The 144,179-nt window shown below is 43.1% G+C and overlaps 1 protein-coding gene across 3 annotated transcripts; it reads right to left on the bottom strand.

The window, feature by feature from the left end:
- Positions 1-51,169: 51,169 nt before the first annotated feature.
- HS3ST1 (heparan sulfate-glucosamine 3-sulfotransferase 1) lies at positions 51,170-118,032 on the bottom strand. 3 transcript variants are annotated; one of them, XM_086964083.1, is made up of 3 exons: positions 117,785-118,032; positions 111,898-112,019; positions 51,170-52,489 (listed from the first exon to the last, which is right to left on the bottom strand). In XM_086964083.1, the coding sequence occupies exons 2-3, from the start codon at positions 111,927-111,929 to the stop codon at positions 51,439-51,441; spliced, it is 1,083 nt and encodes a 360-aa protein (XP_086820209.1). In that variant the 5' UTR covers positions 111,930-112,019; positions 117,785-118,032; the 3' UTR covers positions 51,170-51,438. The 3 variants fall into 3 exon arrangements, with proteins under 3 accessions (XP_086820209.1, XP_086820212.1, XP_086820210.1); XM_086964086.1 differs by lacking the exon at positions 111,898-112,019 and having other exon boundaries at positions 117,785-118,015; XM_086964084.1 differs by lacking the exon at positions 111,898-112,019 and having other exon boundaries at positions 117,774-117,987.
- Positions 118,033-144,179: the final 26,147 nt, after the last annotated feature.

Here is a 144,179-nt window from a genome sequence, read left to right as displayed (position 1 = left end):
CCTACACATTGTGAGTTACTCCTCTATGTGTTTTTGATCTGTACACTCCTCACCTGTCCCATACTAATGTATACACCACTTCAGTCTAATATGTTCCACTCCATGCCATGCCAGTGTTTGACCTTCCCCACCACTCCATAGTGCGACTCTAAACTGTGGGAGAATGATCTGTGTTCAGAACCATTGTGCCCCTCAGCACTGTTTCACAATTTGTTATGTGCTATTTTATTCTACTTGATTTCAGTCATGGTTGCTCATGTACAGTACAGATGAGTTTCCAGCACAGTCATCTAGTCAGATTCCATGCATCTGTTAGCCTGAGTTGTGCAGCATTAGGTGATAGCTAAAGTGTGTATCTGATTCCAGGGGTACTGCTTCCCATCCTGAGTGTGAAGTGATTTGTGTGATGTGATGATTTGTGATGTTGAAGTTCTTGGTGGTGAAATCAGATAATATTGATTTTAGTGGTGTTGACACACTGCTTGCTGTGCATGCACTGCTGTCAGTGGATGTTGCATTGTCCTTACTAGGTGTGAGTCATCCTGAGGCACAGCTGAGATTGATATGTGATGTGTTTGGATGTGCATATGCTATGAATTTGTTATTGAGGAATGGAGTATTTGTCCTGTGTTGGCTCTTTCTACTGACAAGTCCATGAGTGTGTAATGTCTTTTGTACCATAACAGTGTGTGTGTGAGGGGTTTGTGTTTTTGAATGCATTCAGATGTGTTTTGAGTGTGTACTGTGCATTTATTGTCTGCATGTCACATGCAGCAATGTGGAGTCTTGTTTATTTGTTTGCACGATTGTGCTATGGCCTCCCATATTTGAACAATCACTTGTCAGGATTGTGCAGGTGAATGCTTGTGCAACACATTGACACCATGCTCACTATCTAACCGGTGGAGTGTCTATGTCTGTCTTGGCAGATTTGTCTGTTTGCACACAGTTTGTGGTTATATGTGACATTCATTCATGTACTTTTGGATTTGTTTTGCTATGCTGTCTGTGCAGTTGGCCAGGGGAGAAAGGTCATCTGTTTCAGAGTGGTCTAGGATCATATTGCGGATCCACTCTTTTGCTTCACATGGCCATGCTAGTTGTACTTCTTTTGGTGTGGTTTGTGATATATGTATTTGGCAAATGGTTTGAGTTCAGCATTGGATCAGACATCCCTGAGTGGAACTCAGATATTTGTAGAGACACACTAGGGTGTAGAATTTGGTGTCAGGGAACTCATAGGACTTTATTCTCACCTTTTTCAGAGCTTCTCCCAGGTGTAGAGCAGTGAAGTTGGAAGATGGGTAGATGAGGGGTATGTGTGAAGGTCATAGTTGAGTTTGACAGTTAGGGAATGTCGCTATGAGTGTTGTGCTGGTGGCATACACATGTCAAGATATTTGATAAATATCAGGGGCAGGTCACTGTATGGCTTCTAAAATTTCATTTCATTCTGGGCCAATGCATTACTTGAATTGCTGTCTCACAGGGATACTGCACAGATATTATTGTCATATAATGTTGATCTCTGTGCCACCCATGTATTATTTGATGTCCTAAGTGTAGTGTCATATGTGTTACATCTTGGATGCCATGTATAAATGGTACCAGTCATTTCTCCATGATTTTCCTGCACTGTACACTCCACTTTATAATAGTTTACATGTTATCATACAGTGCTGCTGACTTATGGTTTATGTATGAGGCAGAGTTAAAGTGTGTGAGTTGTATGAAGGACTTAACATGCAGACTGACCATTTCCAAGGTTGTTAATCTGCACAATGACTCTTCATTTCTTCAATTACTCACTTTTATTCACGTGATTGGAAGGCAGATGTGAGGAAGAGGAGGGTTGTCATGAGTCTGAGGTCTGAGTTTACTGCAGTCAAGATGGACTCTTACTAACACTTTGGCATTCATTCAATACTTTATAGTTGGTGCTGCCTTTGATGAGGTGGAGGTGTTCTGTGAAGTGGCAGTGTAGTCAGTGTTGTTGATGTACAGGACATACTTACATGGTGGCATTTAGTGCAACAGTACACAAGTGAGTCAAATGCACACTGGTGCTTACTTTGAGTCTGATGTTTGAGTCAGAAATTTGTAATGTGTTGCATGGTATGGGCTGTCATTATGTGGAATGGTATGTCAGTGTTTGTGATGAGACTAGCAATGTCTGCTTGGGGTGTGTGCCGATCTGTGATTATGTAGCAGTGGCGTCTCAAATCATATGTTATCTACCTTGGGTCACTGACTTATCCAACACCTGTGAAATACACATACACACCCTGGTGGCTCTGCCCTCCTCTTTTACACATTGTTTGTGGACTGCGCCTTATTTGGATGCAATGATGACTATTCTCATATTATCCTAATGCGATGTCACTGTAGACAGTGTCCCTGCACATGACTTCTTGTTCCAGATATGTTGTGCATAGTGGTGCCTCTCTTATTAATATGTGGTGTGGATGATGCAATAATGATATTCTTTTCCTGGGACATTATGCTGGACTCCTACAACATTGTGGACACGTTTTACCGCGGCTTCACCGATGCAGTAACGTGACCGCCACGACCGGGCTAGATGTTGCCATTTCTATGGAGATGGGTGCCGATGCTGAGAAGATAATTTACCTACATGCAAGACATGTACTTAAACTATGATATATGTTCCTGTCTCCACCTGGGTGTCTGAAGAGGGATGGACACGTATTTCAGTGCAACATTTGTGTGTAGTTGTTGTACATGGGATATGTTTTTAACTTACCTGCAACGGCATCTTATCTGCTGGAGTGGATATGGTACAGCAGCGGAAGGGCTTGTAGAGCAGAATCCATGATGGCCAGGAACATGTGAAGGTGTCTCGGACTCGAGTTTCTATCACCGCAGTTGTGCTTCCGCCATCTCAGAAGAGCTGGTTTCTCTGCAGCGTTCTCTTTGGCTGGTTGATGCAGAGTGATCTGTCTGGCAGATGTAACATCCTTCCTCACGGCAGGTTATCTCTATTGGCTTCCTACGGCCCAGTTACAGAACAAGATTTCTGGAGGATCCAGAAACACTGTGAAATGTTAAAAGGGCTATTTTTGCCCATTGCAACATAGCAGTCGCGAGGACCGCCGCAGGAATTACTAAAATAATGTTTTCCACCAGCACCGCAGAGGTGCCTACAACTGCCATCATAATCAGCCCCTAAGTTTGATGATTTTCCTCTTTTTTCATTTTTGATACACACAGTGGTTAGGAGTTCTTGATCCTGTGGAGAGTCAAAAACTGAGTCTGGGTTCGAAACTCATTGACAGCGGAATACACCAAGGAGAGTGCGGCCAAAAAAAGCTAAACATTTTGCGTTACAGGCTACCATTTATCGTAACAATTTGCAATTCCATGGCCCTCGGTGTCAAGCTTTGGTAAAATTCCTTCGTTCCATCCCCTGGTTTGGTTCATTAAATAGGGGGCCTCACTTATTTGGAAATTACACCCAGGCTCCTTTTTGGTATTGAATTTGAGAACTGTGTTACATTGAAGCTCATGTATATTTCATATGCATGTGCCAGAATTTGTGTGTGTTGATTCACTGTTTAATGTATAGTGTTGTGTGCTTTTATGTCATTTGGTCTGTATCAAGTAGTCTTTGAAGTAATGAAGTGCTGTTTGTAGGTTCCTAAACCGGACAGACACCAAAAATCAACATGAAGTTTAAAAAAAAAAAGTTCGAAATAAATGGTGACCACGTTAATTTTGTCACATAGTCATGATAACATAATAATTTTGTTGTGTAGTAATGTCAACACTGCCCTTTGTTTAGTATAAATGTGTATAGTGGCTTTGCCTTGCTAACAAGATATTGGCTGAACCCCTAGTTTGTTTTACACATTTCAGAAACTTGGCATGATCTTGTTGCAACCATTAGGTGCCTGTGTCCTGGGTCACATGAATAGGTGTAGCTGGCAGTTGGTATTTGTGTATTGCTACCAGACAGTAGGAAGAAGGGTATTGGCAGGATACCCCTCTCAGACTTGATGGCTAGTCTTGTTGTCACCTAGCATATAGACAGAATTAATTCTAAAGGAAATGACAAGACATATGTATACCATTAGGTTGTCCATTTTTTCTCTACAGCTGTTATAAAATCTAAAGCTCCTTTTTAAACTCAATGACAATGTTTAGAAATTTATTTTTTAATCTGTAAGTCAGAATTGATATAATTTGTATTTTATATGCATTTTCACCTTATAGATATTGTGTGGCTGCTCCAGGAAGAAGGCGCTGGCCGCCGAAACGCGCGTAGAGACCGAATTTTCATGCCACTTACCTTTCTTTTATATAAGAAAAACCTTTTTTTTAAAATAACTGTTTATGAATTAATAATGTGTAATTGTCAATTATAAATGTGTTTTTTCTAACTGTCATTTGATGACATACAAATGATTTTTTAATTGTGTTAATTGTTTAATAAAAATTTGTATTTTTAGCCAGCTGTAGTTTACTTCTACATCTTTCTTGATCTAGATGTGATTTATACTGTAAAATGTCCTAGGTTGTTACTTTTCAATTGTGCTAATTTCCCTGGCCTAGGAATTCTAATATTCGCTAATTCAGGGGGTCCTTTGCTACATACACATTGACCTAGCATGCTTGCATATCACAAACACTAATCTTTTGTGCCCCCAGGCAAGTTGCAGCCAGGGACAGGAGGAGTGACATTCCAAATACCTTTGGGGGTGGAACCCTGTAGAAACTTCTTCAATATACCACTGGACAACTCAGAAGGACTGCTGTGCTTCTCTGCAGGAAGACTGCCTCTCTGCTGCCAGCGGCCTGAGTGAGGATTGGGCCTGCATCCTCAACCTGGGACAACCAGAGGGACTCAAAGGGCTAGTTGGTAATTCCATGTGATTAATTCTATGGTAATAGAAAGAGCAAAACAGGTGTCAAAGGACATGCATGATACAAATACAATTAACAATAACAACAGAGGTATTGACAAAGATAGAAGCCGGCATGAGTCCCCCAGATGAGTGCACATTACTAATGCTAGAAGTTCAAATTGTATACAAATAGCATGTGAAAGTTATAACTTATTCTTCAGTTAAATTTAATAATAATTTGAACCTAATATAAATATATTTTTATTACAATGTTTAAGTGTCCTAACCTTGACAATGTATGTGTATGTTGATGTGTGTGCGTGTGTGTATTTTAGATTTTGAACACTTAAAGCTAACTTATTCGGATGTGAAGAACTGAAAGACTGGAAAACATACCTACAATGTAATGATTCCCCATGTAACAGGAGCACATTATTTTGAAGCTTTGAGCATCATCTGCCTTATTAGTCAGAGCCATCTGCAAGCGCCATGAGACTTTTTAGTTATATGTTTGCGCTATACAAATGTACCTGATTTGATTTGATTTGATATTACAGTCAGACACACATGTGCATACTTCTGTTTGAAAGTCTTCTAATAAGACTATTGTTACCCACTTCGTTCAGACTATTAGTAGTTTCTATGGAGCATTCTGTATCAATAAAGATGCATTACTTGAAATCAATTCAGCCGCTACACCTTACTCAGGTTTAGTCTTCCTTGTTTCCATAGAAGCTCAACTATGAACTCATTGAGACAAAAAAAGAAGGAATCACTAAGGATCACTGGTGGACCTAGTCAGAGGTATGAGCAGGGCCACTGGAATTATGTGATTGTTTGGCTGCACCGACTTTTGCACAATTATACATTTTCCGCATCAGCCACATAAATCATCATCTGCTCCCTAATCTGCGGATTTGAACAAAAAAAGCCTTGTTTCTAGCTCAAACATTACGAAAAATGCAGCAACAAGTGTTACAGAATGGTGGAAGGCCCTTTGCAAACCGAGAATGGTCATGTGTTACTTATTGCTAAATGTAGGTGTTAAATTGGTACTAATGGTGTGCAAGCCACTCTTGCTGCCTTCTGCGGCTCTCTTGCCTCTTTCTGCATTTCTGTTGCTTCTTTCTGCACATTTCTCTCTTTTTCTGCACTACTCTTGCCTCTTTCAGTAAATCTTTTCTACTTTCTGTACCTCTTTTGCCTCTTTCTAGACCTCCGTTGCATCTTTCAGTACCTCATTTGCTTCTTTCTGTACCCCTCTTACCTTTCTGCGCCCATCTTCCCTCTTTTTGACCCCTCTTGCCTTTTCTGTACCACTCCAACATCTTTCTGTACCCTTTTTGCCTCTTTCTGCACTTCTTTTTTATCTTTCTGCACCTGCCTTGCTTCTTTCTGTACCCCTCTTGCCTCTTTCTCAACCCCTCTTCCCTCTTTCTTCACTTCTGTTGCTTCTTTCTGCAGTTATAATGCTTCTTTCTGACCTTGCTTGCCTCTTTCTGCATCTCTCATGCCACTTTCTGCGGTTCTCTTGCCTCCTTCTGCATTTCACTTGCCTCTTTCTGTAGCTCTCTTGCCACAATCTGTACCTCTCTTGCCTTTTTCTGCAACTCACTTGCTTCTTTCTGCACCCCTTTTGCCCGTTTCGGCACCCATTTTGTGTAACTTTATTGCCTCTTTCTATACCTCTCTTCCCTCTTTCTGCAAAACTCTTGCCTCTTTCTGTACCTCTGTTCCTGCTTTCTTCACCTGTCTTGTCTCTTTCAGCACCCTTTGTGCCTTTTTCAGCACCTCTGTTGCTTCTTTCTGCAGTTTTCCTCCTCTATCTCTTTTTCTGCATCCCTCCTGCCTCTTTCTGTTGTCCTCTTGCCTCTGTACATCTCTCCCATCCCTCTCTGCACTTCTCTTGCCTCTTTTTCCACCTCTGTTGGTTCTTTCTGCACCTCTTTTGCTTTGTTCTTCACTTCACTTGCCTCTTTCTGTACCTCTGTTTGTTCTTTCTGCACTGATCTGGCTTCTTCCTGTACCTCTGTTCTAATTTCTGCATCCCTCATGCCTTTTTCTGCACCCCTCTTACCTCTTTTTGGACTTCTATTGCCTCATAATTCCCACCTGTTCCCTCTTTGTGTACCCTTTTTGCCTGTTTTTGGAACTCTCTTGCCTCTTTCTGCAGTTCTCTTGTCACCTTCTTCACCTCACTTGCCTCTTTCTGTACTTCTTTTGCCTATTTCTGTACCTCCCTTGCTTCTTTCTGCACCCCTGTGATCTCTTTCTGCACCCCTGTTGTCTCTTTCTACACTCGTCCTCCCTCTTTCTGCATCTCTCTTGCTTCTCTCTAGACGTCTCTTGCTTCTTTCTGCACCTCTCTTGCTTATTTCCACACCCGTCTTCGCTTTTTTGCACTCCTCTTGCCTTTTTCTGCTGTTCTCTTGCCATTTTCTGCACCTCTCTTGCTTCTTTCAGTACCTCATTTGCCTCTTTCTGAACTTCTCTTGCTGTTTTACACACCTCTGATGCTTCTTTTAGCAATTCTCTTGCCTCTTTCTGTACTTCTCTTGCTTGTTTCTGCACTTCTCTTGCATCTTTCTGCAGCTCTGTTGTCTTTTTCTGCACCTCACTTGCTTCTTTCTGCACCCCTCTTGCCTCTTTTTGCTCCCCTTTTATCTCTTTCTGCACCTCTCTTGCTTCTTTCTGCACCCGTGTTCCCTCTTTCTGCACATTTCCTGCCTGTTTCTGAACCTCTCTTGCCTCTTTATGTACCTCTGTTGCTTCTTTCTGTACTTCTCTTGCTCTCCCTGCACCCTTCGCGCCTCTTTCACACCTATGTTGCTTCTTTCTGCATTCTCTTTCTTCTCTCACTCTTTCCTCACCCCTCCTGCCTTTTTCTGCACTTGGCTTGCCTCTTTGTGCAACTTTCCTACTTTATCTGCACCCCTCTTGCCTCTTTTTGCACCTCTGTTGGTTCTTTGTGTACTGCTTTTGATTCTTTCTGCACCTTACTTGACTCTTTCCGCACTTCTCTTGCTTCTTTCTATATGTCTGTTGCTTCTTTCAGCAATTCTCTTGCCTCTTTCTGCACTTCTCTTCCTTCTTTCTGTACCCCTCCCGCCGCCTTCTGTACCTTTCTTGCCTCTTTTTGCAGCTCTCCTACCTCTTTCTGCACCCCCTTGTCTCTTTTTGCACCTCTGTTGGTTCATTCTGCACTGCTCTCGCTTCTTTCTGCACATCACGTGCTTCTTTCTGCACTTCTCTTGCTTCTTTCTACACCTCTGTTGCTTCTTTCAGCAATTCTCTTGCCGATTTCTGCACTTCTCTGGCTTGTGTCTGTACTTTTTTTGCATATTTCTTCGTCTCTATTGCTTCTTTCTGCATCTCACTTGCTTCTTTCTGCATCCCTCTTGCCTCTTTCTGTACTACATGTACCCTCTTTCTGCACCTCTCTTGCCTCTTTTTGCACCCTTGTTCCTTCTTTCTGCACCTTTCCTGCTGTTTCTGCACCTCTCTTGCCTCTTTCTGTACCTCTGATGCTTCTTTCTATACTTCTCTTGCTGCACCCTTCACATCTCTTTCAGCACCTCTGTTGCTTCTTTCTACCCTTCTATTCCTTTATTTTGCAACCCTTCTGCCTCTTTCTGTACTTGTTTTGTCACTTTGTATACCTCACTGACTTTTTCTGCACCCCTCTTGCCTCTTTTTGTACCCGTCTTCCCTCTTTCTGCACCTCTCTTTCCTCTGTCTGCACACCTGTTCCCTCTTTCTGTACCCCTTTTGCCTGTTTCTGCAACTCTTTTGCCTCTTTATGCAATTCTCTTGCCTCCTTCTGCACCTCAATTGCCTCTTTTTGCACTTCTATTGACTCTTTCTACACCTTTCTGGCTTTTTTCTGCACCCATGTTGTCTCTTTCTGTGCCCCTATTGTCTTGTTCCGTACTCGTCTTCCCTCTTTCTGCACCTATCTTGCTTCTTTTTGTACCCTTCTTCCCTTGTTTGCATCTCTCATGCCTCTTTTTGCTGTTCTCTTGCCATTTTATCCACCTCTCTTGCCTCTTTCTGCACCTCATTTGCTTCTTTCTGCATCACTCTTGCCTCTTTTTGCATCTCGTTTTTTCCTTCTGCACCTCTCTTGCGTCTTTCTGCACACCTGTTCCCTCTTTCTGCACCTTTCCTACCTGTTTCTGCACCTCTCTTGCCTCTCTCTGTCCCTCTCTTGCTTCTTTCTGCACTTCTCTTGCTCTTTCTGTACCCTTTGCAGCTCTTTCAGCACCTCTGTTGCTTCTTTCTGCACTTCTCTTCCTTCTTTCCGCAGTCCTCCTGCCTCTTTCGGTACTTGTCTTGCCTCTTTGTGCCCCTCTCCTACTTTTTTCTACATCCCTCTTGCCTTTTTGTACCTCTGTTGGTTCTTTCTGCACTGCTCTTGCTTCTTTCTGTACCTTACCTCTTTCTGCACATTTCTTGCTTCTTTCTATACCCCTGTAGCTTCTCACAGCAATTCTCTTGCCTCTTTCTGCACTTCTTTTCCTTCTTTCTGTACCCCTACTGCCTCTTCCTGTAAAGTTACTTGTCTCTTTCTGCACCTCTCCTACTTCTTCCTGCACAACTTTTGCCTCTTTTTGCACCTCTGTTGGTTCTTTTCTGCACTGCTCTTGCTTCTTTCTGCACCTCACTTGCCTCTTTCCGCACTTTTCTTGCTTCTTTCTATAACTCTGTTGCTTCCTTCACCAATTCTTTCTGTCCTTCTCTTGCTTGTTTCTGTACTTCTCATGTGTCTTTCTGCACCTCTGTTGCCTCTTTCTGCACCCCTCTTCCCTCTTTCTGCACCTTTCCTGCATGTTTCTGTACCTCTCTTCTTTCTGTACTACTCCTGCTCTTTCCGTATCCTTTGCGCCTCTTTCAGCACCTCTGTTGCTTCTTTATGCACTTCTCCCTCTTCTTTATGCACCCCTCCTGCCTCTCTCTGAACTTGTATTGCCTCTTTATGCACCTCTCCTACTTTTTCTTTATCCCTCTTGCCTCTTTCTGTACCTCAGTTGGTTCTTTCTGCACTGCTCTTCCTTCTTTCTGTACCTCTGAATTAGATGTAGTTTAATCCCACTGCCCTATTATGTACTAGGGCCTTATAGAGGAGGTCATGCCAATCAAAGGGGTACCCCACCCCACAGTTTACTCTTGTGTATGTAGGTGTTTTCACAGTGTCTTTTAGCATAGCACTGCCTCCTGACCTGGTTAGTCAGAGTCAGTTACCACCAGTACCAGTAGGCAAAAAGTTAAGGGCACAGGATAACTTTGCAACAAGGCACCTCTGTTGGTTATTTCTGCATATCTCTTGCTTCTTTCTGTACCTTCTTTCGTCTTTCTAGACTTCTGTTGCCTCTTTCTGTATTTCTCTTGCTTCTTTCTGTGCCTTTCTTCCTTGTTCTGCATATGTCCTACCTATGTAGGCATGCTTAGAAATTAACATTTAATAAACCTTAGAAATTCACTGCAAAAACCATAGGTTTCAGGGAAGTTATAGTTAGAAATTAGCCTTTTAAAAAACCTTTAAAATTCACTGAAAAACCCATAGGTTTCAGGAACGTTATAGTTGGAAATCAGCATTTAAAAAACCTTTGAAATTCACTGAAAAAAACCATAGGTTTCAGGGACGTTACAGTTAGAAATAAACATTTAAAATCCTTAGAAATTCACTGAAAAAACCACAGGTTTAAGGGACGTTATAGTTAGTTGGACATTTCAGTTGTACAAAACCAGAGAAATTCGGCTGTTATAGTTAGTTGGGGTAACCAAAACGTGTGCCCCCGCAATGCACTGCTGATGACATCACATATTACATCATTCATGACATGCTCAAATTACATCACTGGTGACATTATTCATGTGATAATCTGATGCACCTCCTCACACCCTAATATAACCTTGGATACACCCACTCTAAAATACAGACTACCATATACTAAACTAAAGACACACCAATACCAGTTACTACATACCCACTCACTGATTCCTAGGTCTACCGACACATCTACTCATTCACCTATACAGTCACTCATACATGCAGACACTCATCAATACAGCACTATCATATGCACTCATACACCTATACAGACACTCAGACAACACCACTCACCCATAGAGTTACTCACATACATAGTCAGTGATGCAAAGAATCATTCACACTCCTGTTACTCCCATTTACTCACATAAACAATTATTCACACCCCCCTCACTTATTCATACAGATACTAACACATTCTTACTCTTATACAATTACTGACACAAGCACACAGTCATCCGTACAGCCGCTCTCACAATCACTCACTCTCACATATAGTCATTTATATAGTCCAACATACACTACCTTTCACACATGTAGTTACTCAGACATGTACCACTGAAACATCTAAAGACTCACAACACACCCATACACACACTCACCCCCCACCCATACAGCCCTTCACATACACACTCTTTAACCCGACTCACACATCTATGCACAAAGTCACACACCCCCACCCACACAGACACTCAGGCACCCATACAGATACTTAGACAATCTATCAATAACCCATATAGACACTCATGTAGCAACACATGCAGCCGCTTCCACACACCAACTGACAGACTGATACAGAATTTCACACAGTTTAGTCACTAACTCATGCATTCAGTAAGACACATTTAATCACTCACTTATACAGTCAGTCACGTACCTACTAAATCATCCATACACTCACACACTCACTCATTCTTCAATACACCTTGGCATATATATATCTAAAACATATTTAAACTTTTTAGAAACACTCAGTCACTGGATGATTCATGGAGGATTCATTCGGGGTATACTCTTTATGCTTGGGGAGCAGCTAGAAAAATTTGTTAAAGACCTTTATTTCGGCTCAAGGACATAAAAGCACATAGAAAACAATACAATATAGGTAAAACACAGTAATAAAAAGTAAAAAAAAACAGAGGGACCCATTCTGGTGTTGTGCAGAAGGTCCTCCGAGATGCGTCTGGAGGCTAGCAGCACAACCGACTTGTAGTGGGAGCCGGTTAAACCAAAGAAGCAGTACTATGCACAAAACCCTTTTCTTACCGGACGACAGGGTCACTCCGATTCCGTCCTCATTGTCCAAACGATAAGCTCTGAGAAATGCAGAAAGGAGTTGTCTGGAGGCATTTCCACGTCCAATTAGAATGCTGAAGTACGATGCGTACTTCCCATGCGCCAAATCCGTTACTACAACCAACACGTCAGAGCAGCCGGAAGGGGAGTATTTCATCTTCGACTTGTGTCCCAACACGATTTCTACGAATGAGACGGTGCAGCCATGAATCCAATCATGCATGTCTTCCCCATGCTCTACCTTTTTGAGCACTACTACAACCGCAACTGACGCATTTGTCACAGAAGGTAAGTCTGACAGCTACACATAGACAATATTGTAAGTACCCCGTGAATGACAATAAAACAGAAAGCAGGGGTCCAAGTACAGCCAAAAGGGGTGGGGGAGAATACTACTTGCAATGTAGTGTCAAAATTGTGGTTGAGGGGCAAATACCCACAACAAAGTAGAGTGAATAGGGGGGTGGCAAATAACAACAGCAATGTTGAGTCAAAAAGGGGGTTGGCAAATACCCACATTATTGTAGAGTCAATAGGGGGTGTGGCAAATACCAACAGCAATGTAGAGTCAATAGGGGGTAGCAAATACCCACAGCAATATAGAGTCAAGAGGGGGGGTGGAAAATAACAATAGCAATGTAGAGTCAATTGGGGATGGCAAATACCTACAGCAATGTAGAGTCAATAGGGTGGTGGCAAATACCTAGAGCAATGTAGAGTCAATAGGGGTTGGTGAATACTCACAACAATGTAGAGTCAACATGGAGTGTGGAAAATACCAACAGCAATGCAGAGTCAATAGGGGGGGTGGCAAATGCCTACAGCAATGTAGAGTCAATATGGGTGTGGCAAATACCAACAACAATGTAGGGTCAATTGGGGATGGCAAACTCAAAGTAATGCAGAGTGAACATGAGGTGTGGCATATACCAACAGCAATGTAGAGTCAATAGGGGTGTGGCAAATACCTACAGCAATATAGAGTCAATAGGGGACGGGAAATACCCACAGCAATGTAGAGTCAATAGGGGGTGGCAAATATCCACAGCAAAGTAGAATCAATGGTGGGGTGGCAAATACCAATGTCATGGAAAGAATTCAATGGAAACAAGGTGGGTGCCTGGGCTGAGGGGGGACAGGAGAAGAAAGGGTAGGGTTTGTGAGGTATGTGGAGTGTCACTGGATGCATGTGTGTTGTGTGCTGTCATTTCCTTGGGAGAGAGTGTGCTGTCTGTAGCATGAGTTTGCACGTATGTGATTTGCAACTTCTGTCAGTGTGTTTGTGTGCTGTGTGTGGATGTTGCAGTGTGTTAATGTGCGTGTTTGTATGTGCTTGGGTCAGGGAGGGTAGTTGGGACAGTGGATAAGGAAGAGGTAGGAGGTACTGCTGCAGGAGAGACAGTGCTGCCGTCAGTGTAGAGGCCATAGCCTTATTTGATCTCTGGAGGGCAGACATGTTTGAGTGAATGCCCTCAATGTACAATTATATATCTGTCAAAAGAGTTGCCTGTGCATGGAGGACACTTCAACATGGATGTCTGCCCTATATAGATCTGCCTCAGGAGGTCATTGGTCTCAACACCGAGGGCAGCAGGGGAGACAGGTGCAGGGGTGAGGAGCCTGGCTCAAAGCAGAGTGTACCCCTCTCACAGGAGTGGCCACAGACACTGCAAGTGGGAAGGGCTGGGAGGGTAGAGATGGTAGTGGTGGTGAAGGTGGACTGTGATGTTGTTGATGCAGTCTCTGTGTGCCGCACCACATGGCAGTTGTCACCGGAGCTGTGAACAGATTCTGACCCTGTAGATGGTGTTGCAGATCAACTCCCAATGAGACTCCACTCACCCTCTGCACCACTGGGTTCCCCCCTCTGACGACTCTTCACTGGACCCAGTATGACCTTCTGCTCCCACAACATCCATGGCACGGTCTCCTCTTGTGGACGCCGATAATGATGTGACCAAGAAAGACAAACTTTTCCATGAGTTATCCATATCTACTTAACACATAGTTAACATCACAGATGTTCACAGATATCAGACATCACATTGAGTTGTGCTATTAGCACATGTTGCATTAACATAAATGGGACTTGCTAGTATGCCACTTTAACATTGCTCAATTACATATGATGTGATCAGCAACACTGCGTATACCAACATCAAAGTACAGACCTATAAGGTTGACTAATGGAGTTTGTGGCAGAGAATGTTTTGTCTTGTTCTCATGACTGTCTTGTGTACTGACATTACTGTCTTCTCTCCTGCAAGTGAGTATAGCCACCAAAATGATAATAGGGATCTTGGATGTCATTGACACAGGGTACACATTCTGCAATTCTTAGTGATCAAATGTGGAACCATTGGCTCATATGTCACAGCTCACATGTCTACTTTGTCAAACAATAAATATAACCAACAACAAAGGAGTGACTATCAAGAACAAAACTAAACCAGAGTGCTTAAAGTGAAGTGAAATGTGAAAAAAATAAACAAAATTTTTTTGTATTACCCTCACTCACCCGACTATTGGGTGACATGCTTTATCATTGGGTATTTTTCACCAGGTAGGTAAAAGACCTATCTGATGTGCTACGACACCTGCTGATAGTGATCGTGATAAAGTTAAAAAGGTGCGGACATTGATCCAAACCAGCTTAACTCATGGTTCTTAATACCAGTTTTTCCTGGAATTTCCAGGTTTTGGAATCTGTGAGACGAGGGGAAGAAAAACATGTACAAACAGACATATTACCGTCAGTGTAATGTGTAAAAAACATTTTCTCTCATTCCACTTAAACCACGTGTACTTCACTTCACGCCCTTCAAAAATATGAAGGCCAGTGAATATCTGGCTTTACAACAATTGCAAAGTAATCCAAATATCGTAATAAAACCTGCGGATAAGGGGGGAGGTATTGTGATACTCGACACTACGGCATACGACACTGAATGCAGATGACTTTTAAGTGAGAGAACCAACTACATTCTCTTAGATACGGACCCTACAGAGGCCCTACGGGATGAGATCATAGAATTGGTGTCTGAAGCTGAACATAATGATTACATCTCCAAACATGAGGCAAACTTCCTGACCAAGTCTGAAGGGGTTATACCTTATTTTTATATTTTACCGAAGACCCACAAAAATAAACTACCTCCACCGGGACTACCTATCGTCTCCGGGATTGGGTCTTTGTTGGAACCCTTGTCCCAATATTGTGACTTCTTTTTAAAACCACTTGTCCAACAGATTGACACCTATCTGAGGGACACGAAGAGTTTACTAGCCATGCTAAATGAAGTAGTTCTACCAGAAGGACCTGTGTTTTTGATCTCTCTATAGAGAGTTTATATACATGCATCCCACAGGATGATACCATCAGGGTCGTTAGAGACTCCCTTACTAACTCGGGTTGGACATGCAAATCTCCACCTTCTTTTGTAGTCGACTGCGCTACTCTAGCCCTTAAAAGAAATTTCTTCAAATACCGAACTGATCTGTATCTTCAAGCCACCGGAACTTCAATGGGCAGTACTTTTGTCCCCAGTGTGGCCGGACTTTATGTCCATGATTTTGAGAGTAAACACATCCTCCACGTCTCAAATCCATTCACAGTCAATGTAACGTTCTGGCGCCGTTACATTGACGACGTGCTTGTTATTTGGAGTGGCCCAGAATCAAGGCTGAAGGAGTTCCTAATTTGGATCAATACCTGCAATGAACACCTCAGATTCACTAACAATTACAATCCCAGGGAAATGGTGTTCCTTGACATTACTATTACTAGGCAAGGCAACCGGTTACAAACTAAGAACTATCAAAAACCTACCTCAAAAAATTATCTCCTACATTTTACCAGTTTTCACCCCCGTACATTAAGAGAGAACCTACCATACGGGCAATATTTACGTCTCAGACGTAATTGTAGTGAGATGCAAGACTTCAGAAATCAATCAGTTGAACTGACCCAAAAACTAGAAACACGTGGCTACCCCAGACAGATTCTGGCTAGAAGCTGTAAACGGGCGAAAAATCAGCCAAGGGAGGCTCAGGACCCTCCTCAGGACCCAAATGGTCCTGAGGAGGGCATCCCCCTCACATGTGTAACAACTTACATTTGCTTATCTAATAGTATCAGTAAGTGCATAAACAGACATTGGACGATTCTGACAAGCAACAAACATAATTGGAACAAACCTCTCTTCTCCTACCGGAGAGCGAGAAGTTTAAGAGACACGCTAGTACACACTCGACCAACCACCAACTCAGGACAAATGCAGAACACCGTACTTAATGCATGGGGACTTCCCCCGGTACTAGTACACCATCCCTGTGGAGGATGTAGTGTTTGTCATCTTACGTCCTCACAAAAAACTCTGACCTTAGAACCAAGAAAAACGTGGCACTTGCACCAACATACAAACTGTAATTCCTGTAACGTCATTTATTTATTAACATGCCCTTGTGGCTTACGCTACATTGGAATGACGACTAAGGGCATTAAGTTGAGGATCTGCGAGCACCGTAGCAATATTAGGTGCAAGAAGAATACAACAAAACTTACCACTCACTTCATTGAGGCCAACCACAATCCTAATGATATCCGGTAGAGCAGATTCACGTTAACACCAGACTGCATGATTCTCTGTTTGAAAAAGAACAGCGGTGGGTATACCGATTGTCTACCCACCTGCGAGGCCTAAATGATAATATTCCATGGGGCACAGTAATGCATCGCTGATATTGAACTGCGATTCTGTTCCACTCTGATATCTGTAATGTCCATGCTCTGCTATGTACCAAATAACCCCCCTCCCGCCCCCCTCTCCCCTGGTAACTCGTTTCTTTCCAGGGCTGGATTATTGAGTCATAAAAAATCGGGGCTGCAAATAAGGTTTCCAATTTCCCGGTGGGCACCCTTTGGTACTGTTAATGCAATACACATTTCTACGTGTATCTAGACGTGCATTAACATTTGTGCACAAACTGGTGATTGATAAAGTTACGTTCTGAGTCAATCGTAACTGTTTCTTTAAAATCAAAACACCGTCCACGAGCGCTCCACTGAGAGTCTTGTGTTATGATTCGTGGTCTGCTGTGCACGAACTGGTGATTGATAAAGTTACGGTCTGAGTCAATCGTAACTGTTTCTTTAAAATCTAAATACCGTCCACGAGCGCTCCACTGAGAGTCTTGCGTGTTGATTCGTGGTCTGCTGACACGTGATTTTTGTGACCGCATATCCGTGTCACGGCAATACTCATTGGCTAACATTCGGGCGGTGGTTGTTTACTGGTTAGGTCACAACGTGGGGAGCCATCGGAGTGCAAGTGAGTAAGATCTGCCTGTACCTTAAACCACATCGACAAACTACTCCTTTCTGCTCTCCCTTTCTGATCTGATAAGGGATTTCAGTGGTCAACGTGTATAATGACGGCATCTTGTTTCGCTTCTAGATACCTCCGATGTGAAGTAACCCCCACCACTTTGCCCATGATGTGAGACAGACTTCGGTTTCACGTAATTATATTTGATCTCCTTCGTTATGCTGGTGCTAGTGGGTTCACACTGTCGGGCGTTTTGGTTATCCCCAGTACTGGCTGGGTATTTCTACGCTGTAATTCCCTTGCACTTGGTTTTAGAAGTCGTGTTTTATGTAAACTAACAGTGGCGATTTAAGTATTAAACACGCTACGTTGTCCAAGATTTTCTGGACCTGATGAGGGGTGTTAACAATAACGTAATGAGCTTAACTTGTCTCCCCACTCAATTGTTCTCTCTGAATCTGTTAATTCTGGTTTCAGACTGTTTGTTCACTTATGCATGATATTGACAGTCGCATATTCATGAGGCATCGTGAAGTGAAGTACACGTGGTTTAAGTGGAATGAGAGAAAATGTTTTTTACACATTACACTGACGGTAATATGTCTGTTTGTACATGTTTTTCTCCCCCTTTTCCCACAGATTCCAAAACCTGGAAATTCCAGGAAAAACCGGTATTAAGAACCGTGAGTTAAGAAACATTTGAGGGAACGCTGAGGTTAGGGTACGCCTTAGAGTGCACACACCGCCCAGTGTTGAAAATTGGTTTGGTCCTGATGAAAGCTCGGCCTAATTGGCCCTCAAGAGCAGAAACATATCGACCATTTGACCTTATGATTAGGATAATCTGACTCAAATTTATAGTCTATATTGTCCTTCTCATCTTTTTTATACAGATGCCCACATTGATCTTTATTAAAGTTTGGTTTGGATCAATGTCCGCACCTTTTTAACTTTTTCACAATCACTATTCTCACCGATTTTATCTTTATCCATCTCCACTGCAACAGCAGGTGTCGTAGCACATCAGATAGGTCTTTTACCTACCTGGTGAAAAATACCCAATGATGAAGTATGTCACCCAATAGTCGGGTGAGTGAGGGTAATACAAACAATTTTTGTTTATTTTTTTCACGTTTCACTTCACTTTAAGCACTCTGGTTTAGTTTTGTTCTTGATAGTCACTCCTTTGTTGTTGGTTATATTCAAACTGGGGTAGAGGAGTGTCCTTTGAACCCTTTCTCTCTTGTTGTTGATATATATACTTTGTCAAACATACACAGTGCATACCCATTGCATAAGTCATGTTACACAGTTCACGGTGATTGATAACGTATTCAGTAGCTTTGCTTCACTAATGTCAGTTCACACATATGAGTGCCATCCTGGCGACACCAAGTCAGTATGCAGAGCTGCACTGACAGGCATGTGGCACACTGCCCTGTGTCATCTATGCACGGTGTCATGTAGCAGAATCCTAAAGATGTGAATATAAAAAACAAATCAAGTTTAATAGATAGAATAAATTGTCTACAAACTTCCAAGTCTGATAACTGCAGCTTCACAGTGCCTCAGGCGGGATACCATTACACTGGCACATCTGGGTGAAATGACTGAAGGGAATCTAGTAACTGCACCCATTTCCAGCATGAGTACGTACAGTCAAAACTGCGGAACAATCTTAGCCACACTGAAGAAATCTACATTTGTATGGACAAAGTCTGAATGTCCCTCACTTCGATTACACAGTATGAAATTGAACACTTTGTACTGCTGATATTGCTCATGTCTAACATCATGTGGGTAACAAACTTAAATTTGGTGCAAATTTGACATCTCAGAATCAGACAGTGATGCCCCAAAAAAATGTTTATCAAGTTGGAGTATCCAAGACCCTTAACACACATGTCAACAGTTGTGACTTTGTACTTCACATCATAACTCACAAATGTTGCCATGTTCTAATCAGTGACAACCTGTATTTGACACTGAATGGCTTGTGTTTTCACCATCACAAACTCTTACACGTCTTCCAAATGTTGGTTATGGAATTTTCAAAAACATCATGGGTAAGGTCATTGTGACATTTGATGAGACTTACCCTAGCTGTGACTGTCCCATGGAATACACAGGATCACAGTTAGCAGCACGTCTGGGAAAAAACATTTGCACTCGGACCAAGCCAAACCAATCTAGGCATAAACATAAACAAACCATTCAGCAAAAATGTTTAGCATGTGATTTCCACAATTGGCAATGTCCTTGTACACCGCAGTCTGTTCATCCATTTTGTCCATAAACCTGTCCATTTTCACGTTTTGCTCTGCCTGCTGCTGTTGCATGATTCTGACAATCCCATGACCTGGCCCATCTCTCCTTGTGAGTCCTCATATGCATGGAGGATTCTGGAGAGGTGTTGGTTCTCCACAACAGCAGCACCAGCTGCATGATGGTGTGGGTACCCACGACCCCTCCCACAAGCCCTACCCACCCGAGCAGGACCAGTTGGTACAGTCACAGTCAACACATAGCTACCTTCATTGATGGTATTGGTGGTGTTGTTGGGAAACTCAAGATTGCCCCGTGTTACTGTACTATTGATGTTGTCCTGGGCTGCTGTGTCTGTGCAGGTAGGGGTCAGCTGGGTATTGGCAGCTGAGGCGGGAGTGGTCATAGAGGATCCGGATGTTGCAGCCACTGGTGTTGTGACCCATATCTGAAGGGCGAGGTCTGTTGTCATCATCCGAAGAATGATGCGAGTCATCAACGCCGGAGTCTGGGACTGGCTGTCCTGGATGGTTCCAGTGGTATCCTCAGCTGGCCTTGTAGGTACAAACATAACACAATGACTGCTATGAATGTCCACTGCCCCTCAAATCATACACATTACATAGGCTACAGAAGTTCATGGTGAGTTACTGTAGATAGATTGGACTCATTCATTCATGATGCAGGACTATTTTTTGGGATGACTAGGTTTTCAGGACAAGAGGGGTATTGCTGTACATGTCCAGGTATGTAAGTAAGTAAGTAAGTAAAACATTTATTGTTTCCGATTAAGTAAAACCATTACAAAAATACATTAGAATGCGCATTTCGTCAGAAAAATCTTAAAAAGAGAGATCATAATTATTGCAAAATACAGTAATTATAAAAATGAGGGTTTGAGGAGTGTCCATAGTTCATTATTTTTTGTCTAAGCCATCGACATCTTGGTTCGTTAGTTTGAGCACCACTAATTTACCAACATCCCATTTAGTAGCGGAAGTCTTGGATCAAAACATGCAAGGACTGCTTGTCTCCGTGTGCGTATTCTGTGTTTGTTAAAAGTTGTTTTTAGGAGAGCTACTCTTTCCTCTTTTAACTTCAAACAGGAGCATAGCAAGTGTTCAATATTGTCTTTCCCTGCACCGCATAGCTTGCATGTTGTCCCACAATTCTTTCTCAGCCATGGTTGTAAATGAGATATGGCTGGTAAGATTCCAAGCTTGTGTTTTAGGAAGGCTTCTTTTGATTTCCTGCCGTACCCCAGTCCAAAGTAAGCCTGTAACCGGGGGGATTTATAAGTGGTCAGAGTCATCCAGGCGTGGCGCCTATGGGCAAAGGTGGCTTTGTCCTCTATAAAAGAGAGTCTCTTTATGCTCTTATTTACTAGGTACTTAAGTTGTGCGCGTGGTAGTGGGGTTTCCCATAGTTCTTTTAGTTCTGTAATAGCCAGTGACTCCTCTAAGTACTTTTTTCCCGGCATTTTGGAGCAGCTGCACAAATCTTGCCAGAGTTGATAGTTCAGTGTGTTCTCGGGTGAATTCTTTATTTTGTACCAACACTTAATGTACGATCCTCTCCTTGCTAGTAATTGTTTTGTTAGTCCAAATTCTAACCGGATATGGGCTTGTGAGGTAGAAGATGGCAGATTTAAGAGGAGTCTGTACGCTTTTGAAATGATTGTGTCCAACAATATCGCATCTGTGCCTCTTAATGCTTCGCTACCATAGGTAATGGATGACTGTATTTTAACTTGGGCAACACGAAGCAATGGTAGGAAAGTTGGACCAGTCAGCTTGGTTTTAAGTTGTATAAGTGTTGTTGCATTCAGCATGCCTTTTCTCTTTGTGGCCTCAAGAAGGTTTGAGAAGTGGCCTCCTTTGTCAACTATAATGCCTAGATATTTATATTCAGAGCAGTTCGCGATGGCCTTTGTTCCAAGGAGCCAGGAGTGGGACTTTTTATTCCCAGTTATTGACAACACTTTAGTTTGTCAATATTTACTTCGAGTAGGTTCTCTTCAGCGTATCCATGTAGAGTGTTGATGAGATGCTGTAGTCCTACTTTGGTGTGACTGACCAGGGCCACATAGTCTGCTTAGGATATGCTAGGCAGGGCTTGACCCCCTAGTCGGGGTCATATGCATTGCAGGCTTCTAAAGCAGGTGGCAGATCGGCTGTAAATAAATTAAAAAGAGTTGGTGCTAAAACACACCCCTGCTTGAGGACTTTTGTAGTTGGTATGCGCCTCGAGAGGTGAGTGCCATTCCAGAGCTTCACCTGAATCCACGTGTTAGAGTGCAGTTCGATCAAGAGGTTTAAAAGTGGAGCAGGGATCCCCTAAAAGGCTAGTTTTCTCTAAAGATTGGCTTGATTGACGTTGTCGAAGGCCGCTTTGAAGTCCACAAAGCAAAAGTGAAGAGTTTTTCTGGTCAGTTTTGCTTTGTCTATAAGTAGTGATAATGCCAGGAGGTTTGTTGTGGTTCTGGCATCTCTGCAAAATCCAGATGGCTAGGTGGAATTATATTGTACTTGGATGCCCATTCGCGCAGCTGTGTCAGTAAAAGCCCCGCAAAGTATTTTGCCTCAATGTCAAGTAAGGCTATAAGAAGGTAATTTTTTGGTAAGGTTCTATCTCCTGCTTTGTATATGGATGATATAATTGAGCCCTTCCATGATGCTGGGAGTCGCCCGGAATGGCTGACCGACATATATTTCTATTTTCTATTTCTATTTTGGGGGTTTTGTAAAGCGCATGGTGACGCAACAACGGCGTGTCCCCGCGCTGAGGAGCTACTTTATTCCTGGACCATGCAAAACGGCACACCTACTAGGCGAATAGAGCAGTTTTGAGCTTAGCTCTAAAAATTGACTCAGATGGCTCTAGTCGTAGCGCCATGGGCAGCTTGTTCCATCTGGCGGCTGCAAGGTATCTGAAAGATCTACCCCCCATCCGAGCTCTGGATACCTTAGGGACAGCCAGGAGTCCAGAGCCAGAAGATCTTAGAGAGCGAGGAGGCTCATAAGGTGTCAAGAGTCCTTGTAGAGGAAGAGGGGATTTCCCATGAATGATCCGATGGCACGTGCAAAGTGCTTTAAATTCTACCCTGCTTCTGACCGGGAGCCAGTGCAAGGACCGGAGAGCCGCTGCAGAAGCAGCTCTTCTGGGTAATCTAAGCACCAATCGTGCAGCAGCGTTCTGTAGGACCTGTAAGCGGCTGAGATTCTTCTCCAGGGTTCCTAAATAGAGAAGGTTGCCATAGTCCATCCTTGATGTGACTAGTGCATGTACCAAGGTCTGTCGGGCTCTCACAGGCAAGAACTTCAGCGTCTTCCTGAGGCTTTTGAGAGTCCCAAAGCATTGTCCTACCACCTGATTGATCTGAGGGCCAAAGGTGAGAGCGGCATCAAACCAAATGCCCAGATTCCTCGCTTTTTGGCAAGGAATGGGTGGTGGGCCCAGGGAAGATGGCCACCATGCCGACGTCCACGCAGACTGGCAGCCCCCCACGACCAGCACCTCGGTCTTGCCACCATTAAGCTTGAGGCAATTGGCGGACATCCAGGCAGCCAGGTCTTGCATGCATGCTCTGAAGATGTCCGCCGAAAGACCGGGTGCGCGCTATAGGGAAATGACCAACTGCGTGTCGTCGGCATACGATACCAAGCTGAGGCCATGACTCTCTACTAAGGTGGCAATCGGAGCGACATAAAGATTAAAGAGTGTTGGGCTCAGGGACGAGCCCTGCGGCACCCCCTGGTCCAAAGGAATTCGCTCCGAGTAGTGTTCACCCTGCCTCACTTGGAAACCCCGGCCGGTGAGAAATGAATAAATCCATTTCAACGCCGCCCCTTTCACCCCGACCTTGTCCAGACACTGTAGCAAGATGGAATGTGCCACAGTGTCGAACGCGGCGCTAAGGTCTAATAAAATTAGCGCCATTGTTTGTCCCTCGTCAGCACCCTGCCTGAGGGCTTCAGTAGCCCTCAGAAGGGCGGACTCCGTCGAATGACGGGGCCGAAACCCAAATTGGGTAGGATGAAGATGGTTGCCTTCCTCCACATATGTCATTAGCTGTTTATTTGCTACCTTCTCCGCTACCTTGGAGAGATAAGGCAGCAAGGAGATGGGGCGCAAATTGTCCAAATTCTCGAAGCTAATGTTGGGCTTCTTGCGGAGGGGAAGCACCACAGCCTGTTTCCAATCCTCAGGTATTGAACTGGATCGGAAGAAGACATCTAGCACATGCCTGATGTAGGGTTCCAAGGTCTCCAAGCTGTCACTCAATCTTTTAGGGGGTGCGGGATCTCGAGGGGAGCCAGATTTAACAGACCTACAGATTTTAATTAGCTCTTCCGGTGAAGGGGTGATAAAGTTAAGTAACTGGTTACGATCGTCTTCCTCTGCTGCTAGGTCTATTGGCTCTTCCGCTGCATGAGGCATTTGGGGGAAAGCAGCATAGATTTTAGATACTTTATCTCCAAAATAAGTAGCGATGCGGTTGCATGCTGCTACTGAGAGATCTTTATCTAGACTCGCAGTTTTAGGGGTGGCTAGAGACTTATATATACTAAACAGTTCCTTGGTGGAATTTTCTGCTCTCTGGATTCTGTCTGCATAGTATGTAGCTTTCTCAATACGGATTCTATTATGATAGATGCGTCTCTTGATATGATAGACCTCTTTCATCGAGTCATCATATGCCACTCTCCATTGTCTCTCTGCCCGCTTACAGTCCCTTTTGGCGAGACGCAGTGCCTCCCCAAACCAGGGAGCAGTTGTCTGTCTGTGGGCACCTTTTTTTGGCCGACCCAATGGGGCTGTACAGTCCAGGGCGGCTGTGATGCGGTCATTAAGCAATTTGTTTGCTGTTGTCACACCCTGGCCTCCTGGGGGCCCTTCCGCCATGAGAGCCCTATTAAACTCTGGCAAGGAGAATGTTGCCCACCTTCGACGAGGGTAATTGAGAGGGGCGGAGGCATGAGCTTTGTATGTAGGCAGGTGAATGACAAACGGGACAAGGAAATGATCTGTCCAGGGCAGGGGCTCGGGGGGTGCAGCCCGGACATCCTCCCAGTTAGCAAATATGGGATCTAACAGATGCCCACGGTTGTGTGTGGGAAGCTGACCCTTGAGTTCTAGCTGTAGGGTATTCAATTCCTCACAGAGCTCCATCGCTCCTTTGTCTAGTGGATCATCTAGATGTGTATTTAAGTCACCTAACAGCAAGAAACTTATCACTTCTTAGCGCTGTTTCAGTGATACACTCTAGCAGATTGCCTTTGAATCTGGACAAAGGACCTGGTTGGCGGTAGACTAACAAGCCTTTTAAAGTTATATTACCGTCAATCGTTATGGTGAAAAAGCCCGCCTCACAACTTGCCAAACAGATTGATTCAAGTTTACAGGCCCAATGTTGTTTAAAGGCGATCGTATAAAGTGGGGTTAGAGATTTTGACCAGTATTCGGGATCGAATTTGAAGAGGGTTGGGGGAATTCCATTTGGCCCTGGTGCTCCGTCTTTCCTTTGGAAATTAATGTCCTAATTGTAGCAGGTTTGATTTCAATTTCTGCTTTTTCATATGGTTTTACTCTTTGTGAAGGATATGCCTCCTGGACATCCTGAAGCGTGTTTGTTTCAACAGCCTGTTGGTTGAAGTGAATGTCTAAAAAAGGATTCCCAGGAGTTTTTAGTTATATGTGATGTTAGTCCACCATGTTTTGGGTTTCAAAATGTGTTCAGTGTGGAACAGAATCAGGCGCTATTGTTTCCCTTAGAGTCGTAATGAAGTTTGGCCCAAAAATCTTCTTTGTTGGATCTTTTAATCTCCCACTTACGTTTTTTAAGGTCAGCCTGGTGCTTGAGAAGACTGCTTTCCCCTGGGCTTTTTCTCAGTAACTTAAGTGATTTGTTTAGCACTTTTTTGTGATTTTGCACTGCCAATTTCTGAGTGCTTGAAGTCTTCCCTATGACCGTGAGGCCAAGGGATGGGAGGTGCCGTACTGTAGTTGAATATGAATTTGCAAATTCTGCTGTAAAGGTTTCCCATAGAGTGATCGGGTTACCCATTGGATAGTTTAAGCTGTTTAGTTGTAATTTTGCTGCTAGAAGTACCTCCCTAGTATTTGCAACAGAAGATTTAATTCTTTTGAGATTTATGGTGTAACAGGCATGTGATCCTGTTGGATTAAGAAAGGTTGAATCCGGAGAGGCAAGAATGGAAACTTCCTGGGGACGATGGTCACTATCCCCCTTTATCTCCTAGGCTCAAGCCTAATATGTGCTGAAAAAATGAAAGGGACACTAGCGTGTAATCTATTGTGGAGTCTGCATTGCCTGAGTAGAATGAAGCAACCAATGGTGAGTCATCAGCAAATCTTCCATTTAAAACCATCAGGCCAATATGCTCCAGGTCTTCTAGCAGCTCTTTCCCTAGCTTAGAAGTTTTTCCCTGGCCACTAAAGGATTGGGTTGGAATATTCTAATAGTAAGACTGGGCCTGTGTGTCCTTGTTTGTGGAGGAGCCTAGAAAATGTTGGTTGAAGTCCCCAGACAGAATGAAATTGGAGGAAGTGTACATGGTCATTAATTGGTGTAGATGGTCCATTAGCGAGTTCGACTCCTGTTTCTTCTGTTTTGGATTGATATTAATGTAAGTCAGCAGCATCTCTTCTTTTTTCCCACTAAGATTTAGTTTAATCTGAACAGTGTTTATGGCCGGAGAGTGGGAGTTTAATTCCTGCGCGCTATAAATTTTTGTGTTTTTAATGTAGGTAGCCAAACCACCCGCTAGCCGGCTGAATTTGTTTTTCCTTGTGGCTGGAGAGTGATAGCAGGTGTAGCCTTCTATGTGAACAGGCTCCTTCAGCCATTATTATTATTATTATATATTTTATAAAGCGCTTGGTTACACCAGCAGGTGTGTCCCCGCGCTGGTTCCTGCTGTTGTTTCCATTTGTGTTTGAATCTGATTGTGAAGAGAGGACCTATTTCGAGCACTGAGGTTTGGGGAACAGGATTGTTTTAAGCTCTCTTCGGAATATGAGCTCCGAGTTCCAAGCGCAGCCTTTCTGGCAGCTTGTTCCATAACCTAGCCGTCAAGGCTCTAAAGGATTTTCCACCCATTCTTGCTCTTTTTACCTTCTGGACCTGTACCTGCCCTGTGTTTCCTGAAATAGAATAATGTCAAATGATTTTACGTATTGAAGGAATTCGGTGTCTGCTACCTTATTATTGTGCCTGTTTAGGTTCCATGAGCACAATTTCAGTAGCGGAATATCCAAGTTCGAACCCACCCCTTTTTGTATGCCCTGTCATTGTGGGTAACTCAAGGTGTTTATTGTTCTGAACGGCCGAAGATCGACTGGGTTGTATGAATTAAAAGCTGTTATACTCTTTTGAGTGTTCGATGCTTGAGTTTTTGGTGGTGCTCGTCCCAGGACACCCCTGAGCACTGACGTGGTCTTGGAGGTTTTCTCACTTGGTCCATACCGTGGTCTCTCTCAAGCAGGGGGAACAGATATCCTGTGTTGTAGTGAAGGGCAGATTGGATCCCCCATGCTTTGAGGGTGGTTTGCTTCTCCAGGATTTTGTTTGCAAGTTCGGACGACCTCCAGGTTACTTTTGTAGCTTCCAAATCCTGTGTTTTATCGATTTTTATGAATTCTACTGAAAGGAGGTCAGCTGAGCATAGGTCGTTTAAGGTTGGTATAGTGCCAAGGAGTCGAAGTGGGTTTCATCTGTTCAAGATGTCAAATGGACCCTTTGATTCATATTCTGGGGTATAAAGAATAATGGTTCAGTTCCTAGTCTGATCTGCAGGCAGAACTATTGGGTACTTGCCCCCCCAGTTGGATTCCTCTATTATGTTATGTTATAAATTCTTATATAGCGCATGGCTGCGAAGGGGCATCCCGGCGCTCATCAAGAAGAAGGAAGAAGACAGACGCAGTAATTGAACAGGAAGGAACAACATAGCACCACAATCAAAAGAAGAGATGTGTTTTAATTGCTTTTCTGAAGGCCAGCAGGTCATTCAGTCCACGTATCTGGGGCGGTAAGGCGTTCCAGAGTTTTACGGCCATATATTGGAAGGAACATCCTCCCATCCGGGCACGCTTAATTCGAGGAACCGTTGCCAGGTTCTGACCTTCCGATCTGAGTGTTCGCCGAGGAGTATACTTGGTCAGAAGGGGGCAAAGCATAGGAGGGGACGCAGTTTTCAGGATTTTAAAAGCAAGGCATAGGGTCTTGAATTGAATCCTCCTCTCCAACGGGAGCCAGTGGAGTTTGGAGAGAGTGCTGGCCACTGACTGGCCGTTAGTGATGGACTGTTGTGAGGTTCCATTGGAGGCATCATGAGTGGGAAACTTTCGATGCTCGAAAACAGAGGGATTTGTGGAATCACCAGCTACAGGGGAATATAGTTGGACTTGAAAGCCTGAGAGTCCTATTGTCTTCAGTTCTTCTGCCAGTGGTCGAGACGAATAAAGGGTGGTCGTAGATTCCGGTACCGAGTTAGAGCCATGCATTGATGGTGCTTCCCTTGACTCAATTGACGATGGTTGCATGAGGGGGCTGGCATCCTTCCCCTTACTAGTTCCACAATCGTCCTTAGTATTTGGGGTGCCAGTTTGGTCGCCGGACTGGGCCCTGCCAGCCTCCACTATTGGAACCTCTGTGGTTGCTGCAGCATACCCCCCATGTGTGGGTTCACTGGACACAGTGGAACTTTGTTCTGTGCCTGTATGAATTGCTATGGTGCATTCTGGTTCTTGTGACTGCTATCTGGTTTCGATCCTAAACAGGGGGTAAACCTCAGAAGGATTTGAGATTGGTATTTTTATTTCGACCTTTCCTTCTTTGTGGACGGCGACGCTTTGTGTTCTGGATTGAATTTTGCTCCTTGGAAGGTGAAGGGGAGCATTTTTGCGAGTGGCCCACTGGAAGGGCCAATACAATTTTATCCGTGATGTTAGCTGTGGTAGGGTCTCCTTTTGAGAGTTTGAGACTGGCTGTTGTGCAAGGATTGGTGTAGGAGTCCCTTTTGTGAGGCCCTATTTGTAGGAGAGTAGGATCTGCTTTCCTATAGTCACCCCACTTTTTGCTTTTTGCTTCACTGGTTTTCGACTTAATGTGGCTGTGGGCCTGCTAATCAGACCCACAGCCCAGCTGCTCTCTCTCTAAATTCACTACAATGCACTTTAGGTGCAGTACCAATTGGATACTGGATCACTTTATGAGCCCCTGTACAGTGTACCATAGGTACCCAGGGCATAGGTGCATCCAAGGCCTACCAGGGGCTGCAGCATATCTTTTGCCACCCCTGCTGGCCATTCAAATTGACACAACTGGCTGATCACTTAGCTGGGGCAAGGTGGTGTAAACACCCCTTGCTTAGATATAGTATACCTATATCTAACCTTATATCCAGACACATATACACCTATTAGTCACTCCTATGGCAGGCCTTAATAATCCTGGAGGCAGAGTGCTTGGTTTTATGTGAGATGGTGCTCTAGCATGAGCTGAGCCTGTCTGCAGCTTTCGGAACCATGTCCTTATAGCTGATCTGGGATATTGCCATACCATATACTCTTAAGTGCATTATGTACCTCAAGGTCAGATGCGAACTATGGTTTGGCTTTATCAAAACATGTCGAGTAAGGTGTCATACGATTTGGAATACTACCCCCTCACCAGTCCTGGTGACAGGGGTAGAATTCCACCCTTCTAGAGGGAGAAGACATGTTGTTCCTACTATTCCCGGTTAAAGTTAACCAGAGCCGCAGCATAACAAAATGCCACAGACACAAGTCTGACCTCCTGCTGCTGGGAGTCCTTCCAGCGAGGGAGGCTTGGACAATAGGTTTCCTGCCTTGGGAGGTGCTAGCACCACCCCAGACAGGATTTTGTGTATTGGGACAGGGAGGGCTGAAAGGATTGAGACACTGCCTGGGGCACACAAGGTGTCCCATGCATAGGCCAGTTCAAACTGGTGCTGGGTAACTTCAGCCCCAGCTCTGGCACAAAACTGGACAAAAGGAAAGGGGTGCAACCACCCCCTTCTCTGGTCCCACCCATAGGAGGGACCTAGGCGGTAATCCAGCCCCTAAGATTCGTATATAGGTAGGATCTGAGACGAGAGACTTTAGATTACCCTGACTGAAACAAAACTCTGGACCTTCATCACTCTACTTTGGAAGAAGAGGACTGAAGAATCTCCCTTGTGGTCAAGGAGTGACCACCCTGCTCAAGCAGGAACCATCCAGCGATCAACGACTTTCTTTGCCACCGCCTCCCGCTGGAGCCGGAGCCGGAGCCCATAGCCTGACAAGAACCAGATTCCCAGACATCAAACAGCCTGATCCACAGTCCCTGCAAAGCTGAGACCCGGGGAGGCGACGAAAGACGTGGGACCGGCCATCTTGAAAAGTCTGCAACCTGCTAACTGTGCAGCCCCCGATGCCTCCTCAAAGCTGTGCATTAGGGATTGAGAAGCCCCAGCCCCAAGCAGCATCTGCACCAAAGATCAGTCCTGCACACTCCACGAGTTCTGCGTGGGGCCATTTTGCATTTTCCTGCTTGACGCATCTGCCCAGTCACTTGCCCGTTGGCTAGTGGCCATCTTGACAACGAATCTTTGAAACTACACCACTGGTCTAGTTGCTCCAAACTGGCCCTTGCTTCCCTCAAAAGAAGCAGCCCCTCAGACCTTGCTGGTCTGAGTAAGAAGCCTACATCGTATCCTGCGTGAGTTGCCTTGGCCAAGGCTTGTTGCCTCCAATCCTGAAGCCGACACCGCCAATGGCGAGAGCCTTTGTAAGACAGTCTGTGCCTGACTCCTGGTTGTCGTTGATGACTCCTGGTCCACTTGGCTGTAGAGACAAGCTTCCCATCAGCACCTGATTGCAACGCAACATCACCTGGTTCCTTCCTGGATCCATCCTGGTCACTGGCTAGTGACCCAGACTCTGTCCCCTCTGCTTTCAGGTCCTCTTCATCTTTGATCCACCCTTGGATCCACCCGGACTCTTCTCTTCTGGCCGCCTGCAGCATCTTTTCTCCAAGGCTCCATAGATCTCCATGATGAAACCTGACACACTTTGGGACCTATGCACCCGCTTCCTGTGGGTTAGGTAACGTGAGTACTACGGTGCTCCTGTAAAGGTTTACACTCCTAGTGTCCTAGTTTCAAGTGGTTAATTTCTAGTCCAGTCGGAAGACTCCCAAACCTTTAACTTTGTAACTTTTATGCACCCATTGACTTTTATGTGTGAACGTGTGTGCCTTTAGACACTGCACACGCATCCCGTGGGCCTCCTGCTCCCTAACCATTGTTAGTCCAGTGTAGCCCCAGCAATTCCCAAGGCTCTAGGCCTTACCATTGTTCGTGACGTGGTACTTATACCACTTTTTTAGTAAATGGTTTAGCGTGCCACCCTGGCCTATCCATATTTGTGCAACTTTTGTATGTTATATTAAGTTACTTGTATTGCGCTTGTGCTTCTGTGCTCATAGAGAGTTCAGGGGTTTGTTTAGAAATAAATACATATGTATTTTAAATATATATCCTGTGTGGTGTCCTTTCATTTGGTATTAAAGGGATTGCATATGGTAAAACAGCTGGCTTCACATGCCCTCTTGAGTTTAGCCTAAGACTGCTCTGTCCATGCTACCCCTAGGATAGCTGGTCTATAAGGTTGACTTTACAGCCATCACCATAAGGGTTGTTTGGACTGGTGCACGGTGGTCACTAGAATAGTGAACATCATATACCAGGCCAACTTCTCACACTATTGACAGGCCTTCTATCAAAGTGGATACTGTTTCCGGGAGTGACGATAGTTTGTCAATAATTGGGCCACAACTACAGATCAACTTTGCTTCCTGCTGAGCTCTGCCGATTAACAAGTTTAGTTGGCCGAGTTTCTCATCGATTCCCACCACAAAAAGGGCCATGGTATCGAGTAAGGTCAACTGTAGGTCCATTTTGTCAGGCTGAGAGTGGAGAGTGTCGACGGTTCGTTGCATTGTATTTAAGAGAAGATGATGACCTGGCTACTCACTTGAAAAGAGTGAACACCATAATACTTGGGTTTGCAGCTGTGGGTTACAAATTCAACTTTAAAAAGTCACGAATTGCCCATTTAACAGTCCTGTTTTTAGGATATGAAATATCAAGTGAAGGCAAAAGCCTAGCAGACAACTTCTTAGAGAAGTACGCTGTACTCCAAGCACCAAAAACGCTGAAGAACTTACAATCAATACTAGGTTTCCTGAATTTCGGAAGAACTTACATTTTAAATTATGCAGAGAGGGTTAAACCTCTCTGCGAATTAATAAAATCTGATTTTAAACCAATCAATTGGACTCAGAAATACACAAAAATTTTGAGATCATTGCAAATAGACATGTTAGCTAAAACAAAATTACAAACTCGCGACAACACACGCAACCTAGTAATCCGAGTCATCCCAGGAAGATGCAGATTCACGTACCTGACCTCTAATGAGGGAGAAACGGTACTAATAGCTTACAAATCACATTTGTACACAGAAGCTGAAAAAACATTCAGTCTTACTGAGAATATTGTAAATGCGGTTTAAACTATTGTAGCAAAAGAAAGAGCCCAAGGCAAAAGAATAGCTGTTTTTACAGCAGAATCAGCTCTTGAGGCGTTATTAAGCCAAGTTACTCTAAAAACAGTGGCATTAGATCCAAAATGGAGTGGGAAAATTCTCTTACGACAGAAGACGTGAAATACTATTTTGACCCGAACATGAAAAAACTGAAAGATTTGAAATATGAAGAAGAATATCCTCTGCCAATCGAAATTCTGCCTCTTCAACAATACTCTTGTGTAATCTATACGGACAGATTTACACAACATTACAATGTGGATAATAAATCCTACAATGCAGCATGCGCGATTGTTAAAGGTTGCTCGCGCTGTGGTAAATTCAGACCAAAAATAACAAAAACTGAATGACTGAGAAACTGTTCGGCTCAGCGAGCTGAAATCAGATCTTTAAAGATGGCGCTTGAAAATGCCGATTGTGAATAGTGTGCGATTCGCATTTCTGCATCAAATCTTACAATAATGACTTGCAGAACTGGGTTCAAAACGATTACAAAGATGACACAGGTGCCACAATAAAGCAGAAGATGGTTTGGGAACAGGTAGTTCTTTTGCAGAAAGAACTACGAAAGACTCATGTGATACATACACTGAGTCATCAACGTGATGGCGTTCACGTTGCAGGGAATTCATTGGCTAATACAGCCACAGCGGAAGCAACTCAACCGGCTTCCGTAGCCACAAAAAAGCGTTCAGGAAAATACATAGACGGCGAAACCATGCTGGCGGTAAAAACGTCTTCATATGGCGACTGTGCAGCACTACCCGTGAACTATCCACTCAATTATACATACGTACTTGACGCAAACTCCGTTCCTTTTGCTCAAATCCCTGGAGTGGGGATAGAGTAATTCCAAACATGAACAGGAGAGTCTTATTAATAGCAGACGCACACATGGGTGAAGGTCCGAGGCACAAACAAATCGAGGAATCTCTGAAAGAATTACAATCAGAATACTGGTGGCCGGGGATGAGCCTGCAACATTACAAATTTGCAAAGAGCTGTCCAAACTGCAACAGAGATCGCAGTAGCGAACCGACCGGAGTATTGCCATGGCCATTTCTGTAGTTAGCATAAGGCTATCTATACGTAAATTCCAGTGTCGCATTAATTTCCTTTTAACACTAGATTCACTAAAAAATACAGACCCCAGCGCTCGGCTGACGCCAGAACTGTTATAAAAGATTTGCGAGTCTTTATCGGCACATGCGCAATTGGCTGCTACATTCTGACCAGGGTCCTGCTTTTAGCTCTAGCGCGTATAAGGAGGCCATGACCAGCATGGGCATTGCATTGCGGTACTCTTGTCCCTTCCATCCTGAGGGAAATGGGATTGTGGAAAGAAAAAACCGAGACATAAAGCAATCTATAACCGCAAAGGTATTAGGTTCGGGTGATGGGTGGGTCCAACATTTAACAAGTGTCCAACGTAGTCTTAATAATCTGCCAAGAAATTCTCTAGAAGGTTTCAACCCGTACGAACTATTGTTCGGAACTAGAATGTATATTCAGGATTTAGATATTCAGACTTCAGTGGTAGAAGATAAGAAAAAATGCTTTGACATCAAAGATCGTTTGGCTGTTTTACAGGACTTAAATGAAACAAGAAAAGCCCTGAGCAACAAAGTCAACAGCCACTGAAGATAAACCACCTGTCCCAGCAAGGGCTGTCTGGATTCCAAAGATTGGGGATCTGGTCAGAGAGAAGATCGCGGAGAAGAAGGAATTTGGGCCTTCTTACAGAAAAGCAGTACCTGTCTTAGCTGTCAGCAGAGCAAGATCTGTTGTACTACCGCCCCTTGCTGGTAAAAAGGAGAACTGAGTTGTATCCATCGACCTGGTAAAACCACAATCATGTGGCCAATAATAAGTAGTAGGCCCAGTGGACTCCCAAGAAGTAGCAGAATACCAAAACTTGCTACAATCCAAGAGGTTCAAACCGAGAGACTAATCACATTTTATAAACCTGCAGTGAATAAAAAAAAGGACTATGCAACAATGCCATGGAACTTGTGCCTCTTGGAACCCAAATTGAAACAGTTCGTCAAGAAACACCAGTCTACAACGATGAAGCCTCAGACTATGCTAATGAAAGAAAAATTGAAAAAGCAAAAGAAAATTCGGAAGCAATTCCAACAATTGACAGAAGTGCATCTGGCTACTTCATCAATTTTGATAGGTTTTCTGAAGATCCAAGTGAACCTGAAGAAACGCCAGCAACAAAAACCTTTAAAGACAAAGTAACTGAACTCTTTCATCAACTCAAAGAAACCTATCTGATTTCTCCATGGATTGAATTTTGGATTGTGTTAGGTGTACTTTTCCTCCTGCTTTGGCTCATCATGGTACTTTGTTTGGGAAAATTAATTGAGGGAAAATACAGTACAATGGACACAGCAAGTCAGATCATCAACTTGGTCCTAAAGCCACACAAGTCATCTCACATCGAGAAAAGAGAACTATCATCAGTGAATGTCACAGCCATTCCAATACCCGGTGGGGTAGCTTGGGATAAAAAACGGATTACGAAATCTATGGCCCGGTTGAACTCTTGAAATATCCACATCAATTCAAGGTTTCATTAAGTGACTTTGTAAAACCAAGTACATTCTCTGATGATTGGGACTTTGAAAGCATAAATAATATGATGTCAGATTTAGTAATGTCAGCAAAATTTACAGAACATGATTATTTACAGGGTTCATCGAACTATGAACAAATGTACTGCTATAACAACTTTGCACACCACTATTTCAATAAATCTGCTCAACCTAGAAATGTTTTTAAGTATAATCAATGGAAACATTGTGCAACTCCACCTAAAAGCAGTTCGAAAACATTTTATGAGAAATTCCCATACTTCTAAGGGTTAAACACAAGTAATGCAGAAACATTTTATTATAAACTGTTGGATAAAACAGGGATAAAAACTATGTTGACAAATACTAAATTGATTTATTCTGAAACATTTTATGAAAAAATGATTACATTTGGTTTTGATTTCTGGAAAAACAACATCGAAACAAAAACTATCTGGGGTACAAAAGAATGGCAAGTCCAAGGTTTAGAAGCATTGTTTCGAGCCTGCATGATCCCAGAACAAATAATGTTCTTGAATGACACCATTCAACAGACTACCTGTCTTGGCCTAGCTAAGATTAAAGACTTAAACAAACCGTCTATTCCAAAGCCAATACCGGATAATACCACTACAGATATTGAGATAGACGTATCCCATATTTTACACCAAAACAGAACACATCCTGATTGGAAAAATTGGTTGATCTGGCCAACAGACACAAAACTGTCAAGATAGATTCCTGAACAAAATACAGGGGTTCAAAATGACCAGACCAGACCCTAGATACTCCCAGAGACAACATCTAGGGATAGTAACAACATACTGTGTAGGGAAACTATGCCTTGAATGGCTACAAACATCCACACTGGCTGAAATTAAGCAACACTTGACTTTACTTATAGAGGGTGCTGACTTGCGTGATTTCATAATGGGACCACACAAACAGCGTCAAAAACGTTTCATTGCGGCCGGTATATACGCTGCGTACAACGAAGCTTGGAAAGTGACTCAAATTGAGACAGCAGAGAAAGTACGAGAAATTGATCGTATTAATTTGGAAAAATCACTTTCTGTTGTGGACAATGGGTTAATGACTCTGTCCTCCAGAATATATTCACTGGACAGTATTGTATCATCTGCTATCGATATAATAGATCAGGACTTACTGATGTTACAACACAGTCAGTCCCAATTACGTTCTATTGTACAGCTAGGCTGGACGTTGCAAAATCTGCATTCAGGATACGTGCCATGGCGTTTAATAAACACAACGTCATTATTCTCTATCTTTAACCTTACTGATAAACAAATCAGTTAGGCACAAAAAGGAGCAGACTATACGATTCTGAGCATTGAAAAACTTGAGAGATTACCATTGACAATGTCAGAAAGACCTGTCATTGAATGGATAATACACAGAATAATCACAATTCCGATAATAACTTTCCAATTTAAAAACTGCCAAGAGTATATACCAGCAGGCCAGTATGAAAGGTTGGGTATAGGGTACATTAAGTCATCATGGAAATTACCTTACACACACACATGTTATAGTGACAAGAAACAGAATGTATTTCTTAGTGGTAACAATTGTAAACGATTACTAAGCGGCATACTTCTGTGCCAAGGTATTAATCTGCATGGGGCATGTGAGGGGACTTCAAAGAACCTTTCATGCCACCAGCACGGCACACCTGCAACACAGATAGAACCATTCTTTAGACAACTTTCTAACGGGAGTTACATTCTAATAAGGGACCACAGCTGTTGTGGCATGGTGCCAGGCAAAGCATATCTCGTAAGCGTTTGTTCCATGGTCACTTGCTGTATGCAAGTATTGTATCCAAACGGCCCTCCTGATACAGAGGCGACAATTTGGCCTTCTTTGAATATCTCTTCTATACGAATTGATACTTTAAGCAGTATGAAGTCTGTTCTTTTACAGACAACCGTGCCTTTAACGTCATCAAAAGAAACGTATGATCTTCAAGTTGCAAGGACAACAGCAGAGATACATACACTTTTATCAACTAATTGCCCCGTGCATTTCATAGAAATGCTAAGCCAAATTCTAAATATGTCAGATACCAGTGGCATCGCACATGTATTTAAGAAAATTGTTTCAGGACTGTTAACACCCTTCGAAGCAGTTCTGGGCATCTTTCCCAATTTTGTCCATTCTGTCTTTGACGGCCTACCACTACTTTTGGGACTCGTAGCAGGAATTTTATTTTTGATCCTTCTGCTCCGATATGGCAAGCCAAGTCGCAGACAAGACTCCAGCAATGATGGAAGAAACGATCCTAGCTAAACGCTATTGGGACCGCATAATTAAAGTCCTTGGATTAGCCCGGCTAAGAGATCTGAATATGACCTGGTTTCTTTCATTCAGACCTATATGGCAAAACTGCATCTTACCTGTGCTTCGATGCATGCTATGCGGAGAAGAATGCGTGTTGGACACCTGTCTTACACTACAATCAGCAGTACCAATGGATAACGATACTTTGCTAAGTCCTGTAACGACTCATGCATCGTGTTGTCCCCAGCGGTTACCAATCCTGATGACGGCATTCGTTGAGACTTCACCACTACGGTTAGGTGGCAGTGAAGTACGAAATGAGAGCAACATCACCCAGGTACGACCTTCTGTGAGCATTGCTGATCCTGACATCGATGATAGCAATCATTCTCACGACTGCACTGTTGCGGCATTTTCAAACTCGGTCGAACTTTCACCTGAAGCTGTAGACTGCTTTTTTGCACATCTGTCTGAAATTATGTTCTCCCCTGAACAGATAGAATAACTTTTTAAGCAAACCGGCACACAGCGTTCCCCTGAACTCTGAATTCGGCTTTGATAAACAAAAGCTACTGAAAACATTTGGAATTATTTTTCTCCACTGAAAACAAAATTACTTTTTTTCAACTTCCAAAATATTTACCTTTTTTCTGGCACATGTACTCTGCTTAAAGTAGAACTATTCTTAAAGAACAGAGCTTCTATTTTTAGTAATTCTAGAGACAATATATTACCTCAGCCTCTAGCACATTTACAAGCAACTGTATTTGTATGTGATGGAATAGTCTCGACCTTCTTTTCTGTATTAAGAGACATTTCATGTGTAATTTTCGCAAATCGTTCAGCTAAATATATATGCATCTTTTTTACTGAATGATTACACTGCTTGATAAGCATACAGTACCAATAATCTTTTGTGTATTTTGCATACACCATTTCAAATGCAAAAATTTATTTTGGGGTGGGTTGGAATCCACATGCACCTTTAAATGTTTACTATTGCTTAGTTTTAGTAATGATGGACATTAGATCGTGGAGTGGGTATTGTGTTTTTATCTAGGAACCTGAATCAATGTTGCTATTTTATGCCCTTGTACGGCTATAATCAATAATATCCCTATAATGGCATAAGAATCAGATCCATATTTAAGTAAATAGCCCTTGCAGTCCAAGGCACGGCAGAAGCTACTTCCTTAGATTCCTAGAAAGCACAACGAGTTCTTACGACACACCAAACCTCCAGCAACCTGGGAAATCCCCATTTGCTTTGTTTTGATTTGTAATAGAACTCTTGCGAGCACTGTAAGAACGACCAGTTCTTAGCGACATCTTTATTGACCTCTTATGTCCAAACCTTACGTCAAACTCGGCAACTTTCAGGTATAAATTTACCAACGTTGCCTTAAGCAAACACACGGTGGTTTTGGAGCAGAGCAGCTATCTACTTGCCCGAGAGCCCAGCTGATACGAGAGCCCACGGACGCTGCCCCTCTTTGACGCGCTGAGAAAGACGCTGCCTTTTCTTCTGCCGAGAAAATCCAGCTCCAGCGTTTCCAGCCTACCCTTGCGGGTTGCTAGGATATCGAGTCCTGAGGAAAGAGATACCAGACCTCCTACATTTTATTCCCAAGGTACGGTGCTGACTAAACCCTTAAAGAGAATTCTTGAATCAGATTCTTGGCAAAACCAACTTAAACTGCTACTTACTTACTCCTTCCAACGTATTAGGCTTAGGTCAGGTACAACGGGGTAGGCGTATTTTAGAAACACCAGTTGAGTACGTTAGTCAATGTATATATGTATGTATATATTTTATCCATTTTAAAGTATCTTATGTCTAAGAAACCATATCAATGCTTTTACAGTATTATTTCATAATACTCCTTTTACTGTACGCACTTTACTTTACATTAAGTATTGCAATTGTGGCAATTCATTTCTCTTGCATGAGAAGGAAGACTGCTCAATAAATTATACCCTTTATTGAAAAAGCCGGTCTCTCTCTTCTCTGCACTCTGGTGAAACTAAGAACGCACAATTGACTGAGTGAAATAGCTGTCTATTGTTTTCACACGACTCCAGAGATACACTCTTATTCTGAGGGAGCACAGTTGTCATGTTATATAGTTGTCGGAAGCTAATCCCTTCTTGTCTATCCAGGGAGGTTAAACTCCTCCTCGTTTATTCGAGAAAGTTTCTAGTGACCTCTGAGCTAGCTGGCAAACCTTAAGTCTAATATAGTCAGTAGAGACCTAGTCGACCTCAGTCCTACGTCTACACTGCTGAATATATTATTCCAATGCGCAGAGCCTATTGGGAATATAGGAACTACACTACAGAAACTGCAAACTGTGTGTCAGCTTAGTTATGCTTCCTACCACTTGCTCAAGTTTTAACCTGCGTAAGGTGTACCTGTCACCCCTAAAGTTTGGTTAATGAAATAGCCAGATAGCAAAAAGTATGCACTCCCTTAAGGGTAGTCCCTACTAATATCTTGTTCGGGCTGGCCAAATGCCCTGGGTTCATTATCACATACTTGGTCTTACCCACATTAATCTCTAGGCTCTGCTCTAGGAGAATTTTTTAAGCAATCCAGGAGATTGTACAGGCCCATGGGAGACTGGGAGAGGAGAAGGATGTCATCTACGAACATGAGGGCCAGGATCCTCATGTTTGCCAACTTTAGAGCATCGCTATCACTCTGTTCGGTGAAATTAATAAGACCGTTGATGTAGAGTGAGGGTGAGTAAGCCTTCCGGCCTTCCCCCTCTACTTACAGGGAACGACTTTGTCAACTCACCAGCCTGACCTGGGCACATTTGTTATTATGCAATCTCATAATAATATCTCGTAGGTAACTAGATTCCACCATCTTTTGCAGGTCCCGCCAAATGGTCGGCCTGGGTACTAAATCAAATGCAGAACAAAGGTTAACAAATATGACATACAGTGGACCACCCCCCAGAGTGGCCATTTTCCAGTGTTACATCAGGAGCTAAAATACCTGGTCAATCGTGCTTTTGGCCTTCCGAAAGCCGGCCTGCAACGGGGACATGATATAATTTTCTGCCAGCCATTCCTGTAGTCTACCAAGTATAACTCTACTAAATAGCTTTTGTGGGCTATCAAGAAGACTAATAGGTCTGTAGTTGGCTGGCATTTAACGGGGAACCGGTTTATAAACATAAATAATTTCAACCCTAGCCCATGTTGGGGCCCCATTCAGTAAGGCAGTAAACAGAGTTGAAACTTAGGCACTCCATATGTCATTCTTACTCTTCAATAAATCTCCAGGGATTTTATCAAATCCTGGCACTTTGTTGGTTACAGTGCCCTTAATATTTCTTGAACTACAATATCATGGCAATTATAGTCGGGCCCAGGGATAAGGATGTTCTACTCAGTATTTTCTTCTGCCTCCCTTGTGCTCATTGACAATTGTCCCAGAGTCCCTTGTCTCGTGAGGTCACAAGAAGCAGCAGTCAGTTCTTCCGGCTGCAGATCAATGCTGGAAAAGTGCGCTACACAGTCACTGGCTGAGATGTTGGTTTCGAAGGAACTAAACCCTTCCCTGCTGCCAGAGGACACCAGATTCCAAAAGGGACAGTGATCTTTTTGCTTGGCAGCTGCTAAAAAGCTCTCCCACCTTCTCCGCTCCCAACCCTTTTTATTAGTGTAGAGAGCCTTTTTTGGGCGCTCCTTGCTGTGTGGATCAGGGCTTTATCTTGCATTTTTATGCTGTGACGAGATTGGTATTGCCAACTCTGCAGAATTTGTTGTGGCAGGTCAGTGGACGATCCCGCTCAGTGGTTTGCCCAGCATTAACACAGAAAAGTCCATAGATCTGGCTAATGGTCTCTTGTGAGTTCTCCAAACTGCTCCATTTGACCCTTGGTATATTACTGGCAACTCTCAGTTATGTTATGTTACAGCAATTGGTTAAGCACACATATACCTTGAGGTGTCTTGGCACAGACTACTGCTGAGCAGAAAAAGAGCTGGTTGTTTAAGAGCCATTTTTTAAACTCCTTTCTAAAGTGTGGGCAAGCTCTGATTGGGGGGGAAGGGGGCATATTGTTGCAGAGCGTTGTGGTTTCAACAACAAAGCCTCTGCGTCCCCAACTAGCTTTGTGAATTTGGGGAGTCATCATAAGATTCGAACCTAGCGAGTGCAACCACCTGCCAGCAGTGGATCTCTGAAAGGAGTGCTTCAGGACCCATATTATGTAAAGCCTTGTAGGCTATTCATGGAACCCAATTCTTTTGGCTGCCAACTAGGGGACCAGACAGGAGAGAGATTAAAGAACAGAGCCACCTCGGTTTTATTTAGGTTAAGTTTGAGGCAGTGTCTGTTCATCCAGGAGCCAATTGCAGGCATGCAATCATGAAAAGTGGCCAGAACCTCAGTACGTTTTCTAAAGGCGGACAGGACAATTTGGGTATCGTCTGCATAGGAGGTGATCGCAAGGCCAAAAGATTGGCCCAGAAGAGCTAACTCTGCAACATAAATGTTAAACAGAGTTGGACTAATAGATAATCCCCGCAGGATCCTCCTGTGGAGAGAAAAGGAAGCTGATTCAAAGTTAGCCAGTGCTCATGATTGTAGTCTATCAGTAAGAAAAGAGGTCAATAGGGATTTAGCCCTATTCTTAATGCCCAGAGTTCTGTTACCGGTGATCAACATCCCATGGTAAACTGTATCAACTGCTGCTGACAGGTCAAAGAGAATACGTGCTGCAGCTCCACCTCTGTCCAGGATGGTCCTTATCTTCTCTGTGGTTTTACTCAGTGCTGACTATGTGCTGTGTCCAGACCGGAAACCATATTGTGTCTTATCCAACAACTGATTCTCTTGTATGTACTATGTGATCTGGGAATTTATAACATTTCAACTAGTTTAGCAGGGAGTGGAAGGCAGGAAATGGGCATATAGTTGTTGGGGTCTACTGGGTTTAGGTTAGGTTTCTTTATAAGCGAAACAATGGAGGTCCTTTTCCACTAGATCGGGAAAACTTCTAAAATAAACATGAAGTTGAGGATGGCTGCAAGAGTTGCACCTATCATATTGAATCAGTTCTCCATCTAGTGGCTCTCCCGTGTTAAATTTGGCCTTTGATACTTAAGTTGAGAGCCAAGGCACTTTGGCCACTGTTCTGACATTACATAACTATTATATCCTCCAAGTATGAACATAACTTAAGGTTCATCAAAATATAGTCAATTAGGCTAGTGGCGTTAATGCACTTAAAAGGGTGGGACGCTACCATATCAGAGCTAGTTCTACTGTTGTAAACTTATAGCCCTTGGCTTAGAATAAGTACGTCAATTATAACTGCAGTTGGCGTCCATTTCTTGATGTGGGAAATCTCCAGGGCTGGAACTAGCTATAGACGTTCCTCCTCTGCTGCAAGAGAGACAAATGCTCTACACTTGACAGTTTAAAATGGCAATAAAAATTCACACCCCCCTTGCGATTTTCTTGATGGTAATTACCAGTTGGAGGTCTGTTAGGCAAACGCACAATAGGTATGAGGAGTTCACCTCGAGCTCTCTCAACCCACCTAACACTGTTTTTCTTACCCAGACAGCGAGTCTTTTTCCCCCAAGGACCTTCCCTTCTCAGCTTTTACAGCTTCCTTTGAAAGTTAACGAAGCCTACATAGTGGTGGGGTTGCAGGCACCAGGTCTCTTGAAATAAACAAAAGCTTGAACTGGTCGATGAACTCACACCACTCTGGCTAACTTGTTTGGAAGTCAGGCCTGCTACATACCATGAAATAAGCTTAGTCTGGTATTTCAGAGCAGCACCAATGCTCCCACTCTCTGTACAAATTGTTTGATTTTGTATGGACAGGCGTGACACCCCTTCAACAGCTGCATTATAAGTTGTGGTGCGAGTAAAATTGGAGCCCCTGTTAATTTTTGGACCCTCTTGACTTGCACTATAGCCCACAATGTGGCTTACATTTTTGTAGGCAGCTGCTTTAGTACTGTGGGATATGCTATGAGTCAGTCATTTCCTCTGCTTTGGCACTGATATGGGCTCGTGAGCTCGCCCATAACCAGAAAGGATTAGTACATTGTTGAACTTGGTCACCCCTAATATTAGTATGGTGAACAATGGGCCTCCTGGATCCTCTCTAGGCCCAGACCTCTGTACTGGGATGAATGTATGACATTTTTCTACATTCTGTCCATAAATTGTTCTTTTTGCGTTTGTCAGCCGGAGAGGGACAAGTATGCTCAGACTTGGGTCCCCTGCTCTCCATGTCACTGGATTCAAGCTAGCTAGGCTGACGAGGGATGATGCCCCAAAACTGGTCCCAGGATGCTTGTTTCCAGTCCAGTGAGGACCTGGTTTGGCAGTTTCGGCTTACTGTTTCCATGAGGCACAGGTTCAAGACTGATTTGCATATGGGTGGGTCTTAACTGGGTGACATGGTGAACAAAAAACGATAAATTTAACCCAGGTCTATTGACTGGGGAGAATGTTTGATTTGCTCTGCATTCTGTCAATCATCTATGTGTCTTTTCGTATTATAAATGTGCCATCATACCGCTTCCAGTAGGTGTAGGCCCGGTGTAATCCTTTTGCTTGTGACAATGAGTTTTGGGATATTGGCTGCTGAAGGAGTGATAAGGGGATAGGTCTCGCTGCGGGTCCCTGCTGGTGGCTTAATGGCACCACTCAGTAAAACACGGTGGGGCAGAAGCAGATCTGAGATTGATGATGAAGCAGTCCCTATCATGGTTCACCCTCTCTGGCCCAATCCACGAAAATGTTCCGATATGCAAAAAGTTATTGGATTGTGGAAGGGGGAAAACTCTAAACCGCACAAACCACCCCAGGGTTTTGTTGTGAAGCACATCAGGTTTCAATTTGACCATCCCTCAGGTGGGGTACGCCTGGTTAGGACTACTTTGTGGAAATGATACCGGGGAAGATTTATGATTGGCAACTTAAGACTCCCCCCGTGGCTGGTGTAGCAGGGCCGTATATCACCAGCATGTTCTTCATTGTTGCAACCTAGGCTGCCGGGATTTTTAGGGAATTTAAATTATTGCACTCTGGACAATCTCGTGCATATCCTCGAGTAGGGGATTCAACAAGTACTCTATTCCCTGAGCAAAAATAATTGGTAGACAGAGTATAGGATGCCCCTTAACCCTGGATGCCTGCAATACTCAAGGCTTCATGATCGCAATATGGTTGGTTGCAGCAGGTGGAGTCTGCACCTTTCTACTATCAGCCAATTCCTCCTCTATGGCTGTTAGGCAGATGCAGATTGGGGTTAGGTGCTCTACTAGAAGCCCCTTAACCTTGCACAGGAAGTCATGCATGAATTACCTACAGCATTCGGACGCCGCCCCCTCGCTGAACACTGGGCGATGTGTCAAGCAACTCTTTCCTTGGATGTACATGGGATAAAGCCAGGGAAGAAGGAGCAGCTTTGTTTCTGCTGCCTGCAGGCGGTTTGTTTTTCTTGGCTCTACCTTTAGGTTTGTCTACGCTAATCGTGCCTGACTCTCTGGCGCTCGTAGGTGCCATTTCACTTGCTCCTGAGAGTGTATGTAATCACATAGGTGCAGGGTTCAGTGTAAGCAGGGGAAATGTGTCTTGGTCTGACCTTCTCTAAGCTATGGTCTGACTGTAATGTCAGTCGCTGTTCGGTGAGCGTCATCTCTGTAATAATGACACCGATGGGTCTGTGCAACATTCGGTCAATGGAAGTAGCCTTTTCAGGGAGCGTATGAGCTGGGTCGCTTATCCATGGTTTTCTCCTTTCCCATCTTTGGTAACTTATTGTGAGATGTACAGTTAGATTAATTGGTTCACCCTGTGAATGTATATACAAAAAAACCACAAATACAGGGAAGGGATTGGCAGGACTACAGCTACAGAGCCACACAATCACTAAACAAAATCAGATGCGTCACCATTGTCTTACCGTTAATGATTCCCAGGTCAACTTAGCCCGCTCCACTTTAGAAGCTCTTAAATGTACTTTAGTGGCGATCAAATAGGCGAGTTATAGTTCCAGTAGAGGAGGCCGCCTTTTGGTGGGAATCATGCCATGAGTGTTCCAATAGTTCCAATAGTCCCTTCCAATGTCAGGATACAGTGAGGCCAATGTGGTCCGCCAGCTATCACCTGCCTCATGAAGTGTAATAGGATAGCTGGCCTGGTGTTAAGAAAGATGCAGGAAGGGTACAAGGGTGATTGCCCTAGGCCGGGGTCTGGACAACAGAAATAATAACAAAATAGTACCTTTGCATATTGGGAGTCCTGTTACAGTCCAGCTGCAGGACCGATGGAGGTGGCCCGGTCACCTCCTGTAGCCACTTTCTGCCGTTGCACCTCCTGATGCTACTGGTGTTGGGGGATGAAGTCCCCTGCAGCAAATAGGGGACCAGGAGGTTGTTTAGCCCTTCTTGACAGCCAGTGAGTACCGTTCAAGTAATCTTTGCATTCTAAAACTCAATTCACACTTGGAACATTGAGACAGAACTCTTCCCCAATACAGACAGACCGTATGCCTCCCAAGGAGTACCTTTATCCTTACAACGGTATACATTTCTCTTCTTAGTGTCCAAGGATGCACGCTTAATTCCGATCATAATGGTTAAGATTTTGGCAGTTTTGCATATTGCACCCTGATTATATTGGCAGAATTTTGGTAACGTCCTAGATAAATATAACAACATAATACAAATTATCTGTTGCTTTTCTCACCTTGCTAAGGGAATGATATGTAATCGATATTTACATGAAAAGTGAAGATGTAGGGGGCAAGACAATGTATCAAGGGCTAGAGAAGAGTTTAAGTGGTTATTCATCATGTGAATAAAAACAACAACAAAAAAGAGTCCTCTGATTGCCAAAGATGTCAATAGTTTGAACAACATTTGGACTAAGCCGAGGGATAATATCCGAGTGGTTCCAATTAGGAATTCTGGAAATGCATTTGTCAGGAATGGGTTTGGAGGTTGACTGCAGTAGGAGCCCGATTCAAACAGCAACCACAATCCTAGTCAGGGTAAGAAGCAGGGAAATCCTATATTAACCTGTGCTCATCCTCAGGCAGCTTGGCACAGAGCACTCAGGTTTAACTAAGTGGCATTGTATAAAGTATATGTGAAACACTTCAAGAGGTAGTACAGGGGAAACACCACACAATAAGATTCCCCAACCTGTTAGATACACAGAACTTGCTTTATTAAAGCTAATGAAAAGAATGCAAGAAGTAAAACTTAAAATATGAATTTTTAAAGGGAAACACTTACAACGCAACTTTTACAACGCACTACCTTTACAACGAAACTTTGACAACGCAACATCCATTACAACGCATACCATTACAACGCATACCATTACAACGCATACCATTACAACGCATGTCACTACAACGCATGTCACTACAACGCATACCATTACAACGCATACCATTACAACGCATACCATTACAACGCATACCTACACTATCCAACACTTCCGCTACTGTTGCACCCCCTGGAGTTAGAATAGTAATTTTTACCCCTACACTATCCAATACTTACCCTACTGTTGCACCCCCTGGAGTTAGAATAGTAATGTTTACCCCTACACTATCCAATACTTACCATACATGCAATGTAATGGTATGCGTTGTAATGGTATGCATTGTAAATGTAGTATGCGTTGTAGTGGAATGCGTTGTAAAGGTAGTTTCAAAGAATTCGTTGTAATGGCATGCGTTGTAATGGATGTTGCGGTGTAAAAAATGTGTTGTAAAAGTATGCGTTGTAACAACATACATCCATTTTTAAAGATTAAACTGTAAAATAGTGCGTATTAGCAATCAGCCCTTACTTGGGACATATCGTCGCACCAGACTGGGACAAAGGTAAAAGTTCAGGCCAACCGCAATGCCGTACGGCCTGGATACAGGGACCCAGTGAGTCATGCTTAACAAAAGTGCATTGATCCAGGCTGCATCATAGTCAAAGATGCAGGCTGCAGTTGAATTGATGCTTCAATGTCGATTTACGCAGTGCTGATAATGTCCCGGTCTTGATTTGATTCAGGTCCGAAGAGAGCAGAGCAGCTATGTGGAGATTCAGCGTCACAGATGCAGTCGATGAAGATGTGTATACTTCGTGCAGGGGTTCTTCCAAAAGCCACGTGTCGGGTTTGATCCATGAAGTAGAGGGGATGATCCGGTTCTCGTCACGCAACAGGAGCAATGCGCTGGTTCGGATCCATGCAACAGGAGTGATGTGCTGATTCCACAGAGGATGTGTGGGTTTGCTGAAGCATGCAACTTTTGCCTCAATTCTAAGGGTTGAGGACTAGGGTGGCACCAAATCAGGCCAGTCATCTAGCCCCTGGAGTCAGTTTGAGTTCAAATGATGCAGGTCCAGTCCATCTCACCCAGGCAGGGGAACAGCAGGCAACAGGTCAGCACAGCAAAGGTCAAGAAAAGCACCAGTGCAGCAGAGTGGCAGTTCTTCAACAGCACAGCAGTCGTCCTTCCTGGCAAAGTTTTCACGGGTCCAGAAATGTTATGTTATGTTATGTTATGTTATATTGATTTATTATGCGCACAGATACCCCAGCCAAGGGGCGTCCCGGCGCAGAGACAAGGTAGAACATAACACAACAGGAAACTAAAAACATGAAAGCAGCTAAAACAGGAAAGTTTTTAAAGCCCTCCGGAAAGTCAAGAGGTCCTCCATCAGACGAATTTCAACAGGAAGGGAGTTCCATGCTGACGCGGCCTTTACACTAAACGAGCGGCCACCCATGCGACTAAGCCTAAATCTGGGGACCACCGCAAGGGCCAAACCCTGGGAACGGAGGGTGCGGGTGGGAACATAAAAGGAAAGACAGTACTGAAGTTTGTCAGAGGCCCAGTCCTTCTACCTAGTTGAGTCTTTAAAGGGGGGGAATTCCAAGATAGGTTTTCAAAGTGCACAGAGGTCCTCCCTCCTGCTGCAGCTCCAGACTCACTACAAGGGGTATGCAACCCTTTGTGTGGGGGACAAGACACAGCCTAGTCAAGTGTAAGTGAGGGTGGGCTCAGCTCCTCTCTCCCATCCTGCCAGGATGGCCCATCAAGTCACATTTAAGATCCCATTTTGCGTAGCTATCTGGGGGGTACACAAAGCCCAGCTGTCACCCTTTCTTGGTGTGTATCAGACACAGGCAGCATTCACCAAATGGGTAAAGTAAGAAAATGTCAACTTTGTAAAAGTGGCATTTTCAGAACTGCAATTTAAAGACTTCAACATAAGTTGTTGTTTTCAATTGTGATTCCAGAGACAAACTCGATCTTGTCGCACTTGGCAATTACACTTAAAACATTTAATAAACTAATCCCAATTTTATCCTATGGAAGAGAGAGGCTTTGCACTAGTGAAAAACATATTTGAATGTTTTTCACTACGAGGATGTGAAAAACTTAAATGTTCATGCCTTGCCTATTAAATACATTGTCCAGGGCCTACTTTAGTGGTGACTTGTATGAACAAAAAGGGATGGTTTGGTCCTGGCAAGAGGTTTATCTTGAAATGTACATTAAGGGTGGTGAGATGCACACCGCTTATTCCTGCTTTTGCCATGCTTAACTGCTTCCGACGTCTACAGGCGTGCACAAAGGATTCGCGCTCCTCCCATATGCACTAGCAATATCAAACAACCATACAGGATACCTTTTTACGATCCCTCTCCAGCTGTACAGCCATATCTGTAGTCAAATTAATCCAATAAATCAATTTTATGTTTCAACTCTTCATTTCATCCATTATTTTGCTCAATTAGTCTTCACCATTCGCATTTCTATTTTTTGTCGATTTACTTTACCCATTTCCATGTTTAATACAAGAATATTCATAAACAGGAGATGTTTCCACAAGACACGACTTAATTCGCACAATGCATTTCGGGAATAATCCCTTCATTAGGGGTATCTATAAAATAAAAAATCAGCACAACCATCAACCTGAGTATTTATATTACTGATTGCAATGTAACAGCAAAATGTGAAAATAAAAGGCCTGTTTATACATTTCTTTGAAAAACTTTCACTCAAAAATATTGCATGCAATACAACATACTATCTATATCAACTGCCATGATTTACCATTAGTCAAATATACCATAAAACACTAATCTCTATTGAACCACCCCCATTTTTGACAAACAGCGTATATCTCAAAGTAAAGCCCTCTCCGCCTCAAATTACCTTTGCCCCATATTACTCATTAGCTTTTCTTTAACTGTTATTTATCACAATGTTTTAACAACGCGCTTATCGTGCCATGGTGCTTAAAAGACTAAACGTTGCTCAATTCTCGCTTTACAGCGCATTCATTATTCGTCAACTGTCCCAACACATCTTTGGGTGAAAAAGGCTGTTTCAACCGGTTTGAACCTACTTCGTCATTTATAACCCCTATCGCTCCCTTCAGGTGAACGATCATGTGTCTAGGAGTCAACAGTAAACTCAGCACCGGAGTAAATCAAAAGCACGCTAGCCCACAGAGTTTTTCTTTTTTTCAAATTTCACTAACGATACCACATTTCTCAGAATGCCATAAATGTGTGGTATATTTAACTAATGGTAAATCATGGCAGTTGATATAGATAGTATGCTGTATTGAATGCAATATTTGTTAGTGAAAGTTTTTCAAAGAAATGTATTAACAGGCCTTAAATTTTCACATTTTGCTGTTACATTGTAATCAGTAATATAAATACTCAGGTTGATGGTTGTGCTGTTTTTTTTACAGATACCCCTGTCGAAGGGATCATTCCCGAAATGCATTGGGTGAATTTTAAATAAAAGTGGTGTCATGTGGAAACATCTCCTGTTCATGAATATTTTTGTATTGAACATGGAAATGGGTAAAATATATCGACGAAAAGTGGAAAAGCGAAAGTTGAAGAATAATTGAGCAAAATAATGGATGAAATGAAGAGTTGAAACAAAAAAATGATTTATTGGATTCATTGGACTACAGATATGGCTGTGCAGCTGTAGAGGGATCGTAAAAAGGTCCCCCGTGTGTTTGTAAGAGGTTTATCTTGCCAGGGTGAAATGGTAGTGTAAACTGCAAACACAGGCTCTGCAATGTCAGGCCTGACCCATGGTTAAAAGGCTTCTTAAGTGGGTGCACAATAGGTGTTGCATTCTTAAGTGGGTGCACAATAGATGTTTCAGTCCAACTTATATCATTTAATTTACAGGCCCTGGGAACATACAGTGCACTTCACTAGGGAGCTATTAGTAAACTAGGTATGTCAACTATGGTTCAACCAATATTTCCATGTTTAAAGGACAGAACACAGGCACTTTAGCACTAGTTAGCAGTAGTAAAGTGCACAGAGTCCTAAAGCCAGCAAAAACAAGGCCAGAAAAGTGGAGGAGGTAGGCAAAAATTTGGTGGGGCAGGTCTAAGAGCAACAGGAAAAGAATGATCAGCTACTTCTAAGAATAATCACAGAAAAGGTCAAAATTACACAAAGGAGTCAACGCATGAAACAACAATTGGAGGACCCTGTCCTCTGTCATCTTCCCTTTGTTGTGTATACTTTTCATCTTTATTATATATCAAAACTTTTTTATACCCTATGTGTTATGTGCTTGTACATGCTTTATGCTAAGGTGCCATACAGTTGACTTCTGCTCACCTTCTCACAGAAGTGCGCCCTATTGCAAAATTTAGTTTTATTTGATGCAATATAAAAAATGAAAAATGTCAAAATATGCTCTATAGCACATGAAACTACATTTACTAATTTGACTTTCCTCTTTTAATAGCACACACATGCACAATGTGTGTGCAGTTAAAATTTGTCAATAAATTAGTCAGTTATCTCAAAAGGCCTTAAGATTGAATAAAAATACAAAAAAAGGCAAGCCAGTAATGCAAATCAATTAGACACAGTAGGTGCTGAAAATGCCATTCATAAACAGTGCCCGTTAATAGAAATGTACACAACCTCTAAAAAGACAATCGTATATAAAAAGAGCCAAGCGTTTCCTTACTTTATCAGAATGACCTCATATAATACAAAATAAATCATTTCAAGAATATTTATTTCAGCAATATATATATATTTTAGTTTCTGTACATAATCTAAGTAATGTTAAGACGGAAGGTTAACAATGAAAATACATACAAAATGTTTCTTTATTTTACAAGTAGAAAAATAAAACATGGTTCTAGCGAACCATGGCTTTAATACTGTGCATAAGTCTTATATAGATTTTACAAATAAATTATAGCTTAAAATATTTAACAAACAAAACACATTATGGAGTAACGTTTGTATCCTGGCTTATCTCAAACTAGTGCCAGTCAAATGTCCGACCAACAATGTCAAAAAACCTCTTATTGGGTTCATGGAAGTGTTCTTGTAATTTTTCCATTAACACTGAGTCGACATGAGGGTGTGCCCTTCCTTTGGACTCATGCAGACAGCGATCCCGTCCACCATCTCTTAAACAATAAAACCCTTTTGTCTTATTGAAGTAAAAATTTGATGCATTAATTTGTGGGGATAACTTTAAGAACCTCTCCACCTTCTCCATCTCTGGTAAGGGATCTTTTATTAATTTGTCACCATCCACAATATGCAGGTGATGCAGGGGGAAATACTTCAGCCAGTTTTGCATGTAAGTATAGTACACACTTCGGTTTATTGCTTTGTAGTCCACATTGATTTCTCCATTTTTTAACAAAAGTTCTTCTACTGGGGGATAAAGTTTGTGTTTTTGTTTGTGGTTGTGGAAGACCTGAGTATAATCTGAAAGAACTCTCTCAATCGGGTCTCTTAGAATAAGAAGTATTCTGATAGACTCATTCATTTTATGGACTCTCTCAGGCACTTTCATTGATGTAAAGTATGCTGGAGTTTTTTCTACTGTAAGCTGATGAGGGTAGGAGAAAGGCATTTGCTTAATATACCATTCTAGGCCTTTATTATATTGCTCTTCCCAGTCGAAGAAATGGACTTCACTTTCTGCTGCTGAAATATCAGGGTGAAGACTCAGCATCTCCAACAAGGCTCTAGTTCCACCTTTCCGCACTCCAATAATGATGGTGTGGGGCAAATGCTGACGAGTTATGTTAGAACTGTTTCTCAAGTCACTTTTACTGAAACTCTTCTTGGAGTTATTTATGGTGGTGAAGAGCGAGTTGGTCGTTGGCCTTGAGGTCACCAAGCTAGGATGAACAAAAAGAAGCACAGTCCACAGTAAAAAAGCTGCCATGACAGAAGTTCTTTTCCTGTTTTCACTCTTCCAGTCAGGAAGACGTTTTCCAACTTTCAGGTAGATGTCTTTGGAATAACATGGGAGTTTTCTACTGACCCAATCCATAGCTTCCAACGTGAAGTCACTGAAAGAAAACACATGCAGTTTAGTATAATCAGACACCACAATAAGAAATGTAAATAAAGCATTTAAAGATTCAGTGCTGTATACTTTTTTTTTCTACGTAGGGCTCATAATAGGAAATGTTATTTTAATTGAATTGCTAATATTACTCATATGAATCTGGTACAAATAAAGTAATTGCTTCCTACAGAAGTTACGAATGTAAGGACCAGCTGCAACTAATAGTTTGCAAATCATGCCTACACGCATTCAAAGGTTTTAAGGAATGAAATTACAGCGCTTAGAATTCAGGCTTTTTGACACTGAAGTAGTTAGAATAGAATTTGCACAGAGCTTCGCATACTTTTTAGGATTTTACTTCATTTCATTTTGCAGTAAATCACTCTTACGCTGTCGGAAATGGACATTAAAATATTCACACCTTGCCTTGAAGTAAACCGCTATAAGTCTTGCCTGCCCCTCTCCCCCAGACTATTCAATCTTCAGCTGTCAGTTGTAAAAATAATCAAAAATTCAGAGAACTAGGGTCGGATAAACAAAGGGTTTTAGCATTAGCAATCTCTCTGAATCAGTAAATCAGAGGGTCTGCGAACGCTGAAAAGGTTATCTTGTGTTCTCAATACATTCAGCAACTTTAAAATACGTTTTCCCAAATCACTCAATGTGTTTATAAATGGGTACCAAATCGCCTTTTCGATGGAATGTTAGAATTACTTTATTGAACAGTTAATTAAAACTCACATTATAAAACGTCCTTCGTTAAAATCGCTATAAGCTTGAATACACATATATTGTTAAAAAGGAAAAAAGGTATTTAAAAACCCTGTAAAGTCACCATTCTCGGTTGCATTGTCTGTAATCCACCTATAGATTAAAAACGTGTCTCAATGTGATGGTGCGTGCTTTGACTTGCCAGGTCCTTAGCAGACAGTTCCTTGATTAGCAAGTTGTTACATGCTGTTGGTCACTACGCCATTTGGTTGGTTGGTTCATAAGTCTTGAGGCCACAATGTCAAAGACCTTTGTCAGTCTGTAATTTAACGGGACCTCTTCAGGTTTGAAGCAGATCACCACAGCTTGCCTGCAGCTGGTTAACGCCTTATGTCTATCAGGTTAGGGCAGATGCAGATTATATGTGTTAAATCCTCATTTCCTGATCTACAAAGTCAGTTGATGACTCCCAAAGGTTGGTTAAATCCAGGTGTTCCCATGAATTTTGAAGGTATTTCTTAGCTGGTGAGTTGTATTGACAGTTCTGACCATAGGTGAGCGTTTAGGGTTCCTTGCTCCGCGCCTTTGATTTTGCACCAGCATTTTATGTAGGCGCCTCTTCTCTCCACCGTTTGTTTCTGGAGGCCAAATTTGAGCCGGATTTGGGCAGGAGACACATAGCTTGGCAGATGGAAAATTTCCCTGTATGCTCTGCTGATTATTTTGCCTAGAGCATTAGTGTCCTTCCCTTGCATGGGTTCACTACCGTATGTAAGCATAGTCTGTAGCTGTGCTCTGATCACCTGTAGGAGGGGGTCAAGTGATCGATCAGGGAGAACTTTCTTCAACGCTTCATTGATAAATAGAATGTAGTACCCTTCCGTGCTATAGCCTCTAGTTGGGGTTTGAACAAGCCTCTGCTGTCTAATAATACGCCATGGTATTTATAGTTGGTGACTCGGTCCAACCTCTGTCCATCCTGGGACCATGCCAGTTTCTTTGTTTTGTTGTAACTCACTGACATAACTTTAGATTTCTTTAAGTTAATTTTCAAAGCGTTGTTTAATTTAAAATGTGTTAGTAGTGTCCAAGAGATGTTGCAGTCCAATTGGGGACTGACTCATTAAGACCAAGTCATCAGCATAAAGGAGGTTTGATAGCGAGATGTCTCCCAGCCGTGGGGCATGTGAGTTGATTTTATCCAATTCTCCAGGCAAGTCTGCGAGAAAAAGGTTAAACAACATGGGGGCAAGGGCGCATCCTTGTTTTAGACCTTTAGTGATGTTAATTTGCCTGGAAAGGTGAATCCCGCTACCAAGTTTGATCTTGACCCAAGTGTTGGTATGGAGTAGTATCAGCTGCTTCAGGAGTGGCCCCGGTATCCCCCAGTTGTCCAGTTCCTGCCAGAGTTTGCTTCGGTCTATGTGATCAAACGCTGCACTGTAATCTAGAAAGCATAGAAATAGAAAGCTCTTGGTTGTCTTGGCAGCGTCCGTCAGTAGGGTTAGTGCCATGATGTTTGTAATTGTGCCCTGTCCTCTGCAGAATCGGTTTGGTTTACGGGGATGGTGTGTTTTAGGGTTGCCCAAGATGTTAGTTCCTCCAAGAGGAGACCCACATAGTACTTTGCCTCTGTGTCAATTAGGGCAATGAGGCGGTAATTAGATGGATTGCTCCTTTCGCCTGGTTTGTGCTTAGGACTAAGTATTGATCCTCTCCAGGTTGAAGGACATGTCAACGTTTCCCTGACTTCCAGAAAAATTAGCACCAGTGTCTCGCTCCAGAAGTTGGCTTCGTGCTTGTACATTATTGACGGGACTCCATTGGGCCCAGGAGCTCCTTCCAGTTTCCCTTTAGATATTTGTAGTTTAATCCTGGCCGTTGTTACTGGATGTTTTTTATTCTCACTGCCTGAAGGTGCTTTAAGGCTTGCTGTTCCTTCTTTCTCCAATGTTGCGGGGTTGCACGAGGTCTCCTCCTGTATAATGTCATTGTTTGCTTGATGATTGATTGTCACTTTCCTATTGCTCCTTGTATTCCTCGTGGTTTTTTTTTTTCCTCTAAGTAAGCCCCCCTCTGAATTTTTATCAATGAAGTGTGTTGAAAAATAGTGTGCCCATTCGAGTTCAGATATGTGGGAGTTTATTCCTTTGTGGCCTGGATGTTGAAGGCTTTGAATTGTTTTCCAGAACTTGGCGCTGGTCTTCTGTTTTGAATCAAATACAATTTTCCTCGTTGATTTGCCTTTTCTTTTCCCAGATCGACTTGTTGTACCGAGTCTTTAGGGATCGCAGCTCCTCGTGCAGGGCATCCTGGTTTGCGGAGCTTCCTAAGGGTCTGGTTTATTTCCTGTTTTAGTTTTTTTTTTACCTCCGGTGAGGTTACTTTTGCTGTTGTGTAGATTGATGTGCACTTAGTGTTGATTTTTTGCTCTGTGGAGAATTTTGTTCCGTGACAAATTCTACCCAAGCCTCTAAGGGGTTCGTTGACGAACTTGTGATCTAGCGCAGAATTGTTTTCGCATTAATTGTTAACTCTTTTACTTTGTTGGTCTTGCACCTTATCCATCTGAAATTGGTGGTGTGCCCTGTGACAACAGTTTTTTTTGTTTCCAGGTAATTCCTTCTAGTGACATATAGTTCCACTTCCTCTGGTAGGTAGTCACTTTGACTGTTTACACCGATCTTAAATGAACATATAGTGTCGAACAGAGGGAGTTTTGCAAGGGTGAAGTTGAGGTACGAAGCATTTGTGAATATACACAGTAATACAGTGAAAACACTACAGATGGACACAACACAGGTTTTATAAAACGAAGTATTCTTTATATAGACTTAACACACGACCACAAACGACAAAAATCCACAATACTACGCTTAAGATTACTTAAAGATGATAAAACGTTGCTTAGTTCAAGTAGATGATAAATGTGACAACGTTCTCAACAAAGAACCTGGATGCGTAATGCAAAGTAAACAAAAGGCTCGCAATAGGGGAGATTCGTCCCCGTTGCGGTGCGCAAGATGGCGCCTTGATGCGATGCAATGATCCGGTTGAGATGCGGGAAGATGATGCCCTTGACGAGGCGATGATGATGCGTAGACGCCCTGGCAGCTTTGCGACGACTCAGTACTTTGGAGCCGCGACAGGCCCTGCAACACGCTTCTCCGGTGATGCGATGGCGACTCTCTCGATGGCGTCACGCTTCTCCGGTGATGCGACAGCAGGCAGCTTCAATGAGCACATGCTTCCAGGGAGATGCGGCGAGGGCTTGCTCCTCTGGCGATGCGACGATTTCAGCTGCAGCGGAACACGCTTCCTCTCGATGCATCGCGCTTCCAGCTCCCAGCAACACGCAAATGTCTGGAGTTGAGAATTCCCAGCATGGAAATTCAGAGGGGAGCTGGAGATGAAGTCTTTTGTCCCGGAGACTTCAGCAGGAGGCAAGCACAGTTCAAGCCTTTAGAGAATATTCTGTAGATGAAAGTCCTTAAAAGTTCCTTCTCCATTCCTTGGCAATGAAGCATCCACTGCAGGCCAACCCAGCAAACAGCACACTGGCAGAGGGGCAGTAAAACTTCTGCAGCTTCCTTGGTTCTTCTCCTTGGCAAAAGGTTTCTGGTCCAGAAGTGATCTAATTTCTTGGGATCAGGGTCCCAATATTTATACCCCAAAATCCTTTGTTCTCTGAAGGCATAGAGGCCTCTGCATAGTCCAAACCAGTTCCTGAGCACCTTGTTTACATGACTCTTCTTCCTTTCACTGTGCAGGGCAGAGACATCAGCCGCCCCACAGGAGGTGGAGCCAGCACAGGGGAGGGAAGATACAGCTCTGGAGCAGTTTGTTGACAAGATTCCTTCTCTCCTTTCACAGTGCAGGGCAGAGACATCAGACAAGCCACAGGAGGTGGAGCCAGCATTGTAGAGGGAAGGCCCATCCCTTTTCAGGTCCCAGGTGCAACTCCTCCCTCCCATCTAGATGCAGATCTCTCTATTCACCACTGGCCTGCCCCAGCCTGTCTCCTGGAATCCCCCAGCCCAGTCACTCACAAACCCAGACAAGGAATACACAACCTAGCAGATGCAGGCCTGGACAGTTAGGCAAGAAAATATCTACTTTCTAAAAGTGGTATTTTCAAACACAGAATATTAGAACCAACTATACTAAAATATGTCTTTTATCATTCTGAGTTCAGGCATACTAAATTCGAATTTCTACCATGTTCCCTGAGTCAGTTAGGATTATAAGAATGTAATAATCTAACTTCCCATTCTAGCCTATGGAGAACAGGTAGCCTTCAATAGTGAAAAACGAATATGGCTGTAATTCACTATTAGGACATGCTATACACTTCAGAGCATGTCCTACCTTATACTTACAATGCACCCTGCCCTTGGACCTACCATAGGGGTGTCTAATATGAAGCAAAGGGAAGGTTTAGGGACTGGCAAGTGGGTGCACTTGGCCAAGTCGACATGGCAGGTCTAGACTGCACACAGGCCTTGCAATGGCAGGCCTCAGACACACTTTACAAGCTGCTTCTGTGGCTGACACAACCAGCGCTGCAAGCCCACTAGCAGCATTTGATTTACCTGCCCTGGGCACACATGGTGCACTGTACTAGGGGCTGACAGATAAATCAAATAACCCAATCATGGAATCACTAATTAGTATATTAATTTAAAATAGGGAGCACTTGCACTGTGGCACTGATTAGCAGTGGCACAGTGTCAAAGAATAAAACCAGCATAAACATATCAAAACAGAGAAGGCAATCCGTCAAAATGGAAGGGAGACTCACACCAATGATGCCAGGTCTAACAAAACATATGAAAACAAGACTGGTCAATGAAGATGCTAAGTATTTTGCTTTAGGTATTCAGGGCTGGTACAAAAGTGAGTACGATTGCTCAGACGTCTTTCGGGGCTCATAGTCTGCCAATAATTTTCCAATCATACACCCATTGCCACATTGGACAGTTGAAGTTTAGGTGGATTGGTCGCAATTCCAGGTCAACTTCATTATGGAGCAAACCGCAAACTGATCTCTGGTAGGTTTACAAACACATCATAACTTCCACTACTGCAAGTATGGATACTATCGCTCACACCAAAGGAAGAACCATCTACATGATAAACAGATTGTGAATCCTCTTTGTAGCAAGGGAGAATCACAAGTTTTCTGTAGAAGGCTGCACTCTTGTTTATCTAAACAAAGCCCGGCTCTTCAATCAGACAGGCTTATGGCAGACCACTAGAAATAGGCTTATGAATGTTGCAAACATAGTATGAAATACAATGCTCTGCTTGATACTCAGGAGAGAAAGGGAAACCTGTGTACAGAATCACCGTGCTTTGGTTGAATCATTGCTGTCTTCGGTTTAGGTCTCCATAACCACGGTGAGCAAGAGCTCTTAGGCAGTTTTCACTCCAATTCTTGTTTTCTCACAAGTATCATGATACTTGTAGCAGTACTCACTTATCTTAATTTGAAAGGATTTAGATGTGGTAAAATACAAAGGATTGCATAGGCCTCAATTCAAGGGATTGTCAGCTAGAACAGATTTAAATAGCGGACTGAATTTGTAGGATTTTAAGGTTTCTTTGAATAAGTAAACATCACTTCCCAGTTGCTTGTCTGCGTTACGATGTTTGGTACATAAACTAAAGCAAACTTTCATGGGTAGAAGGAAAAAAATCCAACAATGTCCATCCATCCAATAATACTCAATAGTTACCAATGTGACAAAACACAAATATTGCTATTGTAAAATGTGTTCTGTTATACAGATTTATAGAGTGCACCATCACCTAGGGAGGGTATCCTGTTGCAGAACATGTGGGAGTGTAGCCAAACCTATGATCTAGTAGGACTACTCAAAAAGCCTGTTCCTCAGATACTGGCGGATTTCAAAGAGTGAGGAGGAAGCTCTTGCAGGTAGCGACAAGTCATTTCACGCTTAAGGAGCAATGTAGGAGAAGGCTCGACCACCAGATCTAGTATTCCCTGTGCATGAGATGTGTGCCGGTAGGAGCCCAGACGAGCGGAGGGGTCTGGAAGGTTTGTAAGAAGCAGATGCGATTGCTGAGTTTTGCTGAGCCAGTGATATATAGTTCCTTGAAAGTGTGGGTGAGGAGTTTGAATATGGCTTGTGTGTGCGTATGGGAAGCCAGCGATTCTGGCTATTGAGTTCTACATGGTCTGCAGCCATCAGGTGAGTTTTTTTCTTGATCCTGGCATAGAGGGTATTCCTGTAGTCCAGCTTGCTTGTGACGAAAGCACACACATTTTTCCCTGATGCTAACTGGGAGCCATTGGAAAAATCTTCCTCAGCATCTTCAGGGTATGGAAGCAGGCGGTGGTGAATGCGTGGACTTGGGAAGCCATGTTGAGTTTTCGTCTATGCCGATCCACAGGTCCTTGGCGTGGTCGGTCCTAGCTTGGTTGGTCACCAGGTGCTCTCCTTTCTTGTTGTTTTTATTGATTATTTCCTGCAATCAGTAAATACAGCTGTCAGATTTCCCGGTTTGTACAAACTGTAGGGAAAAGGATTATATTTGTGGAATCTGCAGCAGGTTACATTTGAATGAGGAATTGCAGTACGCACAGATGAGCTTCGTGGATTGGACCGAGTAAAGAGCCTACTCTTTCCACTGCTGCTTCATTTTCTTCTATTAATTTCATCTATCAGGTAGAAAAGAAGTATGCAATCTGAACATAATTGAAATATATTTTAAAACAAGAATGTTAGAATTGTAGGACAAATGCATTTCGGTTGAACTAAATACGGATTTCAAGCACAACAAAAAGGACTAAACAGAAGAATATATTGAAATGGTGCCCGGGAGTATTGCCGGGTGAAGTAAATTGAATTGCTGAATTTGACTGCCCCGTTATGGCGCTGTATGGGTTTGCACTAGAGTTAAATAGCTTTGCTATCCTCGACCAAGCTTTTTCAGTATCACAATGCAAAAGGTGCTGCACAGAATGGAAAAGATATTTGAAAAAAGCAATTCTGCTTTTGCATCACGGGATAATCACACTGTAAGTGTCACGCGAGGCCGTGTGCCAAAAACATGCTGGACCTCAGGCAGGCACCAATCTCGATTTAAAACATCAAGGTTCCAAGGAATTCCACACTTGTGGGTTTACAGAGCGTCATTCCCCCACCCCGGCACCGCTTTCAAACCACAACCAGATTCATCAAATTAACTTTCTCTCCTGAATGGTTTTGTTTATTGCGCTGGATTTCCCTCTGCCGTGGCTTGGCATTGAAATCTATTGAGCTTTTTCCTCTTAAATATCCCTAGAAGTTTGCAGATCCACTGCGTCTACAACGGAGCCCAGGGATATCGCATTCTCGTAATGATCTCTTAATGACCCTCTTTAATGAGAATGGGTTTTAGATAATTATACAAAAACAGCTCTCACAAATTCCCTTTGGTTTTTAAATGGCAATGTAAAAGATGGAAACATGTTTCAATCACTATAAGAAAACACTTTGAAAAAGCCATCCTTTTAGAAGTAGAGATTGCTTTAGCGGCTCACTGGAGGTTACCGAGAGAGGCAGGAGTTTAGTCACCCTTAGCCATTGGATGCTTTTTACTGCCATTCGAATATTATCAAACAACCATCTGCAGCAATACAACCACTGGTGGATTGTAGCTGGCAGTCATGACAAATGGAGTTTACTGCCACTCATCTGTATTAAATTGCATGATTTGCAGCGATTTTAATGCAAGTGTGCCTGAAAGACTCCGGAGGCTGAACTGATGCTGTGTTTACTCTGGCTATGGGACAAGATTGGAAAGTGGTGGGGGGATGTGGCAAGGGGGGGGAGCGGTGGCGAGGCATCTCTCCCCACACATGATCTGGTGAATATACCTGAATAATGGCGGTGGCCATCCTCCTTCGTTTCGAAAGAGGAGGCATGAAACCACAATTGATTTTATATTTGCCCAACATTATCAGAGAAGGCGTATGGAAAACTTCCGAGAGGGCCAAAACACTGTATTTGTAATGTTCTCCTGACCCTTTTTTGAGAATTACCACCCCACCGACAGTACAGGAGCAACCATTGGTTTAGGATGAGGGTCTCAGGTTGCACTGGCATATGCAAAACCCTAGTGAGTGTCTAGCTAAAATGCTTCAACTGCATCTGAGTACTTTCCATTGCTGCCTTTCTGAAGCACCATATGGCCCCAATTCCCTCCATCATTCTGAGACACTTTGCTTTTTGCAGTTGAGGGTTAACTATGAGGTATCAGGTGGGTGTATTACGCATGTTCATTTGCCAATAGAGCGCTCAGTAAGGCACTTTTAGCGCATCCCAGGATTCCACATGAGGTGCAAGTGCTAGGAGGCAGTACAGACCGCAAATTAAAAGAGGGAGGGATGAACTCAACGATGCTGATTGGGATCACCTCACCACTGCTGCCACATCAAAAAGATCGCGAATATGCTGGGCCGCTCTAAAGTAATGCAAGGCAAGTGGAAAACCAGATAATAAAATATGCTGGTACATCACTTCTAATGATTAGGTTGGGCACTTTTCCATCATATATTGTTTTTCGGTTGATGATTTTTGCAACTGACTCCCAAACAGGGCATTTTCCGGGACTCCTTCTTAAATTAGTTGATTCAGTTGAAGAGACAATTGCTGCCATTTTTGAATTCCAAAGCCCCAGGTCTGGATGGCGTTCCAATCGACCTTATGAAGTGCAGCTTAGAGCTCTGGCTCCTTTCTCAACTAATGTTTTCAACAACGTGACCCCTAGCAGCTTCCCATGGTCCTGGTTCCTCTCAACAATCATGACAATTTTTAGGAAGGACAACAAGTAAGAACCCAGATGCTACTATCCCATATCCTCAATTGAATCTTCAGTAAAATGTATGTATGTATGTATGTATGTATGTATGTGTGTTCTTATATAGCGCTCGACTTACCCTTGGGCATCTCGGCGCTTGCATTGGGAACCCGTCCTGGCTTTTCCCTGTGAGATAACCCGTACAAAATCATTGGCAGGGTAGATTTTAACCAGATACCGGAATAGACTCATGAACATAACATACTACACTTAAGTCAAAACAGTTTAGAGAGTCGTAGGGTACTGAGGAGCAGCGCCTGAATCTCCACCCCATATTGGGGAAATATACTATTTCTAGATGCTGTAACTGAACCTAGCATTATGGACCCATCGACTGCCTTGATTGTGTGCCATACCAAATAATAATTGTGCTGGACTTTGTGCTTTGATGTTTAGTACACTTTTTGCACACACTTCATGAGCATTTTGGGTCCACTGTGTGCTTCCGCTGGGCGGGGTGGGGGCGGGGGTTGGGGGGGCAGGCTTACTGAAGCTTTGAGCCTTTAGCGTGGTGTTCGCCAAGGGAGGGTGATGGCTCCTCTTGTTTATCCTTTTACCCCTTCTTTAATGGATGCCAAATGGACACGCATAAGATAAGGAGCGTGGCCATCCCCACCTTATTGTATGCAGACAATGTGGTCCTCATGGCCCTGCACCTCTATTGCATAGTGTAGGCTGCTGGATTCCTTTGTTTTATTCCTAGCAAACCTGGATTTGATCACAAACTTTAGTCAGTTACGTATCATAGCCAGTGGCCCTAGCAAACACAGGGTGCATATGGGGCCAATGATTGAACAGTGTCTTTAGTTTCGCCTACTCAGGTGAAATGTTCAATAGCTCAGGGCCATGGGTCATCCACATCTCAGCCAGTACAAAAAAATTATCCAAGCCGGCAGGTGCACTAGTCTTCCTGGCCAGTAGGGAGCAATGCTTTGACTCCCCTCATATCCATATATAGCTCCCAGTGTGTTCCCACTGCCTGTTATGAGGAAAGAGTTTGGGATCATACTAAAATGACTCTACAGCCAGAAGAGAACCGCATTTGTAGGCACTTACTGAAGCAACCTCCCCTCAGCTCTCATTTAATCTGTCCTGGCAAGCTAGGTTTGCTGGACTTAGATGACCGCATTACACTAACTCCAATTCTATTGTGGAGTTTGGCATGTGTTAACCCAGATGAGAGTTTAAATAGGGATATTATTAGAGGCTGTCTGCAGTTAGACAAAGGTTCTGCTATCCCTTGGCTAGCCTACGTTGAATAAATATTTTAAGATATTGGTTGGGTAGGGTCGTTTTATTCACCGCTATCCATGCGTAACGAGGATAAAGGGGTTGTCAGCATTGAGAGTGAGCAACAAATGTCATAAAATCATTGTATAGTATTATGTAAATGTAAAAATGAATGTTAGTATGGAGCCTTACCTTATCTGCAAAATAGGCAGATGGGAAAGGTCACTTTTGTTTCACTTTAGGGCTGGTACAGTAAACCACCTGCTCTGGGATTCGCCAAAGATGGGCCGTCAGGATGCTGGTCATTGCTCCATGTAACTTATTTAGTAAATTTTATTTGGTTTTCACTAAGCATATTTTGCTGCCGTTTTTACAAAGTGTTGCTTTGCAAAAGTTAAGTACAGAGGAATTCTCTTTCCAGATGGGCATTTTTTTGAAGCTGTCTGTTCATTTTAGGAAAAGTATGAACAACTGATTCCTTTGAAATATGATAGTTTGTACTGTGAAGGTGTCGGTTTTCTTTATGGATCAAGGAAAACATTGCACTTATATATTTCATTGTAATGCTGTTTCTATCTTTTTTTATTTACACCTCTGATTTCTTATGGAAATTGTATTAATCATTCTACTATAATGTGTTTATCCAGCTGTTATGTATACCTCTAGTACGCAAATAAAGTTTTGAATTCATTAAGAAATGGAGTTTTTCATCTTTACCAAGATCAGGAGAAGAGAAATCTGTCTGGGTAGTGGGGTGCTCCTCGAAGGAGGAAGTCCTCCAAAAGATTAGGGGTGGACAACATATTCCACTCTGCTGGCAAAATGTTGACCAATCGCGTGCAGCTCGAAAACTAAGTTGGTGATCGAGATTTGGCATTCCCTGAAAATCTACTCTAGCTGCTGTGCCCTCTGGTCCACCACACAGTGTCGTTCACACAGATATTTCCACGCATTCATAGAATTCTACAGAATCTGGCAGACTCTTTTGTAACTCCATGGAATTCCAAGGGGGGAAACTCCTCAAGATCCTCCCAAGCCACACAAAAAAAAAAAAAAAAATACACCCAACATCACCACGACCAACTCTCTATAAAGCTATAATGTCAAACATGGGGGCAGAGGCAGTGATACGCTGCACAGACTGGCATGAGAACAAAGTGGAGCTGCATCAGATGTCATGTGCCCATGTTTAACTAGTTTGCGCCGTCTACAGCAAATACCCTTTCTCGTTTGTTTTACAAGTCCGTGGATGAATTGTAGACACCTTTGTGACACGGACCAGAAAGCAGTGCTTAATGCTTCAGATCTGTGATTTCAACAATTCATGTATTAACGTCTTGAGTCACACATTTACTGCCTCTTCCAGAGTCCCCACCAGGCTCCTACATGGAGAAGAATTGCTGAAAATAGGTACAAGGACCTCTTTGCTTGCGCAGGAGTGCAGAATATGGCCGAAGGTCAAGTTCAATGAACAGCCCCAAAAACAGAGGCCTATTGGGTTTGTCATTGCTTGCTCATTGATGAATATGGGCTCAAGCTTCATATGCTGAAAAAGTAGTGACTTAAGCATATTTTAGGTAACCACTCTGGGCACATTTAAAAACAGAACGGCAGGTGTATCCCAAAACTTTCTGCCTCCTTTTTTTTCCACCTGTTTTGTAGGTTGTAGGACTCTGGGCACTTTAGCACTGCTGATCAGTGCTAAAGTGAATATACTCTCTGTGTAAATTGCAATTCTGATTGGTTATCCACGATTATCATATTTGATTTCCTAATAAGTCCCAAGTACAGTGCATTGTGAGTGCCCCGGGCCTATAAATCAAATGCTACTAGTGGGACTGCAGCACTGGTTGTGCCACTCACTTCAGTACGCCTGTAAACATGTCTCAGGCCTACCATTACAGTGTCTGAATGCAGTTTTAAACTGCAATGTCAACTTGGCAAGTGCACCCACTTGCCAGGCCCAAATATTTTCCTTTTACTACATGTAAAGCACACCTGAGGTAGGCCCAAGTTCCCCCGTGGGCATGGTGTAGTGTATGTGAGCGGTAGGACATGTATTAGTTTGTTTTACATATCCTGAAAGTGAAATACTTCCAATTTCGTTTTTCACTATAGCAAGTACTAGCTCTCCCATAGGTGAATATTGGAGCTGCCTTGTAACATTTCCCAAGTTTAACTTTCAATTGGAAACAGTTCAAGATTTGGAGTTTGGGATCTTTGAGCTCAGAATTTTAAACAAATCTTTTAGTAAAAGATGTTTTTTAAATTGTTTGGTTCAAAATCACACTTTTTGAAAGTGGGCAATTTTCTTGCATTGCCATCCTGTACCTCTGTCCGACTCTGGAATCAAATCAGTTTAGACTGACAGGGACCGGTTTGTGCATTCACTTTAGACAGAAACAGAAAGGGAGTTAAGGTGCGCCCCGCATATACTGATGGCCCATCACCAGGCTGTTGGGCCTTTCTGAGCTAGAGTGGTGGGAGGAGTTGTCACCTACACCTGAATAGGGCTGTACCTTGCCTCTCACAATACTGTCTCCACACCAAAACGTATATACTTCAAAGACAATCCTTTGAAGAATGCCTACTTCAAAGGGCAAAAGGGGTATAACTATTGGATCTAAAACACCAGACTTTTAGGAATCTTCTGTTACAAGAGGAGACACTGCCAAGAGCTGAAGAGCTTTAAGGAGTACTGCCCCTTTGCTGTGTGTTGCTTTGCTAGGTTAGCCTGCAGTTGATGCTTCTGCTTTAGAGAGAAAAAGGACTGGTTTTGCTGTGTAGTCTACTTGTGAAGTTTCTCTAAGGGCTTGTGTGTGCCTGCCTCCTGTTGGAAGTCATATGGTCAAAGACTTCACCTACAGCACCTGGACTTCATTGCTTGGAGTCCTGAACCTGACAAGTGTGTAATTCCAGTACTGGGCCACATGAGGCGTTTGCTGTGCTGTATACTCCAGAAAAGCATTCCAGATGACATCACAGACACCGTTGTTTGCATCGACGGTTGGTGGGTGCAACACTAACCCAGGCAACAACGTAGCCCTGGTCTCACTGAAAATGCTGCTTTGTGCTGTCACTGACTCGACTGCCTGTACTGTAGCCGTGGACACCGCCCTCTGTGCCACCACAGTCCCTGGTCTACAGACGACAGCACCACTGACCGTGGCCACTGCTGCACCGGAACAGACACCGCATTGTGAAGTGCAAAATGCACTGCCCATGACGACTGCACAGCCCCAGCATGCCAACGTCAGTGCTACTGACTTCAACTTCACGAAGTTCGATCTGCAACATGTGAGACTTCAAGGACTCCCGAACTTCTGCACTGACACCACGCGACTTCAGTGACGCTAATGGCTACACTTCACCGCAAGGTCTTTGAGGCCTCTTCAGACTCCAAGGTACTGTGTGAAGGTCTTTCCTGAAGCTGTCAGATGTAATACAAAAATCATGTAAATTAAGGGCCCCAAGGGGGGGGGAGGAAAAAGGAGAGGGAAGGGTAGTGCTCGAGGAAGTGTAGAAAGGTTATAACACACTATATAGAAGTAACAATACAAATTGGCACAAATTATCAAAGGATAATCAAAAAATATAAACGTCCCAAATCAGGACTAAACAATAAATACGCGCGATTCGCGTTCGGGATGCAAGCAGCTGGCAGTTTTGGTGCCGCATTTTATTAAACCGGACCACTTGTGTTCTAAACCGATCTGAATGTGCTCCACGCTGCACATGGTTTTTCAGCTTTTACGGAGAGGCGCCGTATTGTTACCTGCCGCTTTGAACTTGCGAGCGACTGTGCAAGTTGAAAGAATACATCTTTTCCGGATCCGATTGTTACTTTGAGACCCCAGCCGATTCTATAACGGTGAAATCACGCATCTCCAAGTGCGAGCATAATTATCTGTGCAAGTTGAAATAATACACCTTCACCGGATTTGATTGTCACTGTGAGATCATACCACTTACAGCCTCAGCCGATTTTATAACGGTACATCAAGTATAGAAGCTGACTGTGCATCCATCATTTTCTGCAGGTCCTAGTTACAGCGACCTACAGATTGTTGTTTCTCCTAATTAATTTAATTGTCCACCCCTTCAGATTGACCACGACGTCAAGCGTGGGTCCTCTGCTTATGCATTGAACCCTTCTGGGTCTCCAACCATGAATGGCCCCACCTTCCTTCCCCAATTTGACGTCCTGATGAAGACCCCGTAAAAGGACTACATTTGGCCTATAGATAGGGGTCGAAACGTCGACTGTTCTCTTTTCAATTTGTCATTCCGGCACACTCCTTAATTCTCTAATAATTAGATGTGACCGTTGAAATGCAATGTTTATATGTGTTTTTTATTGTTTAGTCCTGATTTGGGACGTTTATATTTTTTGATTATCCTTTGATAATTTGTGCCAATTTGTATTGTTACTTCTATATACTGTGTTATAACCTTTCTACACTTCCTCGAGCACTACCCTTCCCTCTCCTTTCCCCCCCCCCCCCTTGGGGCCCTTAATTTACATGATTTTTGTATTACATCTGATATTCACAAACTATTGGTCATTAAATAATATATGCCAATTTGACATTCGTTTACATAACTTGTGCTTTATTGATTTTTGAATAATTGTTGTGTATGTTTCTCTTCCACGGGGACCCCCCTTTATATGTATCACATTGTGCCCAGGTCCCCGCGACTGTATGGGTTTAACCCCTTTTGTGTAAAGTTTCCTGAAGCTGTAGCCAGCACTCTACTCCATTGAGGTCAGACTGAACTGTTAGTCATGATGCCTTAATAGCCCAGGTTGACGCCATTGACTTAAGGGAAGAGCATTTGTGCATTATTTTTGAAAAATTCATATCTTCGCTTGTGCATGTTAGATTTTTGTCCATTTGGTCTTGTTTTGATTAGATCAATATTGGCAATTTGTCTAAACTGGTGTGGTGTCTATTTTGCAGCGTTTTCACTGTGTTACTGTGTGTGTTTTGTACTAATACTTTACACATTGCCTCCGAGATAAGGCTGGCTGCTTATGTGAAGTTACCAAGAGAGTGGGCAAGGTTTATCTTAGCTGTGAAATCCCCTTAGCCTGACCAAAAGGAAGGGTCCCAACTTGGACAGGGTGCAAACCACTGCCAATAAGAGACCCCCATTTCTAACAAATACCGCAATTTATTACATTTATACAGGTTTATCGAAAAAATTAAGGTTAAGGTTGTTTAGTTGAATTATTGGTAAATGAGCGGTTAAAACTGAGTGGTCTCTAATCTACACTCCTGCCTCTTATCCTCGGTACTTTAAGGATAACAGCACTGATGTATAAACTTATTGTAGCCCCACAAGCTCCAGATTGCATCCACTAACCGGGGTCTTTGCAGAGTGAGGGGTACGGATCCCGGCTATAAAATCTTTTGAGTATTGTGTTGCATTCAATTTTCACAGCATACTTACACTCCCAGATATATTTCACTATGGAAAGTTTAATTACCTACATGATTCGACCCAGCCAGGTCTTCGTTATGGTCAAACAATGGTTGTGAAAGCGCAGAGTCAACTTTTTTTTTTCTAACTGTGTGACAACATTAAGGACATAGGAAACATACTCGGTCTGTTGATGTAATGAAAAAACACATTGTCCATTCCTCTAGAAAATTGTCAATAATAGCATATTGTGGTGAAATTCCACATATCTAACAAACAGATAAATCAACAAATCAGATCATATTTGTCAGCAGGAAAACCATCTCATCTATTTACAACATGAGGTAGTTTTTAAATGAAACAGCTCGGTTTTAAGCACAATGAGGTGCGCTATCTGATGCAATGTGATAAATAAGCATTTCAAGTCATATCTATACGTGATGAAAATATGATACAGCCAAGTGGTTGTAAACAAACTTTATCAAATGCGACATTTGAAATGTATCGATCAAAAACATTTTTTATTTATTCAAGCAAGCCTAGCTGATGAAGGGTGATGTACCCTGAAACCAAGTCATATCTATACGTGATGAAAATATGATACAGCCAAGTGGTTGTAAACAAACTTTATCAAATGCGACATTTGAAATGTATCGATCAAAAACATTTTTTATTTATTCAAGCAAGCCTAGCTGATGAAGGGTGATGTACCCTGAAACCGGTCAGGAGCTGGCTCGCAGACCACAACATTTCTTAAAACTACAAAACTCCCCCAAAAAACTAGATCTAAAACCCTCCTGGAATTTGTCTAGTAGACTACAGTCTTTTTTTTTAATTTTATTTTTTTAAACAAAGTGGCTTTTCTGGGCTTCCCGCATTAAAGCTAAGCGAGTGTAAAAGTTTGGCCCTGCATATCCACTCCAGCCATTTTAAGATTTGGAAGGATTGTGGTTTGGAAGTATTCGGGCATTTTATTATTCAGGAAAGAGTAGTCACTAGGCAGGAAGTGCAGATCAGATGTGGTGATCGCAATAAGCCAGTTTTTTTTTTTTAATATTTACAAATTGTAAATTTCATGAACAAAACTAATCTTCTGCATTATGGTGTTCCAACTAAAGTGGCGACTGCGCTATTTACTGCTAAAGTTGGAGGGGGTAGGCAACTGGTATCAGCTGTTGCTCTTCCAAAACGAATCGCTACTGGTAGAGAAGTTTCTGGAGAAAGTAACCCAGGAGACCGAATGTTACTTCTCCAGTCTAGAGTGGCAGGCCTTATCCCTAGCAGTTAGTAGGGCCTAATTCTGTCCCGTTGGTTGGCTTATTTTACCCTCAAGGCACTGAATAAAATATAGCCAGAGGTGGAGAATAACAGCCAGATTCATCATTGTCCCGTTTTGCGAGTCCTTAATAGCGATTATTAAAGAATCGCTATGAAGGACTTGCAAAACGGGATTCATGTAGGAATCGCAAGAGATTCCTACAGCTTCCTTATTTGCGGTTAGCAAATTGCTAATCGCAAATAAGGAATAACTCCCCATTCATTCCTATGGGCCTAAAGGCTACTCGCAAATAAGGATGCGATTTCAAGGGTGCCAGGGTTGTCGAAAGGACACTCTGTAGCACCCCTGAAATGAAAATGTAGACTGATGTTGAGCACACACATGTCCAAAGGACATGTGTGTGCGTAACATACATTTTTCTAAGTTTTCGCTATTTACCACGAAGTCAGACTTCGCGGTAAATAGCGGCCAAAAATTGCGAATTCGCAAATAAAAAATGGTTAATGAATTGCATTTAAGGAATCTCAAATAGAGATTCCTTAAATGCAATTCCTCGCAATTTAGCGATTTTGCTATTAGCGATTTTTGCATTTGGGATGATGAATCCCAAACGCAAAAATTGCGCTTGCAAAGGGCCAGATTCTCAGAATCTAGCCCTTTGCGAGCGCAATTTTCAATGATGAATCTGGCTGTTGGTGTTTTCGCTGCTTGGCTGAAGGTGAAGGAGGATGGAAACATACATTCTTCAAAACTAGGGGTGTTCTGGGATAAGATTTTTGTGGCCATAAGTCGGGCGTTCCCGAAACCACTTGACCCAACAGTTGAGGCAGCCCTCTTTGGTATAACGAGCCAGGAGGCTAATCTGTCAAAATCAGAGGGGGTATTTTTAGCTATCTCAACTCTTGTCGCTCACTCCATAGTTCTACAAAATTGGAGTTTGACAGAAGCCCCTTCTTATGAGAAATGGCTAAACAAAATGAAGCATACCAGGACCTTTGAAGACGCTTATGCAATGCTTGTGGGGGCAATTAAAAAGTTTAATGAGACTTGGAAATACTTTTTTTGCACTTCAACACTATAGCACTGTAGACACCCAGAAGATTTTATTTGTACTGCTGGTTGGCTTATGACAAACAAACTTGTTTTTAACCTTTATACAGATCTTTTTACGGCTGTATTACATTAATTCAATTTAAAAATTCACCCATTAACCTTGGCTATTTTGTATTTCATGAGAAGTACAGACACAGCTCTATTGTAACGTAAATGTCTTTGCCTATCTGGTATTTGTCCTTGTTGCTCTGCTCAATAAAAATAAATTTAAAAAAGAAAATATTTGTCTTTTTTTTTTTTAAAGTGTTCTCTTCAGATAAGTCATAAGTACTGTATAATTTAGTTTCCTGCCAAGAGGCCCCATCAAAGAACATATATAGAATAAAATACAAGTCTACTAATGGCTTTCCTATCGTACACACAAACCCTGCAAAATATAAGAAAAAGTCAAAAAATGAAAAAGCTGACTCTTTCGTTCCAAACCTTGCAGAAGAGAGAACAAATATTGATTCAGACGGAAAAGCAAACCGATCATCTAAATAGGGTACTATATAGGAGGCAGCCTGGAACTCTTCCATAGGGAAGAAGGGTTTTGACACCTAGTATTTAGTGCTACTTGGAATTTTTAAACAAAGTGAAAAGGGTGCTGCAAAAAGGAGGTGCAGAAAGGGTAACAAAGTAATCAGGATTGACAGGGAAATGTCAAATCATTACCTAGTGCACAAGGTAAGATGAGCAACTCAACAATAGGTTATCAGAACCTTCGAGACCTTGGGAAGACTACACCTGAAGGCAGCGTTGCTGGAGAAAACATAACTTCTTCCTCGCGATTCAGGGCAGGAACTGCTCTCCAAGAGTCAGATGGCTGACTTCCTGTTCGGAATCTGGAGTCATTCTAATTTTTGTCCCCTGGATTTGACGAAGAGGGACAGCTACCCACAAAGGATTAGACCCGGAGGTAAGGAGCATGTGGTGGAGAGACCTAGTACCTAGAAGTTGACATATAGATTATCCTTTGAGACCCAGATCAAGAGGGTTGCAGGCAGATGCTTCAGAATCCTCAGAATATTAAGGAAGACCCTAGATATTCAACCTCAGCGGCAAGAAAAACCTTGACCCATGCGCTCGTCACATCTAGATTAGATTATGGAAACCTACGGTATCTTGGTGCCAAGAAAATAGGACTCCAAAGGCTACAAACTGGTCAGAACGCGGCGGCCCATCTAGTACTGAATCTGCCAAGGAAAGCACCCTCGAAGAAGGTACTAAAGATACTGCATTGGCTACCCATCTAGAAATGAGTAACATTTAAGGCACTGTGCATGGGGCACTGCATCTTACTGGGCAGAGGTCCTTCGTACCTCAATGACCTCATGACTCCATATAAAACAGCGAAAAGCTGGAACACACTACCTTTGACCCTCCGGGAGGAACCACCAAAGAAACTCTTCTGTAAAAAATTACATGGATGTTCACCCAATAGTAGGAAATAGTACATGAATCTGTAAGACACCACCTCTTGAAGATTGCAGAATGTCTAATGTAGAGCGGGAACACACCTGGGGGTGTAACCAGTGCTTTACAAATGCAAAAATAATAAATAAACATGTGGGAATGGGAGATGTGACCAGAAGGAAGTTTCCCAGCAGCCACAGGAAACTGGGGCTCGGAGATTTGATTGCTGCAATGCCAGGACAGTGCACATTGCTGAGGGAGGTCACACCCAAGTTAGGATAGTAAATTAGGTAAATTTTGGTCAGATGTTTTGCCGTGCTGCAAATCAAACTAGCTCTTTGAGACCACACAGTGACAGTATAAAACCTACATCTTCAAGATTTGCCTGGTTGTAGGGTTTATGACAATAGAAAGGAGATTATGGGGACTGATTAACACCTAGGTATTCCTTAACAATAAAATTATTATTGATCATGGTCTAGAGAATAAATGGAGACTTGCTGACAGGTCAGCTCTCAATAACTTTTAACCCCTTCGATGCTCATGACGAGCTCAGCTCGTCATGAGGCACAGTGGAGCTGTGCTGATGACGAGCTGAGCTCGTCATGAATAATGGGCTTTCCAACAATTCAGCACCGGAGGAAAATATCAATAGCAGCGAAGGTGCCCACTATAAAGATACACAATACATTTTCCAAAATATTTGACATACATCATACATACACACAAGTACACATATATACACACATCACAAAAATAATGCACAGAATGGTTTAGTCCTTTTCCTCGATAAGGGTGTTTACATACGCATTTGATTCATAATACAACAGGATGTAGTCAAAACAGGCAAGGAGTAAGATGAGGAACACCCCCAAATATTTTCACAGTTTATAGTTAGCAAAGAGACTCCTCCACATTAAACAGGTCAATCCGCTGGAAGATTTAGACAGCTGGAAAAGTCACGAAGTGGGAAGGTAAAAAAAGCCTTAAACAAGAGTGAGATGGTAAATCCCGCCGAGTGACCTCAGTGGCTACAAAATCCAGCCATGTTCCACTCGCAGCTGTTAGCGCTAAAATCAACAGCTTTGGCACAAACTTTGACAGAGACAATGATGTATCTGACTTCAAGGAGCCCTTGCCAGCCTCAGCCTTGTGCATTGCCACCCTGATGGATGTTGGCCTTCATTTCAGACACTACTAGCCTTATTTATAGTCGGTTGCCAGCAAAACATCTGTCGAAGAGGGGCAGCTATCCTGTTTGCCACATTCCAAGTTTACTGATATCAATAGCATTTTAAATATGGTGGATAGGACATCCAACACTATTTGTTGGATACCCTGCACCGCTAAACCACAAAAAGATTGTAAGTCCTAAGGTAATTTGACCATGAACAATGTTTTTTTTTGCAATGGTGTTTTAATTTTCTGGACGCTTTTGCTTCACAAATTCATATCTTATATTTCCTTTATCTGATTTTTAAGATTCTTAAGTATTTTTGTTCATTACATTTTTCTCAAATTGTTTTTTTTTGTAATAGTTTGGGAATTTTATTGTGCTGTTTTCCTGACTTTAAAATTGTTGACACTGCTTGTACTTAACACTCATTTGTTTGGGAGCCGCCTGCTTCTGAAACCATAGCATTCGGGTTGAGCATAGTTTGCTTGAGAGTGGCCTTGAGGCCCAACCAGGTCATGTTAATTAAGTTGAGAAGTGCCCCATGTTCCCAAATTAATAACCTACTTTCTGTTTCCGTTTACTCAACAATTGACAGTTACAAACTACACATTTAAACTTTGAACAATATATTGTAATGATCCATTAGCTGGAGAATGTGTGTGAGAATATAAATGTAGACGCTCACACCAAGTGGAATGAAATTCAGCTGCAGGAGAGGGGATAAAAAGGCTTTAGTGTTAATACGAACTCTAGCAAGGTCATCACACTGCTGAAACATATTCGCCACAAAAAACAAGTTACCTCGAGGTCATCTTAAGTGCAACCAAAATAGATTGGCCTCAGCAGAAGAAACATCCTCAGAGAAAGTGTGTCATTTGTATTTAAGTGGAAAAAAATAGACGTGAGAGATCTGAGAGGAGCAATGACGGCTTTGCTTAATGAGCATCTGTATGTATAGATATTTAATGGGCGAGTGCTTGGGATGAGAGCATAAATGGATAAACACGCAGATGGACAAATTAATTCAAGGAGGAATACATGTAGGCACAAACCTTAGGCTTCAGAAAAAGTCATAATTTTATTAAATCACTCTACATTACCAATATTATATTAGTTTACGCATCACAGCCCGTAGGTAGCATCATGCCAACGAATACCAAAACATACGAATAATTACTACCATTATTCCAGTAGAAGTTACCAGATAGAAGAGGTCTCCTTCATGCCATGGTGGTAAGCTTTATGTCTTGAATTACTGGGATTATGCCATGGCCTGCATTTTGCTCCCTGGCGACATAAACAGGTCACAATTTGTGAAGAATTCCCACCTTGTGCCAAAAGATGGCACCACAATGCTCGGTCCATCATTAAACTGACCTGGGTACCACGGTGTGAAGAATATCCACAATATGCGTACACATATATTAACACTGTCAATTCTGCTCCCTTCTTAAGACCCAAAAATGAAACAAAGGTAAGTTTTAAAATACCTGAGAAATTCCAGGTTTAGCTGCAACATAACCCAATAATGCACTGACATAATGATCTATCACAATATCAACACATTACATAACAAATACTGCCAAAGCTTAACAATACAAACCAACACACTATAAAAACCCAATATAACATCATTGTTCTCTGGCCTGTTCCGGAGTTGTTGAGTGGATCGTATTGTGATTTTGCTTTAGTTGTGTTAGCTGTAGTGTATTGTAATGAAATGATTTGTTGATATGTTGTAATGCGGTTACTGTGTCATTTTTGTGCGGTACTTATTGCTGTATTGTCTCTTGTTGTCATTTCTATATTGTTTGTTGTGCAATTACTGTAGTATGTTGTGTAGTTATCCAGGATTTCTTTCGTGCCTTTCCATGTTTTCTTTTGATGTTGTTGTAGCTCTATGTGTTGTTGTCTTGTAAGTCACCAAATCTAACATAGGTAGCTGAAATTCAAATGTAGATTTGACGTTCTCAGGACAAATCTTCTATGACAGGGTTTCTATTAAACAAAATGGCATTATATTTACCCCCATGAAACAAGAGTCATGCAACTAATCAGAGAAAGCAGCTTTCCAAAGTCGGTTGTATTCAAATTGAATTAGGGGGAAAAACAGCCTGCAATCCAATGGCTTAAACATTTTAGTATGCGCCTTTTAAAGTCGAGGCTTAGAATTTCATGGATCAATTGATAAGTGTGCATATGTGGGACATTCATATAGGTTTCCTAGATAAAACTGGGCTCACCTCCTGGTAGCTATGGCACAGATCTTAACTTAAGGAAAAGTGTGTAAAGTATTTAGCAGCAAACACAATAAAAGTCCCAATACCAGTATCTGGACAAAGGGAACAACTTATGAAAAAAAAGACTAACATTTTCTGAGTAGGAACTGGAGAGTGTTAATGCAAAACGTTTCAGGAAAAACTAAAGTGCCAATCAGAGGTCACTGCTTGCGGTTGAACAGGATGGAGGCATGTTTTGTGACTAACTGTGATGAAACTGGTTTCAGATACACCAAGTGAGTCGTGTTGGTCAAAGATTTTACCTGCTGACTTAAGTCTCTGAATTGGAAGGCGAAATACTCCAGTGGTGCAAGGTTGCAGGATGTTATCTAGTGAAGTCAGATAGCCCATGAATGAGGTCCCACTGAAGCCTTTGGTGGGAAAAGCTCTCTCTCCAGTCAGTACTTTTGGAGCTTTCTCCCAGTCAAGATTTCCACCTTCAGACTTGGGCCCGATTCACAAACTACACTTTGAGGTAAGTTTTGTATTGCTACCAAGTGCTATTACCAGATTACACTTTGGCAGTAAACGCCTACCTCAATTATTTTCAAAGGAAGGGTGTTGCAATACCAGTGGATGGCACTGTGTGATGCTCGAATTACTACTCAAATGTATGCTATTACAAAAGTGCAGTTTATGAATACCTACACAGAAGCGCAAGTTACCTTTGTGAATCAGGCCCTTTGTCTCTTATTTGGTCTAAATTCTCGAGCGGGTCAAGCCTGGAAGGTGTACCTAATGAAGTCGTCTAAATGTCAGGCATTTTTTCCAGGAGGTTAAGCGGATGATCCAAAGGTTTCAGAAGCCCCCATTTTCAAAGTCCTACTTTTCCAGACTTTCTAGAGAAGTTTCTTCTGGTCACTTCTAAGTCTCCCAAGACCTCAGCGACAGCACAAAGAGGGCAGGACTTGGCCAAGCATAGGCCAGGTCCAGTTGCTAGTGGTGAACTAGTCACTCCAGGAAAAGGTCAATTGCAGCTCTATGTGTCCCTCTGGCCACACAGAAGTTCAGCCAGATGACTCAGTCTCCACAGAGGTCACAGACAGCAAGTCAAGTCCTCTTCTGTTCTTCCACGGGTTCTGATGTGTTCTGATGAGTGAAGGATTAGGTATCACTTTTGTAGGATCCACTAGCTAGTGGATGAGGGTGACTCCTGTACTGTCACTAACCATTGTGAAAAAAAGGCTCCCAAGGACATCGATTCACAACTTTTTGCAGCGCATCCTGTTTGCCTTACTATAAAGTTCTCCACAATGCATTATTTTGAGGCAAATCCAATACAGTGGCACTTCCGGTCTTTGGAAGGTGCTGGCACCCAGGGGTTTTTCCTACAGAAATGAGCGTCAAAAAACAGGTTCTAGAAAAGGTATAAGCTGTGGTTTCAACTCAGAAAACTATTCTCACACTTCAAGAAGAGTGATGCTTTGACAGGGGCCAACTGCTGACAGGCTAACGCTAAGTAACCTAGTGGAGGTTTGGCTAGAAAGTCTTAACTTTTTACAATATTATTTTTGTAGATATTCATCAGAACTCCAACTTCACAAGTAAATTGGATGTGTAACTTATCCCAAACCAGAGTTAGCAGAAATGGTATATTAATTGAACTTCAATTTTTCCTATAGGAGCAACAACCACCCTTTACAGTGAAAATACCTTTTGGGGCCTACTCAATTGTATGAACATGGTAACACTAAATCTTTGCATGTACCCTTTTAAAACACTAGGCCTTCTACCTTTTGTGCTACAATGCCTTTTTAAGATTTAGGGCATCATTCCGATCTGGGTCGGAAAGTTCTCCGACAGAGCCACATCCAGAGTGTTTTTTGACCAAGCCGACCACTCCTGCAGTCGGACCGTGCGAGTACGATGCAGCAGCATGCTGCCGGACTTGGTCCGGTTGGACTCCCATAGAAGTAAATGGGAGCCGGTCGAACGACGCGTACAAGGGCTCCTATTGACTAAATGGGTACATCTCGCACAAAGGCGCCCCCTACAGTGGGTATGCGTCAGTGCCATCCGCACCATACATGCCTGTGTTGGGGAGACCCCTGGGTCTCCCCCTGTATCAGAGTCGTAAGGCTGCGGGTGACAGGGGGTCTGATGCGGATGCCCAATGGCAATGTCCTGGACGCTTTGCGAGCCGGAAACTTCGGCTTGAACCGGCTGTCCAACGCGTGCATCGTACTGGCTCAGACGTAAATCGCATTCATTGCATGGCACGGTTTGCTTACGGACGAGACGTACGAAGCGGTTCAGGCCCGGAAACGATTCGGTCGGTGAATTTCGCGTTGCTCGCATTGTACTTGCGCGCTCGTACAGCTGTACGAGTCGGGCGGAAAACACGTGTACGGCTCGTACTTTTTCTGGCCGCACCGCGTTCAGTGCCCTTCCAAGCGAGATCGAAATCAGGCCCTAATGTAGGACTCAGTCTGGACAAAAAATGGTTTATTTGACAGGTGGGCCTAAAGCCACATTTCCTTTGTCAGCATAGTGAATTGAACAAAATATGGTGCAGCCTCCATTCTTGAAACTTGAACAAACTTGGCCATTAAAACTTTTCTGCAGTCTAAAAAAGCCTTACCAGAGATCTCAAACTAATGAGCCAGAATCGTAATTATCTGGCGCCTTGATAAATCAGAAGGTGGAAATACCATCTTGGTGTGCTATATATTTGTGTCCCTGCTGGTCACATACAACCTATCAAAGAAATCAATGTAGGGTCTTTTGTTGGTCCCCACGCTCTTCCTATCAGGTGCTTATTGTGGAGAAGTGTGGCTCACTGGTTAGAGCGGCAGACTCTGAGGCAGAGATCGGGCCTGGGACCAGGGTTCAATTCCCGTCGCGGCAGGGTCTTGGGCTCAATGGCTGCGGACTTGATAATTCTCGCCTCGGCGCCTACTCTAATCATGGGTCCCATGCTGCAACTCAGGGCAATAGCTTGCTTAATCTCCACAACGGCCCCTACAACACTGGGATGCCTGGCTTCACCTTGGGGGTGCCCAGGAGGGGCATCTCACAGGGAGAGCCAGGAAGGGTTCCACAGCGTTATACAGCGCCGGGACACCCAGTTGGGGCAGCTGTGCGCTTTACAAAATACACTACATATACATTTACATTTTGGTACTAAATGGTTATTTCTTTTACCTCTGTTTTTATTCTCTACAATGGATTTCAGATCTAAATATTTTTGAATGTATACATTGACTTTATTATCATCTTGTCATAAATGATAACTGTATCACATAGAGTTCAGTGCTTTGGAAATCCAGGTAGGAAACAGAGGGTATTGGCTCATATCAACAGTCTGAAATGGATACAGCTTACAATCCTAAAAAAAGTCACATTTAACAGCCGAGTTCAACAAGAACAGAGTGAGACGTTGCACATTCAGCTGTCAATCACATTAGGTCATAAATTGCTGAATATCGTCAAAATCTCTGAAGAAAAAGACACAGAAAGGAGATGGATAATAAAAAAAAAAAATCCATATTGTTATTGATTCTTGCGAAGGGCCATCCGAGGCCTGTGTGCACCAAACCTTGTTGGGCACCAGGCTGGGATAGGACTCGGTCCCCCAGCATTATGTGCACTCCATGGCATGAGAGGCGGGGTCAGTCCTCCCAGCGCCGTAAAGGCAACTTTGCTCTCCTGTCTGCGCTAGTCAGCAGCCGACTGGGGATGGGCTGGGCCACCACTCTTGGCCCTGATATTTTTCCATTTTGAACGTGGGACCCACGACCTACAAGGAGAGACGGAGCTGGTGGCGTCCATGTCGAGGAAATTCAATGCACCTTTGACACATGCACAACAAGTGAAAAAAGAAACACTACTAATACGTTTGCATGCCTTTTGTCTGATACCATGGGGGCTATTAACAATGAAATCGGGATTGGAGAAGTGATGTTGGACACGACAAAAAAGCTCTATCCAAAGCTAATACAGGCTGCTCTCCTCAGACAGTTACTCCCCGGGATAACAGTAACAACACATACGGCTAATCATGATGGCCGACTGCTAATAAAGAGCAGGTTCAAATCCCCCCTAAGGCATCTGGGGTCAGCAAAAGGTCAAACAACAGGTGCATCTTTAATGGCACGTTGGTTGTCACTCAGGACCCCATAAAGGCGGTACACTGAGTCAATATGTAATTTCCCCCACAACAGACAGAAAGAAAGAAATCCTTGAAAAAACAATCAAAACTGGGTTATAAGTCAATATCCCAGATGGTGATGAATTGCAGGTTGTGAATCTTCACCAAGTGGATAAACGCAATGTAGTTACATCACTATCGACCTCTGCTGCTGATTTGGAGGTGAAAATTGCAAAAAACACAGTGGATGGACAGAATGTAGAACATGGTCATACATTCACCCCAGTACAAGGATCTGGGCCTAAATCCATCGTTTTTTTGCACTCCACACCACCCTGGGTTAGACACTGGCTATATGCAGAAACTCTGTCCATCATCACCCCGTTACTGATTTGGAGGGACAGACTGATGTAATGGAGTCCATTTGTGCCCAATTTTAAATCCAGTACTTATGACCCTAAAGGAAAATGAGCTCAATCAATCAATTTGTAAAGCGGGCTATTCACCCGTGAGGTTCTCAAGGCACTGAGGGGGTGGTGGAGCAGCTACTGATTGAACAGCCAGGTCTTGAGGACTGTCCTAAAAGGTCAGCAGGTCCTGGTTCTGTTGTAGGTGGGTGGGGAGGGTGTTTCATGTCTTGGCGGCAAGGTGGGAGAAAGTTCTGCCACTGGCGGTCATTTTGCAGATGCGTGGGACGATGGAGAGGTCGGCGGAGCGGAGCTGGCGGCTCGGGGTGTAGAAGGAGAGTCGGTTGCTGAGGTATGCTGGTCCACTGTTGAGGAGTGCCTTGTGAGTGTGGGTGAGGAGCTTGAAGGTGATACTCTTGTTGAGGGTGAGCCAGTGCAGGTCCCTCAGGTGGGCGGTGATATGGCTGTGGCGGGGGATGTCGAGGCATGCGCAGGCGTTCTGTATGCATTGGAGTCTCTTCTGGAGTTTGGCCATGGTTCCTGAGTAGAGGGCATTGCTTAATCCAGCTTGCTGGTGACGAGGGCCTGGGTGACAGTTTTTCTGGTTCCGGTGTGGATCCATCTGTAGATCTTGCGAAGCATGGGGAGGGTATTGAAGCAGGAGCAAGAGACGGCGTTGACTTGTTGGGTCATTGACAGGGAAAAGTCCAGGATGAACCCAAGGTTGCGTGCATAGTCGGTGGATGTCGACGTAGTTCCCAGCGAGGCCGGCCACCAGGAGTCGTCCCAGGCGGAGGGGGTGGAGCCTAGGAGGAGGACCTCCGTCGTCTCAGAGTTCAGTTTCAGGCAGCTGCTCTTCATCCACATGGCGACGGCCTTCATGTCGTCGGCGTATGAGACTAAGTTGAGGTCGTGAGATCGGACGATGTTGGTGAGTGGTGTCATGTAGATGTTGGAAAAGGGCGGGCCGAGGGATGATCCTTGGGGTACGCCGCAGGTGATCTTGGTGGCTTCGGATCGGAATGGAGGCAGGCAGACTGTCAGTGAGGAAGGAGTTGATCAGTCTAGGGCTTTGTTGCGGATCCCTGCGTTGTAGAGGCGTGTGCGAAGGGTGTGGTGGCAGACTGTGTTGAAGGCAGCTGAGAGGTCCAGGAGGATGCGGGCCGCAGTTTCGCCATTGTCCAGTAGGGCCCTGCTGTCGTCTGTGGCTGCGATGAGGGCAGTTTTGGTGCTGTTGTTGCTGCAGAATCTGGATTGGGAGGAGTCCAAGGTGTTGTTCTCTTTGATTAGTTGGGTCAGTTGTTTTTTGACGATTTTCTCAATGAATCCCGCCGGGAACGGGAGCAGGGAGATGGGGCGGAATTTCTTGAGGTCCTTTGGGTCGGCCTTGGATTTTTTGAGCAGGGCGTTGATCTCTGCGTGTTTCCAGCTTTCTGGAAAGGTGGCAGTCTAACACTGAAGGATATAAAAGATCAATTGATTTGAATGCCAAAACCAATGACAACTCAAAAGGGGAGGAGGGGGCACCTCCTCTCAACATTTATGAAATTCCTGTTTATGAACAAGTATCTTTTGGTGGATCTCCAGTGGCACGGCCCTAGAACTCAAATGGGCAACAAAATTAGCAACAAACCAGTATAACCCCAAGCTTCCTTTGTCCAACACATCCATCAAACAAAAGCTGCCACAGCCATTGCTATCAAGCCTAAAACCAGCATCATGTGCAAGTTGCCCACACAGTAGTTTGTCAGCTCCTCCTGCTTTGGTCCTCCCTACTATTCAATTACCACTGAGGCTTCCCCGCTCGTTATGGCCAGTTGGAGAGGGAAGCTCAACTTAAAAAGGTAATCCATTGGCTATGTACATTGGGAGACATGAGCCGCAATTCCGCTTGGAATAATATTGTTACCATCCGAAGAGTTCAATGGATAGGCACTGTGCCAAAAGGGGAGAAGGGCAATGGCATTGTTGTCAACTCACTAAATGCCCAGATAGTTGCCATTTTCCTGCACAGACTTCCTTATCTTCACAATCAATGTGTGAAAGTTGTTCGACTCAGCTTCTTTTATAGACCCAACACTATGAACCCCCCACATCTTGACATAGAGTCTTTGGTTCTCTAGCCAACTTTCTATTACTCAGTTGTTCCCAACCAATAACCGTTTCTCATAAATAACTGATGTTGATTGACTGGAGCTTGCTGTTTCTGACACAAAATTATGATAGGCAAGATTAACAGTGATGCCTCGTCTAACCCAATTATTCAAGAGTCCTCGGCTACAATAGCTGTCTCGTTTACTTACGGTGCCCAAAAGTCAGAGCATATATTTAATTCAACATCAGAACTAAAATGAGTGATCACTACCCACAAGTTATCTATCTAAAACTGGGACTAGCATCTTGTGCAACTAAACAGCTTGTACCTAGTGCCGATTATTCCAAAAATCAGGGACTAAGGCATAGGTGGGTGAAAGTAGACTCAGGTTGTGATACCCCTCTACAAGAGTTGTTTAGACACATTTTGAAAGTTATGGGCTTATATCAGAGCCATTAACAACAAAACTACCAAAAATCCCGAATAAAACCAAGACATGGTTTGACGGACACTCTACTAGGGCATATATACAACTCAAGGAAGCATTGGAAGTCTCGCCCAGGGATATTGAGACCATCCGCTCTTGAGGATGTGTCTATTAGGCCATGCTTGCCGCTAGGAAAATTAGTTTATGTATGGAGGCATGGGAGAAGCTGGAGAGGGCATGCATAGAGAAACAATTGACCAATGCCTTAACCTCACTCTCATTCACAGCAAATATGTACGGGTCAAGAAAGAACCGCAATACCTTGCCTTAATGGACCTAAGCTCAGCATATGAACATTTTGACAGAGGTAAACTCTGGTCCAAATTTCGGGACTTGTGTGTGCAAGCAGGGTTGGTGCAAATCCTAAGTAAACTACACAAGGATGTTGAGAGCTGCGTTAGGTACAGCACTAATGGGGAGAGTGCCCCTTTTTTTAAAATCAGTAAGGGAGTCCTTCAAGGGTGCGCCCTTGCCTCATTCCTCTTCAGTATATATATCAACAATGTGAAGAAACATCTAGGAGAAATTGTGGCAGATCCTAGGAACAGGGACCGGAGCCATCCTCGTATTAATGTATGCGGATGACTTAGTCCTTATGTTGAGAGCAGCTATGGGTCTCCAGAGGTATTTGTAGTATATATAGGATCCCTAGGGCTGCACACCAACAAAACAAAGCCCTTTACTATGAACTGCAGCTCTTCTAAACAGGAAGACAGGATCATTTTGTATCCAGGAAACTAGAGGGTTACCTCTCGACAAGGCATGTAACTGCAAACATTTGGCCTGGGTAAGATGCTCTCATTTTGAACAAAATATAGGCACAATTCAAAAGTTAGCTAAGAAACTAGGAGCCTCTCCAATGGGTGTGCTGCTTAATATATAAGGCTAGATGAGTTTCATCAGCCACCTATGGAGCAGAGATATGGGGAATACATGAGCCCTCTCTATTACAGGTTCCAGAAAATACATTTGTACGCAAATGTTTACGCTTACCCAGGTCGTTACCGGCATCCATTTGTCATGAAGAACCTAGGCCTTGACCACGTAAGAGTCCTGTTAGCCCCAGTAATGCTATGGATCTCAGTTTAGAATCGCCCTGAAGCTGCATTAACGAAGGCCGTAATCAATGATTATCTGAAGCTAGATAAGGCAGATAGTATTACCTGGTTGAAATATGTTAAAATGCAACTGACAATGATAGGGAGGGAAGATCTTTTTAACCACACCACAAGTATTACTAGCCCATTAAAAACCTGGTCAAGAAAGAATGGATTGGTTATACGATGACAAAGAGGAGGAGCTCAGTATACATTCAGTCAAAATATATGGCATGTTAGTAACAACTAGATTCATGGAGCCATATCTGCTCACTATCCCTAGTTCCCTTCATTATTGTTTTGTCAGATTCCTCCTTCCTCCACATCTACTGGTTGCCTATCCCTCAACAGCCAGATGTGATCAGGTTCCTGCGACTCGGTCTCTGCTCAATTGCAGCTGTACTTTATTCTTTTTTTGTGAGCTACATAAAAGGAATAGGAAGACACTGCTAGTCCCATTGTTGAGGTCGCTGAAGATTAAGCATTGCAGACCTGCACTATTATATCTACAGCAATTACAAACAGACATGGTTTGCCACACTCTATACAAGTACATTTTACCATCTTTTAGTTTACGGAAACTGGTTGGAAATAACTATTTGCCATCTTCATATTCCTGTCAGTTATCTCTTAATTGCTGAGCAAGTTTTGTAGGTTCTACGACTGTATCACACTAAAGGAGTGAATGAATTTCTAGCATACAGAATTAGGGTAGGGAGTTCCAAGTACAACAAACTCCTCTATATATAGCATGCATATTTTTAGTATGCATTTATCAAGATATGTATTGTCTACCTTCATATCTGTAATGCTAGCAGATTTTTTTATTTTATTTACAATATTGATAGAATTTATTGTTACATTGAGAACTACATGGCTTTTGTGAACCTAGGCCTATGTCATGGGCACTATAACTGCACTTTAACATGCATATTACTATTATACCCTCCATGTTCATCTTTTTAAAATGCCAGAACATGGATTTCTACGCTACTGGTTGTATCAGAGGAAATTTTTATAATTTTTTTTAGCACTTTTAACACAGATTTTATGGTAAACTCCTTGACCAAAACATGGTCTATACATCTGATACACGGGGGTCTGTAGACTGCATGTGTAATTGATTAATATGGAATAAGCATAAATTGTATGAATTTGGTATATTTTTAAACCAAATAAAGATTACTTACTATAATGTTATTTTAAGTATACTAATCAATTATGAGCTAATTAAACACATCTGGACTTCTAGAAATCTGTTGGTCAAAATGGATGGGTTATACTAATGCCAATTTTTATAGGCTACTGCAATCTAATATATACCCGTTTTGGATACATTCTAGAATCACATAGGCTCTGGATAACATACAAAATATATTAGAGTCAATATTAGGGCCTGATTAAGAGTTTGGCTCTTCCTGGCAGCGGTCAATGGATTTCTATTTTAATTGATGCATGTGTGTATGTTACAACTGCACATGTCAAATCCACACATAAGCATGATACATGTGGAAAAATACCACCCACCCACTGCCGGAGTCTGGCCCATATGTGGACAGTCCAGTCAATGGGTATATGGTACAAAAAGGACTTGCATGTATATAGCGGCAGCAGATTCATATTCTTTGGGGTTAAGATGCTAATGAAAAGGGGGACCTGGAGAAAGGGATCCACGTTGAGCACTGATAGGAAGAATAGGAAAGGAGTGAGAATGCACCCCAAATCCTTCAATTTTGCAGACTTTAAGCCGGTAGTCAGCTCGTCAGAAAGCGAACGCATAATATGGACGGCAGTGAAACTTCCCTGTACCGCCATGTGCTTTTACCCTGACAATGGTTATCTGCTTATGGCTGGTGGTGCTGACGATTCACATGCAGTCTTTGCAATAGTAATCTCTCAAACTCTTAATATGGCAGTCGGACCGCCGATGTCCAGGCGGTTGGACTGCTTCGTGGCTACATCGGTTTCCAGATCTCCAAACTCATTATCAGGCCCTTAATGAGCTTTATTGGATACTTAACCATATGTACATGAAGATAAATTTTTCACTTCATTACATAGAACAAACACTCAGATTATTAATGCATTTGTGAGTAAAAATATACGGCAAAACTTAATTCAGATAGGAGATACTTCAGAACATGGAACTGTTATTTCTTAGTTTTCTTTTTCAACCTTTTAAAAAGTTTGGGATGATGGAGATTTAACAACTCACTCTTAAAAAATGCTGCATTTATTTCAGCCAAAGAAAATATTTCTAATCATTTTTTTTATCAGCAAAATAGAGAGGAATTAACCCTACCCATTATATTTAATACCCATTATATTTAATGCTTTTAAAGCTGCGTCCAGACCTTTTGCTATAATTTATTTTCTAACAAAAAGAAATGGTTTTCTACAAAGTCTCACATAATGGCAATATTTTAATTCAGACACTAGGAATTATTTAAATTAGTTTGTTAAATACACCGAGTCTGAATGTGTATACTTGCTTAAAATGTATGCTACATACTAAAGGGAAACAGAATAAATCAGGTACATTTTTGTCAGGTTGAACATTAAAAATCTCCTTTTAATTGACATGAGTGTCAAGAGTGACTTTCCAAATTCTGGAATGTCAGACTATTTTGCTTAATATGATTTTCAAAAATTGGGTTCACTCGATACTAATCCTTCTATTCATCATTGGATAATTATTTTACTATTGATAAGAAAATTTGGGAGGTGCCCGATTTGTGCTGTCTGAAGGAAGATGATTTTATTGAGAAAATTTGCAGCACTATAAGTATAAATTACTAGGGCGGTCGACCTCGAACCTGAGGAACTTTGTTTGAGTCTTGGCAATGACGCTGTACATCCTGTAATTCTGGGCAAATCACCTAATCTCCCTGTGCCTAACAAAAATGAATGTGTTCTCATGTAATGCAACTGGTGCTATTTAAAGCACTCTGATACCCGATTCAGGTCAAGTTCGCCCTATATAAAACTCTGTAAAAAAAAATTGTTTTTAAAAAGAAAGTCCGCCTAGTCAGGACTAATTTCAAATAGCATTTACTCGCAATTTTTAAAGGCTTTGATTCTCAAACTGCGCCAGTTATGCAATCTTTCTGTGACCGGAATAAATCAAAAATAACTTTTTGGAGGCTGTGATATGATTGTTAGCTAAAGAAGTTTGAAACATGGAATACTTAACCCCTTCCACGCTCATGACGAGCTGGGCTCGTCATGGTGTAGCCTCCTCGCACGCTGATGCCGAGCCCAGCTCGTCATGAAGCATGGGATTTTGAAAATCTGAGCATGCGAGCAGAATTCTCTGAGCGCGGATGCGGTTAAAAAAAGATTTTTTTTTAACTACAGACCTATGTATTAGCTAACATTGGAATTCATATCAAAACTACAGGTATATGGCCTAGAATTATTCCTCCGTAAACTACTTAGTTTAGAGCAGTTGTGTGTTTGAAGGGAAGAATACTTATAATACTAGAAATGTAACCTATTGATGTTAAATAACCTGCTGCAGCCATCAGTATGTATGCAGAAAACATTTTAGATTGGGTGGGATTATATTATGATAGCATTGTAATGAATAGAGCTATCCAAAATTATATAGTCTACACAATATGTCAATTTAAGTTCATGCTGTGGCTTCTTTTTATCTAAACTAGGAGAGTTTATACAGAAGGTGGTCCTTTGTCACCCTTTCTTTGGAGTACATTTTAAAGCTCTTCTATATAGGATTTAACAATATAATGATATTATAGGTTTTAAGTACACTGACAACTAATAGTTTTCTGCATATGTGGTCTTGCTTTAGGTTTCTGATCCCGAATTTACAATGCATGCCCTTATTAAAGAAATAGGTTTTTTTGTTTCCGCATGAAACAAAAAACTGCCAAGTCTGTAACTTTACTACTACATACATTCTTAAAACATTTGATTTATTTAGATTGAATTTAAATTCTGAAGTCAAATGCTTAAGTATTTGTTTAAAAAAAAGATTATTCCATACATTTTTTAATTGAAACATACTGCATGTATTTTATCATCTAGGATAGGCTTGACAAGATGTATGATATATTTAACAATTTTGGCATTCATCTATTACACAAATTAACATGCCCGAATCCTATATTAGACTGTTGTATTGCAATCCATCATCAAATCAAAATAGAGAGAGAGGACTAGATAAGCTAGTCCGGTTCCCCTAGGTAATTTGTAGTTTATCAAGAAGGACTAGCTAAGTTGTGTAAAAGGACTCAACGTACCCATTGAGTCCTTTTACACAACTTAGCTAGTCTTTCTTGATAAACTACGTATTGCAATCCATCACATTTTTTGGTGGAACAATAAAATTTTCTCATTGGAGACAGTTAATTCTGTATAGTACAATGGAGGAGTACATTTTCCTCACTTCCTAATTATCCAAATAGGATTCGTCTTTGCAAGATTTTCAGCGAGCTGATACAAAGAGTAATCTTTCATTTCCCATAGTAATACACTTTTTTCATCTTTTTTTAAGACCCTTATTGTTGAAAGGTATTTGTATGGATTGTGTCCTCGACTCTATTATGTGTTACAACATATTAAGATGAATAATTAAATGATTAATTCGATTAGAATTCAAGCAGGATGGGTTATTCTGGGTTAAACAACATATTACTACGTTTTCCATTGTTCTTTTGTTTGGTTAGTATGTCAAAATATTGTTAGTAGCTGGTTTCTTCATCCTATATATGTATTCAGTACTAAAGGCAAGACCAATAATATATTATTTATTTTAGTAGAATGCAGCTATAGCTTCAATAATGTATGCATTTTTAAACACTGGTGGCAATAATTAAAAGACTAAAGGGGAGACTTCATTGTAATAAGATTTGAACTGAACTTAGTCTATATATGTTTAAAAAATAAGGTCCAAACTTCACTCTAAATCAAAATCAGTTCTCAATAAACAAAACTATTTTCATTTAGATCTAATTCATTTCAAATCAGCAGTTATTTAAAATGTTGAGGTTCTGAAGCCAACTCAAATACGTGGCATTTTTTATTTTATATACATAGCTAGCTTCTTTTAATATATGCTTTTCTGATTTGAGGATTCGTCATTTGAAATGTTTCCCTCTTATTGTCATTAAAAAAAGGATTTTCAAAATTAAAAGATTGCATTATAGTCTGTTTCAAAGTGCTATGATATGGAAAACGTGTAGGCTGTTATTTATCCTTTTATTAGTATGTCTTCTAATGTTTCTTAGACAATATTCATATGTAATCAGTTACCTTCTCTTATCAGGTTTAATGGAGCTTTATAGACATTATATTCCTAGCCTAATGTGGTTAATATAAAAATACTGTGGTTCTGTACAGACCAGTAAGAATTGTTTGGTCAGCTACCGAGGACTTCGCAATAAAAAAACATATTTCTGAAATTTGAAGCCCAGCAGCTTTAGAAAAGACATGTAGAATAACCTTTTAGACCCTTGATAAGTTAGGGTAGAATACATGACAAAGAAGAGAATCCGTACACAAACTAGAAGTAGTAGTGGGTGTACATACAGACCTTAGTCTTGCATTTCAATGTTCAGAAGGGTATTTCATAGAAGGAATATTTATTGAAATCCTTCTGGAGTATGGAACGTGATGCTGCTCTGTTGCCTTATTACTTTCACATTGTTGAGTCTAATTTATAAGAGTGGTCAAGTCACTGCCTTGGTCTGGGTTGAGCAACACTAAACTAACCAATTAATTGGCAGCTGTAAAGTCCCTATTACACTATTAAGCACGACAAACGAGTGTCCACATTCTTTTGATATAGGAGACATCTAGTGAAAAACAAAGAGAAAGAGGGGTTTGTTTATTAGACTTTACAGATATTTAAATTATAGTACATAACCGTATCACAAGAGCACATGAAATCCCTGACTCCCAGTAGTATTGCTTCCTATCAAATCAAAGCTTACTTTAAGCACACCAGGTGTTTGTTGACACAGATATTGGAAGTTGAAGTTTACAGCACATTTCCTATGGTTTTACAGGATGTTATGGAGGTGAATTCTTACTAGGCATTTTTTTCTGTCTGATCATGATTTACAATGTCAGTAGTGAACACCAGCGAGTAGTCCCATGTGACATAGTACTAACGAAATCTCACTTTGAAATACTATTTTATTGGACACGAGTCACATACGGGTACAAGACATACAAATAAAGGAGCATTCTTTTAAAGTTACTATTTAACAAAGACTTCTTGGCAATACAACCAAAACGTATTAATTTCGGAGACATTCAGAAAACTATCAGCAATGGAAAAAAATCTTTTTGGTTTGTATATGAAAAGTAAACTTTTTTTTCATTTTTAAGAAACACAGAATTCAGGGCATTGAGAATGATGTGGTATCGAACAATGCAGCTTTCATATAGTCAGTCTCCTGGGATAAGAAAAAGTGCAGTAGAAGTTTAAGTTCTAAATTGAAGTTTTCAATGTTTGTTCAAAGTGTTTTTGTTGGCCAAGTCAAAGTGGCCCAGTCCAATGCAGAACAATACAAATAGGAAATTCTGGCCAATATATGTGAATACATTACAGTGCATAGAAACGGATTTTATGTCATTATACGCTGTGGTAAAACAAAACATAGAATAGGGGAAGATTAGGCTTAGATAGTGGTCTAGGCAGTGGATGGTTAAAGAGAGGAAGATAGGGGTAAAGTAGAAAAGAAAATAGGGGAAGGCACTCATGGCGGCTTGATTTTTTTCCAAGTAAAGATCTAAATTTGGGGTTGTAAAAGCTGTTGTGTATGCAGTTGTCTGCACTTCTTGTAAAACAAACACAAGCTCACCATGTGGTGTTATTGTATTTTTTCCACTTTACCAAATGGTTTTTAGACCAATAGTAATTAATATATCAGTCAAGCATTGATCCCAGCTGTAAAGAGGCAGGGTAGGTGAGCAGTCCAAGAGTCCTAAAGAGAGGATAACATGGTTTAGGGCGAGTTTTGTGTTTAAAATAGTACAGACCCCTTTGATTTCAACCCAGAAGGGTCTAAATATGTTTGCAGTAAAAGATTAGATGATCTAAGTCTCCAGGAGTGAACCCACAATACCAGCAGGATTCTGAATCCGTTAGACCAAGTTTATATAGTCACAGAGGGAACCAAAAGGATCTGCGTGATGTCCACTACTTGCACTGATAAAGTTGCGGGGAAATTTTGTGCAGAAGAAGGGAATTCCAAACTTCTACCCAGAAGGAAGAAGTTATGGTCTCAACATAGTTACGAAAGCTCTACTCCTTCGATTTCATTTGAATCTTTTTATTGCTTGGCTCGCAGTGATTTTTGCCAAGCTTTGTATATTAGGGAAGCAGTGTAGGGTGTGTTAGGTTCCCAAGAAGATGAAGGCAATCTGCAACTTTCAGAAAATTATATAAGTTGTAAGGTTGGAGGTGGAACTTCTTAGAAAGCATAGCAAAGGATAAATGGTTACAGTTACCGCCAAGGTCCTTATTAAAAAGGATTCGATGAGCAGGCAGTCATTCCTTGTTAAGGTAGGATCGATTTTAACTGAACTATTCAACCAAATTGAGGCCAACTCAGATCCCCTTATTTTGTGAGCAAAGCAGTTATCTAAGGTTTTTCTTGATGTCAGTGTATCTTTAAGGATAAAAAAAATTGTGGTGAAGAACCCCATGTTATCTATACTACTATTATAAAGTGAGAACTGGGAACCTTTGAGGCGGGTAAACTCGAAAAGTACACCACCAATCACAACACCCAATACAGCGTTGGAAAGGGGAGGTCCAGGAGATGGACATAGGCTATACAGCACCACACCATATACATTGGGGGGGAAATAACGTTAGGGGAAAAGTGATATGAACGCCGCGTTCGCCGTCATGGGCGCAGACAACGCAATGGCGTGTGGGCGTGGCACGGGGAGGAGCGCGGAACCGACACCCAGTTCAGTTGAATGTGCGCCACTATCATGGTGAAGGGAGCGGCGGCGAAAGTGGAGCCGTGGGGAGGAAAAGTAACGCGGCGTTCGGCGTACACCAGGAGCGCGGGGAGGAGCGCGGAACCGACACCCAGTTCAGTGCAATGTCCGCCACCATCATGGTAAAGAGAGCGGCGGCGACAGTAGGGCCGTGTGGCTGAGACGGCCCCCGAGGATGACGCGGGCTATCGAGGTGAGAGGGTACGTAGTGAACAGAGGGGTGAAGGGGACTGAAGAGAGGTAAGGGAGTTCCTGGTTGGGTGAGGAAAGGTACGCTTTTGGTAGGTTGAAGAAGTGAGACTAAAAGCAAGGACAGGGGTGGGATGAGGTGGGGGGTCTGACTGAGGTGTAAAGTGTAACTGACGGGTTGGGAGGGTGGGGAGATTAAACGGTGACATGGGTTAATGTAATAGGCTGAGGAGGTGATGGGGTACACATGGGAGTGGGCTGAGATGAGGTAAGTCTGAGGTGAGTGTACTCGAGTGATAGTGTGAGGATTTGAGGACTGGGCTCAGGAGATTTGGGGGGGGGGGGGGGGTAGGTGCGCAGGCGGATGGCCGGGACAGGTGAAGCTGAGGCTCTCAGAACAGAAGGCCAGGTAGTTTGTGGGAAGTGGGCAAAAAGGGGTAATTGGTAAGAGAGAGGAAGGAGCTGCCCGTGTCCGGGGTGCGCAATGCTGGTGAGTATCTTTCACCTCGTAAAGCCTACCCGGACAACGTTGGGATGGGCTGCTAGTTCTATTATAAAGGTCCTGGTTAAGGAGAGAGGATTAGTACAACTTTAATATCAACTCAGGTAAGGTGGGAAGGGAAATCCGAATGCATCCACTAAGTGGCTTACCAGGCAGGAATGCAGTTTGGTAACTTTTGAAGTTTGGGAGGTTAAGGCAGCCCGTGAATCTATATGTTTGAAGTTTCTGGAATCAAATTCGCTCTCATTTGCTTTACCATATAAAAAGGAAGAAATTAGTACGTTGATAGATTTGTGGAAGGAGTCCCACAGTGTCAGTCTCACATGGAACATACGAGGTAAGAAGGTAATTTGACTATTTCTATACGTCTCCACCATGCGATAACCTAGGAGACCACATATCACCTAAGTGTATATTCTTAGCAAGTATGGTAGTTTATTTATGCCAACTGGTTTCTTCAATTGTATTAGAAACTTCAATGCCCAGCTATTTTCATCTTAAAGGCTGCCATTCAAGGTTAGCTTGCATAGCTATGTTTGGAAGGCAAAAAGGCATTCAGGGGGAAATTTTTTTTCCCCTTATTTCAGTAGCCTGACACTATAGCATATGTAGATTTAATGTTATGTAGATGTAATGTTGAGAACTTCTGACACCGCAGGCTCTGCTTCAGTTGAGAAAAATCAGAATTTCATCTGCAACCAACTTTTGAGGACCACGTGGAAAAGGAATGCTTTTTACCTTATCATTCGTTCTGACAGCTTAAAGAAGTAGTTTTATTGAGAAGAGAAACAGAAGGGGAGTCAGAGGGCAGTCTGGTCTAGTCCCTTGCACTAGGTGAAATTCAGTTGACAAGCGTCCATTGAGTTTGATACTGGACGAGGGTTTGTGGTAAAGGGACATGGCCATCTGTTGAAATGGGTTGCCTAATTGAACTTTCAGGACAGCGTCATGGTGGAAGAAGGGATACGTTTTGCCTTTTCTACTTCATGACAAAAACTGCTAATATTATAGCTACTCTTCCCTTTACAAAATCAGTCTGGGACAGGTGTATGAGAGAGGGGAGGATTTTCTCAAGTCTAGAAACAGATAATTTAACACAGATTTTATAGTCTGTTAAGGGGTGACATGGGCCTAAAAGTTGAGCATTTTACTGGAATTTAACAACCTGGAGAAAACATTACTGCTGCATGGACATTTCAGTGGCTAAAATATTTTTGTTTCAAAATGTATGATGATAAACTTTAATTCTGAATAAACCCTCAATTTAGGCGAGAATTCCTAAACCAAACTGGGTTATTACATGCACCTTCACATCACCAGTTATGTTCATTGACCTAGAGTGCCCAAGGCAAATGTTGATTAATAGCCAGCCTTTGCTGAATGGGAATGTAAAATGTATTCACTCTGCAATGCGTAGAGTGATATCACAGATATTATTGCATTGGTAGTGGAAAGAAAGTTGCTTCTTTTTGTCAGTGATGTAAAATAAACTATTATCGTTGCCAGACCACATGATACAAACTGCTTAAGGCAGCAGTTAACTAACCAAGGATTCTTTTCTTGCAAACCCTACCCTGGGAATCTGCAAGCATGAACATATAAATATGTTCCTGGTAATTTGTGAGTCACTGCACCGAAAAACAAAACTTGCTTTTCACTACCATTGCTTTGAAGCATACAGAAGCAGTAGAATGACTGCTTCCATTACTTGCTATCCTCTTAAGAAGGCATCCCTAAAAACTATAAAGCACTACTGAAGGCAGATGGTGATCTACAGCTTATCCTATCTTCTGGTGCAACATCCTCTATGGAGAACTTACAGAAGTAGTAAAAAGGTACGTCATGCTGTGGAATAAGCATCCCCCATATCGGGGAGATCTCTTCCATGCTCAGAAGCAGGCTTGATGCCAGAGCAGCAGTCGACTTCAATGCCTGCTTTCTAACAGATAGTGGCTGCAGTTCATTCAGTGAGAGGCCAGGGGCATGTGGCACAGGGTGCATTGTTTTCCTTACAAATGTTAAGTGTAAGAAAGACTCAGGTTGTGGAGAGCAGCAAGACACTTGGAGGATTTGATTGATGAATTACAAAGGAAAGAGGATAGGGATGACTAAAAAGGAGGAGAGACTGCAGAGATGGCAAAAAGCCAGGTATCATTCCTACAAGATTTAATGAAGGGTACAATGAAGTTCCATTTTTGGGAAGGAGGGATGTATGAAATCAATTTGAGGGGCTAGAGAGGGGCAAAAATGACTTAAAATTGTAGATCAATAATTATCAATAGAGCAACGGTTTCCCTTTAAGTGTACTATTTAAGACTATAAACAACTTGAGCACTGCTCTCCTGGTCGGTAATGTTACTTCCACCCAGAGTGGAAAGAGAAGCTTAAAACACAAAACTCTATCAATTGATAGCATCAGATACCATCAAAGGGAAATCTAATGAAAACTATTAAGTGATATATTTAAGCTCCATGCAAGTAATTATTAGTATTAGTTGCCAGAGTGGATGAACTTAGAAATTTAAACCCAAGTTAAGTTAATTATTTTGTCTCTTGTTTTGTTAAGTGGTGTTAGAAATCATGGTCTCCAGTTGACAGTGGTATGCACCCTGTCCAAGCAGGCCTTCTAGACGGGATAAGGGAGTTACACACCCAGATTAGACGTGTCCACCCACTTGGTAGCTTGGCATGATCTTAAAGACAACGTGTAAAGTATTTGTACATTACACACAGTAACAATGAAAACACTACAAATAGACACCAAACCAGTTTAGAAAAACAAGCATTCACAATGCAATAGGTCTCGAGTTAATTAAGTTTGAGCCATTGTCATTGCTAAATATTGCAACACCAACTGCAACACAAGGCTATAAATTGTAGGCCAAAAAAAATGTGTATTTATTTTTGTAGCAATGGTGGCATGAATATGTTTAAAAGTAAAGTGCGCCATACTGCGATTGCTACAATAGTTAATTGTGGATGCGTTAACAAATGATGTGTGCACTGATGGCTGGTGGTGTGTGTGCCTGTGGAAATTGTGCATTGATGGCTGGTGGTGTGTGTGCCTGGTGGAAGCGTACACTGACGGCTTGTGGTGTGTGCCTGGTGGAAGTGTGCACTGACAACTGGTGGTGTGTATGTCTGGGGAAAGCGTGCAGTGACGGATAGAGGTGTGTGCCTGGTGAAAGTGTGCACTGACGGCTTGAGGAGTGTGCCTGCTGAAAACATGCACCGCCTACAGCACCACTCAACCCCCATCGCCTACATTACCACTCAATCCCCACCATATACAGCGCCACTCAACCGGCAACGCCTACATCACCACTCAACCCGCAACGCCTACAGCACCACTCAATCCCCACCACCACTCAACAAGCAACACCTACATCACCCCTCAACCCACAATGCCTACATCATCACTCAACCCGCATTGCCTACAGCACCACTCAACCCGCAATGCCTACAGCACCACTCAAACCGCAACGCCTATAGCACCACTCAACCCGCAAAGCCTATATCACCACTCAACCCGCAACGCCCACACCAATACTCAACCCGCAACGCATACATCACCACTCAACCCGCAACGCCTACATCACCACTCAAGCCCCACCGCGTACAGAACCACTCAACCCGCAAAATGCCTACAGCACCACTCAACCCACAACGCCTACATCACTACTCAACCTGCAACGCCTACATCACCACTGGCTGGTTGGGACAGAACGGAAAACCCGGCAGGCCCTCCCTTTCTGCTGATTGGAGTGCATGAGAACCCTCTTTAATCGGCGACCTTCTACTGGGGCGACAGCAGGAGGGAGGGTTTTTGCTGCTCGAATCTGAAATATATTCTACTGTAAAATGAATGCGGTTTGCATCGTGCATTTTTACGGGTTTAATCATCTGTGGGTCGTAAATCTGCCTAGCATTCGCTGCTTTACTGTTATAGTCCTACTGATTTGAAGAGTGGAGGAGCACGGTTTGTGCAGTATAAGGTAACAGTGAACACTATTATCTTATAGGAGTCTGACAAATGTGTGCTGGTCTCATAAACTTTAAACTGTATGCAACATTGTCGGGCGCCATGTTTCACAGTTATTAGTCATTCGTGAAAACAATACCGGATTTTACTGTTAATGGGCATATGGAATCAGCTGTGCTAAATAGGCCAATGTGAAAATTGCAGTCTGCTTCACGCACTTCCCGTAACTAGTGCAAAATTATTGTGTTAAATTGATTGCTTAATATGAACATGTTCATATATTTAAATAGTTCAATTATTGGCCAAGTGCTGACCCAATAACAGGAAAGGTAGGTAACCCCACAGGGCGGCAGACTGTATGAAGTGCCGTCAAAGTAAATGTAAATGTCCTTTTTAGATAACTCTAGATCTGACTAGTCCTAACATGGCAAAAAAAATCATTACCTCGCTCATCTTGTAGCAAGCATTTCTATAGCTCTGGAAACTAAAGGCCACTGTGGAAGTTATCACTAGCCTAGTCCCCTGGAAACTGCAGATGTTGATTCGGTGGTTGCACTGTCTTAATTTTTTGTGTCGGTTAAGGAAAGGTGAATTTAACAAAATATAATGGTTTCAGTTTTAAGGTATGTTTATAAAGTGTTGATGCTCATATTTTTGAAGTTGAACAATGTTTTGCAGTTGGATGGTTGGCTTCACAGTGCAGGGGGTATATATAAGCTGGGCCTCGACGAGCACTGGGATTTCTTTAGACCTTCCCTGGTTGAACAGGGTCTCAATCTGCGTCTAGGTGTTGTATTGTCTGTATTTTACGTCATCTGCATTGCAAATTTGATGCAAACCTGTGTGAATTTACAATGCTTTCTCATGCAAGCATCCCTTAGTCCAATGAATAATACCTTTGATAGGACAATAACCAGGATCTTTGATAGACGTATTGAAAAGGTTGTCCCTCGTTTAATAGTGGGGCCTTGTTGCAGTTGGGTTGATTAAAAAAATCAAGACATCTACCACATATTTGCCATGTGGCGAAAACTGCGCTTAATAATTGGTACAATGTTATGATGTCTCAGCAGGCTCGACATATGCATAGCAAACAACGTAGATGAGTGAATATGCGCTTTCATTATAAAACATTGCAACCTCTCCATAGTCTTTGGAACCCAAAAATCAACTGCATCTCGGCCCTTGGCTTATACCCCTGTAGAGTGGGTGCTTCATATGCAGCTTACATTCACAAAGTTCTAAAAATACATTGGAGGCTGTAGAGACTGAGGGGGAGGAAGAGTTGAAGGAGGGAGTTGAGTTAAGTTAAGGAGCAGAACAGGATTGCAAAACAGCGGGGTGGGGCGGGCGGGAACCTGGCCATGGGCCCAGTTCAGGAAGTCCAACATTAGCAATGACAGCCACAACCGAAACAAGCAGCAGTGAAAGCGATCACTTTCACGATCGCTATTGTAAAAAAAATTAAATTAAAAAAAAAAATGTTAAAAGCGAGTGCTGCGAAGCATAGGTCTTCAATTATCGCGCCCGTGTCTGGGCACCATAATTGAAGACATATAGGCTTTGGTGCGCGTAACGTACACAAATATGCCATGGGCGGAGCTACGCGACCGCCCATGGCCTATTGTGTGTTCTGTTAAAAAACTACACGCACGCAAAGCCCAATCAAAATGGACCATAGAAAATGAACACGCACAAATGCTGTCATTTTCTAGGTACATTTTCAAAACCCTGAGAAAAGGACTCTGGCTGCGCGAACACTGCTGCGCAGAGTACGCTAGGCCGAGACCTAATAAAGTATCTTTATCTAAACCACCCAATACCAAAATGGCAACATCCAGCAAACACAACTCAAAATATGACTTAAAACATTTCAAGCAATTCTGTCCATAGAACCCTATGGAGGAGGTGAATTTACACAACGTACCTTAAAAGCGTAAAAACCCACAAGGCATAACAGCTGCAGAGGAGAGAAGAGTCGGAACACATAGCGATGTCTCAATTGCTGAGTCAACAGGGAGGCAATGCATCAGTTCTGCTGCATGCAAGAAAAGTGTTGTGCTGAATCCAGACTGTAGGGTGGGGTGTGATGTGTCGAAATCCAAGACTGTTCTGGTCTGTGAGTGCAGATTTGGAAAACCTTGGTGCACAGCTACAATGCATGGAAATCCAGATTCGAAGGAGGTCTTTGATGGCCCTGAGACTTCCCACAGGAGCCCTTGGAGAAACTTCACAAGCAGAATACAAAGCAAATTCCAGTCCTTCTCCTGTTCAAAGTAGAAGCTGCAACTGCAGGCCAGCCCAGCAAAGCACACACAGAAAAAGGGCAGTACTCCTCCTCACAGCTCTTCTCCTTGGCAGAGGTTCCTCTTGATCCAGAAATGTTCTGAAGTTTGGGGCTTCAGGTCCACTACTTCTACCTCTGTTGGCCTTTTATAGTCGAGATACTTCAAATGATTTTCCTTGAAATGCACAAGCTCTTGTCCTGCCTGGTCTTGGCTCCAGACAAACTCCAGGGAAGTGGGAGGAGGGCTGGAGGCAGCATTGTGAGAGGCCAGGCACACTCCTATTCAGGTGCAGGTGATAGCTCCTCCTACCACTCTTGCTCAGGAAGACTCAACAGCCTGATGGTGAGCCATCTGGCTATACAGTGTACACCTCAACTCCCTTTGCGTGACTGTCTAGAGTGAATGCACAAACAGGGCCCCGTCAGTCTAAACCAGACATTGATTCCACAGGCAGGCAGAGGCACAAGGATTGTTAAACAAGAACATGCCCACTTTGTAAAAGTGAAAGACACACGGATGGACGGAATGCAGAGCAAATCAAACATTCACCCCGAGTCAATAGATCTGAGTTAAATCCATTGTTCTTTTGCGGACCATGCCACCCCAGTGGAACAGGGTCAAGGCTGATTTGCATAAGGCTGGGTCTAAACTGGGGAGGCATGGTGAGCAAAAGAGCAATGTATTTAACCCAGATCTCTTGACTGGGGGTGAATGTTTTATTTCAGTCCATCATCTGTCTTTTACTTTTTTTAAAGTGGCACTTACAAACACACAATTTAAAAACCATCTTTACTAAAAGATGGGTTATTAAATTCTGCGCTCAGAGAGCCCAAACTCCGAATCCCTAGCTGCTCCCAATGTTACAAGGCAGCTCCAATGATAGTCTATGGGACAGCTATTCCTTGCAATAATGAAAAACTAAATTGGCAGTATTTCACTATCAGGACATGTAAAGCACACCAGTACATGTCCTACTTTTCACATACACGGCACCCTGCCCATGGGGGGTACCTTGGGCCTACCTTAGGGGTGTCTTACATGCAGTAAAAATGAAGGTTAGGGCCTGGCAAGTGGGTGCACTTGCCAGGTTGACATATCAGTTTAAAACTCCACTCACAGACACTGCAATGGCAGTCCTGAGACACGTTTATAGGGATGCTCATCTGGGTGGCACACCCAGTTCCTGCAGGTTCACTAGTAGCAATTGATTTACAGGCCCTGAGGCTTACAAAGTGAACTTTACTGGACTTACCAGTAAATCAAATATGCCAATTTATGGATAACCAATCAGAATCACAATTTACACACGGAGCACTTGCACTTTAGCACTGATAAGCAATAGTAAAGTGCCCAGAATATCTGAAACAGCAAAACAAAGCCCAGCAGCATACAGTTAAAATACAGAAGGTAGAGGCAAAAAGACAGGGGAAACCATGTGAAGTATGTCAGGTCTAACAGCTATCACTTTACAACAAGCAAATGGTTTTAGTTGGATTATCAGACAGTATTTGTTGTTAAACTATAATGACCGTACCCACGTGGATAGAGGCTCATATCTAAAGGCCTGTTATGCTGTTTTTGAAATTGTACCTCTGCATCTTTAAGTGCTGGGTAGGACTTGACAAAAAACATTGCTTGTGCCAATGAGCACTGGTTTGCTTAAGCTTCAGAACATTTGTGGCATTTCCTATTCATGCCTCAGTACATTTCTTTGCACTTTGTAGGCATTGTCGGATTGATTTTTTCACCTTGATCTATTTGGTCATGATGATCAAATTCTAAATGTTGTAATAAATATTACACGTTAAAAATAAAGTCAATGCTCCTCTAAACACATAATATTGCTATATTTTACTACTATACAAGCAGTCACAATTGCAGTATCCTTGCAGGCGAAAGGGGCTTGATTTATATAGGTGCAGTGGCACCTGGGCCAAAAGTTGTCAGAACTCAACCAAACACCGAATATTGCTAAATGTTACTATGAGCAAGGGCGTAACACAGGCCCACGCAGCCCCCGCGATGCAGGGGGGCCTCTAGCTCCAGGGGCAACCTCGGCACTGCACTGTGGCCGGAGAGCTCCTGATTGTGCCAGGAGTGGGCCCCTCTAAGTACCTTACAGAGAGGCCCCCTCACTTTTCGTTACGTCAGTGACTATGAGACAGGCAGTCACAAATACAGCTATCTTTAAGGCACTACGGTCAGGATTTGAAGGTGCTGCAGGTACAGTGGCACTGGGCCCAAAGATTTGCAGAACTCCTGTAGAGATCTAATATTGCTATATTTTACAACTAAACAGACGGTCATAAGTGCAGTTATCTAGCAAGCTCCAGGGTCATGAATTCAATAGCGCAGTAGATGCAGTGGCACCGAGACAAAAATCTCCAGGCCTCCCATTAAACACCTTATATTGCTATATTTTGTTCCTAAACAGGCAACCACAATTGTAGTTAGCTTACAGACAACAGAGACACGGTTTGAATAGTGCAGAAGGTTCAGTAGCACCGGGCCTAAAAGTTGTCAGAACTCCTCTCAACACAAAATATTCCTATATTTTACCAATAAACAGATAGTCACACCTGCTGTTACCTTGTAGTTAAAAGGGACCCGATTTGAATGGTGCAGCAGGTCTAGCGGTTCAAGGGCAAAAGCTCTAGGGACCCCACTAAAACCAGATTGATGCTTAATTTTACTACCAAAGAAGATACTCACAAGTGCATTTATCTAGCATATAATCAGGTCAGGGTTTGAATGGTGCAGCAGGTGCAGTGCCACTGAGACTAAGAGCTCCAGGCACCCCACTAAAAACCTGATATTGCCATATTTACTACCAAATAGGTACTCACAAGTGCAGTTACCTCACAGACAAAAGGGTCAGGATTTGAATGGTGCAGCGGGTGCAGGTGCACTGGCCAAAAGTTGCCAGAACACCTAATATTGCTATATTTTACTACTATAAAGGCAGACACAATTTCAAATACCTTGTAGTTAAAAAGGTGCTGGTTTTGAATGGTGCAGCGGCACCAGGGCCAAAATTTCTAGGGATCCCATTAAACGCAGAAAATTGATACATTTTACCTCTAAACAGGCAGTCACAAGTGCAGTTATCTTGCAGGCACATGGGGCATGATTTCAATTGTGCTGGTGGTGCAGTGGCACTTAGGCCTAAAGATCTAGGAAACCCTCTCTAGTCCAATATTGTATTACTAAACAGGCAGTCACAAATGTTGTTACTTTACAGGCAATAGGGTCCTGATTTGAATAGTGGAGCAGTCCCAGGGCCATAAGCAGTCAGAAGTCCTCTAAACACCAAATATTTCTATATTTAACTAATAAAGAAGCAGTCACAAGAGCAGTTACCTTGCAGGCACTAGGTCAAACTTTAAATGGTGCAGCAGGTGCAGAGACACCTAGAAACCCCTCTAAACACCAAATATTGGAATATTGTATTACTAAACAGACAGTCACAAGTGCAGTTACCTTACAGGCAACAAAATCATGCTTTGAATGGTGCAGCAGGTGCAGTGGCACTGTGGCCAAAGGTTGTTATAACTCCTCTACACATCAAATATTTTTATATTTTACTACTAAACAGACAGTCACAAATGCAATTATCTTGCAGGCACTAGGGACATGATTGGAATGGTGCTGCAGTTGCAGTGGCACCATCCCCAAAAGTTGTCAGAACGCCACTAAACACTTAATATTACTATTATATCAGTAATTATTTCCCTCTCATTTTATTGTTCAAAATTTTGCTATCACTTCCCTTCACTATACCACTAGTAACATCCCACTTTGTAACCTTTTGTACATAAGCAAGTCATACCACTTTAACAGACCTACTGTAACTTATATAATAACACTACTCAGCAAGCTACAACTTACAACAAAAAACAGTCCATTATTAATTACCCAGGCAAAACCTAATGCATTTACCAAAGATGGTTTACATTACTGCTGACAACCACTTCTGATGCACTGAGGGGGATCGCTGGTAAGAATCCTTCATATGGTGGCAATCAATGTAATCTTGTCTGATGTTGCCCCTATTAGAAGACTAATTTGATTAGTAGCTGTCGGTGAATTTCATTGAACATAAGTAGCTCTTATTACAGAAAAGGCTAGAGACGCCCGATTTAGAGGGTGACCAACCAGCCTGCCATGTCAGTAGAAGCTATGACCTCTTCTCCCATGACAAAGGACCAGCCACCAGACTTAGAGATCCCTCACTGTCTGGCCAGGATTGCAATGCCATCACTGCAACAGCTTCTGTTATGGTTGCTCTGAAGGCTGAAGCGTTTGCGGAGTCAGCACCAACCATGCATGTTGGTCCTGTTCAGAAAGCTTTCTTGGTTTTCAAAAATAAACTTCCTTAGTAAGGGTCTGGTCTTGAAACCCATCCATGCAGGAAGCTTTCTTTCTGCGTGAGGAAGCCACTGAGCAATTTTTCCTTCCTAGAACTGCATGCCACCATTACCACAGCACACATCACAGCAGACATAACCACACAACAAGACAGATACCTCCTAGACTTCCTCCGGATGACAGCAGTCGAAACAGTGCTAGCCAAATGGAAAGACACCACCAAAGCCACATTCAAGGGGTGGCTGAACTGGGTGACGTATCTCAGAGGAGCTCACAACACTGCACTAAGACACACACCTTACGCCCGCGAAACCCGATATATGTTACATGTCAAATCATATTCTGTAATGTGTAAATACCAATAAAAATAATTTCTAAAAAAAAAAGAAATCAGTACTATTTCGGAATGAATTTCATTTTTTGTGATGAACAGGTTAAGCTCGCCATAGACTGTTAGAGATTTTTACCTGACTAGAAATGTAGCACATTTCTTACCACCCAATATGTCTTTCAGGAATGGATTCTCGTTAGCATATTGACTTTTTAATTAACACATTTTCAATACTGAAATAATTACAGGATGCTGCCAACTGTTCTGGTTCACAGTACAATTGGAATTTTGACTGCTACGATATTTGAAGGCAGGCTGAATGTTTTCTGGCTTCGTTTTGCTCTCTCATTAACAGCAGCCTGCCTTTCTCATCATTAAGTGATAATCAAAATCATTACTTCGAACCCCGATATGTGAACGTGTTTTAAAGAAACAATAAATACCAATTTGCTTTTACCTCCATTCTCTCCTTCGAAAGAATAAGAGAAATGCATGCATTGCAAACTTCCCTTCTGACAAGGAAATTCTTAATAGCACTCAGCTCTGCATGACAGCTGCACTATTCAAAGGCCAGACGTTCCACGTTACCTGTAAAATTAAATTGCGAACCTGCACAAAAATAGATGCGAAATATTTCGCGAAATTAAAAAAAATACCACAAACACTAACAATTGCAATACAGATGTTCCCATCTTTTGCATCAAACACTTAAGGTGAAACCCGGCATCATGTCAACAGTTGGTGATAAAGGGTTAAAGCCCTAACATTCAACCGCCGTCCTCCTGCCAGTTCTCGCACACGGCTCATCTTTGGTCTCTTGTTCTTTAAATCACTTCTGTTCCTTATTTCTGGTTTCTAAAGAAGGTTGTAAAAACCCTTCCCACTCATAACTCATGGAATGTGCTCTTCATATAGCCTTTCTGTTCACTGCTCGAGTCAGGGGTTCTTCCAAGAAAATATTTCAACGTTTAAGCACCATACTTCCAGTTTGTGTAGTTTCACCCTTTGAAGCCAAACTTTATACTACCTCATGTTTCACCGTGCGTCTGTTTTCCACAACTCAAATCTGACCCACGTTTTTTTTTTTTTTTTTTTTTTAACTCGAAGCATCTGTCTGGTTCATATTTCAATCCTGTTAAATGTAGGCATTCCTCTGCCGTCAGTTCTACCAGCCACAGAGACCTTCTGACCATGACAAAAAAACAGCCAAATGTATGTGTAGCCACGGTTGCCCCCCTCCCCCCTCCTCCCTGTAAAACGAACCACACACACACTTCTAAAAACCCAAGCCAGGCGTTGCAATGGCATTACTATTAATGGGTCGAACTGTACAACCTGGAGAACACCGATTTGCTTTTAAGTTTGAGGATAATCAACAAAACTGGTCCGGTACCATCTAACCATAATTCTCACAAATGTGCTGCTGAAGTTACATGAATCCGTCCAATAAATAAATAAAAACACACACACCACTAAGTCAGAAGTTTCCTCGAAACAAAATTACAATCCTGCAGTTAAAACAGATCTGGCCTTTCACCTCACATCTAAGGAATAATACAGCCAAGTGAGCGGTTACACGGCAGACAGTAAATCGTGTATACACCGTGACAAAAACTGTCAGTGTTTATTGGTTAAGTTTGGAAATGCACACAGAAAAAAATATAATACAGAACGCGTTTTAAACCGATTCTGTTGCCTGTGTTGAGGGACAGCGCAGCGAGGTCTCTGTAAACAGTGCATACCCATAGCAGGAAGAGTAAGAGGTAAACATTTCAGTGTACACTTTGTTTTTGAGTTGGGTCAGTAGAAGTAATCGGACATTCCATTCATACTCTGGTGCAAGTCTGCGTTCATGGGTCTCATGCCTAAGCAAATGTGTTGAACTCCTTTGCGTCAGAGTGTCACTGGCACACGACATTTGAACAGAATACTTCCTCAATTGTGGGTAGGGGTAGGAGTGAAGACCCAAGTGAGATAGTCTCAATTTACAGAGACGACTGCCATCAATTGGAATGCCGTTTGGTTATGTTATGTTATATTGTGTCTTAAATATAGTGCTCAGCTACTCCGAGGAGTTCCCGGCGCTTCAAACCCGACTGCAGAGCGAGAGCAAGCTAGGGATGCCACACACCAATTGGACAAAAAGCCAGGACTTAAGATCCTTTCTAAAGGCCAACAGATTGCCGATCTTTCTCAGAGAGACAGGCAGTGAATTCCACAACTGATGCGCCAGGCTTCCAAAGGAGCGGCCTCCAATACGGGCACGCCTAACCCTGGGAACAGTGGCCAAGGCCAGCGACGATGACCTGAGCGATCGCGAGGGATGGTAGAAGGCCAACCGTTTTCTAATGTACTTGGGGCCTGAGTCATGGAGAGCTTTGAAGGCCAAGGTGAGCGTCTTAAAAATAATACGCTTACGGATGGGGAGCCAGTGGAGAGTTCTCAAAAGGGTGCTTGCACTGGTTCTCCGATGAAGGCCAAAAATGGCTCGCGCAGCCGAGTTTTGGACTACTTGTAGACGAGAAAGAAGATACTCTGGGAGTCCAAGATAGAGGACATTGGCATAATCCAAACGAGAGCCAATTAATGCCTGTACCGTAATTTTCCTATGATCCTGGGAGAGCAGAGGAAGAAATGTCCTTAACATTTTAAGGAGGCCGAAACATTTACCAACTAAGCTGATAATCTGGGGCTTCAAGGTTAGACTGTTGTCAATCTTCACTCCAAGATTCTTGGCCGTATCCGAAGCGGCAGAGGGAGGAAACATGTCCGCAGGCCACCAATACTGCCACCTGGGGTGGGAGGGACAGCCAAAAAAGAGCACCTCAGACTTGTCCGAATTGCACTTAAGGCTGTTCTGCTGACACCACTTGAACACCGCCGTTTGGTGTGGACTTGCATGGACCATAGTTCTTATGCTGTCGCAGTGGTTGGCTCATTTGACTCTCAATGTATACTTTTTTTGACGCTCATCTAAAATTGCAGCATGCTAGATCTATGACGCTTGGTCAGAGCGACCAAGGACAAAGTATATTGCTCCTTCATATACTGCACGAATGGTTGACATAGGGAAGAAAGTCTGCGCTCTCCTGTACTTTGGAAAGCCTGTACAGTTGCTGGGCAGTAAATATCTGTGTTCAAGAGCTGTGTGTGCACATGTCTGTGAGTGGTCTGTGGATGGAAAATACTTTAATGCGCCATCACTAGTGGATGATCAGATGGTGATACACATATGTCATTAAATGGTCTGTCGCAGCTACACCATGACATTTTAATCACAAACTTAATAAATATATCTGTAATAAATTGGAAATGGGTAATTGGCAAGGAACTGTGTTGTAACAGCATTTAGCCAACTGGGTTGTGTACTTAATGCGATAGCTGAACTAAGTCAGAGAACAAATGAGTTTGACAATATTGACACATATTTTGTAACATGACGCTGACAACTGGGTGTGGTGCAAATCACATAACAGTTCTGTAGACATATGGATCATTTTGTTAGCACCACCGATCTCGCTCACAAGTGGTGAAAGGAGGTAGGTGACTTGTACAGTTTCCCACAGGAATCTTTCATCATGCCACCATTGTTTTTTGGTTGTGGTTAAGGGCTGCCGGTGCCCGCAGGATTGTGAGTGATGTGTGGTTATATTTCTTAAGAGTCTTATTCATTTTTTCCTCTTTTGCCAGGACCATACATATGCCTAGCAGGAAGATTCCACTGTCGAGTCACGACTCTCACCTATTGGAGATCTTTTCGTTGCCAATCAGGATTGTTTTCCGAAATCCATCCAAATAGGTGCCCTTTCTTAGTTAAATGGTGCAACAGAAAGTCTTTCTGTTGTTTAGTACAGAATTAACTAGGTGTCCAATCATTGAATAGTGACTGCCCTGAATGATCTCCGTTCGGCACCAAAGAGTGGTGGTGGCTTTCGCATAGGCGTGGCCTGGAGAAAATAAAAAACAAGGTTGACTGTAACTGTTAGGAACTTTGGAAGAATGCTTTTATTCTTAAGAGGGACCTTGGTTGCAATGCTATACAGATATTCATTTGCTGATGCATAGGACCCATGAGAGGAGATATCTATTCTTTTAAGTTACATATACTCAAACATGGCGGACATGCTCGATCAATTAGCCCCCCTAAGAAAAAAAAAAAGCATGGTCAAGCCTTCCAGATCTTGGTTTAACTCTGACAACAACTCCGAAGGGAGACAACTAAGGAACACAGAAAGAGGAGGGACAATCCAACCGTTATCCTCCATGAACAACTCATAACCGTTCGCAGGAAGTACAACAATCACATCAAGAACAAAAAAAACATTTTCTTCTGGACTACGCTAAAAACAGACACAAGTAGCTCTTTAACATTATCAGGCAACAAACCTCCAAGCCTGCTACGTCCTCAGTGATGGCCTTCAAAGAACTGTGCGACAACTTCACCAATTTCTTTAATGAGAAGATTACCAAATTCGAGCTCTCACTGGTCACCAACAACAACCCCCCCCCACCAATAGAAGCACATTTGGGGTGTATGATAATGCACCCACACCTCCTACCAAACCCTGGTCACTCTTCCACCCTATTCAGTAAGCAGAGATAGTCCGTTACCTACCCCAACTGACCAAAAAGCTGAAACTGTCCATAGCCCCACTCTGGTGCAAGATCATAGAAAGCGGATTTGTTTCTGACTGCCTCAAAGTTAGGCAAGTCACACCACTGCTGAAAAAGACGGGCCTTGACATAAAGGACCTGAATAACTTTAGACCTGTCTCCAACGTATCTCTTCTTTCCAAAATCCTGGAAAGATGCATACTTCAACAACTAACCCAACACATGGATAGTATCAACCTCCTCGACCCGCATCAGTCTGGCTTCAGAAAAGGCTGCAGCACTGAAACTGCGATCCTCAACGTCATTGACGATATCCACAAATCACTTGATTCGGACCATTGCTGCTGCCTCATTCTACCAGACCCACCGGCAGCATTTAACAGTCAATCATAATCTTCTCATTAAGGCCGTCCAAGAATAGGCCGGACTTGACGAGATGGTCCTTCACTGGTTTTCCTCCTTCCTACACAACTGCACCCAAAAAATCAAAATAAAAAACTGTATGTCCGACCTACACTCAGTCAGCAAGGGAGTCCCCCAGGGTTTAGTGCTCTCCCTGCAACTTTTCAACATTAACATGGAGCCCCTCAACACCCTACTCAAAAAAGCCAACATTTCCTTCAATCTGTATGCAGACGATACTCAGGAAACCTCCTCCATCAAAGACATTTAAAGACTTAACGACACATTGAGAGAAGTCCAACACTGGCTGTCAAGTAATCACCTCAAACTGAATCAAAACGGAAATACTCCTCATTGCGAACAAAGAAGAGAACCCCCAAATTGTGGAATGGCTAAAAGTTATTGATGCGCTCAACAGGAACCTCACCCAGGCTGATTCTGTGAAATTATTAGGTATCATGCTAGACCCGATACTGGACATGGCCAAACACATTAAGAACTCAGCTAAGAGCGCCTTCCTTAACCTGAAGTTACTGAACAAAATAAAACCTTTCATCCCGCCCAATGATCTCAAACAAACCACCCAAGCATTGGTGTTGTCAAGACTAGACTACGGGAATGCAGTCCTATCAGGAATAGCAAAATCACATAAGGCTCCCCTCAAAACAACTCTCAATGCGGCAGCCAGAATGGTCCCTAGAATCAAGAAATTTGATCACATCTCACCTGCACTCAGAAGTGGCTCCCAGTTAAAATGCAAGCGAACTTCATAACAGCCTGCCTCACACACAAAGCCTTGCCCACCGACAAATCGGAATATCTGGCTTCCAAACTCAAAAATGCCAGTAAGACAAGGAACCTCAGTAGCTCGGACACTCTCCTACTCATCCCGCTGAAAACACACAAACAAAAAAAACACGGTCCGATTCTTCACCGGGAACACACCCAAAATCTGAAACTTTTTTCCCCCTCATATCAGAACTATTCCATTTTTTGCTATATTCAAAAGTCAGCTCAAAGTCTTGTTCCTCCACCGTTTCCTAGTGAACCGATAGGAACAGCCGGAATGCTGAAGCAGACACCCCGCTACGCTTCGACTCTTGTGTCTTCAAGACTCTTATCCCCGATGCGCCGCTGACCCCATTCTTGTCACTCCTCCCCGAAAATGGAGCTCTACTCAGGAAAGCAACTTTTCTTTAAGACTTTGAAAGTCCTCAGCGCCTCATGGCTACGCTTCGATTTGGAACTCTGTCCTTGACCCACACTTACTATGAATGTATGGTTATTTTCTGCAATGCAACTGATTTAAAGCGCTCTGATACCCTCGGGTCTGGCCAGCGCTATATAAAACTTCTTAATAATAATAATTAATAATAATAATAATATACTATTTGCTGACTTCGCTGAGCAGCAAACATTGGTTTGGTATTGACTCACGCCCTGCCAATACATAAACACTTTGCCCATTATGCATCTAGAAATGTGAACTATATCAGCAGCAGCCATGCTGAATCAGCCACCTGTAACTGTACTAGTCTAATAATGGCAGAGGATGGCCGTTTAATATTTATGTGGCTTCCCTTTTGGAAATAATGAGATCACATGGTTTTGACAGTCTCCTATGCAGACTGGTGTACCCATTAAAACCAACATAGAAGAAGTGGCCTCTCACTTCAAGACATGCATGACCGCAGTGGTTGACTGGATGAGCTCCCCCACCTTGAAGCTAAATTCTGAAAAGACAGAGGGAGGTCCTCCCTTTCAGATGTCACACCTCTTTTTGGAACAACACTTGGTGGCCGCAATCTCTTAGTTCCCTTCCCTATATTGTCCCTAAAGCAAGGTACATGTACTTTAAAGAGCAGTCAAAATCATCTTCCTTCCTCCAGCTGATACCTTTGAAGAAGATTTTGTCTTTTTTGCCTGTTTATCTGCAGAAAACAGCAGTTACTTCTCTTGTTCCATACAGGTTAGACTACTGTAATGCACTTTATGTTGAGGTCCAGCCGAGTATCCCAAAGAAACATCAGAGGCTGCAAAATGTAACAGTTTGAGGTTTGAATAACATCGACAAATTTGAGCCGATCTCCAAGCTATGAAGGACCTCCATTGGTTACCCATCAAAAAGACAGTGTTTTTTAAGGCACTCTGTCTTGTTCATAAATGTCTTTATCATCAAGGTCCTGACTTTAAAAAACTAAAATGGCCTGGTACTTTTCAAGGAGTTCTCTCCAATCAGCTTCAGCTAGAAATGTTTCTGTTCCCTTTGACAACAGGGGTTCTTGGGGTGGCAGAAGCTTCTCTTTTTACCCTTCCAGGCGAAAATCTCCATAGGCAGTTCTCATCCTCTTCACTAATTGGTAAACGCACTTGGGCATACGTCATGCTATACAAAATTCAATCTAATCAAACTGGCAATCTTTAAATTATTTATTTTATAGATGAATGCTCCCCTTTTCAAATATAGCATACTGGGACGCCACTCATGTATTGTCTACGGATCTTAAAAGCCATCAGGGATCCTCCCAAAGGTGTTGCAGAAGAAAGTAGGTGTAGTAGGGTGGCCTTATGAGTTTTACAGTAGAGAACAGTAGGCACCTGATGTTCAAATGTAAAAAAATAGGCAAAGTCTCTTTCGGAGGCAATATGTCATTTATCGAATATATTAATTTGCCAATGACTGGTCTTTTCCACATCTAATTGGCAGAAGTAGGAATGAATACAAGCTTTTCCTCATATACGGGACCAGAACCCCACGTATGGCAAAATACCCAGCAGTTTCTATGGACAGGCGGGCAAGGTACAAACTGTGTCCAAAGACCACAAGGAACGGCTGAAGGCTGTGCACAACAGGTCTTGAAGCAAAGAGGCTTAGTGGAGGGCAGTAGCAAAGAAATCATACCCTATGCTCCAAGCCTGCTGGGCATAGCTGTATGGCTTGGCCGGAGAGCTGTCGAGGACTGGGCACACAGCAAAGTCAACGACCATGCCCCCTTCCCATAGTAGGACCTGAGAGCTGGGGTACAAGCAAACTATAGCATACCTTAACACGCTCTAACTAATATGTTGCTAAGAAATGTGTGATAAAAGGACGTTACCTTTGGGTTTCACTTTGAGTCAGAGAGTCCATAAAATCTTTAGTTCCTTGTCTTTAAGTTCCTTAGTCGTCCTTTGTCCTTAATTCACGCGTAGGTTCATCCTTTCAAGAAACGTCGCCAAACTGTGGTAAAAGGAAGTACAGGAGTCCGCTGTAGTTATAGGTTCCTTTATTGTAAGTTCCTTCCAAGATATTAAAGCACAGAAGTAGATAAGTAGAATAGGAGAAGAACCCCACCAGGAGCTAGCTCTCATCAGCTCAGCCTGAGTAGATCAACTGACACTAAGAGCCAGAGAGTCACCCCAGGCATTCCATGATGTCATCAACATTCCAATAAGCAGAGCACCACAGAGAAGTAGTTTACTACAAAATGCATGGTTCTCAAATGACTAAACATAAATAATAAAAGCGTCAAATAAATGGATGCTAAGGTTATCATAGCCACAGCATCCATTTATTCGACGATATCATATTGAGAAAAGGCTGAAAATGTCTAGTTATCGATAGCCTCAAAGCACTACACTCCTGAGGAGTGGACTTCTTGGGCCTGACATGCGACATCACCCAAGAAAAAAAACAAAGGATGCAAATATTTGTGAGTCAAATAGGATAGGTAGTAGGATGAAGAGACTGTTACCCATATATAATGTCCGAGGGGAGCATTAGATTGGGACATTAACACTGCAGCCCTGTAACTGCATTTAATATAACAAAATGTTTGCTTGCAAGCGGAAAATCAGCAGCTTTAATTCTTGATCTTATTTCTGCTGTGAAATATAATGCTCGTGGCAATGTGTATTTTGGGGAAATGCACTACAGGAGCGGTCATGCCCATTAGAAGGACTATGGGACTGCAGCCACAGAGCTGTTCATCAATGTCCTCTGCAAGGACATTGATGAATTTGTGTGTGGGTCTGAAGTAGTCCTTCTCCACTACACACGCACACACAACTTTAAAGTTGTCAGGCTTATACTCGATGGGGAAAATGCAGCCTTCCGTGTCCTGGTGTGTATTGCACTTTATACAGTGCTGGCTGCCACACCTCGCTGCTTCAGCACAGCAAACACATGCTAGTTTTGTTTAACCCAATGGTCTAATTTAATTAAGATTGAGTAGATAAAAGGTTCTACTGACCCCGAAGAGATTTAAATGTCTGGCCTCCACAAAGCATGCATAATTCTGCAGCAGATGCATTAACCCTGCAGCCTCCAGGCTACCTTACTAGGTTACTGAAGGCCATTATTCTTGTCCATACATTCACGTGTCTCCAAGTGTCTGTCTGATTTGAGCCTCACCCACCGCTCTCTCATTACACCATCGCCTTATCTAAGAGTTCCCACCATTCTTGTTGCCGAGGGCCTTTGTGTCGAATGGTCTGATAACAGCAGCAAATGATTCAAAATGAATGCTGCAGTTATCATGATATAATACATTGCACAAGATGTACTTTTGATGAATAGATTTTTGGGCCCCGGCCAAGACATATTCTGGCAATATTTGTGGGATTCCTTTCTGATAATTTAACTTATGCAACACCAAGACGCAATCCGACGATAGATTACCTGGGTGGCACTGCAAATATTTACACCAACATTTCCAGATTACATAGAATGCCCTGCTTGTGGTGCATCTCGCAAAGGCTGAAATGCAAAAACGAGCATCTGCACTGACTGACCTGCACAAGAATAAAGGGTTTGAACAGCACGCTGTCTTTTTGTACTGGCCCATACACGTGTCAGTTCGAACCAGCATAGCTGCCAACTTGAAGAACAACCTCAAAGTGTAAGGAGGAGCGAGCGGGGCCTTGAAGGGGTTGTACCTCATGCGTAGAAGCAGGGCTTTAAGTGGGATAAAAAAAAACTGGAGGGTCTCTCAAAGGGGCGTGGCTTAAAAAAACACATAAGCCAACAATCTGTGCATCAGCATTTGACACGGTCAAACATGAAAACCTACTGGAGCTGCTAAACACTAGAATGGGTTTATCCGGGACGGTTCTCAAATGGTTCACCTCCTTCCTACATAACCGGTCTCAGAAGTTCAAGATCAACAATGTGCTGTCCTCACCTGTGCCAGTAGACTTAGGCGTTCCACAAGCATCCTCCCTTTCACCCACACTGTTCAACCTCATCATGGAACCACTTGCCACCTTGCTCCAAGCATCCAATGTACACTTCCATATGTATGCCGATGACACTCAACTTTACCTGAAGCTACAATCCCCGGAAGATATCAAACTCCTGAACTACACACTTAGAAAAACCCAATCATGGTTGGCCGATAATCACCTTAAACTAAATGCTCTGAAAACTGAGTTCCTCCTGATATCACCCCCTGCGAAGTTTACCACCACCCAAATCTGGCTCAATCACCTAACAGCACTCAATGTCCGACCCACCATCGTGGACTCTTTGAAATCCCTAGGCATCACACTGGACGCAAAGCTCAACATGCAACAGCACATTAGCAAAGCAACGAAAGGAGCTAATTTCCAAATCAACACATTAAGGAAACTTAAACCCTTCCTCCCTGTCAAAGACTTCCAAACTGCTGTACAAGCCCTAGTCATCCCCCGCATAGACTGTGGAATTGTGGCCCTCAGCGGACTCCCTCTAGCAACAACTGCACCCCTAAAAGCCTCCTTTAACGCTGCCGCGAGACTCATTACTGGCTCAAGAAAACACTCTCATATATCCCCTGATTTGAAATCACTGAATTGGCTGCCCTTTGAAGCCAAAATACAGCTGAAAATTTCTGTTATGGCACACTCGGCCGTACACCACAAGGCACCCAACTACCTCACTCAAAAGTTGACTATATCAGGAGGGTCGAGATCCAATAGAAGTACAAAAAAAATCTACTCCTGAAACCTCGCAGATTCCGGAAGGAAAAAACTTGCAAACGCTCCTTTTCAGGAATGGCACCCAGGATCTGGAATGCACTCCCTCCTGAAACCAGGCTTATCTCCTCCACTGCCTTTTTCAAGAAAGAGGTGAAAGCCATCCTTATGGCCAAGTTCACCTGAACTTTATTGCTGTTGGATCAGAGACTTTACACCGCTTGTGTAACACTGGCTATATTGTACACGTTAGTATGTTGAAACTGGATGTCCCTACCCATAGTCTCTCAGTAACTATTAGAAAGTGGTATAAGCCAGCCTTATAGCCTAGCTCTCCTGATCTCTTTTATAGTTGGTCCAAAGTCTCTGCACTGTCTTATATTAACGTTTAATTGACTGTTTATTGTTACTTTATCAGCACATGAAAGCTATGTTGAATATTATACTGTACCCAATATTATGCTTAGTCACCCTCCTGTACACCCCCTGTCTCTGTGAAGCGCTCTATCTGCAAAGATCTTGTTCGCGCAATATAAAACACTGAATAAATAAATAAACAAGCACAGTTTGCCGCCTGATTTGTAACTAGCTGTTTCCGTCATTGCATCCAGATATATGATACAAGTAACATCATACCAACAAGAAGTCAGGACTATTGGCTTTGTCAATGGGTGTTAGTTGCATAAGATAAATAGGCAGCAACTATGACTTTTATATTATATTGAAAAAGCTTCCACTTAAAGTCCTGGTGACACCCAGAAAATGTTGCTGCTCCTGAGTTTCAAAAAGAGAAGGGAAATCCAGAGAGAAAATGATCCTCTTTAAAGGATTTCCCTCCCCCTACAATGCTCACCAGGCATGCCGTAACGTCATGCCGGAACTTCTCCACTAGTGAGAAGTGAGCAGCGCACATGATATGCCTGCTGTCACTGCAGTCCGGAAAAAAAAAAAAAAAACACGGATCGCCTGTGCCAGGGCACAAAGCATAGCCCAATAGAGACCCCTTTTAAAAAACTGCTGGTGCTAAACACCGGTGAGACCCGGCCCACTTAAAGCCCTGCCTAGAAGTACCTAGGAGACACTTTGGAACCCCCCCCCTGGTCCCAAATCCCCTCCCCCACCACCATCACCAACAAAAAAACACACCCAAAAAAAACTTCCCTGGGCTGGTGCCGATGTTCTGGGGTGTTTTCACACCCCTTAATGGACGTCTGCAGTTCAAAGTCTCATGAAAATGAGCTAGAAAACTACTATTACCTTCATACTAATTCACCACTAATACTTTATTGGCTCTGGATTAGCGTGCTACTCGCCGAAAAATCACTTCAACGCCTCATCAGGGGTTGTAAGTGCTATATAAATGCAATTACAATGCAATACTATTTACAGTGGTTTTCAGCTCATTTCCCTGCCACAGTGTGATATCAGCTCCTCGTCGGGTGACCGTGTGATGGGAGCCGATATCGTGTGTCACACTGTTTGAGTTGGCAGGTATGAAATAGTTTAGCAAGCATGGGTGGCCTGCACCTAATATGGCCCAGATCATTTGCAGAGCTATAAAACAGCAAAACCGTTGTATCAACTGTCATATGAAAACATACGATACTCCAGACGTAAACATAACAAAGCGCGCCAACAGAACATTGTCAATGGACCACTGTGGCTCTCGATTGATTCTGAACGCCAAACATCAGCCCCGACACTATTACTTTTATTGCGCACGTGGTGAGCTCTCGGCTGCTGCTCATTACCTTATCTCTGCTGGAATTAATTATCCACCCGAAATAAAATACTGGAAACACGGTTTGGCGTTTCCAAGCAATCAGGAAGTTGATTTCCTAATTATGTCTCATCCTGGGAATTACTATGTTGTTGAAGTTAATTTACAACGTATGCCACACCTCAAGGTGGACTCCAGATAAAGGAGTGGTCCCAGAACTTTGGAGCACGAAGCACTATACAAGAGTCAGAGAAGTGACTAAAGAGAATAGATAACAGGCAGGCCTGCGTGGATTGGGCGCGGAGGGTAAACAAATGAACGTACGACGTGCTCGGGACTTCCTGCTGCTGCACCTGTAAATGAGACGACTCGTGGGAACCGTGCAGTGCAGACACAGGTGCGATTGTGCAATGCTATGCGTCAGTCGATTCGGAACCAAAGTCCCAAGTGACACAAAGAGGGTGTAGCAGGAAAAATTAAAACGCACGTGGCTAATATTAATAATGCACTTTAAACGAGCAGCAAAGGTCAGCGCGCGACTGACCCACGTGTTTTCCAGTTTATAATAGAAGGGTGTTAAAGAAGTGTCAAATCGTCACATATTTAACCCATCGTTCTCAACACCACTACTACACACTAGTAAAGAATGCAGAAAATAGGTCTCGAGCGACGGAGAGGTTCATTGCCTAGCATCGTCACTTTGGAAAGGATGATGCAGTGCTATATAATGAAAATATGGAGAACAAAAAAAATCTGGAAGTCAGCTAAAGTACCATGCACATTGGGCACATGTGATGATGCATTACGACCCTTAACGTGCCAGCAATGACGAACAATATCATAAGCATTCATGAAAAATATTGAGCTAGAATAAGAAAGAATTGACTTTTCCGTCTGACCTGCATTTGAATAAGATATATATATATATATATATATATAATATGTTTTTCCTTGCAGTTTTATACAGCGCGAACTCGACCCGAAGGTATACCATCCCCTGCACCAGTTATATCACACCAGGACACATGCATTTCTGGTAGGCACGGGGCGATTAAGCGATATGACCAAAAATCACCGATTGTTGAGACTGGAACCTGTTCCCCAGCTCCAAAGTAGGCATCTCTGGCCATCCTCCCAAACAGGTAGTGAATAGAGCGGAAAGGCAGGCGGCAGCGGCTTGCGATTAGTAAATGACACCCGCTCCCTCCACTCACTGGCCGGGGAGGACTAGCTGTCCCAGTGTGAGGAATCCGCGCAGTCTGCGAGCAGGTCTGTAGTTAACGCACACACGTCCCCTCCAGCCACTCCCCCTTCGCTCACCTGGGACGTACAGGTGGTGCAGTCAAGGCATCGGAGTCTGGCCCATGAGCGCGGATTGAGAGGGACGGGTCCCGGCTGCTTCACTCTCCTCCCCCGCCGTGCTGAGTACGGAATCTCCGGTCCCAGCTGCAGGCGCACGAGCTCAGATCTGCACAGCAGAAAGTCGACTGCTGCCCGTTCCGCGTGTAACCTGCCGCGATCAGCGACTGCCAGTGAATTTCAGGCTCTCCTCCTCCTGCGTCACCATCCAGTCTGTCCCGCCCACCCAGAGGCTGGACTCTGTCGCTCTCTCTCCCTGGCACCGACCAGCAGCGCTCAGACAGGGGCTCGCACTTTCCTGAGATTCTGCGAGGACGCAACAGCAGAGGCCGCCGCTGCCCGTGAAAGGGAACCCGGGAGTTGGGTCTTGCGCAGGCTACGGTCCGGCTCACATGGTGGTGGCACTACACTACCGGCCAGGCGCGCAACCCCCATTGGGCTCACTGGGCTTCAGCCCTCCCCCCATCCCCCCTCCCGTCGTTTGTGTCAGCCCGGGCTGGCGACGTCTAATTTATTGTTTTCTTTTTTATTTAATGCGGTGTTTATTTATTTATGCATTTTTATATAGCGCGGACTTTACCCGAAGGCGTCAGAGCGCTTCACATTAGGAACAGAAATGAAACATAATGAGAAACATTACAAAAGAGCAGATTACTAAAACATACGTTACTTACATAAGGTAATAGTGACAATTGTGAGCAAAACAAAAAACATGAGGTAGTAAAAATTGTGAGCAACCAAAAATACATGAGGTAGTAAAGGTAATCATGACAATTGTGAGCAAACAAAATACTTTTGGTAGTAAAAATTGTGAGCAACCAAAAATACATGAGGTAGTAAAGGTAATAGTGACAATTGTGAGCAAACAAAATACTTGAGGTAGTAAAAATTGTGAACAACCAAAAATACATGAGGTAGTCAAAAGTGCACAAGAGGAAAAGTGACAAGTGTGCAGTTATAAGAGAAAACAGAGTATAATTTGAGGTATAATACTGCATAAGTGCTAGGCACAAGAACAGGCGTTACGTAGGTAAGGTGGCACTTGTGCAAGTATCAAAGGTAAAAACATGTGAGAGGTAGCAACCGTGTGTTACAAGGGCAAAGTGTTGTGTGCATGATACAAAAGGGCACCGAACACAAGTACATGGAGAATACTGCAAAAAGGCAGACACTCCCACCACAGGAAAGCACTGGGAAGGCACTCCCATGGTCATGGAAAGTAGAAAATATCAGTAGTGGGAAGTCATCCTCCAAATAGCAAGAGGACGTGAATTACTTTTGGAGGTGTCTCTGGAGGAGGAGAACTTTGAGGTCCCTTTTGAAGGCCTGGGAGGAGGCGGTGGTCCGGAGCTCAGGCGGAAACGAGTTCCAGATTCTCACTGCGTTGCCTGAAAAGGATTGGGCCATTGTTCTTTCCTTCTTGAAGGTGGGAGGTTCAAGCAGTAGATTCTCGGCATTGCGTGAAGGTCTAGAGCCTCCAGAGAGTTTCAGTTTATTCGCCAGGTAGCGGGGAGAGGAGGAGTGCAAGGCTTTGTGGGTGATACAAGCGGTCTTGTAGATAGCTCTAGCCTCGAAGGGAAGCCAGCGGAGGGTGGATAACATCGGTGTGATGTGATCGCTTCTTTTGGCCCCATAGATGAAAAATTGATGAGATGACATCCAGTTTTGAATGGAGTCAAGAGTAGATCTTAGGATGGAGAGATCATGAGTGGAGGCAACCTTGAGGTAGAGTTGAGTGTCATCTGCATAGAGATGATAGTGAATCCCGGATTTGCTTAGGAGGTTTCCCAGTGGTTCTAAGTAGAGATTGAACAGTGTGGGTGCAAGTATAGAGCCTTGGGGAACACCTTGACCCACCGCCACAGGAGCAGAAAGACTGTTCGCTATTTTGATCATTTGAGATCTGTCAGAGAGGAAGGATGCAAACCATTTAAGCACAGTGCCCTCCATGCCCATTCTCTGTTGAAGAATATTGAGGAGGGTGTTGTGATTAACAGTGTCGAAGGCTGCGGAGAGGTCAAGGAGAATTAGCAGACAGGACCCCCCTGAGTCGAGTATCCTCAGCGCATCATCAACCACTTGCAGTAGGGCTGTTTCAGTGCTGCAGTTTTGGATGAAGCCGGACTGACAGTGTTATATAGCCGGTGTTATATAGCGAGAACTCTACCCGAAGGTGTCAGAACGCTTTACATAAGAGCCAGTTGCAAAACATAAGGACTAAGAATTACATAAAAGATACAAACAGAATTTTTTTTGCAAATGTACAAGATGTAAAGTCACACAAAGAAGAGACTGGTGATTAGAGTTATCTCTATATACATAGAGAAGGGCTACGAATGGATATACTCTAAGAGTCACAAAGGAATGGTAGAGAGTACAAAGGTCTACTGCACATACTAGTGATTAGAGTTATCTCTATATACAGAAAAGTAGAGTTCCATTAAGTGGGGCCGGAGGGGGGATGCAGTCACAGCACCAAGGGAGGGACAGAGAAGGGCAGGAAGGTGAGACAAATGAGAGAGCGAAGCAGATAGTAATTAGTAGGACAGCGAGGAGTGTGTCAGAGGCAACAGGAGAGACAATAGAAAGGTCGCTAGGACAGAGGGGGAGGTCAGAGATCGCTAAAATGGTGGATCAGGAGAAAGGTAGAAGAAGAAGCGAGTCATAAGAAGAAAATGGCGGGGAGCACAAAGGTCAAAGTCCGAAAGTCCAGGAAGAGGGCTGCCATAGCCAGCAAGTCCGGGGGGAGAAAGGCAGTCCGCAGCAAAGTCACAGCCTCATCGTCCATGAGGAGCTGGGGCAGAGGAGTTCGATCCGGAAACCAAGGGTCTGGGAAGAAAGACCCCGGGCCGCTCCAGGCCATCGCAAATGCACTCGCTGAGCAACATTGCTTTGGGCAGTGTCAACATGTCCTGAGAGCCTGATTTAATATAAATCCCATTGGATATAATGGAATGTATATATCCGCAAACTCAATATCCATCACCGTTGTCACCTCGGCAAATAGTTTACCCCGGCACAATGGTGATGGATATCCCATCAGCCGAAATATAAATCCCATAAAATATAAGGAAATGTATATTTTGACGAACTGGAAATTCGACACCGTTGTGACGGAGTAACCCATCCACCAAAATCTAAATGAGGCCCGCAGTCTGGACTTCATAACCTTATAGGAGTGGTTCTGTTGACCAGAGTGCAGGTGGAACACTTAAAAGAGGTGGGATTGTTAAGTTAACTATGACTCTACAGCTCCCAAAGTGTTGGATGGTGTGGTATTCTAGAGGGGAAGCCAATTCCACTGCAGTGAAAACAGTGTAGTGTTGCATGGTGTCACTCCCTGACTGTTCGGGGGGGGGGGGGCACAGCAACAACTGCTGGCCGAGGTGTTATGGTTTTTGTTTTGCACCATATCCACGTTGCCTAAGAAGTTTGGCCTGGCCGCAGATTTGTGTGTGAATGTGCAGTTGAGAGAACCACGCCTTTAAGTTAACTTCGCTGAGAGCTTCCTATTGCTGGGATAGGAGTGTATATTTTCAGGAACAAAGGTCCCTACACAAGCATAGTTATCACACCTTATATGAATGAATTGTAGCTCAGCGTCTTAATGTAAAATTAAAATACATATTTGTTAATAACATAGCAGTTGTGGTTAGTGTCAACAAAACACACAATTATATACACATTAATATACTCAGACAATTTCCAACTGGCAATTAAAGAAATTACTCCATCTGTGTCACAATATACACAAACACAGACCAGCCCTGTCAAATTACATATACAGTACAGGGTCAGTGTGCAGAGTAACCCTGGGCGTAGTTTGCGTAGTAGCGCTACGCATAGCTACGCGAAGTGCACTTCGCACTACGTAACCTACGCGTAGCAACGCAAACTGAGTAGTGTGATAGGTAAAATGCTGTTCGCACTGTTTGCACAGTGCCGGATGCTTGTCCACACTGCAATCAATGCTAAAGGCATCTTGCACAGTGCAAGCGGTCATTTTATGCCCCTCGAGTAGATTTGTACTCGAGCGGCAGCTTTCTCCACGCCGACTGATAGTTTCTCATCGCAAGCGGTCGCGAGCATACCCGACTACTCGCAATGAGAAACCTGACCTCCCCGCGTTCAGAATCTCGCCGGGAGGTTTATTTTCCACGCTCGCGATCGGCAACTTGATGTTGCTGATAGCAAACGAGGAAAAAGTCTCTCCAGGATGTTGATTTTGCTCGCTCGCGGTCGCCAACTTGACGTTGAGGTCCGCGAGCAAGCAAAAAATGCTAGCTACGTGACGTGTTTTTGCACAGTGATACGTGCAATTCGCGTAGCGCGTAGTAGCGCAAACTACGCACTCTCCGCGAGCGTAGTGTAGTACTACACCCAAGGTTATTGCAGAGTCAAAAACGTTTCTATCCATGGCAAGTATGGGCATCATCATCAGGACATTACAATTTTCATGCCTGAGATTCAGCTGTACAAATGGTGGCACTGAGCACAAATGAGTGCTAATGATGAATCAGTGTCAGAATGCGATATGCCACCATAATAAGACATCAAGGGGTTGGGCGAGGGGCAGCATCTACGAGAGACATACAACCACAGGGAATGAACCCATAGGTCTCTGCAAATGTTATGGAGAAACAAGACATTAATGACCTGCTGCATACCAATCAGAGGAGTTAACAACCCACAACCCACAAAAATGGTAGAAGTGTATAGCAGACCAATGCCTGCTGGCTGCTTTAGATTATTTTCCATCCCATAGTGCTCCTGAACACTACTAGGAACTAGAAATGTGTGACTAACAGTGGCAGCTTCTCCACAAGCTGCTATTTGAGCCGTGGAAAAATAAAAAATAAAATGATAATAACTTCATGTTATTTTCATCTTAGTTTTCCGGTTTCTGAGACTGAGTGGGGCTAGTCTGTCATCACAGCTAGCGAAGGAAGGAGTGGTATGCACCTTAAGTATGCATGATGGTTTGGCGGGCTTTCTTGGGCCAGCCAAACCTTCATGTACGCTTTTCATGTTCTCTCACCCAGGGTCTATTACAGCCTGGGTGAGAGAACATGCCCAAGCCCCAGTCCCTTTCTGAGCTCCTAACCACAGCACTCGAACCAATCACAACGCTGCTGTAAGGCAGCATTGTTATTGGTCAGGGGAGCTTGAGATCCTGGGTGCTTCCAGGAGCTAGCAGCTGAGGAACAACAGAGGAGAGACAACAGCCGGTGTTCCGAAGGTAAGTCTTCTTTCATCTTTTCTTTTTTCAACTCCCCGCTCCCGTTTTCAGGCAGCCGCCCTCTGGTGACTAATACTTTTAGTACAATGATGCAGACACCAGCACTAAAATGCGTTAGTGTGACCCACAATGCTTGGTACTTGGCAGGGCTGCTGCAAGAGGAGCAACACTGGAACATGATGTTTTTTCTGTCAGTGCTACCGCATGCTGGCATATCTTTAAAGGTGGCTACTGCTTTCTGACCATCAAGTGCTTACACATGTATTTGCTTAATTCGTCATATGGCTCCTCATTGTAAAATGTGTGCATTTTGCAGCCTCACCTACACTAAACAACAGATTCAATAACTGTGGTAGATGGGGGTAATCCACTGAAGGCTCCATAAAGGAAACCTTGTTTGCCACAGTTTGACGTCCTCCCGGTCCACTGAGTCAAAACTAAGCCAATCTTTCATGTGACAGAAGTGAGTGGGGAAGATGTCACATGGTCAATTGCTCAAGGTAAGATATGCTTGGATCTGCCATAAACATCATTATTCCCTTGTAAATCATAGAACTACACGATTTAAAGATGGAAGGGACTCGAAGCATAGGAAAGCAGAACAGTGGCCTCTGGGACCTGCTAAACTCCACAGGATGGGTATTTCCTAGCTTAGGATCCCACTTCCAGGTCAATAGTGTAGAGCATATTTACCTGCACTGCTCATGTGACTTCTTGTCTGGCACCAGCTCAAAGTTATATTGATTCTCTGTTCCAGATTAGTTTGTGAATCTTACTTTGCTTCCTAACACCTTACTTGCTTTCACCCCTCTTGAATACACTTTTGGAGTTACAATCTGCCATCTTACTTTCTGGGCTCTGTTCTTGTTTATATGTTGTTTGCATATCAGCTGCCTGCTGCTTCTTGAAGAGTTCCCTGCCCTTTGGCATTCTAGGGATCCGCACTGGTATCCTGGCCAACATTTGATTTCATCACTGTCTATTCTACCTTGGATCTGTTTAAGATATTCATCTAATAGTCACATATAGCTGATCATGGTTATAGATTGTATTGCATATTTGTTTACTTTCTGGCACTTACCATTTCTATCCAGAACTCACTTTATTTCCTGTCTGAGTCAGTCTATGTAATAGTTCGCTAACAGACGCCAGTTCAGACCAGGTCTACTAAATGATGATACAGCACAGCAGGCTCTCCTATACCTTCTCTTCTTCTTCCTTGCTGTCCACTTCTTGTTTTAGTGAGTTATTCACATTCTCATTAACTCTTGATACAACATGCATTCTCAGTAAATCCATTTCATTTGCCAAAGTTTGGACAGAAGAATTCTTATTGTAAGAAAATAATGTGGCCACAGTTTCAAATTATATTCAATAAAACCCTATACATTTCCTGAAGGGAAATTTATGAACTAGTCCGATAATTCAGATCCTTTTGCAGTAATCAGTAAAGCTTGTAACTACAGCCGAACATTCTATTTATTCCTATTACAAAACTCTGTAACCTAAGAAAACAATGGCTACATAGCAAATGAGTATTTGTGCTACATTGCTGCAGGAGTGTATGTTAGTCTATCACTTTCCCCTGGAGCAAATGTCTATTGGAAATCACATGCCAATCGATATTACACCAGGTCTAAATACTTTAATTTCCAGAAAATAAGTCTGTGATTCGTTATCTGCCTTTTAATAAACATGAATAGTCATGTACCTGAAAATCAAATACCACTAGAAGTAGGACACATACATTTAGCTATACCTCCACTAGTTTGTCAAGTACTAATGTGTCAGTCTACGTGGCCATTTACACCTTAACTGGGATTATCTAATAAGTATTTTCTTTAAAAAAAATACACTGCCTCTGACCCTAATGACCCTAATGGTAACAGTAACTCTAAACAAAGCCACTGCTAAATATTTAATTTAATAAACTTCAATGAAATATAAGTACATAAACGAAATTACAAAGTTAACCACTAGGTTAAACCTAATATTAACATGACCAATTATGTTTACCCAACCAATACCAAAGTTAAATATTTATTGATATTTAGTTAGCATTATTCAAATACATTGGATTAAACTTTAGACAAAATAATGGAGCCCAATTTAATTAAAATCACACAGTCATTTTGTGAAGAAAAATATGATGAGATAATTAACAGATAAGGTAATGTAGTCAAGCTAATAGTATGCCTCTCCTGAATTATCACTGGTAATTTGAGCCCATTTCATCAATGGGACTAGTCACCCCAGAATCTTTGATATTATTTGGCTATACAGTTCCACCCAGACCATCTTTTTGACTTTGATTTAAATTTTCCTAGCTTCTGGAATTTATTGCTACAGTAGTAAGGAAAGTTCTATCATAGTATACTATTTGCAAAATGTATTTCATTTGCTTGTTAATCTGAGAACATAAGGCATAAGGTATTACATCTGAATTTTGCATATAGATTGCTTCATGGTCTGAGGGACTTCACCAGTCTTGGGGGCTTTGGTGTAGTTATCTTCCACAAGAAAAGTAATATTCGGATTTGTTTTTATGGATTTTTATAGAGCAACGGTGATCACATCTGTCTAATGCTGTAACAGTAAGAAAAAATAATTTTTCCAGTAACGAGTTCTTCTTGCCAAAACTGCTTTTTCTATTTCACCAAGTATCTTTGATGGTTTTTTTGGGTTATGTTTGCTTTCAACTAAAAAGACACCTGAGAAACTGGTTCTGCTGATATTTTTTTTCATCCTTAGAAATAAAAGGGGCAACCCAATGACCCAGGGACCTGGGCTGGGCAATATTTAACAAAAAAGATGGTTCCTATGAGGGTAGTGTAACTCTTAACTCCCATGGCAGAGTGATAAGATAAGTGTACAAATATATTTAACACATTTAATTCAAAGTTGTACATTTATTTTATTTTGTTGAACTCAGTTTTACAAATTTTCAATTTGAATATTAAATTCTTTAAACAATTGTATGGTGTGCCTAGAGAGTGACAGCGCAGTGAAAGTGACTATTAGTGCAAAAAGTGCATATGTGGTATGCACAAAAGTATATGAATGTGGCTGATAGCGATAGTGCAATATTTTGAGTCCACACCCAAGGAGAGAGTGTTGCTATCCACCCTCAATATATTAAAAACAATCCACATATGTTGTTATGTCGACTTTTTCAGAGGGCAGGTTCCAGTGTATTTAAAAAGTTGGGCATGTACTTTTTATATGTCCTGTAGTGAAATACTCTTACATTCATTTTCACTACTGTAAGGCCTATCTCTCCCTAATATGTAAGTTTCTTATTGCATTTAATAAGTGATAACTTTCAATTGGGTGTAGGTAGACTGGTCGAGATTGGTGTCTAGAGAATTGTAATTAAAAGCCCACAATTGTAAAATCTGATTTTTAGTCCCAATTCTGAAAATGCCACTTATAGAAAGTTGGCGTTTTCTTGTCCTAACCATTTGCTGCCTGCAGCCTGTCTTTGGGGTACATGACTAGGTGTAACTGGCAGTTGGTCCTTGTGTATTGTTCCCAGACAGTGAGACAAAGGGAAGATAGGTGTTGGCAGGATGGGCCTCTCTGACTTAATGAGGGGGCGGAGCAGTACCCTACCACGCTAGCACATCACAAGGGCCCTGCCTGAACATGCTTACAAATGGTTTGTCATTAGTCTTTTGTTTCCCCAGACAAGCTGTGGTCAGGACAGAGGGGAAGGGGATGTCTGACACCTCAGGGGGGCAGAAACCTCCAGAACCATCTCCTACTTCAAAGTGGGCACCAGGTATAAGTAATGGACCCTCAGACCCAACTCTTCAGAACACATATAGACCTATAGAAGAGGGAATGCTGTACTGCTTTGTTGCAAGAAGGTATGCCACTCTGCTGCCCTGCTATGCTGCCCTCCTGCATGAGTGAAAAGGACTTACGCTAACGCTGGCTCCGATACTCATTGGAGTAGGCAGCAATGAAACACAAGATCCATCTTATCAATTTATTTTCCTGGCTATGGCCATAGTATAGATATGTATTGCCTCTGCCTGGCTAGACCCGGTACCCCCAATATTTCAGCAGTGGATTGCGCAGTTGCTCTCAATGTTTACCCTGGAAAGAGCTATTTACGAGAGAAAGGGTAAAAGAGGGATACTCCTGGGGTGACGCATCTGGGCTCCTATAGTGAGGTGGTAGGAGTCATAGATGGCTAATGACCCCTGAACCAGATGATGGAAAATCTTTTTGTTTTGACACCTGTAAGTACATTTTGTAATTCTGATAGTCTGATCTATTAATTGATATGGTTGAGCTCTCCCTTAATTGTAATTTGAAGTACAATTAAATATTGCCTATTTTCTTTTTGGTTGTTAAAAAAGTCTGAATTTAACCTCAACCGTTTAATATGCTATATAAATTTGTGCTGTTTCTTACAAATACAAAAACTTGAATAAAAAAAAAATGAGTGAGAAGGACTGGAACTGCATCTTGAACCCAGGACCACCAGTCTGACTCCAAAGGCTAGTGGGCTAGCCTCCTGTTCAGAGCCTCAGGGACAGAACAACCAACAACCTTGTACCCAGCACTGGGACTCTACCAGCTGTTAGTCCTGTTTTCTCAAGTAGAGCTACCTCAGTCCTGCAATCTTTAAATTAGACCTGAATGTGCTGTGCCAGCCCAGCAGTGGTACCAGCAGAACCGACTCAGCGTGATGCTTCGCCTCACAAAACTCCACATGGGAACCACTACACGATTAATTCCCGACGCAGGACTTCGCATCACAGCCCGCATAATCCTCAGAAACATTGCTGTGTGACTCATTCTCTATGCAGGACTTCACATCGCAAACCCTTCATCAATGTAATGCTTGACTATAAGAAAAGACCTCACCTCACAGCCCTTTTGGAACAGCCGCTGCGCAATGCATCCTTGACGTGGGATCTCACACTGCTTCGCAACCAGGATTTAAGGTACCTAGTTCAGTGGGCCTAACTGGGTCCCTGTAACCAGTCCACTCTCCATCGCGGTGGCATGAACTTGTGACTTTGTCCGGTCTAGCGGGACTAGATAACGACAGTTGGCGCTATGTGCTCTTTGGCACTTTTTTCACTTAAATCCTTAAAATTACACATCTCTGGTTCCACTGATTGGACCTTTGTCTATTTGATCTTAAATTATTTATTAAATGTTACTCTCTTTTTCTAAATTGGTGTGGGATTTGTTTTGTGTTGTGCTTCACTTTATTGCTGTTTAAGTTGCTGCATAAATACTATACACATTGCCTCTAAGTTTAGCCTGACTGCTTTTGTGCCAGCTACCAGAGGGTTAAGTACAATCTAATTTGGGGTTTGCTTGTGACTTCCCCCTGGCAAGGATTGTGGTTGCTGCCTGAGTAGGGTTTTACCCCCGTTTTACCAATGTCCCAAGTCTTACAATGTTTTTACTACACACCACATTTCCATTTAACCCCTTTGCTGCTAGGCCCTTTGCCCCCCTGTGCTAAGCCTTTTTTTTGGCTATTTGGGGTAGTTTGCACTTAGGCTCCTGTAACTTTTTGACCACATTAGGTATGCACGACAAATTTGCAACCTTTTCGTCCAACATCATGGCGATTATAAAGGTGCCCAGGGTTTGTGGATTTTTCTGAAAAATGGGAAAAAGGGCTTCAGATGAAAGTGTCTGTTTTTTCCCTGCAAATGGTATTAACAAGGGGGTTATGGTGCTAAATGATTGCATGATGATTGATGATGGCAAGTGGCAGGATTGAAAACTACGCGTGTTACGGCACTGCTGCCTTCATCAGGACCGCCGTCTATGTATCTACACTAAATAGGAAAAGATATATGAACATTATTTACAAATGCAACCTAAATAAATCACACCTAAAGTGAAAATACTATACATATGCTTTGAGACCTATATTTACAATTTGCTATAAACACGGCAAAGACATGGAGACAATCATTCTTGATTTGATACTGGACTACTCTATCCATGGTTTTAGCATTCACATCCTATATGGCATCTTTGTTTATAAAACATAATTCAAACCAGCAAATAATCTTTCAAAACTATAATTTCAGTGTCGAATTTCATACTAATTTCTTTATGTGGAAAAAACATCTTTCATATCTATTTGAGTTTATTGCTACATGGGGAGTGGTACACGACTCAAGATGAGACTACAAGAACATAATGAGACATATATACGTATCATCTAAATGTATCATCACAATTTAATAGAAAAAGAAAAAAGATTATGAGTATATACCGAAAAACAAGAAGAAAAAGAAGGGATTTTACAGTTGTGGCCATTCTAATTTTGGAGACATGGCTGATATTGTTACTGATGTATATTAATATTGGTGATGATCTTATTTAATTTACTTAATTCTCTCGAATACCTAGTGTCTAATTTATTTGTCTGATTTGTTACTTGAAATGTACTACTCTATCTCAACCCATGGTTCTATCCATTGACATGTTTTAGTTGAAGCTCTCCTAACAGAGAGGCTATCCTTTATATGTAAGGGTAGACATATAATTAATACTTACTTAAGTAATGAGTACTTAATGGATGTATTAAAGCTTATGAAGATGGATCAAAGTCAATGATGTAAAGAGGTACCTAGAGAGACAAAGGTTTAAATTAATGTAATTTCGATTGATCATAAACATTTCTTTTAGCTCAACCATATTTTATATATAGGAGATGTTATACCTGATTGATTCCACATTTATTTGATAAAACACATCTATGACTATGATGTCAACAATTAAGCCTATGAGATTAATACTTTTCGTCAGTTTCGTACTCAAAGCATGGGTGCCCTATACTACACAAAAACGATAAGAACTAGTGAGGTATGCTTACTTGATAAAAAGTGTTCAATATTCCACTCTCTTTGTTATTTGATCATAATGTCACGTTGCCTCGGACTATTCATCCAGTTTAAAATTGCACAGGGAAGGCCACGATGTGAATCACTGTAAAAGAGTTTGTAAATTGAAAAGTTCAATTCGGATCTGCCAGTTTGTTAGATTTAGCTTAAACAATAAATGTGCTGTTAAACTATACGATCCTATGTAAAGTTATATTCGAATACCTGCTATAGATTCCTTGCATTTGCCACAAAGATATTCACAGGCAGATTGCAGATGTCAGTCCATGTAATTTGAGGACAGATTTATGCATTAGTTCACTGTAACAAAAATAGTATATCAATTGGCTTGTATTTAGGATTTAAGCTACGATTACACAGTATGCCGTATAGCTAACGCTAAGCTTACCGTTTAAATAATTATCTCTCGGCATGTCAGCAACATGATTATAGGTTCACAAGCACTACTGGTGGATGATATTGATCCACGTAAAGTGATAAAAGACAATGGAACATCCCCATTAGCTATCTTTGTTGGAAAGACACGCTTAAGTTTTAATGCACGCCAGCTTATTAGTGCCACTTTTACCGTTTTCTCAATACTCGCTCGGCATGACTCCTTCTGCGGTATGGATACTATGCGTGGTTCAGGCAGAGTGCACTGGTAAAAATGTCTTTTGGCTACTGAATTTAGCCTTAATAAGGCCATGTGATGATTATTTTATGGTGCACTAAGTTAGTAGTGCGTCTGGTGCTCAGCATGTGCTCACCCTGAGATGATGCGTGGTTCAAGCAGCCTGTACTCAAAGCACTGACTGTTGCATACTGGACTGCATGAACTTTGAGGGGAAAAAAAATACCATTGATGGTTATCAATTGCTCTGCAAACTAGGTCTACTGATTGCTCACCATAACAAATGAAACAATTGCATTTCACGCAGTGCATTCTAACTTTCTCAAAATGGGGACATATGTTTGGTGGCGATGTTAAAGGTGATGCCCCAGAGGTACTTGGTTTTGCCAGTGGTGGAGGTACATTTTGGCACAGTGTTTTACATTCTTTGTGAGCATAGTTCACAGGATGCCGGGATTAAAGGTTCTTGCGCATACTAGCAGTGCCACAGGAGTATTTTTGTTTTTGTTTTTTTAAGTTGTAAATCCCGCTGTCTGCAGTGTAGATCTTAGGCTGGACTGAATTATCTGGAATCATCAAAGATGAAACATGTATGGAATACATTGTCGAAATGTGTATGTTTCAGGGACATTATAGTTTAAGTTGTGACCTGTGCTGTCCGCAGTGTAGACTGCCATTGAGTGTGCCTTTGCACTTGCAGCATGAATTTTATTTTTCAACTAATCCTAGAACTGATATAAAATAAGTTTTTGAAGGAAGGCTACTAAAGAGATATTGTATAGGGTTTGATAGACGTTTTACTTAGTTTGTACTGCACTCTGCAAATAATGAATGAAGAGTCAGTTGAATTCTGCCTGAATACGGCCATGTGGCGATGAATTATGGTGCACTGAGTTAGTAGTACCTTTGGGACTGAGCGTGCACGTAACCTGTGATGATGTGTGGTCCAGACAGGCCGCACTGGGGGTAATGTTTTTTGACTACTGAATTTTGCCTTAATAAAGCCACATGGTGATTATTTATGGTGTACTGATTTAGGGGTACGTCTGGTGTTTAGAGTGTTCTCACCCTTCGATGATCCGTGGTCTGAACGGGTTGCACTCAAAGCATTGAATGTTGCATACTGGATTGCATGTACTTTGAGGGGAAAAAAACCTACCATCGATGGTTATCAATTGTTCTGCAAACTAGGTCTACTGATTGTTCTCCATATCAAATTAAACAATTGCACTTCACGCAGTGCATTCTAACTTTCTCAAAATGGGTACGTATGTCTGGTGGCAATGTTGCAGATTGGGAGCATTTGGTTTTCTTAATCAATTATAGTCTTTTACACAATTTGCATTGGTACTAATCTTGAATTGTGAGCCCTACTGTTTGTAGTATAGACCGGAGACAGTCGTCAGGAAGAGTCAACAGCCATGTGACATTGACTCGAGCTGTATAGAGTTAGTGGTAGGTGTGGCTCGCAGTGTCTACACAGCCAGCAATGATGGGTGGTGTGGGCCAGCCGCACTGGGAGCAATGTTTTTTGCCTAGTGAATTCTGTCTTAATAAGGCCACGGGGAGATGATTTGTGGTGCAGTGAGTTAGTGGTACCGAAAGAACTCAGCGTGTGCACACCTTGCAATGATTCGTGATTCAGGCGGGTTGCACTGGTACAATGTCTCTTGCCTACTGGAATGCGTCATGTGCAATCGCTATTCCACCTGAATCGTGAGCCCTCACAATGTAGATTGAAGGCAGCAGTCAGCACAGACATTGAGGAATGTTTTTTGTCGCATTGTTTAACAAAATCTGAAGACATAGAGTACAATTGTCTCTGCCTTAAATGAATCAAGGCTAAATTCAATGCTGTCTGTAGTGTAGATCCAAAGCTGAATTTAAGTTGTGAACCCTGCTGTCCTCACTGTTGATCGGAGGCAATAGTTAGCACAGACATCAAGAAATTCTTTTTGTCGTATCCTTTTACAAAATCTGAGGACATAGAGTACAATTATCTGTGCCTTAAATAAATCAATGGTGAATTTCATTCTGTCCTTAGTGTACATCCAAAGCTGAATTCAAGTTGTGAACACTGCTGTCTGCACTGTAGATTTAAAGCAGTAGTCAGGATAGATATGGACAAATTATTTTTGTCACTTATTTTAACAAAATCTGAACCCATACATCTCTGCATTAAATAAATCAAGGATGAATTCCCTACTTTCCGTAGTGTAGATGCAAAGCTGAATTCAAGTTGTGAACCCTGCTGTCCCCAGTGTAGATCGAAGGCAGTAGTCGACACAAACATCGAGGAATGCTTTTTTGTCACATACTTTAACAAAATTTGAGGACTTAGTTCAATTGACCCTGCCTGAAATAAATCGAGACTGAATTCAATGCTGTCTGTAGTGCTGATGCGAAACTGGTATCAAGTTGTAAACTCTACTGACCATGGTGTAGAACGAAGGCAGTAGTCAGTACAGACATTGAGGAATATTTTTTGTCGCATCCTTTAACAAAATCTGAGGACTGAGTGTAATTGTCTCTGCCTTAAATCAATCAAGGACACTTATAGAGCGCGCTACATACCCATAGGGTCTCAAGGCGCTGGGGGAGGGGGGGTGCCGCTACTGCTCGAACAGCCAGGTCTTCAGCTTCTTCCTGAAGGAGAGGTGGTCTTGGGTCAGGCGGAGGTCGGTCGGGAGGGAGTTCCAGGTCTTGGCGGGCAGGTAGGAGAAGGACCTTCCTCCTGTAGTCGCTCTTCGGATGCGGGGGACGGCGGCGAGGGCGTGGTTGGCTGATCGGAGGTGGCGTTTGGGAGCGTAGAAGTTGATCCGGCTGTTGAGGTAGCTCGGGCCTTGGTCGTGTAGGGCTTTGTGTGCGTGGGTGAGGAGGCGGAAGGTGATTCTTTTGTTGACGGGGAGCCAGTGAAGGTCTCTCAGATGTCCGGAGATGTGGCTGGTTCGTGGGATGTCGAGGATGAGTCTGGCTGAGGCGTTCTGGATCCGCTGGAGTCTCTTCTGGAGCTTGGCGGTGGTGCCGGCGTAGAGGGCGTTGCCGTAGTCCAGTCGGCTGGTGACGAGGGCCTGGGTGACGGTCTTCCTGGTCTCGGTGGGGATCCACCAGAAGATCTTCCGTAGCATGCGTAGGATGTTGAAGCACGCCAAGGAGACGTTGTTGACTTGCCTGGTCATTGAGAGGGAGGAGTCCAGGATGAAGCCCAGGTTGCGTGCATGGTCTGTCGGTTTGGGTGCGGTGCCCAGGGCGGGAGGCCACCAGGAGTCGTCCCAGGCGGAGGGTGAAGAGCCGAGGATGAGGACCTCCGTCTTGTCAGAGTTCAGTTTCAGGCGGCTGGTCGTCATCCACTCGGCTACCTCTTTCATACCTTCGTGCAGGTTGGCTCTGGCGGAGGCGGGGTCGTTGGTCATTCAGAGGATCAGCTGGGTGTCGTCGGCGTAGGAGATTATACTGAGGTTGTGTTGGCGTGCGATGGCCGCGAGGGGGCTCATGTAGACGTTGAAGAGGGTGGGGCTCAGAGAGGATCCTTGAGGGACGCCGCAGATGACTTCGGAGGCCTCTGACTTGTACGGTGGTAGGCGGACTCTCTGAGTTCTTCCGTCGAGGAAGGAGATGATCCATTCCAGCGCCTTGTCCTGGATTCCGACGTTGCTGAGGCGCTGTACTAGGGTGCGGTGGCAGACCGTGTTGAATGCCGCGGAGAGGTCTAGGAGGATGAGGGCCGCTGTTTCTCCGTTGTCCATCAGGGCTCGGATGTCATCGGTGGCGGCGATGAGGGCGGTCTCGGTGCTGTGATTGGCTCGGAAGCCGGACTGTGAGGGGTCGAGGGATCCATTCGTCTCGAGGAAGGCGGCCATCTGCTTGTTGACGGTCTTCTCGATGACTTTGGCTGGAAACGGGAGGAGCGAGATGGGGCGGTAGTTCTTGAGTTCGGTGGGGTCCGCTGTTGGTTTCTTGAGTAGAGCGCTGAGTTCGGCGTGCTTCCAGCTCTCAGGGAAGGTGGCGGTGTCGAGGATGTGTTGATGATGTCTCGCAGGTGGGGTGCGATGACAGCGTCGGCCTTGTTGAAGACGTGGTGAGGGCAGGGGTCGGTCGGTGATCCGGAGTGGATGGAGTTCATCGTGCGGATGGTGTCTTCGGTGCTGATCGGGGTCCAGGCGTGGAGGGTGGTGGTGGGGGGTGGTTGTTCGGTCATGGTGTGCGTTGGTTGGTTGTTGAAGCTGTTGTGTATGTCCGCGATCTTGTTGTGGAAGTATGAAGCGAGGGAGTTGCAGAGGTCTTGCGATGGGGTGATGTCGTTGTTTCCTGCGCTGGGGTTGGATAGCTCTTTCACGATGTTGAAGAGTTCCTTGCTGTTGTGTGCGTTGTTTTCCAGCCGGTCCTTGAATGCAGTTTTCTTGGCGGCGCGGATCAGCTGGTGGTGCTTCCGAGTGGCCAGCTTGAGGGTGGTCCTGTTGTCCGGTGTAGGTTCCCTTCTCCAGACTTTCTCGAGGGCTCGGCAGTTCTTCTTGGAGCTCTTGAGTTCGTCGGCGAACCACGGGGCTTTCTTGCTGCCGGGTCTGCTGGGCGGGGCCCTCAGCGGGGCGAGCTCGTCCGCGCAGATGCTGATCCACTTCGTGAGGTTGTCGGCGGCCTGGCTGGGGTTCGCTGAGCTGGCAGGAGGGTGCTGGCTCAGGGAGGTGGCGAGCTGGTCTGCTGTGATCTTGTTCCAGCTTCTGTGGGCGGCCTGTTGCTGGTGGTGGTGGGTCGTCGTTCTCTTGAAGGTGAAGTGGACGCAGCTGTGGTCCGTCCATTGAAGCTCTGTGGCGTGGCTGAAGTCGATGTCTGTGCTGGAAGAGAAGACTGCGTCGAGTGTGTGTCCGGCGAGGTGGGTGGGGGTGGACACCAGTTGCTTGAGTCCAAGATTGGCGAGGTTGTCGAGCAGGGTGCTGGTGTTGCGGTCGTTGTTGTTCTCCAGGTGGAAGTTGAGGTCCCCCAGGAGGATGTAGTCAGCGGAGGGGAGGGCATGCGGGCTGACGAAGTCGGCGATGTCCTCGCTGAATTGTGTGCGTGGTCCCGGGGGTCGGTAGATCAGGGTGCCTCTGAGGGTGGTGTTCGGGTTGGTGTGGATCTGGAAATGCAGGTGTTCGGCACTGGTCAGGGTGTTGTCGGTGCTGGTCGTGAGACGGATGGTGTTCCTGTGGATGATGGCGATGCCTCCTCCCATCTGGTTGGAGTTGCGGTCCCTCCGGACGATCTTGTAGCCCTCTGGGATAGCGATGGCGATGTCGGGAGCTGAAGAGGCGTTCATCCAGGTCTCCGTGAGGAAGGCAACGTCAGGGGCTGTGGCGTCTAGGAGGTTCCAGAGTTCGATGGCGTGTCTGTGGACGGAGCGGGTGTTGAGCAGGATGCACTTGAGGTGGGTGCTGCTGGTGTTCGACTTGGCGGGTGCTGGTGCGAGGCAGGTCCGGATGCAGGTGAATTTGCAGGCATGGCAGCTGAAAGGTCCGTGGGTGCGACGTGGCGTGGCTTGGTGGCATTCTGGGAGTCGGCCGGTGTTGAGTGCGATGAGGGTGGCGGCGGAGTACGACAGGCGGGTAGGTCGGGGTCTTCGTGGGCCAGGGGTCCTGGCGCTGGTTGCGATCCGGTCGCGGACGGGCGCGGACGGGCGCAGACGGGCTTACCTTTGGCGCGCCTTCGGCGCACAATCGGAGCGCCCGCTGCGCGTGAACGCTGCGCGTGAACGCTGCGCGTTCACACGGTCGCCATATAAGGCGAAGTGCGCGGGTGGGCGGAGCAGCTGGGAGGCGGGAGCGGGGAGGGAACAGAAGGAAAAAAGGGGCGGGGTCAGCGGTGGTGGCGGGAAGCGGGGAGCGGGGAGGGAAGACGGAGGGCGGCGAGGTAGGCGGGCAAACAGGAAGGAAAACGCTCACACGGGCAACAAATACCAATAACAATACAAGGCACAAATGAAGGTCACAACGCTAACACGGGCACAAAAGTAGGAATAAACAGGCACAAATGGAGGTCAAAAGAAAACAAAAACAAACAACAGCAGAGTCAGCCGGCAGCCGGCAGCCGGCAGCGAGGCAGGCAGCGAGGCAGAGGGCAAGGCAATGGGGCACACGCAGCAGCTGGTGGCCGTGCGGCGTGGGGGTGTCCCACAAGTGGGTCACACTCACCTGCGTCGCTCGGTCGCCATATAAGGCGAAGTGCGCGGGTGGGCGGAGCAGCTGGGAGGCGGGAGCGGGGAGGGAACAGACGGAAAAAAGGGGCGGGGTCAGCGGTGGTGGCGGGAAGCGCAGAGCGGGGAGGGAAGACGGAGGGCGGCGAGGTAGGCGGGCAAACAGGAAGGAAAACGCTCACACGGGCAACAAATACCAATAACAATACAAGGCACAAATGAAGGTCACAACGCTAACACGGGCACAAAAGTAGGAATAAACAGGCACAAATGGAGGTCAAAAGAAAACAAAAACAAACAACAGCAGAGTCAGCCGGCAGCCGGCAGCCGGCAGCGAGGCAGGCAGCGAGGCAGAGGGCAAGGCAATGGGGCACACGCAGCAGCTGGTGGCCGTGCGGCGCGGGGGTGTCCCACAAGTGGGTCACACTCACCTGCGTCGCACGGTCGCCATATAAGGCCAAGTGCGTGGGTGGGCGGAGCAGCTGGGAGGCGGGAGCGGGGAGGGAACAGAAGGAAAAAAGGGGCGGGGTCAGCGGTGGTGGCGGGAAGCGGGGAGCGGGGAGGGAAGACGGAGGGCGGCGAGGTAGGCGGGCAAACAGGAAGGAAAACGCTCACACGGGCAACAAATACCAATAACAATACAAGGCACAAATGAAGGTCACAACGCTAACACGGGCACAAAAGTAGGAATAAACAGGCACAAATGGAGGTCAAAAGAAAACAAAAACAAACAACAGCAGAGTCAGCCGGCAGCCTGAGACTGAATTCAATGTTGTCTGTAGTGCTGATGCGAAACTAGTATCAATTTGTACACTCTACTGATCCCACTGTAGATCAAAGGCAGCAGTCAGCACAGATATCGACGAAGAATTTTTGTCACTTATTTTTACAAAGTCTGAGGACATAGAGTACAATTGTCTCTGACTTACATAAATCAAGGCTAACTTCAATGCTGTAGGTAGTGTAGATCTAAAGCTAAATTCAAGTTGTGAACCCTGCTGTCCACAGTGTAGATCAAAGGCAGTAGTCGATACAGACATAAATCTACGGTGCTGTGGTGCTGAGTTCGCAATGGATCTGTATCGAGGAGGCACGTGGTCGTGGTGGCAGCCACGTGGCAGGGTGAGGACCTTCACTATGGCAGAGTCTTTTCTCTTTGTAGAAGTGAACCACGCCCAAGGAGTAGGCTAATTATTTATAGTCTTACGATGGAGTTGCGTACGTTGGACCAGCCCACTCCACTTTTGCTTCAAGGGGGTGAGACAACACACCTACATGACCGAGATATTCCCCAGTGTCTGAGATAATATGGTTGCGTCCAGTGTGCAGTACACTACACGTATCAATAGTATATCTACACACATAAAAGTTTTTGGTGTGTATAGTGAGTTGTGTATAGCATATCACCGGTAGTGTTAGGATTGTGTACATTATTGTTGATGTGCGAGTTCCTTCCCTTATACATAGTTGATTGCCACATCTCTGAACATTGAGCCACTGTGCTGTTGTGGGGCTATATTATTTGGAGAAGGTCTGTTGTCCTGTTTTGCGCTGCCTCTGAGGTAGTAGAGGGGGAGCGGTCAGTCAGGAGGAGTGGTTGTAGTGGTGGTGGTGCTAGGTGTTGCGATTTTATTGGCTGTTGGAAGTACATAATTACTACCTCTATTACATATTTGTCTTTGGATATGGGTGTGAGTTAGATGTCATTCACGCAGTACATAGTCCACTTCTTTACACTAGTTAAATGTTGATATTAATTTGTTAGTGGTAAGTGAAACTATTGCCTGTTTTTTTAGGTAGCATTGCAGATTTGGCTTGTTGATAATATGGAGAAGTGGTGTTTTTTTGTTTTTTTACAAAGGCAACGTCTAGTTTGTATATCATTAATGTTAGTTGTAATTCTGGTTTGAGGCAATTTTCTTGGAGGAAGGAATAAATTAAAGAATGGTAATATTTGCCGTTTTTACGACGTTCAGAACGTGATGATAATTAAAAAAGATAGAAAAAAACAGATATGCTTAATGATTATTACAATTAGGAATTATCATTTAAAAAACCTTTGAAATTCACTGAAAAAAAACATAGGTTTCAAGCAGGTTATAGTTAGGAATTATCATTTAAAAAACTTTAGAAATTCATTGAAAAAAACATAGGTTTCAGGAGTGTTATAGTTATTTGGACATTTCACATTGAAATTCCTCCGTTATTGTTAGTTGTACTAACTGTAACTCTTGCGCCCGCGATCCACTAGTGATGATGTCACATATTAAATCATTCATGACATGGTCAGTGACATCACTGATGACATCACTGATGACATCATCCACGTGACAATAAAATACACCTCATCATACACTAGTATAACCTTTCATCACTCATTGTAAAATACAGAGTACCATACTTTAATCCATTGACACAGCAATACAAGTATGTAAAAACCCACTCAGTGATTCCTAGATCTACACACACATCTAATGAATTACCTATAGATTCACTCATACATGTTGTCAATGATCAATAGAACACTATCAAATAAACTTATACACCTATATCAACATTACACACCAGCACACATCCTATTCAGATATGCAGTCATCCTACTCACTTTTGCAAACAATGTATCCTATTTACATTTACATTTACTCAGCTACACATAAATAGCATTTTATTTATTCATACAGATAGTAACTCATACTTAGTGTGTTATGAAATCACTATTACAATTATACAGTTATCTATACAGTCACTCATGCAATCAAAAAGTTTTATGTACACTTATTTATATACAACTGTCACATACACTGTCTTTCATTTTTTCTACTTTGTTGGACATGTACCAATTTTAGTAATATTTTTGCTCATCCTCACACCCATAAAGATATTCACTCACCCAAACAACTATTATAACGCGTAGTCTTAACCTCATATATGGACTGAATTAACTATTCATATACCTTTGGGCAGTCACAGAACTGCCACCGAATCACACACACATTCACTCTCCGAAACAAATAATCAGTTAACTAATCAATAACTAATATAGACTTTCACATAGCTTGTAACCAACTGGTGCAGCAGTTTATACAACAACTGACAAAGTAATACAGATATTCACACAGTTTAGTCCAATATATTTAGTGAGACACTATAAATTACTCATGTAAACAATCAATCACACTGCTACCAAATCCTCTATCCAGATATTTATATATCCACTTATTATTCAATGGAGGTTGGTGAATATATGAATGAATTTGAATTTAAAATATTTATTAAGCGCAGCATTCACCAGCGGTTTCTTGGCGCTATGGAGGGCAGGGTACCAATGGGGGAGAGTGACCACCGTACCAAGGACTGGTGGACCTAGGGAGTAGTGAGAGCATATCACAAAAGAAAGGCCTGTTTAAAAAGAAAGGCTTTGAGGTCTTTCTGAAAAGGAAGATAATGTGTTGCCAGTCTTAGGTGGTCCGGTAAAGAGTTCCAAAAGGTGGGTGCCAACGTAGAAAAGTTCGCCCCACCCCACTTCTTGCGCTTAAATCGGGGGACCACCAACAAAGACTGGGAAGAAGAACGAAGCTCTCGGGTGGGGGTATACTCCCTGATCATGGAAGAAATGAAGGCGGGAGCCGAGCCCCGCCGTGAGTGAAAAACCATGCAACCCAACTTAAACAAGGCCCTCTCTTTAACAGGCAACCAATGCAGTGCCTTAAGAATAGGAGTGCAGTGATGTGAACGAGAAAGGCCATGAATAAGTCGGGCTGCCTGGTTTTGAACCAACTGAAGTTTCCGTAGACTATACGCTGGAATGCCATTATACAGGGCATTTGCGTAGTCCAGCCGGGAGACGACAAGAGCGGACATAATCAACTTAAGTGCCAATACATATTTAAATAAAAAACCAAACCACATTCACTGGATGATGTCATCAGTAATGTCATCAGCGATGTCATTTGAGATGTCATCAGTGATGTCATTTGAGATGTCATCAGTGATGTCACTGACCATGTCGTGAATGATGTAATATGTGACATCATCATCAGTGGATTGCGGGTGCAAGAGTTACAGTTAGTACAACTAACTATAACAGAGGAATTTCAATGGTTTTGTATGAGTGAAATGTCCAGCTAACTATAAATCCCCGAAACCTATGTTTTTTTCAATCAATCATATATATATATATATATATATATATATATATATATATATATATATATATATATATATATATATATATATATATATATATATATATATATATATATATATATATATATATATATATATATATATATATATATATGTATATGTATTTCAAAGGACCTCAGTTCAAAGGTGCACTTGGTATTGGAATCTCGTACGGGCACCAGCTTCTCTCTCCTACAGAATGTTCAAGCCTAACGCGTTTCAGAGCTGTAAGCTCCTTGTTCACAGGCACATATGTGGCGGCGCAGAAATGGAAGATTAGACCTTTGAACTCCGCATGTCATTTTATTCATTTCCATAGTGGGTTAAAGGTCAGTTCACAAATGCGACATGCTGGGATACGTAGTCGCCTTCTAATGGGCTCATTTATTACCTATAGTAGGCTTCGATGGTCTAATCTGTCTTTCAATAGTTGGTCTCTGCTCGCCCACCTACTTTCTGTTGATTTTCACACCCTCCAGTGGGCTTCTGAATTCAGGATTAGCAGTGCTGTGTCTCCCAATACACTACTGGAGACTGTGCACAGTTCGTTGTCCCAGTGGCTCTTTATTTGGCAGATGGTGCATCCTTCGCATCTCGGACAGCCGCAAATGTTTTGTATCTCAAAGGACCTCAGTTCTAAGGTTCACTCTGTATTGGAATCTCGTACGGGCACCAGCTTCTCTCTCCTCCAGAATGTTCAAGCCTTACGCATTTCAGAGCGGTAAGCTCCTTGTTCACAGGCACATACGTGGCGGCGCAGAAATTGAAGATTAGACCTTTGAACTCTGCATGTCATTTTAGTCTTTTCCATAGTGGGTTAAAGGTCAGTTCACAAATGCGGCATGCAGGGATATGTTAGTCGCCTCTTAATGGGCTCATTTATTACCTATAGTAGGCTTCGATGGTCTAATCTGTCTTCCCAATAGTTGGTCTCTGCTCACCCGCCTACTTTTTATTGATTTTCACACCCTCTAGTGGACTTCTGAATTTAAGATTAGCAGTGCTGTATCTCCCAATGCACCACTGGAGACTGAGCACAGTTCTTTTTCTCCCCGTGGCTCTTTATTTGGCAGATGGTGCATCCTTCGCGGCTCGGAGAGCTGCCAAATGTTTTGTATTTATATATATAAAAAAAACGAGCATATAGTTATACAGCTTTCAGGCAGCAAGAAAAAAGTCAAGATAACGTGATTAAGTTCCTGCTAGAGAGAGGGATTGGGGTTTTGTCTTATGGCAGTTTTGATACAACATAAAGTAGTGCAGAGGGAAATTTGCCTGCTGCAAAGAACAGATCTGCATTTTATGTGGATAGCTGAGTGGATTAGTAAAGCCAAACATTACCAGTGATTTAAAATAAATGAAATGTATGCAGAGAAATTTGGCATTGGAGAGATGAGGGGTCCTTTTGCTGGATGGTTGGGAGGGAATCCAAGCAGGAAGTCATGGGGGCGGCGGCAAAAATGATTGCTGTACTGGGCCCTACCAGTGCTAAAGGCTGTGATGATGGGTATGTGGCAAGGTGAAAAAAATACTTTCCTGTTTTGTACTTTCGAGAACCTGCTGATTTAGGAAAGAAGACTAGGGATGATTACTTAATCGTTATTTACTGTTGTACAATTCACTCACACACCCACCCACCAATTGTTTCATACATTGTATCTGCATAGGACCGTGTTTTAGAAGGACAGTTTTAGTCAGGAGCAGAGATGGCGTCTTGGTGCATGACTGCTGCTCAAGCCCTAACTCGGGTTATGGAGGACCACACTGGATCAGAGACTGAGACAGCAGATACTGAGACAGCATCTGAGGGAGCGGAAAATGGAGCAGATTCTGGAAGTGATTTTTGAGTCGGCTGAGTCCCATTAGACGACTCAACTTCCAGCGATTCTGAAGGAGGCGATGATGACAGTTGTTCCTTTCCTTCGCAAGCTGTCTATATTCAGCGGGACAACAGCAGCACGTTAGACCAACCCAGAGAGCAGGCAAGTGCAGCTGCAGGCACAGACGAATGCTCTCTTAGCAGCCCCCAATTTACTTCAGCCCCAAAGTCTGCATTTCACTAGCGATGCTTGATGTAAAATCGAGCTTTTAGCCAATTGACTACCTTCATCTCTTTTTGGATGTTCACTTCCTTGAGCAAATTGTGCAGCAAACACATTTGTATGCCGAACAATTACTGAGGGGCATGGAGGTACTCCAGGGGCCCCATTCTACGGCACACCAGTGGACTTCCACTTTGCAGGAGGAGTTGAGGATATTGTTTGGCCTTACGCTCAAAATGGGGTTAGTGCAGAAAACCAACTTTGCAGTCCGACTGGTCTACTTGCATGGTTTGGATAACCCCATAGTCACACTGTACATGAGCAGAGATCATTTTTTGCTGTTGCAGCACATGCTGCATTTCAATGACAATTCTGCTGAATTGCCACAGGACCATCCATACCGTAACAGCTTGTTCAAAATCCGGCCTGTCATGGCACATGTGTCTGCCAGGTTTCCAGAGATTTATACTTCTGGAAAGAATATGGCTGTTAATGAGTGCTTGATCCTGTACAAAGGACAGCTACTGTTCAGGCAAACAAAACAGTTCACTATTGCATCAAGCTGTACATGCTGTGTGAGAGCTCTCCTGGCTATGTGAACAGCTTGAGAGTGTATACATGGAAGGACTCCACTCGAAACTCTGTAGGTTGCCCTCCTGCGCTTGGGGTCACAGGAAAGAATATATGGGACCTTGTTCAGCCACTTCTTCAGAAAGGTTATACCCTTTATGTGGACAATTTTTATATGCGAGTAAAGCTGTTCAGTGAGCTCTACAAAGCTGGAACTGTGGTCTGTGGTATAGTTCATTGTAACAGCAAAATATTCCCACAGGAGTTTGTTTGCAAGAAGCAACAGAGCACTGCTTGCAGTCAAGTTCTCAGAAAGGTGTGATATGTACGTGCTCTCTACAGTTCATGATGAGAGCAACTCCCCATCAAGGTTTGGGGTCAGATGGCCAAAGCCCACAAGTCCACCAGTAAACTTGATTACTATAAGTACATGGGCGGATTTATCCACCCTCAGAACGTGGTAGGTGTTGTGTTCACCGATTGACATGTGCATTCTAGTTCCCATGCTGCACATTCTGGTGGACAGAACATATCCCACGTTGTCACAGAGTACCCTATGTGGCAAAATGTTAAAGGCTTGACTCGATTCTGAAGTAGCTGTTGGGGAACTTATGCATATTTCACAAGGACTACCTTAATTACCCATGAAAACCAGAGTAAGT

The sequence above is a fragment of the Lissotriton vulgaris genome, chromosome 3_2, assembly GCF_964263255.1.
Source record: "Lissotriton vulgaris chromosome 3_2, aLisVul1.2, whole genome shotgun sequence".
In the NCBI taxonomy this organism is placed as follows: Eukaryota; Metazoa; Chordata; class Amphibia; order Caudata; family Salamandridae; genus Lissotriton; species Lissotriton vulgaris.
The sequence above is the reverse complement of the archived record's forward strand: the minus strand, read 5'-3'. Positions and strand labels throughout refer to the sequence as shown.

Coding starts and splice junctions, on each gene's coding strand:
- HS3ST1 (XM_086964083.1), bottom strand. CDS start 111,929: ATGGACTCTCTGACTCAAAGTGAAACCCAAAG. Junction 52,490..111,897: donor ACTCAAAGTGAAACCCAAAG/GTAACGTCCTTT, acceptor GTTTTCTTTCAG/TGACTTCACGTTGGAAGCTA.